Source organism: Pteronotus mesoamericanus, unplaced genomic scaffold (assembly GCF_021234165.1).
Source record: "Pteronotus mesoamericanus isolate MK-2021 breed Mesoamerican mustached bat unplaced genomic scaffold, CSHL_Meso_final contig_33, whole genome shotgun sequence".
In the NCBI taxonomy this organism is placed as follows: Eukaryota; Metazoa; Chordata; class Mammalia; order Chiroptera; family Mormoopidae; genus Pteronotus; species Pteronotus mesoamericanus.
Genome location: NW_026555135.1, coordinates 3013374 through 3135269, shown reverse-complemented (window position 1 = coordinate 3135269; position 121896 = coordinate 3013374). Strand labels below are relative to the sequence as shown.

Sequence of the window (121896 nt, the reverse complement as noted above, 5' to 3'; positions counted from 1 at the left end):
CTCCCCATCTCTTTGACTTCTGCTTCTGTCATCACTTCTCTTCCTCTTCCTTGGAATCCCCTCCCCGACTCCCTGTTGTAAGGACCATGGAGACTACACTGGGCCACCAAAGTAATCTCCCTATCTCAAGACCTGCATTTTACTTACATCTGCACAGTCCCCCTTACCACATAAGTTAATATATCCAGGGATTAGCACACAGACATCTTTGGGGGCCATTATTCTTCCTACCTATTCTTTTTTTAAAGAGAAGAACTTTATTCTTTATTAAGATACCATGCTAGAAGTTATGAAGAATTTCTGTCGGAACACATTTGGAAAATAGAATAGCTTTAGTTTAATAACTTGCACTGCAGAGAAAATTGTTAAAGAAATTCATATCAAAGTCCAAGTATTAGTTTAATGTCCTGTATCTGATTCCATGATCTTCACAGGAAGGTCTTCTGCAATAGAATATGCTCCTACACAGCTGAGATATTTAAGGTGGCTTGATTTCCTTACCATTACTCCACTGCAAGCTTCTGGTGTAATCCCACATAGCAAGTCAGTCTTCATTGTAACAGGTCAGGACCGGCCTCGACCCCTTTTCCCTGCCCACGGCCTCTTTGTTGTTGGGCACCTCCTCTCGTACCACGAACGCCTCTTGCTGATCCAGGACCTCCTCTCTGCGAATAACCGGCTCTACCGCGGGGTGGAGCAGCCCCACGACCTCTGGATGGAGCAGCACCCCTTGCTCCTCTACCACCCCTTCCTCTAGCTCCAATTTGAAAATCTTCGTAACCATAGTATGGATCTTCATATCCACCACGATAGCTATGGTAATCATAGCCATAATAATAATAATAATCTTCATATCCATAATAATCTTCATATCCATAATAATCCATAACCACCTCTACCTCCACGCCCTCGACCTCTTGTTGGAGGTGGCATATGAGGTGGACCATAATAGTAGTAATCATCATACATTTGATTCTTTGCTGCTTGCCTCTGAGCTTTTCTTTCTTTCCTTTTCTGGTCTGGTGGCTTAGCAAAAACAATTTCAATATTTTCTCCCTCCAAGTCCTTGCCATTCATTTCTTCCATAGCCTTAACAGCACCATCTCGTTCATCAACATGAATGAAAGCATAATCTTTTAGTTTCTTCACTCGTTCCAGTTTCCCAAACTGACTAAACGCCTTTTCTAAAATCTCTTCTGTTACAGTATTGGCAAGATTGCGTACAAACAGCACTTTTACCTTTGCCATAACCTCAGGATCAGGATCTTCTATAGGATCAGCCCATTCAACAGTTCCAACACTTCCCCAGACCTTGACTTTACCACTCATTAACCTACACCTTGCCTGAGCAGCTGTTTTATGATCTTCATATTCAAGAAAGCAAAAACCTCTGTTTTTTTTCTTGTTGTCTGGTTGGTGGTACAAAATGACGTCTGTAAGACCCTCTGTTACTTTGCTAAATTCTTCAAGAATCTGTTCCTTGGTTTTACTCTTAGGAATAGAGCCCACAGAAGCCAACCCTGGGGAGGCCTTGAAGTGGAGTGAGCACCCCAAGCGGGGGGGGGGGGACTGCATATGCAAAGGCCCCAAGGCTAGAATGAACTGAGCGTGTTCTTGGAAAGAAACAAGGCGGCCACGCTTCTGGAGAGTCATGCTACAGTTAGCTTGATTTTAATCAACTTCATGCACGGGATCAACCCCTCCTCTGAAGATAAGTGTGGTGCTCTATGGACCCCAGGCGTCCAGAACAACCCTTCTAGAACATCCCCTTGGCACTTCAGGTCCTCTCCTCCATCCCTCTGCTTCTAGCTGGCTGGCCCTTCAGATGCTTAGAATAAGAGTCCTGGATATTTGAAGAAGGTGCCCGCTGAGCTGGGAGCAGACTGACTCTGGTGGAAGAGTGGGCCCAGCTCCTGGTACCTGCGTATAATCCTGCTCTTTCTTCCCCGCTGAAGGCCAGGATTGTGTGCCTGAGGGTAAGTGGGGGCAGGAAAGGTTGGACCCCGAGCAGTGGCAGCAGCCTTCAAAGGCCATATTGTTAGCTCTGGGCTGCGGTGGGGAGGGCACCGGGGTCTGGGTGAATGAGGCTTCTGTGCTCACTAGGTCGGGGTGCCCAGGTCAGGGGCTCTCCTGGGAGATGCCTCCCACCCCCCACCACTGCCCAGACCCTGCCATTTGTCTTCCTTCGCATCCCTTGTACTGGCCCCTTAGCTGTCACTGGCTGGCCCACTGTGCCATTGGTTGCTGGCCTTTGCTGTTAGAACGTAAACTCTCAGAGAAGGCCAGGAACGGGTCTGTTTTGATTACCACCAAGTCCCAGCATCCAGCCCCGGGCTCAGCTCAGAGAGCCCTGGCTTCCCAATTTGTTTAGTAAAGTGTGCAGTGAATGGATGGATGAAAAAATAAGGCACTGTTGCCATTCTTGCTCCCTCTGGTCACCTCTTCCTGGACCATTGCACCAGCCTCCTCACTAGCCTCCCTGCCTCTGGTCTCTCCTCCTCACAGTTGCCAGGGGATCATTCTAACACACCATCTAGTGAAAGCCCTCCTGGGTTCCCTGAGACCCTCAGGATCCAGCCAAGCCCCTGCCAGCCTTGCCGGTACTCCCCCAGCAATTCTTGTTCCTGCCTCTGCACTGCTCCTTGAACACAGCTGACACGTCCCAGCCTGTGTGCCTATGCCTGGAATGCTCTCCTTCCTCTTCTCCCCACCCGGGCGACTCCTGCTGATGGTTCAAGCAACAAGCTCCTCCAGGAAGCCTGCCTACCACCCCCAGTTTCTTCTGGGCTCCCACAGCTTCCCCACCCCACCCCACCCCTCTCTGTGCTTCCCACCACTTCAGTACCAATTGCAATTGCCAGCTAACACCTTAGTTTCACTCACCAGACCCTGAGTTCCTCAAGGGCAGGCACTGAGCCTGACCCATGTTTTGGTTGCAGCCAGGGCCCTGGACATGTTCAGGCACAGAGCAAACACTCAGCCAAGGCTTAAGCTAAGATTGTGAGCGCAGCCGAGGCCTGACTAGTGAGCGCTTCTGCCATCTGGTGGTAAATTTGAGTCACTGCGCTTTTCTGTGTCCTATTTCTCGGCTTCTCTAGGGCAATGGCCCCTGGAACAGTGGTTCTCGGAATGTGTCGCCAGGACCAACAGCATCAGTATCACCTTGGAACTTGTTAGAACTAAGAATTCTTGGGTACCACCACCTCCAGACCTATTAATCAGAAACAGAAGGGGTGGGCCCAACAATCTGTTTTAACAAGGTCTCCACGTGATTCTGATGCAGGCTGAAGTTTGGGAGCCCTTCTCCCAGGAGTCCCACGTAATGGAAGAACGGCAAGACCCATTGGGTAAGACTGACAGCTAAAATCCAGGGTCCCAGTTAAAGCTGAATTCCAGACAAACAACTGTCGACCTAAGAATCATCCAAAACCCCAAAGAATCTGTATGAGTTTATCTGAGCCAAACTGACAACAGTTGCCAGGGAGAAAAATCTCAACGGATCGAGGAAATGGCAGTTTTACCTATTATACATCAGAATCAAAGGGGAAGACAGAAATGTCTATATGAAATCCATTTGTGATAGATTAGGGAGGCAGGAGAAAACAATGGGGAAATCTCTGAGATTGGATAAAGAGTAAAACGGAGAGACACATGCTTTTACATTGGTGGGTGTAGAATAGTTAACAAGTAACATTTACAGCACATCAAGGTGATATGCGGGGAACAAGACAACAATGAGGGGTTCTGTGGGCTCTTTTTCTGGTGGGAGAATCAGCCCTGAAAGGTCTGGAAAAATGGTATTTGTTCTGACATTCCAAAGGTATGTTACCACAGATGCAAAAAGACTCAGTGATGGTAAAGACTGACCTTTGTCAAGGAAGATACCAGCCTAGGGCATGACCACCTGCCGTGACTGGCTTTTAGTTAAGGAGTTTTCATTTCAGACCCTCCTATGTGGTTACTGTGTCTCCGAGTTTGTAAGCCTGCCGTGCAGGCCGCCCCTGAGCTTGTCAGCTTTACTATGTGGCCCCTTATTTGTGCACACAACAAAATATTTTTGTACTGCAAATACTACACCAGACGCATTTATACTAAAACATTACCTGTTGTTTATCTGAAATTCAACTTTAACTGGGAGTCCTCTTTTTTTTTTTTTCCCCCTTCTAAATCTGGTGGCTTGAAACTAAGAATTCCACTCTTGGTTTAATGCTCCAGTGTCATTATTTTGAAATTCTTAAAAATGTTTGGCCATGGAGCCCTGATTTTCATTTGGCACAGGTTGTCAGTCCCAGGAAGGACCCTTACAAAGCCCTAGCTGGGAGATTCAGGACCCAGCGCTCAGGGCCAGGAGGGTTCAGACTTCCAGCAGCTGAGCTGTGCCAGTAAGTTTTCCCAGCAACCTCGTCCTCCACATCCCCATGGCTCCCTTCCCACAGGGGCCAAACCTTCATCCCTTCTCCCAGAATTTGGCGCCTGTCTCCTCACTGTCAATAGCTGCCTCTGTTCTCACCCCCTTCTATACCACCTTCCATAAAGTGAAGTCCCTAAAATGTCTGCCCATGTCACCTTCCAGTTCAAAACTTTTCCCTGGGTGTCTCCTTACCACTGCTTTTACCGTAGCAGCCACCTGTCGTTACAGAGCACGGGCCGAGGCACCTCCCCTCACCCGCTCCCTTGTTCTGCCAAAGCACCGGTCTGGCCGTGGCCGGGTGAGGCGGTCCGCTGGGCGGGGCCTCCCTGCGGCCTTCGAAAGGAGGTGGGGCGTTATTGCTTAATGGTTCCGAGTGTGAGTTTTACAAAATGAAAGTTCTTGGGACTGATGGGTGGTGGTGATGGATGGGGTATATACATGATGCCACTTAACTGTACACTTAAAAATGGTGAAAATGTAAGTTTCATATTATGTTTTGCCTTGTACCACAATATATTTTTTAGAGTTTTATTTTTTACTTTTTTAAGGTAATTTTTAGTAAGTAACATTTTTTCAGTTTAATTTTTATTCTTATGCTTGAATGTGAACTGACAAATAACTTTGTAACCACTTTGATATTTTTCATTATCCCATTTTATCCACTAAGTACAATGAGCTTTTCGTTAACTACCCAACACTTTATTTTTGTTTTTTCTTTATTTCTATACCCCTATCTCCTCTCTCCCAACCTTTGCCAATCATCAATTTGTTCTCTATGAGTCTGTTTTTGTTTTATTTCTTAATTTGTTTTTTTTAGATTCCACATATGAATGAGATTATACAGTATTTGTCTTTCTCTCTGACTTATTTCACTTAGTATAATACCCTCTACATCCATCCATGTTGTCACAAATGTCAAGATTTCGTTATTTTTTATTTCTGAATAATATTCCATTGCATATATGTACCACATTTTCTTTACTCATTCATCTATTCATGGAAACTTAGAGTACTTTCATATCTTGTCTATTACAAGTGATGTCGCAATACACACAGAGGTGCATATATCTTTTTGAATTAATGTTTCTGTTTTCTTCAGATACATCCAGAAGTGGAATCGCTGGATCACATGGTGGTTCTATTTTTAGTGTTTTAAGGAATCTCCCATACTGCTTTCCACAGTGGCTGCACTAATTTACAATCTCACCAACAGTGCATGATGATTCCATTTTCTATACATCTTCATCAGCACCTGTTATTTGTTACCACCATATATATTTTTAAAAGAGTAAAATGTGCCCTGTTCAGGTGTCTCAGTTGGTTGGAGCGTCATCCCGTGCACCAAAAAGTTTTGGGTTCGACTCCCAGTCAGGGCACGTACCAATGTTGTAGGTTCGATTCCCAGTTGGGGTGTGTATGAGTGGCACTGATCAATGTTCTCTCTATATCAATGTTTCTCCCCCCCCCACTTCCTCTCTCTCTAAAATCAATAAAACATATCCTTGGATGAGGATTTTTTTGTAAAAGAGTAAAATGCTTAGCCCATGCCTAGTACATAATATACACTCCAGAGTAGAGAGCAGACCCCCTTGTTCCTGCCTCTGCACTGCTCCTTGAACACAGCTGACACGTCCCAGCCTGTGTGCCTATGCCCGGAATGCCCTCCTTCCTCTTCTCCCCACCCGGGCAACTCCTAATGGTTCAGGCAACAAGCTCCTCCAGGAAGCCTGCCTGCCAGGCCCACACTCTTTTCACGGTGACACTAGGCATCATTGGTCCTCTTCACTGGGGTGGCATCTCATACATAGATGATGCAAAAGCAGGGGTAGTTAACCTGCAGTCACCTGAGCAGGAAACAGAGCAGAGGCCCCAAACCGAACCAGAAGTCATCGTAGTCTTCGCTGCCATGCCCTCACAGTAAGACACGGCCAATGTCCCTCAAGAGAGTCATTGGGGAAGCAGTAACATTTATTTAATTCACTATATATTGACTCTTAATAGCACATCTTATCCTGTGTGACAAAACAGGAATTGTTATTAGGCACTTCTGCGGATGAAAGCACGATGGTTGTCTCCAGGGAAAGCATTTGTGCAATTGTTTGAATTGTGAGCTGAACTGGCCACTTTTTCCATGGAACACCATTCTTACTTGAAAGAAATATTGACAGATAAATTGTGGTTATACAGACAAGTAGCTGGCAGATATTTTCCCAAAAACGAATAAAATGAGTCTGTCATTTCAAGGTAAACTGACAGTACTTGTTGCTAATGAGAAAATTCAAGATTTTCACTCATGGACACGGACAACAGTATGGTAATTGCTGGGGGGAAGGGAGTATAAGGGGGCTAAAAGGTAATGAAAAAATACAATAAACACTAAAAGTTTCAAGCTTTTCATGAAAGTTAGAATTTTGGGAAACTTTGTTAACCACCATGAGCTTGACAGCTTCCTAGTAGAGGCATAGCTCAGAGATAAAGTGGGTTTGGTTCCAGGCCACCACAATACAGTGCCTATCACAGCAAGGTCACATACATTTTTTCATTTCCCTACATGATACTGTAGTCTGTGAAGTAGGCAATTGTATTATGTCTTTTTTTAAAAAGTACACACCTTAATTTAAAAATATTTAATTACTAAAAAAAAATGCTAACTATCATCCGAGCTTTCAGTAAGTTGTAATCCTTTTGCTGGCGGAGGGGTTTACCTTCAATTTGTAAAAAAAAACCAAAACACATGATCTGCAAAGGGCAGTAAAGCAAAGGGCAATAAAACAAGGTATGCCTGAATTTAACTTTTCCAATAAGATTAGTGGTGACATTAACAAATTTGATTTTTTAAATGTTATATACTGAAGTTTATCAATATTTGAAAGATCTGCATAACTTGGTGAACTATTTTTTTCTCCAAATGTTCAATGCATGCTGTTACAAAATCATGCATGGGTAAAAGGCACATTCAAAGTGCAAAAGAGACCAAAGGATTCTAATGTAACTGAGAAAGAAAATTTTATTGATATGTTTTCAGATTCTAATAACGACTAATCTTTAAGAATTTTGTCAACTTGGGCTAGTATCAAAGAATAATAGCCACAATTATTCAACAAGACCAGTAAAGCACCCCTCCCTTTTCTAACTACATGTTAGTGTAAATCTGTATTTTCTTTGTAAACTTCAACCAAAACAATGTGATTGAGTGCAGAAGCAGGTATGAGAATCCAGCTGTCTTCTATTAAGCCAAGCATTAAAGAAATTTGTAAACATATAAAACAATGCCACTCTCCTCAATGGAAAATATATTTTCCATAAACATGTTAACTTATGTTAAGATTTCTGTTGTTAAATTACTTAAAATGTTTAAGCGTCTCCACTTTAATTTCTAGTACTGTAAATACAAGTGTAAAGCATATAAACAGAAGTTCCCTGGGGTCTTCAATAATTTGGGGGTCTGAAAAGAGTCCTGAGAACAAAAAGTTTGAAAACCAGCGCTCGTGTTATTATTCTGCACCACCAGTGTTGGCCAGCAGGGGGTAGCAGAGACAGCCAAATGAAGATGTTTCCTTTGCGTTTCTTTAGTTAAGAGGTACTCTGCGCCCACATCCGGTGTGACCCTTACCCTGTGCGGGAGACACAGAAGTAAATCTGTCAAGTGCAATCCACCAGGTCACAGACCCTAGCAGTTGATTGTCGTGGGGCTAAACTAGACTTCCTTTCTTGTGGGCAATGGGGAGGAGCTGATAAAAAGGAAGCCTGGAGTTACCATGATCACTGCTATTCCCCACTGGAGGCAAGGGCGCCCGAAGGATGTGGGGTCAAAGAGAACCCTGAAGCTCCACATTCTTTTAAGACCAGAGCCTGCAGGGATCCAGGAGAATGAGGAGGGGGGCCAGGTATCATATTTTGTTAAGTTGACACAGGCATTTCCTGAAGCCATCCCAATCCCTCCACCACAGGAAAGGGGCCACCACAAATTTATGGCTCCCTTAGAGGGACTTGTTTCTCCTTTTCCACTTTCCACAGCCATGGCTCCAGCTTCATGCCTCTCCTCATGGCCCCTGCTCCACCTGGTCCTCCCCGGGGGAGCAGACGCCTTGCCTTCCGCTTCACTGAGGCCTCCAGGCCTGATCTTCCTCCGCTGCCCCCTCCCCACCCCCTTAAGTGGAAGAGCTGCCTCTCCTTAGCCTCAGGTCTGTGCCCGGCCTCTCTATCACACTTACGGGTTACCTCTGCTCTGCCACGTGGCTTTAGGTCCTCCTCTGCAAGCCCCCAGCTCTGCCTCCTCCTCCAGCGGCCACCCAGGCACCGACCCTTTGACAGCTACCTTGGGAAGGGCAGCCCCCACTGGCCCCAAGTGCACCCCTGCTCCTGCCTCCGCCTCTCCCGGCCACCCTCAGTCCCAGCTGTGGACCTCAGGCCACTTCAGTCCTGGTGCTCTTGGCCCTCACAAACCTCTCCTTATAGCTTCCTCTCCTCTCCCCTTTTCTACCAGTTCCTCTCTGGCTCTCACCTGGGCTCCATCTGCTGCCCACCCCTCTCCCTGTGGATTTCCTTGCTTCCTCCTTGCAAGTCCACTCCATCCCTGGGGCCCCTAACCTCTTACCCCAAAGGCTGTCCCTGGCTGTGGCCTTGAGTTATGGCCCTTCTCTGCGGGGGGGGGGGGGGGGGGGCTTCAAATGCCTCAGATTCTCTATCTCCCTTACCCCACACAGACACAATCAGTAGCTTGCCTCTTTTCCCTAAGTGTTCCAGGTTTAGACATCCATCTCTCCCTGTCACTCTCAAAACAGGACTCAGATTCCCTAAGTCTCTTCTCCAGACATTAACCAGGTGAGCTCTGAAGAGCAAGCCTGACCTTGTAACTCCTGCTCAAACCCTCCCAAGGATCCCCTCTGCCTTCAGCACAGAAGCCAAATTCAGGGACAGAGACCTGCGTGACAGGCCCCTGGCCCACGTCTGCAGCCACAGACTCTCCTGACCTTTCTGCCTTGGCACTATGGAAATAAATGACTTTGGTAAACTCACACACACACACACACACACACACACAGTTCTACCTCTGGCCTGTTTGACTGAACACTAGGTCTTGTTTAATTCGTACCACCTTTCAGGGGCCACTACTTTCATCTCCATTTTATTTATTTATTTTTTAAGGTTTATTTTATTCTCATTAAAGAGAGAGGGAAAAGGAGAGAGAGAGAGAGAGAGAAACACTGACGCGAGAAAACAACATCAATCAGTTTCCTCCTGCATATGCCCAGACTGGGGTTTGAACCTGCAACCTAGCCATATGCTGTGACTACGAACTGAACCTATGACCTTTCAGTTATGGGATGACACTCCAACCAACTGAGCCACACTGGCCAAGTCTTCATCTCCATTCTAGTTATGAGAAAGCTGAAGCATAGAGAGGGCAGGTGACTGGGCCAGGATGTGTTTCTGGCACCAACTCAAGGGTCACCTTCCCGCTCTGTCCTCCTCCTGTAGTCTCCTGTGTTCACACGGCACTGCAGAGAGCCCTCAGACTGGGGGTCCCTTGATTGTCCCATCCCTGGATGCCCAGTGTTTGGTATTGGACTGCCACCCAACTCAGAAATTATTGGTAAATATGGCACAAGCTTGAGGCATAGAGAGAAACGAGACTCCATCACTTGCCCTCTAGAATCTCATACTTTGATGGGAAAACCAAACCACAAACAGCCCAAGATCCATGGGGATAATTGTCCCAAGAGAGGCAGAGTGTGTAGTGTCACTGGCTCCAATGCACAATACTGTGCTTCCACAGGGGAGTTGGTTGGGCAGGCTCCCCAGAGGGGTCAGCTTGTGTCCTGAGCCTTGAAGGATGGACAAAACGCCAGTGGCTGAGCGGGGCACATGAAGGCAGGAGAGCTGGGGAAAGGATTCTAGGCTGGCAGAGGCCAACAGGTCGGAAAGCAGCTACACCCTGAGGGCCAAGAGTTCAGCTGAGCCTACAGACCCAACCAGACAGTGAGCTGCAGGAGGGCAGGGCTGCAGCTGCCTGGTGCTCCATGGTATCCCTGGATACCGTGTGCACCCACTGTGCACAGTGCCTGTACGTAGGGGTGCACATAAGGGTTTGTTGGAAGCAGATCTCATGGGGTGTAGTTTCATACAATTAGTGGCTCTATTTAAGAGAGTGCCAAATTCCTACTACAATCGTAGGCACGAAGTGGATGTTTACTTGCTGTGAGAATAGGAAGCTGTGGAGCAGAGCTGCGGCTGCGGTAGCTTCACTGTTAATTCTCCTCTGGCCAGAACATAAAGAGGGCGGAAGGTTCTCGGAGAGGTGGGGCACCAGCCTGACAAGGGCAGCCTTTTCTGCCAGCCCCGGAGGCCCCGGTTCAGAGCCACCTCAGAGCCCTCAATCACCCTCTGAGACAAGCCACCATGACCATGCCTCTGTCATGCTTTGTGAGCCCCTCTGGCTGCAAAAATGCCTGATTCTCCCAGGTCTGGAGACTTTCTCCTTGTGGGAGGTAGCCAGAGGGTGAATGTGGGCGCCTGAGAACTGTTTGCTGGTCACTTCCTGGCGACCTTGGGCACTCTTCTCCCGGACCTCAGGGGTCATGGAGGGTCTGTCCTGAAAGCCTTCTTTTTATTCTGGCCTTCTGCTCCTCTGACCTGCTCAGGAGGCCCTCACAGCAGGGGCGGCGGAGAGCTGCTCTCTGAGAGCCCCATTCATCTCCCAATGCCGAGGTCCTACAAGGGCCAGGCTGCACTCAGCCGGGTGGCGGCGGGCGGGGACACACTGCCACAGAGGTGCAGGGCCAACTAGATCTCAAAGTCATTCTTACAGAGCCTTCATGCTGAGAGATTCCACACCAAAGCAGACTTCCTGGAGGAGACAGACTTCTTAGAGGGGAAGACTTGAGTTGAGATATGAAGCATTCATTCAACAATTATTTACAGAGTACCTACTATGTGCCAGGCTCTGAGGGTACAGCAGTGAAAAGGACAGATGGGCATTTGCCCCAATGTTTCTTCCCTTCAGTCCGGTGGGGAAGTAGGAATTGACTCAGGAGAGAAAAGGAACACGGTCCCCCAGACAAGGGGAACAGCAGGAGCAACTACGTGGAGGGGAGAGAGGGAGATGGCATCCTGCTTTTGGATGAAGCTGAGTTTGGTCTGAGGAGAGAAGCGATTGAAGATGAGGCCGGTGGGGGTGGCAGACAGCAATAATGGAGGGCCTAGAACACCAGGCTGGTCATTTAGAACTTAATCATGCTGACAAGTAGGGGCCACAGAAGATTCTAAACGCAGGGAGCAGTCACAAGGTTTCTTAGTACCATTACCAAACTCAATGCATAAGGCAAACAACCTCCTACCAGCCCTCAGGCTCCAGCCACCAGTGCAAACTTGCTGGGCCAACCTGCCCACCCCAACCCTGGCTTGGCTAGAAGAAGGCACTCCCTAGCCTGGACTTCAGCCTCCAGCTCAGCCTCTTCCTTGTGCTTCCAATCATCCTCAAAGGCTGGTGCACTCTAAAGAGGGGAAGGGACAGAACTTCTGCGTCCAGGCCTCACTGAGGACTCCAGCACTTAACCAACCATACAGGATGCACACCATTTGCTATCTCTGGGCTTTAAGTGTTTTCACATGACCTGGTTTCCCTATGAAGCTCTTTCCTGCATCAGTACCTGGCTTAAAAACTTCCCAGAACACCCCTCTGACAACCAGTGAGTACAGACTCAATGTCTTCAAGGCTGGGGCCTCAGCATAACCCTGCTGAGATCGGGGTCACAAGCAAGACCCCAACAGAATTCTTGGCTCCTAGAATTAAGTCTGAACTCCCTTCTGTCTGGCCACACCTGCCTCTTCACATTCTCCTCTTCCCATTGGTCCGGCTCACCCTGCCTGGAGAGCTCCAGCCCCCCTGAACTGGTCTGCATTCTCCAACAAAGCTACACTCTCCCTCACCTCCAAGGTTTTTACTAGACTGGTCCCTTTGCCCAGAGCACTGTCCATTCCCTGAGGTTCCCTCCTAACCTAGCTAACCCCTACTTCTGGCCTGAGCCTGCCTATCACTCCCTCAGGGAAGCCTCTCCTAATCCCCCGGGAGTACACCAGGGGTCCCCAGAGGTGTTTTTTTCAGACTCCAAATGCCTTTGCACATGCTTTGTCCTCTGCCAGGAACAGACTTTCTTCTTCCATCCTCTGAAGTCTGGTGCCTGCTCAGTCCTTGCCAAGTAGCAGCATCTTCATTGCCTTTTTATAGATGAGGAACCAGAGCCTCAAAGAGGTCCAATAACCTGTTCAAAGCCACACAGCTTTGCCTTAAAATGCCACAGTAACAAGTAGATAGACTCTTGTGCCAGCGATATGGTCTTGAGAACCATCCGTTGGCCTAACGGCGCTTTGGTGTCCTCAACAGGGAAATGAGGTACCTACTGCCTAAGGCTGATGTGCAGCTTACAGAGAAGCTGTACTGTGCGGCCTCTTTCCTTCTACTCCTCAGGCCATTCATTCTACATTCGCTCCTTCTCCCATCAAAACAGTGCAATGCCAGCTCTGTGCCCCATTGTGAGCAGGGTGCTGGGAACTCAGTAGATATAAATCAGACACAGCTCCTGCCCCAAAGCGCTTAGGAGGGATGGGAGCAGAGGACAGAAAGGTCACTCACAATCCTCTGCTCTTGCCTTCAAATTTTTAAAACTGATAACGACGCTCATTTCCGCGAATGGGGGCTGAGAAGGGCGAAATGCTTAAGGAGGACCCGCTCTTTATTTTCAAAAACTTATTTTTTACCGCTTCCTGAAACCTGGGTATGTCGCAGCATCCCACGCTCATCTCCTCGCGCCGAGCCCTGGAGGCTGTGTCCCACCACCCCCGAGGGCTCCCCCACCCCCGGGGATTCCACTACCCCGGATAACCCGCCTCCATCCGCTTCTCTCCCCACCCCGATCCTTGTCCCCATCCATAACTCTCTCTCTCCCACACAAGGTGGTCCCCACGCCCCGGTCCCAGACACAGCAGTCCCCTTCACCTCTCCTCCAACGGGGTCCCAGGTTACATTCCCTCCCGCTCCGCCCTTTAAACCCCGCCAACCCCCTGCATTGTCCTCTCTCCAGCTCACCTCTCCACTGTCGGCCCCGCCCTCTCCAAGGTAAAGTCCCAGTTCCGCAGAGCTCCGCTCTCTTCCCACTCTCCCATTGGCTCCTGCTGTCTGACGGCGCGGGCCGAGGGAGGGCGACTGGAGAGCGCCCCGCCCCTTGCCCGTGGTTCGGCGAAGTGTGGCCTCGAGCTGACTCCGCCCCGTTCGGGCGGGACCGCGCTTGTTGGCACCCGGGCGCTGGGCGGCGCTGCCTCGACTCACCCGGGCTCCGCTCGCAGGTCCTGTGGGGGTGGGCGACGGGGATGACAGCGGCGGGGGTGGCGGCGGCTGCGGCGTGAGGCTGAGCGAGCGGCGTGCGAGCCAGGAGAAGAGGAGGAAGTGGAGCCCTGGCCCGGAGCACCAGAGTCAGCCGCCAGCCGAGGTCCGCCCCATTTTGCAGAGCGAGCTGAGTCCGGACCTCGAAAGACTTCCCCACCGGGCTCCGGGCGCCGCGGCTCCTCGCCCGCGTCCTGACCAGCCCCGCCTGCCCCGGCCCCGGGTTCCGCCCCGGGTTCCACGCCGGGACACTTGCAGCCCTACGGTCCGGGGCGTCGTGGCCGGGACTCCTCGAGCCTCCGACCCTGATTCAGTGCACCTGGGCGGGACGCTCCTGGCCCACCACACGGGTCCATGGTTGTAGGGTGGTTCCCAGCCTTTTATAGTGTGTGTCGGAGCCCCCAGCCCTCCGCCCGGGGTTAACGCAGGTTGCCCTCAGGACCCCGACTGAATGCAAAGGAGCCCGGACGCCCCCGGCTTCTGTTTCCCCGAGACTAGGACCTTCAGCTGCTGCCGATCCTTTGCTTCGGACTTGGGACCGGCGAGCGCCCAGGAAGCCCCGGCCCGGGTCCAGCGCCCCGTGAGGGATCCCAGGCGGGCTGGACAGTCGGACTGAATCGGACCGGGGTGGTGCTGCGAACCGAAGGGGCCACCTTTCTGCCGGCCCAGGCGAGGGGCTTGGCGCTTGCCCCGAAGAGAACACAGGGGCCCCTGCCCCGGCGGCCGGCGGGAGCCGAGAGCTGCAGGTGAGAGAGCCCCGGATGCCGGGCTAAGCCGGGCTAAGGCGGCCTCCGACCCCATCCGGACAGCTCCGGGGCCAGCTGTGGGCGTGTGCCGGGCACAAGCTGAGGCTGGAACTGACTAGGAGGGGGGCGCGGGAACGCGAGGGGGGAGGGAGAAAACGGGCACTTATTGACCGCCCTTTGTGTGCGGGTCCGCGCTCCGCCCTGGCTCAAGTGGTCCCTCTTTAAGGCTCACTAATACTCGGTGACCTAAAAGATGTCGTGTACTGTTACCAGCGCTTACAGACGGGGAAACTGAGACCCTACGGGGTTGAGTGACCCTACTGCTTTCACTCTGGGGGTGAGACTGGCAAGAGGGATAGGCTGGAGAGGGAAAGAGGCAGAAAGTGAAGAGAAAAAGAAAGGAAGCCGCCGGTAGCCACCAGGAAGGAGGTGGGGGAAGGGGTCAAGGTGGGGCTACTGGGGCATCCTAGAGCTGATCCTGAGGCTGGGGAGGGAGCTCCTACTGGCCTCCTTCCCTCCCACTCCATGGCCATGTCACCTCCCAGGAAAAGTGACCCAGAGTGGAGGTGGGAAACTTCCCACTTCCACAGCTCCCCTCCCTGTGGGCCCAGGAATGGAGAGCACTGGCCGCTCTGCCCTCCGCAGACTCCACGGTCCCTAAGGCACCCTCGAGGTCCTGAGACTGTGCTTAGCTTTGGGGAAACTCACTGCAGAGGTCCCCAAGTCAGAGCCTATCCTGAGGCCCCTCAGCACTCAGCCAGCTCACATTGTTCCCATTACTGACAGGGTGTATGGGGGGGGGGTGTTAGGATAGGGGGTGCCAATTGTCCCGGGCCCTAAAGCAGTGAGTGAGTGGTTGAGCCACAAATACACTTGAGAAAACCTTCCCAAACATCCTTCAAGGTATCCACTCCTCCTCCCCAGTTAGCACCTTCTGGGTGGGTGGCTGGGGTGTTCCTCACCCCTGATGTGAGGTTAGGGTGACCACGTATGAAGCCGTTGTGAGAGTTTGTGGTTGGTGCTGGGGCCCAGCAGCCTCACAGCCATTGCTCCAGACCAAAGATCTGACCTTAGTCTCTCCTGGGCAGAGGAACCTGCAGGACACCTCTGACCCAGGAGGGGAGGGCTTGCACAAGGTCTTAATGCTGGGGCTGCCAGGGCTGAGGGCACGGTCCCAGGTGTCCGGATTTCCAGGAAGGGGTTCCTTCTACTGCCCACCCCTCCCCACCCCCAGGGCACTGCAGGGAGAGGGGTGTTGTGAAAGAGGGCTTGGCATGGATTCTGTGGGCTCTTGTTCTGGGTGCGGTGGGGGAGGGGACATGGCCTTGGTTTGAGCCCTGTGGCATTGGCTGGGACTCTTTAACCCCTGCTGTGCCCCGTTTCCTGGAGTCTAGGGGAAACCACCTTGGAAAGCCCCTGAGAGGTGGAGGAGGGTGGAGAGGTCAGGGGAACTGCAAGAGAAGGTAACTGGGGGCTTGGGATTCCTCCCAATCCATGGAGATTAAAATTCTCATAATAGTCCCTGCCTCTAAACAAAGCTATTTGATGAGATAATTTCACACCTGTGATCTCATTTTATGGTGTGATGGAAAGAACCTGGACTGAGGCAGAACAGGGTTGGGGAGCCGCCTGGGACCTCTCAGATGCGTACAGGGCTCCCAGCCTCACCTGTAAAATGGGGTCAAGGCGGGCTGTGTTACCCATTCAGATAATGGGGCCATCATATCTGGCAGGCTGTCAAGTGCTAAAGAGGATTTTTGCTTGCTTGTTTTTGTTTTGGGGAGTATTTGCCACGACTGGACTTATTAATGATGAGCTTGTGTGGGAAACTGAGGCTCTGAGAGGTGAAACCACCTGCCCAGGGCCTTTGAATTTGCTTCAGGAACTGAGTGCCAACTGCATACCCAGTGCCCTGGAAGTTACCCAGATGGAAAAGGCAGTGTGAGGACTAGCTTATAACCAGGTAGGCTAAGCGGCACAGGTATTTAGTGATGAGACAGACCAGGTGGGTGTGAATTTGTTCTGCCTCCCACTGGCCACGTGGCATTGAATAAACCAGTTCACTCCGGGGAGCCCCAGCTTCTGCTCTGTAAATTAGAATTCCATCTTTTTGTGGTTGTTGTAAGGATTAAGTGAGATATAAATATACAGTGCTTGGCAAAATATCTATTTCCTTCCGTATAAGGAAAGGAAGCTGGAATTTTGACCAGGAAATCTGGGAAAATTCTCAGACTTGCCCTAGATTAGAATGCAGGCTACTGTCACAGGCGCACAGACCTAGGTTTGTTCAGCTGGGACTCCTGCGTGGGTCAAGCTCTCCTGCACCACCTTCCTGCTCTCATACCCTCTAGAATCTACTTGGGGACTCTGGCAAGGGGCAATGGATTCTGAAGCCTCCCCTCACCCCAGGGCCAGGGTTGGGGCAGCTGATATTCATTCTCTCTGGCTCTTTGTCTGGACTCCCTTAGGCACAAAGGTGCAGTAAATAATTTATGGGTCCTCTTGCGCTGGGAGGAAGGCTCAGAGAAATTGCTCTGTGTCCAGCTGAGCTGCTGAAGTCCCTGCCTGCCGCCAAAGGAGGTGGGTTGTTCCTGTTGGTGCTGTAACAAGTCTTGGATATAGTGGGGGTGAGGGGTAGGGAGGCAGGACAGGAAGAAAGCGACCTAATATCAACCATGGTTCCCTCCCATGGAAACCACACTAGCTGAGCTAGGGTCAAGCTGTGGGCCTCTGATTCCAAATGGGTGATGAGAGGTGGCAGAGAGAGGCCCTTGAGGACTGGAGAAATCCTGGAAGGCTGGAAGGTGTCTGGTTGGAGCCAGAGGCAACTTGCTGTAGAGAACAGGGGTCCTGACACCAGGTTAAGGTTGAACCCTTGCTGTGCCACTTACTCACTGTGAAACTAGAACAAGACTCCTGACCCTGCCAGGCCTCCATTTGCTCCTCTGTAAAATTAGGGTAGTTCTGAGTAATTGCGAGGTCATATATGTGAAGCACTTGATACCATAGATACTTAGCGAAAGGGTGCATCATGTGAATAAGAAGCGTGGGGTGGGCAGGGGAGATGGAGTAATGCAATAAAGCAGAGGAGTGGGTAGAACTGTGGGGTGGTGGTTCTGGGGTTTATGGGATCAGTGAGGGGTGCAGAGAAGAGGGGTGGGTGACCAGATGGTAGAGGGCCTTGAGTGTCAGAATTCACATTTCAGAAAGCACCATGGAGCGCCTGCTCAGAACCCTTTGTGGCTCTTTGTTGCCTGTAAGATGGAGACCAGGCCCCTCTGTTGTGTATTCAAGGCCTTGCCCACTGTAGCCACTGCATGGAGCCCTGACTCATTGCCCATCACTGTCTCCTAAACACCACATGTGGCCCCATCACTGCTTATATGCTTGTAGGGTTCCTCCCGTCAGAACTGCCATCCCTGCCTCTTCTCCGCTCACCTTCCCATCTGCTGAGGCCCAGCTCTGGTAATAAAATACCCAAGAAACATTCCTGGATTACCCAACCCTCTTGTCACGCCCCCTCTGATTCTTTAACACTTCACAGTAATAGTAATAAATAATACCTACCATTGCATCACATTTTACAATTTGTAGAATGCAATCGCATACTCCTTAATAATACTATGTTGATATTAACCATAGCTAAAGCCCTGAGTAATTATTATGAGCCAGACACTGCTAAGTGCTTTTTACAGACACTCCCATTCACAACTCTGGGAGGTAACTGGGGCTCAGAGAGGTGTATTGTCTTGCTCAAGGTCATACAGCCGGACAGTGGGGAGCGAGGAGTCGAGGCTGTGCTCCTATCTGAGACTAAACAGACAGCTTGACACCTTTTAGAAGATACCCTGTCTCCTCAACTGGGCCCGAGTACCTTGAGTGCATATCTTACACATAAAAAGCTTGGAAATGAGCCTTCTTTTTAAAGCTAAGGAAGGCCGGTGCTGGCTTTAGCTTGGGGCCCAGGAAGGAGCCCGTGGCCAGGCATTCAGGGCCCTGGGCCCTGGGCCCTGCGCTGGCTGGTTGTGTGACCCGGTGTCAGTCAGCCCCGCTCTGTGGTTCTGTTTTCCCACACGTGAGAGGGCTGGTGCCTGAGCTCCCGGAGCTCCAACTTCTGCAGTGTCCTTTGTGACCCTGGAAGGTACGGGAGGAGACCACAGCACCAGGGCCAGCGGATGTGGTGTGCGGGGCGGCTGTGATTCTTGGCCTGGCCGCTGTCTGGGGCAGCAGGCTCTGCAGTTAGCTGCCGCCTTCCTGAAGAAGGGTGGTGCCCTAGGCCGCTGGCAGCATGGTCGTTAGCTGGGCAGAGAGGACCCTGTGAGCTGGGAGCCAGCTGGGCCAGGCCAGGTTGGCAGTGTTGGAGGCAGGCCGGCCTGGCCACAGTGGGGTCATTGGCAGGGCAGCTGGCAGGGCAGCCACTGCTCCTCCCTTCGCGGCCTCCAGGGCGGTGGCAAGTACTCACTGGACACCAGAGCTTTGTAGGCCAAGGCGTGCCCTTGCTTCTGCGATGGTGGTCGTGGGAGTGGAGCAGTGAGGAATCCAGCCAGGCCCCACGATGCCTCCTCCTAGAAGCTTGCAGGACTCCTCCCAGGCAGGCGGAACTCACCCTCCACCTCTGCAGATCCCTAGCCTGCTGTCACTCACTGTGGTCTGTGGATGGGGGCTGCGTAGGTCTCTTTTCCCTGCCAGCCAGTCAGAATTAGACACTGTGCCACCCCAATCCTCCTCTCCCCCCAGAGTGCCTAGCTGCTTGCCTGGCACAAAGTGGCGACCCCCTGGGGAGGAGAGGCAGTGCGAGTTGCCCCCAGGGCAAGGCGTTCAACCTTTGTACTTATAAAATGGGGCTGGTAATAACAGTGTTGTGTAGGAGTCCACTTGCCCATCCTCTTGGTAGCCTTGTGAACAAGTGACTCAGTAGGAAGCTGATTGAAGAGTCCAGCTAGTTATGCCAGGAGGGAGGTATGGCAGGTGGCAGGGAGGACGTCACAGAGGAGGGCACTTTGCTGTCTGCGGGAGGACACTGGGTCAGTTGGGATTTATACAGCAGCGAGTCCCCTCACCTTTCTGGTGAGCAGGCAGTTGAGAGACGAGGAAGGCTCCCAGCTGCATCAGGGCAGGGAGCGGGATGTGCAGGGACTGGCAGCAGGAATGACCCACTTGGGAGCAGCCATCTGGGCCCAGTTAGCAGATGCGGGGCAGAGTGAGTCCTTCCTTAAGCGGCATTCATTTGCGCGCGTGCTTGTGCGCGCGTGCGCGCGCGCTCTCTCTCTCTCTCTTTCTCTCTCTCTCTCTCTCTCATCCAAAATGTAACATGATTGGAGATTTTAGTCTGTGGAGGGAAACAGACATTACACAGTGAACGCACAGACACAAAACTTCCAAATGGTGAAGAGTGAGCTTCTGGGGCGGGGCCATTCCCACTGATGCCTGTGGATGATGGTAAAGGGTAATGCTCAGATCACAGCCCAAAGGCACACACTAGCCGTGTGACTTGGGCAAATGATTTAACCTCTATGAGCCTCAGTTTCCCCATCTGTAAAATGGGACAATCATAGCCCCTACTTCATAAGGCTGTGTTGAGGATTAAATGCATTATGCATGTAAAGTGCTCAGAAAAATACCCAGCACTTAATAAGCACTCAGTGCAGGTCAGCTGTTATTGGCTGTATCCCCATCACTAGCAGAGCGGCTGAAAGAGAATAGATGCTTGGGAAAGGTGTATGGAATGAATCCCAGGTAAAGAGCTGCTGCTCTGTGCAATGAAAGAAATGGCCTGGTAAGGTGGGAAGGACACAAACAGTGACAACACAGAATGTGACAGAATGTGGCAGGGAAGGCATGGGCTCAGGCTGCCCAGTCCTGGGCAGAAGGAAGTCAGGAAAGGCCTCCCTAGAGCTGGTGCTCCCAGGGCCGAGTTTGAAAGTATCATTTAACATAACGCCCGCACACATATGTACCTGCACACACCCTAGCAGTGCCATGAGGTCAGTGCTGGGCATGAGCTCAGAGGTGAATGGCCTCTATCTCAGGGTGGCCTGCTAGGGCAGAGCTTGGGCAGACCCCAGGCCTGCCAGGCTCCACAGGCCTCTTTCCACCGCCTCACGCTGCCTCGCCATCTGTGACATTCTGTTTAAGGGCACAAGGAAGGCAAGAAGGCAGTTGGGGAGGAAGTGTGAGCCGAGGTCTGAGTGTCCCAGCTCTTCCCAGGCCTGGGACCAAATCTCCTACAGAAAAGAATAAACAGGCTGTGCTTCCAAGGCACACCCGCCAGCAGAGGTGGTCTTCCCGCATTAATCCTGCAGCTGTTTAGCTTTGAATAAGAGGACTCTATTTTTTGTAAAAGCCATGAAGAATTTCTCTCACCCTCCCACCCAGGAGGCTCAAAGGAAAGTTTTCTTCTACTGACAAGGGTGCCAGGACTCCCCAAGTATCTTAAAGGAGGTCACCCCATAGGCACCCTGAAGTCAGGGTGCTGCTTGCACTCGTGGTTAGGTGAGGGGCCTTGAGGACATGACCTCATCCCTTCTATTTTGTGTGGTTTTTGCCCCTCCTGTAAAATGGGGTCAGAGTAGTAAAGCCGTTCTCTCCTTCAAGAGGTGGGGGGGGGCAGCTTGTGAGGTTGGAGAGGCTTTAGTGGGCATCTGTGCCCGTGGCTCTCAAACTTCCACGCACATATTAGAATCATTTAGGAAACTATACTGGGCCCCACCGCACAGTTCTGGACAAGACCCAGGCAGCAGTCATTTTTTTAAAGCGCCCCAGGTGAGGTCCTGTGGCTGTCAAGGATGAGCACCACTGGCTGCACTGTGTGGCAGGCCTCCTCCAGCTTCCCCAGGACGAGACCTGCACAGCCCGTGACGAGGAGCTCATGGCTTTCAGCTGCGCCCCACCCTGTGGCACTGCTCTCCCTGGGACCCCCCTGCCTGAAGAGATGGGGGAGTGGAAAGACTTTACACTCCAAGACACTTGGGTTCCAACACTCCTCTGCTCTTTGCTCTTTCCTTGGGTGTCTTCTGGAGTCTCCGTGTCCTCATCTGAAAATAGGAGTAATAATAATCCGTCTCTGAAGAGGCTGTAGAGACCAAACAAGGCCGCACACAGACAGCACTAGTGTGCAGTAGAAGGCCACAGACTGGCAGAACTGAGCTGCACTCAGACCCGGACACTTACCCCACCCCGGCACCCCCCTCCCCGCCCCCGCAAGTGCTCATCTTCCCGCCCTGGCCACCTGAGCCTGGGGTCTCCGAGATGACTGCTGGTGAGGGGAGAGAGCAACACCCAGGCTTGGGGCTTCTCCCTCCTGTTCCCCTTCTCTCTCAGAGATAAGACAAGACAGCAAGCATTTTGTTTTGCTTGGTTTTGTTTTAATGTCCAAAGCGTTAGGCTCTCCTTAACAATGAAGCCTTGTCTGAATCTGCTTGTTTTTCCAACCGGACACTCAACTGCACCGCCCGCTTGGGCCCCCACCCCCCATCCCACCTGGGAGAACTGAAGAATGCCACAGGGATTTTTTTTTCATCTAGGGGAGGGGACTTGGGAGACACTGGAGGCCTCTGTCTGGCCCTCACCAATAACTGACCCCAATTAAGTCATCTGTCTTGTTGGAAGCCAGTTCACTAAAATGATTTCAAGGTACTTACCAGGGTGGGTTTGGGAGGCAGAAACACTTGTGTTTGAGTTCTGGCTTTGTCTCTTACTGGCAATATGACCCTGGGCCACTCATTGCAGCTTTTTTGGCACCGGTATTCTCTTCTGAAAAACACATACATAAGATATACTTCCTTGGTTGTTCTGAGAAGTGAATGAAGTGCTTGGTGTGTAAAAAAGCTCAGTATATGCCATGTAGTGAGCACTCAGAAACTGTCTGATCACCCTCATTAGGAACTGAACTCTGCCCCTGCCCTCCCTTCGCTGGTCAGGTCTTACTCCCTGTGCCCAACCTGCTCCTCGTGTTGGGCCGGGCCTCGGCTGAGACAGTGGAGGCCCGCACCCCTGCAAACTGCCCTTCTGTAAGCACTTGTTTCGTGCACACTGTCATTAGAGGAGGTTTGAGGGCTGTCGGTGGTAGTCTTGATACTCGGTCCGCTCTGCACTGGCCCAGCCAGAGAGGTGTATCAGCCCAGGGTGAACAGCCCGGCAGCAGGGGTGCAGCAGACGAGCAGAGGAGAGTGCAGTGCCGGGGCTGGCGGCCTCTGGGAGCAGTTATGGCCCAGGCTGCAGCTGCACAGGGAGGAAGTGGCCGGCTCTATGGATGGGGCTGTGGTCTGCAGCAGAGGGAATCGGTCAGCCCAGGAGAACTACTGGGGTAATAAAACCTCAACTATCTTTCTTCCTTACTCCAGTCTCCCACTGGGGCTTCCCACTGGGTGAACCCACCCAGAAGCCAGTGGCATGGAGCCCGGTGCAGTCCACTGAGATTAGCCTCCAAACAGGTCCCCAAGCAGGATGGACAGTGGATCTGGAAAGGCAAACAGAAGATATTTCTTACTCTGTCAGTCAAAAGCTGTGGAATCCCCTGGTCTCCCCCACTCTTAGAATGCAGTTTGAGGATCATCTACTGTTACGTGGGCACACCTCTTATGAAGGGGGCGTCTGCCCCAACCTCAAAGACAAGCCAAAGCATTCCAACCGCCTCACTCTACTCAGGGAGTGGAGTTCTGGGGTCCCCATCTTTTCATCTCTGCTGCTCCAGAAGTACCCCTTTGAGATTGGTGCTCAGACCCCCACCCACCCCCCGCAGGTCCTTTGAGGACCTCGCTCTGAGTTTTCTCCAGCCAGATCACCTGAACAACCTGTGTCTCTGTCCCTCTTGTTCAAGCAGCGTGGAGCAGTGGTTAGAACACAGGCTCTGAAAACAGCCTGAAATCCTGATTCTGCCATAATATGGCTGGGGAACTGCACAGTGTGCCCCTTAATCTGTCGGTGCCTTGGTTTCCTCACCTTTGAAATGGAGATAACAAAGCGGGGCTGTGGTAAAGGCTAAATGAGTGAATCAACATAAAGTGCTTAGGAGGGTGCCTGGGCAGCAGGAAGTGTGCAGTAAATGACAGCCTTCACCACCATCACAAATAATACAGTGAGAGCCCAGAATGCACAGTGGCCGGACCATTAGTGAGAGGATGGGGACTGCCACCACCCTCCTTCTAAATTCTGCCCTAGCAACAAGGCTGTGACGGTTTTGCACAGCCTTGCCACATTATGGACACTCACCTGCCAGTCCTCCAGCCCCTGCCTGCGGCCCTCTCCTGCAAACCACGTCCTATGAAAAGTGGCCTCTCATTCTATGAGCTGCAGCTTTCCTGTCTATGAAAGACAGCAGTTGGACTAGGTGGCCCCAGGCTCTGCCCCTGCATCTGTGCCAGGAGCTGGGAGGAAGAGGACTCAGGTTGTCCCTGCCCTGGAGGAGCCCTGGACGCTGGGGGAGGAGGGGAGTGGTCGGGGCACAGTCCAATTCTCTTCCTCATGGGGCAGGCCGGGCAGTCATGAGGAGGCAACAAGCAAAGCTAGTAGAGGCTTCATGGAGAAGAGGACGTTTGAAATGAGCCTTGAAGGTAGGCTAGGACCTCGGCTGGTCCAAACTGCATTGTCAGAAGGGGAAAGAGTCAGCATGAGGCCAGGGGGGCATGGCCTTAGGGCTGTGGCAGGGAATGGGGTGTGCAGCATGTGGGGCGTGCCGCAGGTCCTCAGAGATAGAGTGATGTGCTAGAAAACAGTGCTCTGGAATCAGGCAGGTCAGGGTTTGATCTTAGCTCACTTTCTTATCGGTTCTTTTGACTGGGCAAGTAGCCTGGCTTCTCTGACCCTCCATTTCCCCACTTGTGGAGTGGAGACAAGCCTTCACAGGGCTGGGGCAGGGGCGCACAATGTGCTGAGTGTGGCTGGAGAGGTCAGGCTGCTTCTCCACCCTGGGGCTGCAGAGAAGTCCGGGACCCACGTGGTCTGTCTTGGTCCATGCTTCCTCCCCCACATCAGGCTGCAGGTGGCTTCCAGGTGGCCTTCCCAGGGACAGTCTTATCTCCAGAGTGGGACAAAGGTCATGGGTAAGCTGGTGTCAGGTGAGCTCAGGTGCTTCAGCCCAAAGCGGCCCTGGTGTAGCCACCTTACATGCTCTCCTTGGAGCTGGGTGGCCATCAGCTGCTCAGGGGAATCCATCCTGGGCCCACATCTGCCTCTGATCCCCAGAATGAGCCATGTTGCCCTGAGCTCATGTGGCCCCCAGGAGCCTGTGAAGGCCAGGCAAGGGGAGTGTGGGGCCAGGCAGGTCATGCACGTGTTGCTGGGCCGACACGACAGGGCCCGTGATGGGTGCCTGGATGTGATGCGGGGCATGTTGTGTGTCAAGCCTCTGTGAGGCCCCCCGAGCATAGTGTCTTGGGAGCAGCTGGGCAGGCCTAGGACACAGAACCTTTCCTTTTTTTTAAGATTTTATTTATTTATTTTTAGAGGGAGAGGAAGGGAAGGAGAAAGAGAGGGAAACATCAGTCTGTTGCCTCTTGTATGCACCCCAACTGGAAACCGAACCTGCAACCCAGGCATGTGCCCTGACTGGGGATCAAACTGGTGACCTTTCACTTTGCAGGATGATGGCCAACCACCTGAGCCACACCAGTCAGGGCCAGAACCCTTTCTTTATCGCTGGCCACCACTGAGTGCCCCCTCCTCTCCCTGACAGGAATACTCTGGCATCTCCAGCACTCACCCCTGGGCGTCTGAGGAGAAGCTGTGAGATGCCCGTGGTGGTTGTGGTAGCGCGTCGATCCTCAGAGGCCTTCCTGAGAAGGGAGGTGTGCGGGCTTCCAAGTCAGTCTTGGCTCTGAAGCCCAGCTCTGCCTCTTTTGAGCAGAGCTTTGAAGACATTGGGCAAGTCACTTAACCTCTCTGAGCGTCAGTTGCTCATCTGTAAAGTGAGGGCAACACTACTTATCTTCTGGGTCTGTTTGGAAGCTAAAATGATATAATGGATGAGGCAGCACCTTGTAAATTAGAGGAGACTTCACAACCACCCTTATTCTGCTCTCTTTCTCTGCGCACTGTTCATTTTTAATGCCATCTTAGGAAGGTCTTTCTTATGTCTAACTTAAATCTGTTATGCTGCAACCACAACCTCCTTCCTCTTGTTGAGGGCTCTGCAGAGGCAGACCAAGCCCCAAGTACCCCGTCAGTACTGATGTGAGTGAGGCAGGGAATGGAGCCATTGGGAGCTGCCTTTCACCATGGGGCCTGGGGGCCCAGCCGTCAATGGCCAGCACCTCCCGACCAGCGTGGTATGGGGGTGGGTACATCATCTTGGCTGTTCACACTGCTCTTCCTCTCTGTGCTTGATCCCTGCTCCAAAGGGATGACTCTGGGGCAGTGGAGAGAGCCGGGGGCTGGAAGGCCTGGGTCCCAACATCCGCTTGACTCCTATCATGCTGTGTGACCTAAAGCCAGGTAGCAACCTCTCTGGGCCCCGGTAGGCCTGTGAGGATGTCAGTGCCCCATGGCCCAGACTCTCCAGTGAAGATGTATGTGGTTTAGCTGGAAGATATTTCTTCTACCTCTCCCCGACCTGGACTCCAGCCAAGCTGGGAAGCTGGCAGATTAGTGTCCTGCTGACCCGTGGTGGTAGGAGTTGGGTCCACCTCTCAGACCTGGGACCCCACGGGCAGGCGGTGAGTCGGGATTTCTGGTGGGCTGAGTGCAAGCACCTGCCTCCGCAGACAAGGGATTTTGAGAGCCTGAATCCCCTCCTACCCACCCAGCTACACTCGTCCCGCTCAAGGTCAGTTGGGTCCCTCGTTGAAGTAGCTCTCTTCTCACGGGAAGTCTACTTTAATTCCTCTGCTTTAATTCTGTGGGTGGGAAACCCGGTAATCAGAGAGGTAAGGCTGGAGGTCTCCCGGCCTGCCAGTGGGGAGTGGGGAGTCCCCATGGCACCTCTGCCCTTTGTGTTGTCTGGCCCCTCAGCAGGGGTGGGCCACAGGAGAGCCAGGTGGCTACCAGCGAGAAGTTTCTGGTCTGGGAGGGGGTTAGTGGGGGCTCTGGGACAGCCGGCTCACTCTCCCTGGGAAGCAGTTGGCCAAGGAATGCAGGAGGTGGAGGGATCAAGAACCCCAGAGCTCTGGGCCGAGGCCAGTTCTGAATGCCCCTGTGAACTTCAGTTCTGGTTTCATGGAGGAATCAAGACTCCTTTCTTGTTGGCTTTGGACACATAATAGTTTACCTTTTATAAAGTGCTTTGATATCCATTATGTCACCGAACCCTCGCAGCAATCTGTGAGAGGCAGTGTGGGACTTGTTTGGGAGGGCAAGGAGAGGGTGAGCTCTGGAACCAGACAAGCCTGGGGTTAAATTCTGGCTCGCACCTACTCTCTGCCCTCAGGCCAGTGGGTAACCAGCTGAGCTTCAGTTCGCTCATCTGTGAAGGGGACAATCATTCCCCATAACAGATAGTTAGCAGCAGCTGTCTCACTATCTGTGCACATTTGGTGAGGTAAGGTCTGATCCAGTGCCTGGTGCAATGTAGTGTTTTCGTGATTTTTATTATCAGCCCACTTTATAGATGGGAAGATGGAGGCTCAGAGAAGGAAGGTGACTTACCTAAGGTCATATAGTGATTTACCTGCATCCTCCAAGCTTCGTATCTGTGGCTTTTCTCTCCAACACTTTCTTCTCTGTCCTCAAGTGACCGACTGACCTGACACTTCATTTATCCAGTCTTCAACACGTGATGCTGTCTGGAGAGGCCTTGTGCCCCTGTCCCACCTAACAGCGCTTGCCTGGCACACAGGAGGCACTTTTAAAATGTGTCTTGTACATGACTATGCCGATAAGTTGGTATAAAAATGTCTGAAGTATTTTTCCAGGCAGCTAAGGCTAGTGCCCCTAAACCTTCCTTCTGCTCCCTATCCCCTTTAAAAACAGCTCTTTAATTGTTTTGGTTGGAAACCTTTGTGAAAAGGATCCACGTTTCCTTTCTCTGCACAGTGCTGATACGGTTAACCTCTCAGGGATGGCCTTTGGGAACACTGGCTGCTTTGCTGGGAGTGCTGGGACCCCTCAGCTCCCGCGCCTGTTCAGCAATAGTTTCTGCCTTTCCGGGTTTCGGGTTCTTCTCTCCCTGACCCTTCAATCTGCTGTCCAAAGACTGGCCTCTAGTAGCCCACTACCTCCTTCTTCTCCCTTCTTACTCTGTGTGTGTGTGTGTGGGGGGGGGGTGTACTTCCTAATTGGCTGCTTCTACCAGTTGAGGACTGAGAAATGGGAGAGTTGAGCTTGTTAGAACTGGTTTATCCATTCATTCATACCTATTCAGTCAGCCATTGTTGATTCTGGCTCTTGGTAGGGACTCATCCACCTGTCCAGCCACCCACCCATCCAGCCGTCCTAACTGAGGGCATCTGCAGTGGCTTGTGGTCAGTTGGACATGACCACACCCTCCTGGAGTGAAGGCAGGGAAATAAGGATGTACATAGCAAATGCCAGTACAGGACTTTACAGTTGGTCATCTGCCTCTCCTTGCACTGCCCCACTGAATCTTAACAACAGCCCTGAAAATAGCATTATCCCTGTTTTGCAGACGATGAAAGCAAAGGTCAGCAGGATGAGGTCCCCTGCCCAGTGGCCAGCAGTGAGCATAGTACTGCATTTGGAACTCGGATCTCCAGCCTGGCCCATTACCTGTTCCCTCTTCTGTGCTCTATTTGCGAGCTGTGTGATGCCCCATTCACTTTCTGCTTTTGTCACAAAGGATTGTCGGTGGCTTAGCTCAGACCCCTGCCTCTATAAAATGGTTAGCGCAAGAAGTGTGGCCTTGTCTGTGTGCCAGCCGCAAACACCCTGTAGTGTCCATACCTTGTCCTGAAGTGGACCTGGGCACACCATCTAGTACACACCTCCCAAACTGTGCTCTGCGGGGCCTCAGTCCCCCGGGATGGTCACAGGTCCTAGAACACATGGGCATAGAGTCTGGAAATGCTCAGTCACTAAGTCACAACAGGACTTCTCAGGGCCTTTAATGTGTCGACATGAATTAGGGATCCCCAACAGGTGGTACAGCGTGCGCCAGCCTTTCGCAGGCTGGCTTGAACATGCAGCTCCATTGTCACAGAGCACATGGTCCTGGACTAACAGCCTCGAGAGAACACTTCGGGAAGTTAACAAATCGTTACTTTTCCATTTTGCACACAGAAGCCTCCAACTACAGCGTGTTTCTTACTCAGGACTGTTTGTCTTTGAGAGGATCACTGGGAGCGGAGCTTGGCCCCAGGACAGAACTGATAATAACAGTGGCATTTCAAGCAGCAGGGGAACGTGGAAGGTGGAGGTATTTTTATTCTTTCATGCACCACACTAACGAATTTCAGATATCTACTGTGTGCCAGGCACAGAGCCAGTATTTGGAAATGCCAAGACAAATCTGACTAAGAACCTTCCATTTCATTTCCCCATGCCCACTAAAGGTCTTAAAGAAAGACAAATACAAACCTTAAAAGGAAGGAGTGATTGTTCTGGGTCTTTGTGGTGGGTGGGTATGGGACACATGACTCAATCCAATGAAGCTACTGTAGTCCCAGATCCTGAGGGGAGTGAGTGAGACTGTTCCAGGAACAATTGCCCCGGCAGAGGGCACAGATGTTGTAAGGGAGGTCAGTAGAGAGGGGCGGCTCCGGAGAGGGAGGGAGGGAGACTTCTCCGGGGATTAACGTGGGCAGGCAGGTGCTGGGGGTGGGACTTGAATGAGGCTCTACAAAGAGGACAGAGGTTACCCGTGGGGGGTGGGGCATGAGTAGGCTCTGGCCAAGTCTGGAAGAGTAATAGCAGAGCAAAGGTATAGAGGTGACAACAGGTGGGTTACCTCTTCAGGACACTGCAAGGAGACTGGGATGATGGGGGCAGAGGGAGGGAAAGGGGGTGTCTTTGAAGATGAGCTGGGGAAGCTGGGTAGGCAGAGCATGAGGGTCTGAACACTGGCTGAGTGGGTGTCCACCTGATTGGGAGCGCCTTCAAGGCCAGACCGTGTCACATTTATCCCAATGTCCCCAGTACCTGATTGGCACCTGGTAGGCTTGTGGACTGACTAGACTCTTCACACTGTGGGACCTTGGACAAGTCTGTCTCCGCTCTGAGCCTTAAGTTCCTTAAGCTCATGTCACTCAGCACCTCCCTTTCAGCTCTGAAGGGCTCTCAGGAATTCTTGCATGTGTGCAGGGGAAGGGCTGTCTCCCCCCGGCCTCCAGGTCCACTGGGCAGCCCTAGTGGACACTGGGGGGGGGGGGCAGCCCGTTCGCTGGGTGGCGGTCAGGCTGCCTCTGCTTGCTTTCTTCTTTCAGCAGCTGGCCCTCTGAGCTCAGGAGGAAGTGCCTTGGTGTCCTAGGTAATGGCTCTCCTAGGGCCCCAGGCTGTGATTTGGGGGAGAAGGAGGTGGAGCCAGGCTGGGGTGAGAGCTGCGTGCATGCAGCAGCTTGGTGCACGGTAGGAAGTTCTGCTTCCTCCTTCTCTGTGAAAATGGGTAAGTGGCTTCACCTCGGAGCCTCAGTTTCCTATCTTTAAAATGAGAACACTAGCCTTTGTAAGACTGAAATAAAATTTTGAAGCATATAGTAAAGTGACTTACCCACCTGCATATAAACAGTTCTTGTTGATAGTTATGTTTACTGGCCCAGTTTTCATAATCGTCCAGGCCTCTGGCCCACTCGCCCCTTTCCTGGAAGTGCTCCCTGGTGGCTGCTTACTGTTTTCTGTGTGGCTTCTCCTGCTGGGTTCATTTTATCCAGGCCAAAGCAATGGGAGCCCATGAATTATGCACAAGTTGCACATGCTGATCAGGCTGTGTGTTTGTAGTCTTGTGTCTGTGAGCACTTAAATAGAAAGAGAATCAGCCTGCTGGGTCCTGGGACCAGGTACCACCCCTTTCCCAGCCGCGGCCCAGAGGCCTGCAGAGTATTAAGTGTGGCCTCTGGGGAGGTGCGGAGGGCACATGTCAGGAACTCCCCCTCCCCAGCTTGTCTGTATGCTCACAGGTGGGGTCCAGCAGGGCTGCCACATGCAGGGGACTCTGGCCTGTGTCCCTTATAGCTAGGAGTTGGGGGGACATTGGTCCTGAGGGGCAGAACAAGGCTGTCACCCCTCCATCCCCGCCACTTCCCAGGTGGTGCCAGGAGGTGTTCATCGGAGCAACTCAGGTTTCTGGTGTGGACGTAACTTTATTTCAACAGAACCTGGGGCACCTGCTCTGGGGGGCCTGCAGCCTGTCACACACACAGTGCTTGGTCAAAGCCGCCCTGGGTGCAGGGTGGGGTACAGGAGTACAGGGCTGGGCTATACCCAGCATCTTTCGCCCCAGAGTTCTATGGGTCCCTCTCAATGCCCTTGTTCCTGAGTGGCTCCCAGGTGGTGTTCTAGACCCACCGGGGCTGGGGTTGGGTGCAGACAGGCGGGCTCAGCAGTACCTGGAGGCATCGCAGATGGGTGCGCCCTCTGCTTGGGCTAGCATGGAGGCAGAGGGCTGCGGGCAGGGAGCAGGCGGAGAGAAGGGTATGAGGGAGGATCAGTGTAAACTTAAGCAGTTTGTTGAGAGAAGAGCCCAGGGAACATAAACATCAATTCTCTGCCGTCTTTAAAAGGCCTGACATACCTGGGCTCCTATCCCAGCTCCACCCTGTGCCTGTGCAATCTTGGATTTGTGACATGGCCACTCTGAGGCTCAGCCTAGGCCAACCTCACAAGGCTGGTGTGAGTCAAGTCAAACACCCAGTGGGCGGGAACACAAAGTAGGGTACTGGACACACAGCTGGACACTGATTTGCAGAGGATCTAATTCTAGCCCAGAGCAAAGAAACTAGGTTTTTAGATACCTGACCCTTGATCTCTCTAAGCAGGAAAGAGGAAATTTCTGTTGAGCTCCTTGGTCAGTGCAGCTTAGATACATTCTCTACTTATGACCCCAGCAGAGGATTCTCCAAATCACTGGGACATGGGAGAGCTGGGACCAGGTGAAACTATGCGGCTGGGCAGCCCTGGGTGTGAGTCCTGATTCTGCATAGTTGGCAGTGGCCCAGGGCAAGTCCCTAGTCTCCCTGTTCCTGTAAAAGAGACGTAAAGGATACCAACTCTCAGCTCTGTGACATTCAGATGAGAAATTATCTATAAAACTGTATTGGAAAAAAAATGCAACTGATACATAGTAGGTTCTTGGTGAGGGGGGGTGGGGGGAGGTCTGGAGGGTACAGGCCAGTGGCTCAGGAAGCCAAGGCTGGGTTCCCCATGCAGGTGACGGGCAGGCTCTGTGAGGCCAGTCAAGTGGAGCCTCATTTGCTTTCCTTAATGGGACAGCTGGCTAATTAGCCTCTGAGTATTCCTGGCAAGTGCCCACGTGCACGTTCCTGACACGTGTCAAGGTCAGCCTTTGCCAGACCGTGTGGCGCTCAGCTGGCCAGCCTTGGGCATGAGCCTGTGACCCACTGTCCTATCCCCTGATTTTCGGCTTGTCCCTCAGATGACCCTGTGGAACAGTGACTGTGCTGGGGACTGAGGGAGCAGGAGACAGCCCTGCCCCAGGAGCCCTGGTTCCGGGAAGGTGGAAAAGGGGAATCCAGAGAAGGATCGCTGGTGGGGACTGGGCCAGGGACAGTCATTGGGAATAGTTCTGCCTGGCTCTGCCACCAGTTCCTGTGACCTTGAGCACCTGACCTTTCTCTGGGCCTCAGTTTCCGCCTAAAAGAGGTTTGGAAGTAGTGGTCCCAGGAAGCTGTGCCCTAAAGTGAAGCAGCACGAGAAATGATCTCTGAAGCCGGCCGGGCCTGGGGTTCTCACCCTGGCGCCTCCGTCTCCCAGGCTTGCCCTTGGGCAGCTCGACCAGCCTCGCTGGGCCTATCTGACGGCATAGGCTGGCCCTGCTGGCCCTGCTGGCCCTGCTGCTCCCGGACAAACACCGATAGTGGATGCCTCGCACAGCAGTGTCTGGTGGTGGTGGGCCGCAGGACAACTTTGGCTTGTCCCCTCCTCCTCTCCCTGCTTCCTCTGCAGGGCCCAGAAGTTCCCCGGGAGCTCTTGCCTCAGCAGATCCGGGGGAGGGGGTGGCGAGGGAGCGTTGCTGACCTCAGTGCTGAGCCTACCTGGGCTGTATGTGCCAGGGGCCCCAGGGTCAGGATGGCGCCAGCCATCCTCTGCTTCTTAAGGGGAAGGAGAGATGCACACAATAGAGCTCAGCCTCAGTTCTTTGTCTGAACCTTGGAACCTTGATCCTTTGGAACCATGGAATCTTTCTATTTCCAGATCTTGGAAGCACTGAATCATAGAACCTCAGAATCTTGGCCCTTTGAAATCAAGACTTTGGGAAGATCCAAAGGCCAGGTTAGACTTGGAAGTCACCTTTGAGGGTCACCTGATCCAGTCCTCCATCCAGCGCAGGCAGCCTCTCCGCAGAACCTCCGGACACCCTGGTGTCAGGGGCTCACTCTGCAGCCTCCTTGTGTGGGCCTCGGGCTTCAGTCCAGGCACAGGGATGCTCACCATCTTCTTGTAGTTGTGACTGACCCCCAGACCCACACTGTAGGGCTGGTAGCACTGATGGGCTGCAGAGAAGGAACTAGTCCCTGCTCAGCTAAGAATAGAAGGCTTTGTGTGATTTAAGGAGCAGCCTGACCATCTCGGGCCTCCCTGCCAGGCCCGAGGTAGCTTATTAAGCAGGATCTGGGGCCACTGTGGGTCCTCCGGGGTTGAGAGTGCTGCTGGGCTTCCCCTGGACTTCTCTCTCGTTTCCACGTGAGGATGATTTTACTTTTTCCATCAGGCAAGGCTCATTGTTCCTCCCTTCTTCTCCCTGGTGCTGGCTGGGGATGTTCCTGGGGGACTGTCTCTTCTGGGAAGAGCTCAAACAAACAAAGCGGCCTCTGAGAGGAAAAGATTGGTGGAAATGGCTTTGTCTTCAAGGAGAAAGCCAATGATGGCAGCCATTTATTGAGCGCCTACTGTGTGCCAGACCCCGGGCTCAGCGTTTTGTGCCCTTCCCTCATCTAACCCTCACCAGGAGACTGTGGGAGGTGTCCTTATTCCCATGGTGTAGATGAGGACGCTGAGATCCAGCTGGTACTTGGCAGAGCTGGTATTGGAACCAAGGACCGTCCTGCCTCCTTCCTCCTGGGGGTAACGGATTCCTGAGTCAGAGGAAGAGATGAGAGTCAGGATTCTTGGAGAGAGCCCTGGCCATGGAGGACTTTGTCACCGGGTACAGTAAATCACGCTTTGCCTTACATTAGAGTCCTTTCCACTTTGGGCAGCCTGGAGTAGCAGAAACAGGACAGGGCTGGGAGGAGGAATTATGATGCTTTCACAGACATAGCAGGTACAGGAACCTGTTTGTTGAGTTGGAATGAAACCAAACGTCCTCTGTGAAGTGGGCAGAGGCTGCTCAGGGCAGGATCACGAGGCTGCAGCTCCTGATTCCTGGCCCCCCTTCTGGCGCCTCCCGCCTCCCCTCCGCTCAGAGATTAACTCCAGTGTGAGAATGGAAAGGAATTCCGATTGTCCATTTGGGAAGACTGAGGTCCCAGAAGGACAGAGGCGGACCCAAGGTCACACACTAAGTGGATCTGGGAGCACATATAAGTTGTTCAAGAAATCCCCTCTTCCAGGCCCATACCTGTTCCCCTGCAGGGCGTCGCTCTCGTATGGGGACCTGCAGGGCCTGAGGTGGGCTGCAGGACGGAGTCCGCTGGGTCCTGGGAGGGAGGCAGGGTCAGAGGCCAGAGCCTCTGTCTGCAGTGCCCCAGGCTCACCTGGGCCTGTGCAGATCCTGCCCAACTTGAATGCGCGGTATTCCATGAAGCCCCTTAGACTCCTCTCTCCTCGACCCCTTCTAATCTCTCTTTCTCTACCCCAAGAATGGGAATTTTTAACAACTGGTAAAAAGCACACAAAATATATCATCTTAATCACTTCTATGTGTATAGGTCAATAGTGTTACTTATGTTCACATTGTTTCACAAAAGTTCACAGAGCTTTTTCATCTTGCAAAACTGAAACTCACGCCCTGGCTGGGTAGCTCAGTTGGTTAGAGTGCCGTCTCTATACGCCAAGGTTGCAGGTTTGATCTCCCAACAGGGCACATACAAGAATCAACCAATGAATGTATAAATAAGTGAAACAACAAACTGGTGTTTCTTTTTCTCTCTCTAAAAAAATCAATTAAAATAAACCCAGAAACTCTATACCCATTAAACAACAATTCCCCATCCCCCACCCCCTCCGTCCCCTGGCAACCACGACTCTCCTTTCTGTTTCTATGAATGTGACTACGTTAGATACCTCATATATGTAGAATCACACGGTATTTATCCTGTGGCTGGCTTATTTCACTTAGAATAATGTCCTCCAGGTTCACCCATGTTTGCTACGTGGTTGTAGCATGTGACAAGATTTCCTTCTTTTTATAGTTAAATGATATTCCATTGTGTTTAACAGAAAAAAAATACAATTAAAAAAATCTTCCAAAAATATTCCACTGTGTGCACATACCAGATTTCGTTTACCCATTTCTTCGTTGTGGGACACTTAGGTTGCTTCTCCCTCTAGCTGTTGCAAAAGGGGTGGAAGTTCTGAAGTTGAATAGGCCTAGGTTGGAAACCTGGCTTTCAGTATCACTTGAGTTATGAGTCTGAGTCCTTCGTCACTTGCTAATGTGCATAATGGAGTTGTTGGCAAGGATTAGAAACTGTGCATTTAAAAATGCCTGGCACATAGCAAGCTCCCAGAGAGTGGTAGGTAGGATTTATTCTCATTATCCACTTTCCTTCTAAGGACAGATCCCTTTGGAGGTTTACAGGACTGTGGATTATTGGACACACATACCCACGCTCACATCGGCCCCCAGCCATGAGGCCAGCTCAGCATCTGGTGGGTCTTAGAACAGTGGAGCTGAAGAGCACCCAGGCCCAGAAGGGGGCAGGGGCTTGCCCAAATTCACAGTCAATGGCCCTGCAAGGATTAAACCCAGATCTGCAGCCTTCCAGCCTGGGGACCTTGGTGAAGTCCCCGGGACCCACACAGTCCTAGTCCTTAGGAGAACTGGCTCTCCAGGGGCCTTGTCTCATCCTGCAGTGTGTGGAGTTGCAGGAGGCCGGAAACAGGGAGATGAGCCTCCCAGGCTCAACTCTGACGGGCGGAAACCGGTGGCATCCGCCAGGCACCTCTGGTCATCACCCTCTCCCGTGGCTGTGGACAGTGGAGCTGCCCCAAGGACGAGGAACTTGTGTCAAGCTCATTTGCATTGTGCAGGCTGGTCTGAGTTCCCTGCGTTGTACCTGGGAGGTCATTCTCGACTTGAGCTCCTTCAGTTTTCATTTGCTTATTCCTTCCCTCAGCTATTTATTCTGAAGCACTCTCTGAAGGCCTGGAGGCCAATGATACCTCAAAGGCAGTTAGTTAGTAAGGCATCAGAGGGAGTAGTATATATTCTGGGACTACATTGCATGGGTTCAAATCCTGGCCCTCACAGTTACTAGCTCTGTGACCGTGGGCAAGTTGTTTAACCTCTCTGGGCCTGGGATTCATCTCTAAATTGTTACATAATGAATCACCCCGATACTTAGCGTCTTTATGTAAGAACAATCATCTTATTATCTTAAGTTTCTATAAAAAGACATCAAAGATAGGCTCAGCTGAGTCGTTCTGGTTCAGAGTCTCCCACACGGACAACAGTCGGACGGTAGCTAGAGCAGCAGGGAGCTGGAGGTGAGTCGAGCCTCTCTTCTTCATGCCGTCGGGGGGCTTTGTTCCTTCCATGGCTCATCTAGGCTTCTCCACAGTATGGCAGCCTCGGACCAGTCAGATGGTGTACATAGTGGCTCAGGGCTCCAGCAGGAATGTTCCAGTGAGTGAGGCAGAAGCTGCATCCCATTTGATGACCTGGCCTTGGAGGTCTTGTAGTGTTACTTTAGCCATTAGTCCCCAACCCCAGATTCAAGCACAGGTAACATAGACCCTGCCTCTCCACGAGAGGAGTGTCGCAGTTATATTTTAAGAAGAGCAAGAGGGAAAGGAAACATCACTGCAGACGTATTTGGAAATACAATCTGCCACCGTTGTTAGAATTAGATGAGCCAAATCATGCGAACTGTCTAGAACAGGCATTGTATACAAGTGGTAGTTGTATATATGGTCAAAAGTGAGAGTGATTTTGAGCACATGTAATTTACCCGACTCCCGCTACAGAAGCCAATTCACTGAACCACAGCATTTCCTGCTTGGGTATTGAGGGATCTGTAGGAGTTCATCAAGCAGAGACAAGCGGGAAGGCATTGCTTGCAGAGTGAACTTGCTGTGTCAGGGCATGAGGTTGTTCAGTAGAATTCCTGGGGCAGGGACTTAGCTCCAGGGGCCTGTAGCTCCCCTGAGGGGAGCATGGGTAGGCCAGGAAGGTGAACTGAGGCCAAGATGAGAAAAGCTTTTTGCATATGGGGTCTGATCCTCTAGGTGCCAGGGAGTCCTTAGCTCTTTCTCAGGCAGCCAATGAGAAGGGCTGGATTCTCAAGTAGAATCAGCAGGACTTGGGGAGATACTGGAATTAGGGGGGAATAGGAAGTGGATTTAGCCGGGAACAGGGAGAAGTTGGGAGTGAAGGGGCTGAAACCCAGGTGTTCGCCTGGGGCATTTGCATCAGCTTTGCATGTGCTATGCATACCCAACCTGGCTTGCTTTCCCTTCGCTTCTAGTATGTTAGATACTTTGTGATTTTTCTCATTTCAGGCCAGCTCTCCTGCAGGGGAAGATAGAAGGGTTGGAGGGTGACTGAAGGGCTGCCTCCAATTCAGGTGCAAAGGGGTGCTCTTGAGGAGCAGGGTGCCTCCGTTAGAGCCTCCACCCACACTCCACCTGAAGCCTCCTCCTGGCTACCCCTAAAAGCCAGCGCTTCCTCCAGAGGAAGGCCGTGGCTGGGAACATGATTTCAAGGAAAGAGAAGACCGGCTTAGCAGCTGTGTGGCCCTGGGAAACTTCGCCTTGTCTCTTGGGGCTGTGGTTTTCTCATTTGTAAAAGGAGTATGAGAACACAGACCCCGGCAGGGTTGTCCCGAGGATTAGATGAACTCACCAGGGCTGAGTTTTCTCTCTCTGATGCCTGGGAAAGGGAACTAACAAGGGTCACTTGGAAGGGACATTTGAGCTGCGATTTGGAGGTAAGGCAGGACTAGGACTGGGAAAAGGGAGGAATCTTGAACCTAAAAGCTCTGAGCTGTGACTGGGTAGACACAGCCCTCCCCTTGAATATGAGTAGGGGCCTAAGGGAATGATCCAGTGGGGTCCAGCTAGGGTCCCCTTTGGGGGCAGCCTCCTGCCCTAGCACTAAAAGGGAGGGTATGATGAGAAAGGGCTTCCTGGAGGAAGAGTTTGTGGAAGCTGAGAGAGAAGGAAGGGCCGAAGCAGGCAGAACTCCTCCAGGGCTGGGCCCTGTCCTGGGGGCTGCTGTGCCCTCTCCCTTCTCCCTGCCCGGCAGCCCTGAGAGGCAGCCTTGCGCTCTGGCCAAGCCAATCCTACCTCCTGGAGCCTGTGACACCCAGGGAGGCTGGTGCCTGGACGGAAGCAGTGGCCCAAGTCCATGCCACTTTCAGGATACTGTGTTCCTGTGCGCCTGTTTGCACATCTGCGTGTACCTTCGTGAGCCCATGTGCTTGTGCCTTGTGCCCGCGTGTATTTCCCTGGGTCTTCTGTGAACGTGTGCTCTGTGTACTTGTGCATGTCTGCCTGTACGCATTGGTGTGTGCACGTGCACGCGTGTGCGGGGGCCCCTTGGTTCCCTCCAGGCTCCATTGATCTTGTCAGTGACAGGTTAGAATGTCTCTAAAAGGGAACTAAGTTCTCCTGTGCTTTAAGCCCTGAGGAGAGGCAGAGCAAAGAGATGACCCTTGCGCCGGGGGATGGGGGCTGCGAGCTGAGGGGAGCTGCAGACCTCCCCAACGGAGCATGTTCCACAGAAACACTTCTCAGATTTGGGAACCGTCCTGGAGGCCTCTCTGTACCAAGCCCAGGCTGGGTGCTGGGACCCGAGTTGGATCTGACGCTGCCCCTGCCCCCCTGGGGGCAGCCTGGGCATTGGGATGTGCCGCTGGACACCAGCACGGCTGGTGACCAGAGGCTGTGCGGGGCGCGCAGAAACAGAAAAAGGCATGCCTGAGTCTGACAGGAGGGTTAAGGAAGCATCTCGCCTTCCCACAGGGGGCCTGAGGGATGTGCGGTGGGAGATGTGGGGAAGGGGCTGGAGAACAGAGCAGGGCTTGGTGCTGGCCGGAATTTGCTGAGGTGGGGAAGGCGATTCCCACCTTCCAGGCCTGGAAGACTGGGAGAATGGAGGTGGCTTGAGAAGGGGCGCGGGGGAGGAGCAGGTTTAGGGGAATGTGATGGATTTCCATTTGACCAGTGTGGGTGTGAGGCACCTGTAGGGTGTCCAAAGGTTCATTGGGTACACAGGCCTTGAGCTTGCGCCCGGCAGAGACAGGGGCGATGGATGGCATCGTCCAAGGAGGGTGTGAAGGGCAAGGGAGAGAACGGGGCTTAGGATAAGGAGCAGCAGCATGGGGCCTGGGCAGAGAGAGGGGCCAGCTTAGGCGGTAAGAGCAGGAGCTGGGACATCAGAGCAACTGGTGTCCTGGAAGCCAGGGAAGGAAGGTGAGGTCCACTGTGTCGGGGAGGACTGAGAACTGTCCAGTGAACTTACTCACAGGGAGGTCCTGATTGACCTTGGTGGGAACGGAGGGCAGTTGGTTTTGCAATGGTGGGAGGGAGGAAGTGGAGACATGAGTGTAGACAACTCTTTGAGAAGTTGGGATGAGAAGGAAGGAAAGAAAGGAAGTGCTGGAAAGGAGTGGAGGGGGACAAACTGGGTGAGACCCAGGCCTACTTAGTGCCCCTTGGAGAGAAAGGAGGAGATGCAGGACATAATAGGGCCAGGGAGGCCTCATCTGTAAACACCTGTGTAGGCCTCGGCATCAAGGGAGAGCTCCTGGGAGAGGTGGCTCTTCTTGGAGGGATGATTGTGGACAGCAGGGGGCAGAGGAGGTGGCACAGAGGCCCTCAGTCCTGTCCTGAGCCCTGACAGGCTCCAGGGCCCCCGCCTGGGGAGACATTTGACCTCCTAGGAGGCAGGAGCTGCACAAAGTCAGAGCATCCTCATAAATAAACCAGGTTTAAGGTCAGTGGAAGAAGCTCAGAGCTGGGCGGGGTTGGCCTGTGGTGGTTCTGTGTCTCTAGTGCTCACTGAAGTGGCTTCATTAATACTTCCAACAAGAAAGGCCTGGGAACGTCAGGACATGAATTTGTCTGCTTCCAAAGAGGCCATGCCCAATTCCATCCCTGGGCTCAGCTCCCAATTACTGGGAAGTTCTTCCTCTGGGTTTACCTAAGTCTTTCCTGCTGTGTGTTCCCTTCTGGTGAACTTGTTCAACCCAGCTCCGTGGAGCCAAGCCAGTCAGCCGGCCCCTTTGAGTGGCGGCCAGTGTTTTTACAACTTGTTTTCATGAAGTTGGTTTGAAGTCTCCCTGCATTCCCAGAATGTCAGGCTCGCCCTGATTCACAAGGATTGACCAAAACAGGATCTGAGCCAACAGAGGAATCTGAACACTTAGTCATCCCCCTTGGATCATCCACCAATTCTCTGGCTTTTCTTCCAATTAAAAAAGAGAGAAAGAAAGTCAGCTCAGATGGCCAGGAGGGAACAGTGTACGAAGACGTAAACAGGCTCAGGTGGTGCTGGTGGAGGGCGGGGGTCAGGGCTCAGGCTTTGCATTGGGCTGACCTTAGTTCACATCTTGCCACAAGGGATCTTTGACCACCGTCTCTGAGCCTCGCTTGCCTCATCTCTGAAATGGGAAAATTAATGGCACCTACTTTGTAGGTCGGGCGATACAGAAGCAGACGCTGAGACCAGGATTTATGTTGGAATGATTCACACCAGAAGTTTTCCAGGAAAGACAAAAAGCTGCTAAGGAAATAGGAAAAAGAACCAGAAGGAGGAGAAGCAAGAGTGTGACAGCAAGCCAAACCCCTCGAGGGGAACTTGGCTCCGTCCCCAGAGCTCTCCAGACACGGAGCCAGAGCTGGCTGCCGGGGCAAGGGTGCTGGACAACTTAGACCTCCGCCCACCGGGTCACTGGTAAAGGGGTCTCTGGGGGATTGCTGGGCCACAGGCGAAGGTTCTGAGCCTGAAGGCAGTCCACTCACATGCCTCCGCGGTGCTGGCTGTGGATGGGACCACGCAAGCCAGTGTGCCCTGGAATGGTAAAGAGGTCCCAAGAGATGTGGGTGCAGCACAACAGACGCCTCCCCTGAGGAGGAGTGTGCAGTTTATATGTGATAAAGTATGTACGGTGCCGATTTTGCAGAACCTGGCACAGAGGAAGCACCAATAACTGACAGCTCTTCTCACCTATTAGAAAGAGGAGTGCAGAATGGGGGGGTCCCAGGATTGTGTGGTCAGAGAGAGACAGGGCCTCGGAGAGCTTCCCTGTGACCCCATAGCATAGCCCTCGCTGCTCGCCGTCTCTCAGCTTCTGGAGGCAGAACCCCACAGAGGCCCCCGGCCGGCAGACTGGGCCCCGGCCCCCAGGTTCTTCCTGTGACTTGGCGGCAGGCAGTCTCTCCAGCGCTGCCAGGGCTGGTCTGGTGCCCTGCCACAGCTCCTCCAGAGAAGCCTGCGTCTGCGCCGCCCCCGCCTCTGCATGCACAGCCCAGCGTGGGTTGGTGAAGAGCAGAGGACGGCATGGGGCCCAAGAGCAGAGGGTAAGCCAGGGCCACGGAGGCACTGAGTGCTGTGGAGGGGATTGAGGCCCCTTGGGCCCATCTGCAACTCAGTTGAATTGGGCTTTTCTTCCCAGCCCAGCCCAGCCCAGCCCACCCCACTGTGTCTCCCAGGCTTTTTCCGTAGAAGGTGCTCAGGGATCATTTATGGAACTTTTGTTGGTCCGTGTGTTGCAGGAATACACAAATAGAAGTTGTGCTTCCGGGACTCTGATGACTTGAACTGGTGATGTCAGCCTGGGTTGGCCCTGGTGCAGTTTGACCCAACCTCTCTCCTGCCTCCCTTGACCCCATGATATCACAAGGAATGTCACCAGTAATCTGGCCTCCCCACTCAGGCCTCTGGGGGTTTACCTCTGCAGAGCATGACAGACCTGGGTTCTAGCCCAGACTCCATCACCTGCTACTTAACTTTGTCCACGTCACCGTCCCTCTCTGAGTCTCAGTGCCTCTTGTTTCTAACCAAAGGTTTGTATGCGCTCACCTAAATCAGATGGTTTCAACATGGCGCTAGTTCCTGTATGCGACCTCCCAGTGACCGGGATGAACAGAACCAGGCACCCGAGAGGTTAGTCATTGCTATTTAGTCATGAGCTTATCTGGCAACTATTTATTAAGCACCTACTGTGTAAGGGGTTCTTTGCTCAGATGGGCAGGATCCTGCTTTCTCCAGCTGTAATGTCTAGTCCACAGTAAGGCTGTGCCTTATCCTGAAGCCTGGGGAACCCGCAGACCCAAGGGGTAAGGGTGGACATATGGGGGTGGCCTCCAAGCAGGCAAGGAGTGGCTGGCCAGGGTGGTGGGTGCAGGGGAAACAACTTGGCTCACCCCCAGGTATTTGTTGCTGCCTGTGGTGGGTCCCGCTGAGTTAGGCTGGAAGATGGCTTTGATTCACCAGCAAGGCCCTCCCGTGCCCCTCCCCTGCCTCCTTTGTTCACATGCTCTACCTAGCATCTGTGCACCATTAAGACCTTAGGCTTCTTCAGTAGAAGCTCTGTCTGTCTACTGGAGCCTTGGGGCCTCTCCTGGCACACAAGAGAGCTTAGGAAATATGTATTGGTGACTGGATTTATGTTGTCTAGATTGGATTGGGAATCAGAGTATGAGTCCTGGCTCTGCCACTTGCTTAGCTGTGCCCCCGAGAGCCTCTCTTTTGTCCTCTGTAGAATGGGTTGCAATGGGAGACTAAGAGAAGTGAGAGAACAGAAAGAACCTCAGCCTTGTACAAGGCTATGGCCAGTGCTCTCTGAATTGTGGGCAGTGTTGCGGTAGATGCACTCTGTATGTGCCTGGCCAAGTAGGAAACACAAGAGAGATGGAGTTAGGCCCTGATCACATGGTTCAGGGCTAGACAGTTTACAAAGCTCTGTCATGTCCTGATCACTGGGTTCTTCTAGTCATCCCATGAAGCAGTCTGGGCCGGTTGCAGAATTCCCATCTGGCGAGTGAAGACTCAGCCTAGGGAGGAGGCTGACCTGCCTTCCAGTGGCCAGGTGGCCTGACTCTCGGCCTCCTGCCGTCTCCTCGACACTCCTGCCCCGCGCAGAACCTAGCTTCTGCCCTCCGGAAGCTCTTCGTGAAAGATGCTAGGAAGGCTGGTGGGCAGGGAATGTGGAGATTTGTCAGCCTAGATGTCAGGGAGCTGAGGGTGCATTCTGGGCTGTAGCCCAAAGCCGGTCACTGTGACCAGTAGGCCCAGAGTAAGGGGGCAAGAACGGGGGCTGGGTAGAGGTGGACTGAGTAGGGGTGCAGAGGAGGAGAAAAACAGCTGTGGGAGCCAGAGCTCATCCACCTAGCCCGATGGCCAGGGGCGACTAGCCTGGTGGGCCCTTCACAGATGGTGCTGGAATATACAAAGGACTTTAAGGAGCATCCAGTCTGTGAGAGACGCCAGTCAAGTCATGGTCACTGCCCTTGCAGGCATTGGAGTCGCTCTGGAAATAGGGTCCCCACCTAAGCATGAAAACTCTAAAAAGTTTTAAGAGTTTATAAATATGAAACTATTGACATTTTTAGTATTTAATGTTCATCTAGTTGCCAATGTAAAGAATTAGTGTCATACTTCACATTACACTGATCTGAGTGATATGAATTGGTAAATACAGCGGATACATTCCAAGCTCCCCCAGTGGATGCCTGAAACCATAGATAGCACCAAATCCTATACAATTGACCGTGAACAACTTGAGGATTCGGGGCGCTGACGCCTGTGCAATCGAAAATCCATGTATAACCTAAGTTGCCCCTCCATAGACACAGGTTCCCGACTGCAGATTGAAAATACAGGTGACCCTTGAACAGCACAGATTCAAACTGTGTGGGTTCACTTATACTTACATGATTTTTTTCAAAACCTAAGTTGTTTACAGGTCAACCGTATGTTTACTCTGTGTTTTCTTATACATACATACCTATGACAAAGTTTAATTTATAAACTAAGCACAGTAAGAGGTTAACAACAATAACCAATAATGAAATAAAACATTTATAACTATATTGTAATGAAAGTTATGCGAATGTGTCTCTCTCAGCAAACTAGCACAAAGCAGCATACTTTTTTTCTTATTGAGAACTTTCACCTTTTCACTTAAAGGAAGCACTTCACGCCTTCTCTTCGGCATATTTGAATTCCCAGCATCACTGCTCTTGCACATGAGGCCATGATTAAGTAAAATAAGGGTGACTTTGACACAAGCACCGTCATACTGTACTAGTCAATCAATAACTAGATGGCTACCAAGTGACTAAGGGTAGAGAGCGTACACTGTACGGACAAAGCGTGGACAGAGGGATGGTTACTGTCCAGGGCCGGATGGAGCGGGATGGTGCAGGACTTCACTGTACTACTCAGAATGGAGTGCGATTTAAAACTTATGAATTGTTTATTTCTGGAATTTTCTATTTAATGATTTTGGACCATGGTTGACCATAAGTAACTGAAAACACCACAGAAAGTGAAACTGCAGATAAGGAGGGACTACTGTACTGGAAGATGTTCCTCAGCTGCCATGTGCATTTATTATGAATAACCACACTAATTCATGAACACTTTAGAACCACAAATGAGAACAGGGAGAAAAGCTCTCCCCACTGTCCCACTAAATAAGTGACTAAATAAATAAATAAGCAAGCAAGTAAATAAGTAAATAAATAAAAGTATGCTCAGCATTGCTGGGAAACGGATGAGGTAAGTCCTCAATGCTGTTTATAGGTTCTTGGAAACTGCCACTCTAAGTGAAATGAAATATTAAGGCAATTTTACCATAGGCTAGTTAATAAAAACAAGAGTTAAGTTCCAATGGCATATTTCTGATCACTAAACATCACCAAACTTGTAAATAGGGACCCAAAACACTTTGAATATTAAACATGGAACTAAATGTAAGCCATACTGTACATTTAAGAAAGATGAATAAAAACAAGTAAAATAATGAGTTTTCAGCTGACTTAATTCCACTTTAGGGTCAAGGATGGCCAGAGCCTGTCCTGGCAGCTGGCCCCCCTGGCCCCGTGTGGGGAAGCCAAGGTGGGGGTGGAGGCAGGCCCAGGCTGTGCCACCCTCTGCCTGCGACCCCAACAGGGTGACCCTGTCCTGGAGGGTCAGGGTGACCCCCACCTGGAGGATGGGTGTCGCATTTGAGTTTCAGGTAAAATCTGCCTAGGCATTGCTCTATCCGAGTCGGCTTCCCTCCATCAGACTCTGCTACCCAGGCCACCCGCCACAGGGCCCTGGGGAGATCCTACAGGGGGTTTCTGCTTGAAGAGCCACTTCCTGTTTGAGGCTGAGCACTTCCTTCAAATGACTCATAGACTCCCACTGGCCCCGTGTTGGGAAGCCAAGGTTGGGGTGGAGGCAGGCCCAGGCTGTGCCACCCTCTGCCTGCGTCCCCAGCAGGGTGGTCCTGAGACTGAGCAGTGCCACAGACTGGAGGTAGGAGATGGAGGTGGAAGGAGGATGCTAGACAGTTCTCCTCACCCAGTCGGGTGGGCAGGACTCTGACAGAGCAGGGGACCTGGCTGCCGTGGTGTGGGGCAGCCTCCCTACCCAGGCATTCTTCCCACATTCAGTTTCCAGGTGAGGGCTGACAGCAGAGCTAGGGCCCCTTAGGGTGAATTTGTGACACTTTCTCTTCCTTGCAGGACAGTGAAGCGTGATAGAGCACTAGGCCAGGAGTCATGGACTTGGATTTCTGACATCAGCTTTTGGTGGCCTGTCAGTTCTCTGCCTCGTTCCATGCCTCAATACCTGTGTCTGTCTAATGGGGGAAGGGTTTGCTGGCTGTGACATTTCATAGCAGCTTGGTATTGCAGGATTTACGTGAAGAGAACTGGGTTTGAATTCTGGCTCTGCCACCTGTGCTGGCTGTGCCTACCTCTCAGAGGCTCCATTTAACATTTTGAAATAATAATCACTTCAGTCATTTTACATAATTTAATCCTCACATCACACGGAGTTGGTATTATTACTGTTTTGCACTTAAGAAGATCGAGGCACAAAGAGGATCAGTAACTTGCCTAAGGCCACACAGTAAGAGCCAAGATCCTAACTAACTTACACGGTCCGACCCCAGCACCCACGCTGTTAACAGCGATGATCTTGCTACTCAGACTCCGGCCCCTGGACCACTAGCATCAGCATCACTCAGGAGCTGGTCAGGAATGTAGAATCTCAGACCTCAGCGTAGACCTACCGAGTCAGACTGTGTTTGAACAAGATCTCCAGGTGATTTGTTTGTATGTTGGAGTTTGAGAAGCCCTGCTCTACTCAATATATTCCCTCTGTCACTTAGGTCTTAGGATCACCGTGGGACATGAAAGAAATAAGTGTGTTTTGTAAACTGTAAAGTGCAGTACATTCAGGGCATTGTGAGAAACCTGGGGGCTGGAGGTGGAGAGGGGCCGGGCTGGGAGTGCCCCAAGAATCTTTCAGTAGCTGGATGTCATTTCCAAGCTGTCTCTGAACCCGGCTCTGCCCCCTCCCCATCCAAGGGTGAGTCTTGCCTGTGTGTTTCTTGCTGGTGTGTGGCTCCAGGGCCCAGACGGGTTGAAGAGAGTTCTCATAATTGGCATAGGCTTGCACTGGGCACCAGGCCTGAGCCACCACTTCCCCGAAGCCCGCAAAGCACCAGGAAACCCGGGTCTCGGCCTTCATTCTGCCTCTGACACTCTGGGTGACCTAGGCAGGCTCCTGGCTCTGCCAGCCTGTGTCCCCTAAAGGGCAATGTGGCAGCATCCTCCGAAGCCTGCAGTCTGACCTGGAACCCCTTCCCTTTTCTCCTCTCCCCATGGCCTGTTGGTGGTACCATCTCTCCTCCCCGGTCCTGGGCAGAAGGGCTGTCCGGCAGTCTGTAAGAGCTTGTGATGGGGGAGGTGGTGCATGAGTCAGGAGTCAGCCACATAATTGCGGTGCCCCGGATCCCGCCTCCAGCCCTCCAGCCCTCTCTCTGTGGCTGCTTTAGAACAGCTGGTTTGGCAGTTCCTTTTGGGGAAGCAGGTCCCTGGGCAGCACAAAAGGGCCTCCGCCCCGACCCCCCCAGCTGGGCACAGCCCCAGATTTTGTCCTAGGGGGGCTGGGTCTTGGATTGTGTTTCTGTGGGTCCTGGGGTATGGGAGGAAGAATGGTTCAGGGAGCAGGTTATACTGGGTTTGGGGTTGAGGCTGGTTTGTGGTTAGCATGTGTGGAGGGGGAATTGTGTGTGGGGGGTCTCGTGGCCCACTAATGGATCAAGTGTCTCTTCAGCTCACCCACCAGCTTGGTGACTCCTCCAGGGCAGGGACTAGATGTGACCCATCCCTGAGCCCCACACTCAAAACAAGCCGGGCACAGGATAGGAGCTCACTAAGGGTCAGGTGGAAGCGGGGAAGGCAGGGTAATCTGATGAGTGGTCTGACTGGGTCTGTCCCCTTGTCCCCACAGCTCTCCCGGTGAAGTGACATCACTACGTCCCTGACAGAACAGCCCTGGGAGCCCAGCTCACAGCCACTGATACCTTCTTCCAGGTAAAGAAAAAATAAAAGAAGGAGGCAGGGAGAAAGGAGTCAGAGACAAGCCACACAGAGCGGCCCACTGGGTTCTAAAACAACTACAGCCTCTCACATGGGGGCAGCGCTCTACAGTTTCCAAAAAAAGGAAGGATGACTGGGGATTATTGTCCTATTTTACAGGCAAGAAAAAACCAAAAAACAAAAAACTGAAGCTCTGAGCAGAGCTGTCTCTGGCTTACTCCAGCGTACCTGCACTTACCTCAGCCCCTTGTGTGCGTTAGGCCATTTAATCCTCACAGCAGCCCATGAGGTTGGCACTATTATTAGCCCCACTTTATGCATAAGGAGACTGAGGTATGGCAGTGTTAAGGGATTTGCTCAGTTAGTAAGTGGTAGAACTGGGTTTCAAACCTGGGCAGGCTGGCTCTTGGCGCACATCCCCAAACCCTGTGATTTACGGCTTCCCTGGAGTCAAGTATTAAAATAAGTTACCTTGTCCTCCAATTTGGGTAGGTTTCATGGGCTCCCATGTCCAGGGGAGATTTGTGTTTTGAGAGAATCCTAAAGAATGGTGCTTCACTAAAAGAAATCAATAGCAAATAATGGAATCGTAGGCCTTGAACCGTGGAATTGGCATGAACCTCAAGAGTGTGCCGGCCACTATCTCCTGGGACTTTCTTCCTTTGCGTTCGAGCAAGGCCAGTTTTCTTTGGTTACCAAAGGGAAACCTGGAAATTTGAGAGAGGTAGAAAAGTTTGGGCCCCAGATTCTCAGATGTGCCTGGAAGTAGGAGGGTAGCCCCTCTTCACAGAATGCCTTGAGGAAGAGAGATGTAAATGACAGTGAGGAAGTCTCAGTGCATTAAATCTGAGGTCATCTTATACTAGACCAAAAACAGAAGTGTGCAAGTGTATAGCAGAGGTTTAAGAAAATGTGGGACCTCTGGCCAGGTAGCTCAGTTGGTTAGAGCATCATCCTGATATGCCAAGTTTACAGGTTCGATCCCCAGTTGGGGCATATACAGGAATCAACCAGTGAATGCATAAATAAGTGAGACAAGTTGATGTTTCTCCACCCCCCCAACTAATCAATAAATTTTTAAAATAATTTAAAAAAATAAAAATTGTGGGAGAAAATGTTTGAGACTTATTTCAGTAACTTAATTTTTCTGTAAATAGGGAAAGGCCAATTATTGTTCAGAGGCAGAATCAGGATCAGGCTCAGAAGGGCTCTGCAATTGTGTGGTTTAAGAGGCTCTGATTGGTTCCTTCTTTCCTTCCTTTGCACATTTAACCAGCTTCTCTGACAAATAAATGGACACCTCCTTGGCGCTGGCACTCTGCAGGGAGGGACACAGGTCCCCAGCACAGTGACTCCTCTAGCAGGGAAGGGGTCTGGGGTAGCTCACGTCCCCATCTCCTGATGCGGGGCCACAGGTACCGGCTCTTCCAAAAAGCTTGGCTGAGTGGATCAGAAGTCTCCGTCTGGAGAAGCTTTCAGCCTGGTGGGCAAGGCAGCCACGGAAGCAGATAATTACTGTGCACAGAGGCCTGTGATCATGTCTCGAGAGCTCTGCCAGACGTGTGAGCACAAGGGGAGGAGGCAGTGGGTTTCCTGGGCGGGTGGGGGGAGGTGTCAGATTGTACCTTGCACAGGGTCTATTTGTTAAGATGGATGGGATGTGGATTGGGGTGGGGGGAGGGCCTTCCTGGCAGAGGGCCCAGCGTGAGCAAAGGCCGAGCTGTGGGAAGGTGGGTAGTGTGATGTGCTTGGAACACTGTAGTGTGAGGAGGGGAAGAGGGAGGTGAGTTAAGACAGGTAGGTGTGAGTGGAAGGAAGCAAGGGAAAGACTCCTTAAATGGTAGGACTTGCTTTTCCTCCCACCCCAGGGCTGGCTTGGGAAGCCTGTTTGTATAATAACCCTACTATTTTACATAAATAAATAAAATAAATCATTGCTCTCCATTCCCTCAGGGGGCAAAAACTAGTCAGAGGCAAGTTTGCTCAGTGCGAGTCTCTGCCAGACTCCGCTTCTACCTTTTCTTGCTCTCGTTCAGGCGGCCTCCCTGCCCTGGGGAGGTCGCTGGGACCCTGGGAGGAGCTGCGCTGTCGGTCCAGGTGCCAGGACCGTGAAAGTCTTCCCTTCCGCCAGGCCCCCTGTCTGGCCCTTGAGGCCCAGCCTGAGGCCCTGGGGGTATTTGCTCCCTCTGCTTCCTCCAGGAAGAACCTGTCGGTGCCAGCTGGGGTTTGTTTTTTTTTTTGAGGGGGGGTGGGGGTGAGTGGGAGCAGGCCTCTCCTCTCAGGAGGGCTGTCCTACAGGCCTGCCTAGAGGAGGAAACCACTCAGCCCCCCCCCCCCCCCCCGGGAGTATGCAAGCCTTTACAGGCTGCCCTGCTGGGTGACCACTGCTAGGACGTACGCTGGGGACTTCTGCGTGGAAAGTGAGGCTGGATGGAGTCGCTGCAGGTCTTTCCTGGTGCTGACATTTCATCATTTTAATAATCTGAAATCCCGGGATATTTCTGTGGATTGCACCAGGAGTCCATGATTATATATGAGTCTTGGGTGAGGTAATTCTAAGACTCTGATTTATAGAGTTTGCAGCTAGAGATTTTGAGTCTGAGATGCTAAGCCTTGCTCTCTGGGCAAGGCCAGGTGACACCTGGTGACTACTCAGCCTAAGCTTGTCGCCCTGACTTGGGAAAGAGAGGTCCTGTCTGTGCCATGAGAACCCAAGGCCCCTGGGCAGGGTCCTGAGCCCAGCTCCTGTCCAGCCTGTAGCCCCAAACTGACCCAAACATGTGTCCATAAAATGGGGATCTGGTACTTAACCTGCAGAGTTGGTGAGATGCTTCAATGAAACAACATGTCGGGAGACTGTAAACAGCAAAGCACTGTGCATGTGGTTACGGTTGTAGCTGCTGTTGCTGTGAAGAGGCTGACCCCCAAAGGAAGGTCCATGGCTGATTCTCTGTAAATCTTTCTTGGCTCCCAGTAGTGCCTGGCACACAGTGGAGGCTTCTTAAACATTTATGGAATGAGCTCAAGAGTCTTAGATATGGGACAGATGGTACCAGAGGCCACAGCTCCCAGGAATAAGCAGGGAGTGCTTCCTACAGGAGGGGCAAGAGAACTTGAGAACCAGTGACTGGGGTGCAGCGAGCCTGCACATGCCCAGTGATGGCCTCAGCCTTGGCCTGCTCCCCCAGGGAGGGCAATCAGAGGTCTCTGGGGGACAGAGTGTTGTGTAAACAGGAGGCTCTGGCACCTCCCTGGAAAGAGATTAATAATGACCCTAATTACAGCATGATTGATTCTTTGCAGGCTCCTGCTGAGCCCCAGCCTCAGCCACTGAGCAACTCTAATGATGCGTGTGACAAAGGGGCGGGGTGCTTGGCCCACCTTGTCTTTTCACCTCCCAGGCCTCCCTGGCAGTCCCTCCTCTCCCAGCCTCTGCCCCACTGGCAGCTGCCTCAGCGACAGACTTCCTTCCCGTCCTGCATCTGCTCACCTTCCCTGTCAATTTCATTCGAATGTAAGGCTTTCTCCGAGGCTCAGAGACGTGGAGTGACATGCCCAGGGCCATAGGGCGGGGGTGGCAGCCCAGATCTCCAAATTCAAGCCATCCGGTGACGCCTGCACAACAAGAAATGCACCAGCCCTGGGAGCATTCATCAAATGCTAAGCACCGAAGGCTGTTGAGGCTGGTGGGGAGGGGCCTGGGATTGCTCGGTCCCACATTTCTCTGGGCTTTTCAAGTCTTGGAAAATGGGAAGTCCCAGAATTAGCCTTGTCCCCCCACCTCCAGCCCCAGTGCCTGGGATTTGCCTTGTTGTTTTGGGTTTAGTTGTTAGTTGGGGAAAACAGCCCAGCCAGTGAGCTGCTTGGGGGCTGCTCTGCTGCCCCTGAACCCCCAGAGGGCAGGAGGGATCCTGTTGGCAGCACACCCCTCCCCCACCAAACTGAATGCCACCACCAGGCTTTGCCTTGCTGTTCCTTCACCCAGAGGCTCCCTCTCCTCCCCTGTGCTGCAGACCTCCCTTATTTCCGAATCCTGCTTAGGTGTGGCCCTCTCCGGGAAGCCACTGTGCAGGGATCAGTGCCCGGACCCAAGGTAGCACAGGAGCTGTGGGTCCCCGAGACCCTGATGTCAGCAGGGAGGGTCTCTGAGAGGAGAGGCCCCCTGAGCTGAGATGAGGGGGAGTTTGCCGGCCTTAAGGATGGGCAGAGGGTTCCGGAGCTAAGGTGGCCCCACAGGCACACCTGCACTGGGAGCAGGGGATGGGCAGGGCCATGAGGAAGAACTACAGGGAAGCCCTGGCCTCGCTCCAAGGCCATGTTCCTTGAACACGGTGGGGAGGAATCACTGTGGCCTTTTACACCTTGAGTTTTACGCTAAGTCAAGTTTTGGGGTCATCACTGTGAATTATCCAGGCTGTGACTCCCTGTACCTTGGTCCCTGTCAAAGATGGTGAAGGCCCCTGGACAGGGGCAGCTGCAGAATGTAACAGGCCTTCCTGTACCTTTCACCCTCATTGTGACTGTTTCAGTCAGTGGCAGGCTCAGGGCCCCCAGCTGTTAGTCCTCGGAATGGAGGGGCTCTTCCCCTCAGGCTGGGCGAGGGCTGTGCAATTCTCCTTCCTTCCCTCCCGGAGCTGTCCCGTCTTTGCTTTTCTCCTGGGAATAAGCACAGAGCAGATGGTTAATGGATTTTAGAAGGTGAGTGCCCAAAAGGCCCTTGGAGGTCATCTAATGGTGTTCAAACTCTCCCACGACACAGAAGGAAAAGCCAGGGCCAGAGGCTTGTAGAAGTCGTGCCGCCTGCTGGTGGCTGAGCTCAGCCTCAGCCTGTCAGCCCGGGGCAGGGCTAGGGTGGAGGCCCCAGTAGGGGCAGCCATGGCCAAGGAGCAGAGGAGTGGTTTACCCCTCTGCACATGTGCTTTGCCTCCATCCCCAGGGCCCTGCAAGCTGCTGCGGGTCAGGTCCCCCCTGACCCCGCCCTGTGCCTGCCATGCTGGTGGAGGGGTTTCCCTCTCCTCCCCTGGCTTCTTGGCCCTACTCTGTGCTCCTGCTCCCTTGGTGCCAACCAAAATATTGAGCTTGGCCCTTTGAGGTGCAATTTGCAGTGACACAAATGCAGTGGTTGGCATGGACATGGAAGGTGGCAGAAACATGGGCAGACGCTCCGTCTGGAGCTGGTGCCATGGAAAGTCTGGGCTTTAGAGTCGACAGCCCTGGATTCAAATCCTTCTGTCCCGATTAACTGTTTGGCCTTGGGCGAATGACTTAATATCTTGGATATGCTTATCTATCAGTCGATCAATATAGATATCGAAATTAAATACATATATATTCAATTAATAGGCTTTTTTTAAAAAGAATAGTTTTAGGTTTACAGAAAACTGATCAGGAAGTACAGAGTTTTCCATGCCCTCTGTTGCACACCACAGAGCTTCTCGTATTATTAACATTTTACCTTGGGGTGGTACATTTTTTACAACTGATGGGCCAACATTGCTACAATGTTATTAACTAAATCCCATAGTTTGCACTAGGGTTCACTCCTTGTGTTGTGTATTCTATGGGGTTTGATCAATGTATAATGACATGGGTCCATCACAACAGTATCAGAGAGAATAGTTTCATTGTCCTAAAAATCCCCTGTGCTCCTGTGCCCAATCCCTGGCATCCATTGATCTTTTTAATGCTTCTACAGTTTTGCCTTTTGCATAATGTCATGTAGTTTAACCATACAGTATGTAGCCTTTTCAGATTGGCTCCTGTCACTCAGTATCATACTTTTAAAGTTGCCTCATGTCTTTTCGTGGCTTAGTAGTGCATTTCTTTTTATCATTGAGTAATATTCCATTTTGGGGATGGACCATGGTTTGTTCATCCATTCACCTGGGGCCCATGTTTTTAATCTGTAACAGAAGCCCGTTGAGCTGTACTTGGAAGGCTGTGACTTAAGGAGGTGACACAGGCGCAGTGCCCGGCACGGGCCCCGCAAGCCCCACACCACCTTCTGTAGCTACGTTCTTTTGCTTAGCATGCTCTTTTCGTGATTCTTTCATGTTGTAGCATGGATCAGTGTTTTATTCCTTTTTATTGCAAGCTGGGTTCTTTTATTTGTTATTCCATCTAGTTCCCATTTCTCAGATGAGTTAAGTAAACTCAGAGAGAGCTAGTGACTTGTCTGAAGTCACACAGCAAGTCAGTTGAAGGAGACTAGGCTAGAGCCTGCGCACTGACACCTGGCCTGAGAGTCTATCTGATCTCAGGGAAGAGAGTGGGTGGGGGGCCAGAGGAAGCAGGACCTGGGGGCAGCGAGGGCCTGGCAGCTGGGGGTCCTGGGAGGGAGGGGGAGTTGGAAAGTGGGCCGGGTGCCTTCCCAGGACATCAGCATGGGAGCAGATCCTGCAGCTTCGCAACAGGCCCTCACTGCATCTCAGGCCTGGGCTCCGGGAAGACCCTTCCCTGTGCAAAGAGGAGTGCCAGGTGGGGGCCATAAATTCAGACAGAAAGTGGGACTTTGGGCTGAGGGGGGCCCTTGAACATCAGGCTCAGAGGTAGGGGCTCCCTCCGGTCTCAAAGCTGGCAGGGGATTTATTGAGAACTTGGCTGATACCCTGAAAGGTGACTTGGAGAAATCAGTTGATCCTAAGTAGTAATGCCATCGCCCTGCCAGCGTGATGGGGGAGGGGAGAGAGTCTGGTCTCTGGGACCTTGTCCAAATGCCCAGTGTATGAGCAGCACATCTCTGATAGAACTTCCAGGCCTCCCCAGATGTATCATCCGGAAAGCTCCAGTGCCTCACCCTCTTGCTGCTCTGTGCTGGCCACTGGGGATGTAGGAATAACGCAGGCCACCCCATGGCGGGGTATGGACACATCCACACTACTCGCACAGGACGCCCAGAAGGATTAGAGATGCCCAGGGCTACGGGAGGCTGAGGGGTGCTCTAACTGAACCTGGGGCTCAGGGGCGGCTCCCTGGAGGAGGTAGCATCTGAGCTGAGATTCGAAGGGTCAGGGCGTGTTGACCAGGTGAAGGGACAGCAAGTTCTGGAGTGGTGAGGATGGAGGAGCTGGAGAGGCCAGACCCTGGTCATGTGCCCGTTAAACAGCGTGCGCTGGCTGCAGAACAGCGCTTGGATTGGTGGGCAGTGTCCTGCCCCCCGAGGACAGCAGCCAACAGAGTGGTGAGAAGAGGGCTTTGAGGGATATGAGAAGTAGGTTGGGGTGGCAAGGAGGTCAGTGAGGCGGTACTGGGTCTGCAGGACCTGGGTGTCATCCCCCAAGGCAGCCGGGAGCCTGCAATCTCCATGGAGAGGCAGAGATTGGGTGGCCCTGGCTGCACCTGGTTACTGAAGCCCTGGGAGTGGACAAGATGGCCCAGGAAAGTATGAAAAGAAGAGACAAGAGGCTTGCCTCCCAAAGATGCCCCCAAACTTATGAATAGTGTGAAAATTTACCTCCAGAGAGGCAGTTCCAAGAGCGAAAATCAGCTGAGTGCTGGGCTGAGGCCCGGTGCAGGCAGTTCTACTTCCCTTTTTCCCAGATCTGAAATAGAATTTCCATTCCTAGGGATTGTGTCGCTCAGCTGTGGGGGTGGGTGAGCGGGGAAGGGCAGAGGACACATGGGAACAAGTCCCAGGGTGGGGAGTCCTGGGAAAGGGGTGCGAGGGCAGGGAAACCTGGGTGGGGGCTTCTGCTTACCGGAGGCCAACCTGTAGTACCTCCATCGCGCAGCCGTGTGCCCTCCTGGCACCCTCACAATCTGGCCTCCTCTAGAAGCCTAGGCAAAGGCTTTATCCCATTTTACAGATTCCGAAAGCAAGGTTCAGGGAAGAGCCCTGAGAGGCCTCCGCACAGAGCAAGTCAGGGCTGACACAGGATGAATCCAGGCCTCTTTCTATTTATCAGCTGCTTCCACCCTTCCTGGGGAGGTGGGGGTGGATGTGGTGGTCGACCTGACAGTAGAAGCCCTAATCTAGGGATGCATAGGGTGAGATCTGGGTGAAGAAAGCTGGGAGCTTCTCCCCACGGCTCCCCAGGCCTCCCAACCCCATTGGAGCTAAGCCGAGCCCAACAGCATCCCCATCCCTCACTGTCCCCCAAGCCCTGCGCTTGGCTTGACTCAGAGATTCCCCGCAGCTGCACCATATTCCACGTGGCTCCCTAGGGAACTGCAGGCACAGAGGCTGCAGCAGACAATTCCCAGCAATTAGGAGACACTGGGTCAGTCGATATTCTCAGCAAGCCCCTAATGCGTCTCTCTCCTCAGACTGGGGGCTGTAATCCCTGTGCTGAGGTTAGCATTGGGTGGGAGTGGCGGGGGCGGGGGTAGGCAGAGGCCCCGAATGAGGCCCAGAGAGAGAGCAGTGGGTGGGCCTGAAGCCCCATTTGCCCCTATGGTGCCACCCCTGGGCACTTAGAAGGAGGCATCTTAGGAGCTCATCTCGCTTGCCTCTGCCCAGTGCTGCCTTTGGGAAGCGTGCCCTGACCCTCTCCACCCTGTGCTAAGTGCCCACGGCCTCCCTTTACTCTCTCCACCGAACACGGAAGTTATGAGCCATTCGAGCCCAGTGGCTGCAGGGGACAGCAACCTTTCCCTCTAAAGGGGCAGGAAGCATTTTAGGCTTTGTGGACCATGTGGGTTCTGTCCCAAATACTCAACTCTGCAGTTGCCGTTAAAGCTGCCATAGACGATGCATAAACGGATGACGTGCCTGTGTCTCTGTGAAACTTTATTTATGGACCCACTGAAATTTGACTCTCATATAATTTTCATGTGTCACAAATGTGTTCTTGTTTTGATTTTTCCCCATTCTTAGCTTGTGGGCTGTACAAGAATAGGTGGCCGGCCGGATATGGCCCATGAGTTAGCATTTGCCAACTCCTGGGTTAAAGCAAGGCCGCTGGAGCCAGACTGCCTGGCTGTGCTGGGCCACCTACAGCGAATGGCTAAGCCTTTCTATGCTTCAGATTCCTCGCCTGTAAAATGGGGGTGGTAGCGATAATACTTAGGGCGTGTAAAACGGTGCTGCCACTTCAGGAGACAGCTTTTGGCAGTTCTTCAAAAGGTTAAACTATATGACCCAGCCATTCCATTCCAAAGTATGGACCCAAGAGTAGTGAAAACATGTTCACACAGAAACTTGTTCACAGCACTGTTACTGATAACAACCAAAAAAAGGTAACAACCCAAATGCCCATCAACTGGTGTATGGGTAAAAGGTGTATCTATACAACTGAATAATATTCAGCTCTAAAAGAGAATGTAGGGCTGGTTTATATTACAAGATGGATGGACCTTGAAAACATTGTGTTAAGTAAAAGAAGCTAGTCACAAAAGACCATATATTGTATGATTCCTTTTATATGAAAGGTCCAGGCTAGACCCGCAAATAGAGACAGAAAGTAGAGCAGTGGCTGTCGGGGCTTGGGCGGGAATGGGGTCGGCAGCGGGTGGCGGTGACTGCCAGCGAGTAGGGAGCTTTTCGTGGGCTGATGAAAATGCTTTGGGATTAGGAAATGGTGATGTGTGCACTACTCAGTGACTATCTTAAAAAATGAATATGCTAAATAATGAATTGTACACTTTAAAGGGGTGAATTTTGTGGTGCGTGAATTATATCTCCATAAAAAAAATGATACTACTTACCCCACAGACTGTTGTTAGTGTCAGTGTACGGACGGCACTTGGAATGGCGCCTAGAGCGTAGTGAGGGCCTGCTCCTGCCCCTCACTGGTCCTGGAGGGCCCTGCGGGGGTCACTGTGTCTGTCCTGCTCACATTGTCTCCAGAGCCTAGAACAGGGTCTGGTACAGAACAAGTGGCTTCAAATTCTGGAGACCCATAGACCAGGAGCTGAGTCCTGACTCCTTGGGTAAATCATTTTGCTGCTCTGAGCCCCAGGCTCCTCATCTGTAAAATGGGACAATAGTAATAGTGGTGTTGAGGATCAGATGATGCCTGACATCAGGGTGCGTGAGGTGCCCAAGCCAATGGCCACTGGCCAAACGTGTCCAATTCTGAGCCCCAGCAGGTATCTCCAGGGCCCCAAGCAGGGCTGAGGCCATTGCTTCTGGTGGCAGCAACTCAACCCACAAGACACTGCCCATTGTTCTACCAACCTCCCATGGCCCCACCGGGCCGGGTCTCCCTGAGCCTGAAGGAATGAACACTGCGGCACCAGAGCAGATTCCCGGATTGCCCGCACCCAGCCCTGTGTCCAAGGCCGGGCACTGCGCTTTTCGCTCTCTGAACCTCCGTTTGTTCAATTGTCAAATGCATTTAGGACACTGTAGCTGCCCCCTCTTGATAGTGAGATGGAACAACGGTTATAAAGTGTCCTCACAGTGCCTGGAGTATTTTAAGTGCTCTGTACATGGCAGCTTTTATGAGAATTTATTTTAACATATTTATTTGGGAAGTTCTGTGTGCTAGACACTGTGCTAGGTACTGGGGATACAGCAGAGAATCAGAGACAAAATCCTTGCCTATATGAAACTGACATCATAGTGGGATGGGCAGACAAGAAACAAAATAAGTAAAGTATGTTTGAGAACATCATGGAGAAAATAAAGCAGAGAATGGCTGAGAGAGGGTGGGAGGGAGCTGCAGTTTTGTGAGAGGTCTGGTTGAGACAGACATTTGAGCAAAGACCTGAGGAGAGGAGGGGAAGGAGGGAACCATGCGGGGTTTTTAGGGGAGAGCCTCCCACACAGAGAAAGAAGCAGCAGTGTGGCGGGAAGGGTGGCTCGGGGGAAGGTGGGGCGAGGGTAGGGATGAGATCGGGGAACCGCCCTGGGGAATCTGGGGGGTGGGCCTCTGACTCCAAGTGGGCCTGGGACCCCCTGTAGGGGTTTGTGCAGAGGCCGACCTGCCCTGGCCTAGGCTGTAGAGACTTTTGCTGTGTCTCGGGCTGACTCCCACCCTTCCCCTGCCTCACAGCCCTGTGCTTTCTCCCGCAGGACCAGCCTGGGGCCCCCATGGGCTCCTGAGGGCCGGGCACCAGGGCCGTGGGCACGAGCATGGTAAGACACCAGCCCCTGCAGTACTATGAGCCCCAGCTCTGCCTCTCCTGCCTCACGGGCATCTACGGCTGCCGCTGGAAACGCTACCAGCGCTCCCACGATGACACCACACCGGTGAGCCACCCTGGGACCTAGTGACAAGGACCCAGGGGCACCAGAGTCTTGGGGGGGGGGTGCCAACTCTGTCACTCTGCTATGTGGCTTTGGGCTGGTCAGTGCCCTTTCTGGGTTTCAGTTTTCCTTCTATAAAATGGGCCCATGGTAATTCTTGAATCTGCCTGACCAGACGGGTAAGGCCCTTCTGTCGTGGGTGTAGCCAGATGTTAACACCCCTCTGACATGGGGGCTGGGCCGCCCCGGGGCCTGGGCAGGGAGGGGTGCTGGGGGGGGGGGGGAAGGAGTGATCACCCCAAGGTGAACAGAAGTTCTCAGCTTCCAGGCAGATCTGGATGGGCAGGTGTGCAGGTGGGGCGGCTGGAGGGCAGGCTGAGGAGGTGGGCCAGGCCATCTGGAGCCTGGGAGCTGGCAGGGCTATGGCCTGGCACCAGGGCCCTGTCACCTGAGCCACAGGCCCGCCAGAGCTGGCAACAGGTGCCCAGTCAGATAAAGAAAGCCGCCTTCAGTATCAGCTCCCCAGGCCAGACTCCGAGTGGCACTTCATCCCTGGGCACTGTCAGCCGCTGAATCTAGTTTCTTTTCCAAAGGAACCCAATTCCTTTAAGAGGGAATGGAGAAAGAAAGATAAACTGTGTTTATCTAAAAGCTTTGCTGCTTGAAAAACAACTTTCCTCTTCCCTTCTCATCTGAACAAAGAAGCCAGCCTCCAAATGCAGCTTGCCCCAAAGCAGGCAGAGTGGCCAAGGGAAGGGATGGCTTCTAAGGTCAGAGGGCAGGCGTCACAGGGCTGTCTGGATGGGGAGGTTGGGGAAGCTTGTCCCCTTTTTGATCTCCTTCTCTGCCTGTGATAGTGAGGGACAGAGTGCTGGACTAAGCAGGAGCCTAGGCACCTGGCCTGATTCCTTGCCATGTTCCCGCTCCCAGAACTGAGGAGGCCACATGCCAAACTTAGGTAAGGGAGAGGAAGGAGCCGGTCCAAGGCCACAGAGCAGGTCCCTGCACGGCTGGGACGGCAGCCCTGGTCCCTCTGCCCCAGGCCCTGTCTGGGACAGCCTTTCCATCTTATGTGGGCACAGGGTCTCCCCCACAGTAGTATAGCCTGTGATTCCGGAGTCAGGCGGACCTCAAGATCAAAATTGTGCCACTTCTAGTTGTACTGTTGACATAAGAAACGTCCAAACCTGTAGAGAATTTTAATATGATTTTAATTGAGCCAATCTGATGACAATGCTGGGAAGCGAGGTCTCAAGTGCTCTGGAGAATGACAGTTTTGCAGTTCCTTTTATGTGTTTGGATTCAGGAGGAAAGACTACATGAAAGTGGGAGAAAGCAAGGTGGGGCGTGACTGCAGGATAGTCAACAAGATTATGTGCCCCCTCAAGGTTAGTTCTGCATCCCAGGCATCTGAAAAAGAGGTGCTGCAAAAGTGTCAGCAGAGCTGCACAGAAACGATGGACAGGGCTTGTTTAAGACAACCTTCAGTTATAGGCCTGGGGTGTGACTACTCACCGTGTCCTGCCCAGATAGGAATTTATGATCAGATCGCCCTGTGAGGTTACTTTCAGTTAGATTTATCACAATGCCCCTTTTCTGTCCACAGTATGTACTTGACTTTGAGCTTTCTCACCTGTGAAATAGCACACGTGCCTCTCAAGGAGCTGCTGGGTGGATGGCATGCAATAACGACATGAAGCGACCAGCACAGTGCTAGCTATGACTAGTCACTAAGACCAGTCATTCCTGAGTCACATGCCTCGGCCTCTCCATCTCTGAAGCGGAAGGGGGGCTGGGTAAAGACTTTGGAATTCCTTGGCCGTTTTGCTTTGCTCTGAGCTCCATTCTCTGCAGAGACTGGGGCCAGGCAGCAGGGCCTCCCTGTGTCAGGAGCGGCAGGCAGCAGGGCAGCAGTCAGCCTGCACCCCGTGCGTCTTGCACCCTCCACTGTGCTGAGCACTGACGCACACCTGTGAGCCGGGTGTCATGGCCAACATTCTACAGTGGGAAACAGAATCTGGTTGTCTGTGATGGGGACCAGGTCACACCGCCAGTAAAGCATAGCACCCAGATCTGGTCCCAGGCAGTGTAGGTCCAAAAGCTCTTGGTGAGGTACGGAAACAGCTGAAGCTAAGGAAGGGGGAGAAGAACGGCTGAGCTTCCAAGGCAGAAGCCCCTTGGCTGTTGGAGTAGACCCTGGAGGAAGGTGTATCTCCCAGGACACTCACAGCTTCGGTGGGCCCAGGGCCTGCCAGTCACCAGCTGTGGAGCCAGGAAGTGATGGGTCCTGGCTGTGGCCAGCACAGGGCCCGGAGTGGAGGAAGTGGTGGGCTGAGGCTGGTTTTGAACTGACTGGGAGCCCGCGCGGGCACAGGCTCTGCAAATGCTAAGGTCTGGGTCCCAGGTAGGGGGTAAAAGCAGGAAGGACCTCAGGAAGTCACAAGCTGGCTTTGCTGGGAGAGGGGACCGGGTTTTGCAGCAGCTCTAGGGGGTGGCCTCTGCAGAGAGGGCTGGGCTCACCTCAGGTGACCCTGAGACTCCCAGCGAAAGATGAGCATCCTCCGCCTTCCCTGTCACTCACTCCCCGCCTGCTTCCCCTCCCACTTCCTGGGCTCCAGCCTCAGCATGCTCACCCTTTTTCGCACTCTCTCTCCTCTCTTTTTTCTCTCCCTCTCCCTCGGAGACAGCTGGGTGAGGATGGTGATAGGGTGCTGGGCTCTCTGGCCTGACACAGTGAAGGGAACAGCCATCTGGTGTCTCAGAGTCAGGGCTGGTGCAAAGAAGGTGCTCCATACATTTTGCTGAACAAATTGAGGCCCCCCAGTGAGCTCTGGGAGCAGTTAGGTGGGGAACGGAGAGCCGCTAGGGCTGGGGTGGAGGAGGGGCCTCGGCAGAGGGTGGGGTCCAACTTGGGGCCTGTGCCTCTCCTCATCCCGCCTTCCTGTCCTCCTTTAGGGACCCCCTGCACTGCCCCTGCCCAGGCACTGCCTCCCCTCAGGTCCTCTTGTGGAGCACCCCCTGCGTCTCTCAACTCAGAGAAGCCTGGGGTCAAGTTCTTCTGTGAAGCTGGCCCCTCTGGGCCCCTTCTGTGAAGTGAGGTGACAGAGGGGTGGTGAGTCACAGAAGCAGTTCCCTCCCAGCAGGCTGGGAGATGACGTGTGAGAGTAGCGGTTAACATTTATTGAGTACCTGTTGTATTCAGGGAGCATATGGCTTACATGCATTGCCCTGTTAGCTGAGGTAACACACCTGTGGGCATGTTTCATTGTTATGCCCCTTCATGGAGAGAGAATTCAAGGCTGAAGCCCTGTCACACCTGGAGTCCGGGACAGATCTGTGCCTCAGAAAGAGGGAGGCCAGCAGAGGAGTCATGTGTTTTGAGCCTGAGTGTTTTTGTCAGGAGGGCTTGCAAGACAGAGAAGAAAGGAAAGGCGGGGAGGACTTGGGAAGTTGTCTGATGGAGGAGAAAGCAGTGGACAAGAAGCGTTTGGGACAAGAGGGGGAGTGTCCCAGGGCACACTAGGGGCGCTCTGTGTCTCCCGGGCTGGGACCTGGCCCTGCAGCCCTGGGGAGGGTCCTGGGGAGGGCGGAGGACGGAGGGCAGGCAGAGACCTTGAGAAGGTGCCCCTCCTCGCCATCTGTCCGAGCTGGCCTCCTTCCTTCCTGCCTCAAGCCTTTGCTCACTCTGTCCCCTTCCCCCAGGACCCACACTTGACACATAAGGAAACAGGGAACTGAGGACTGGAGAGGTGAAATGACCTGTTCTTCTGCCCTCAGCCCAGGGAGTGGAGGAGTCTGGCAGGAGGAGGCCGGCTCCCTCGACATCTAGGAAGGGGAAGCAACGCTTTTTATAACCGGGGGTAATTAATTGGTTGTTGTGTGTGACTCATTACTCTCGTGCTGCCAATTAAGGCCTTGGTAGGACAGAAGGCAGTCCTCAGGCCGGCCCCTCAGACCCCCTGAAGGCTGTGCTGCTGTGGGAGGCAGCGCAGTGCCAAAACCAGCTTTTCTGTAGCAAGAGGGATATAGGTCAGTTGCCTGGAAGAACTTCCCAGCCCAGCACACTGAAGGAGATAGGGCCGGTCAATTCTCATGCACGGCAAGAATGAGCTTGCCTTTAAAAGGCTGTTTTGAGCTTGTTTGACCCCTTCCATGTTACGAATGGAGCTCCAGGAAGAGTAAGTGCTTTATGCGAGCCGAGATGTTGAAGGCACAACCTGCGTTGCCCCTGTGGGCGCCCTCTCCCCAGTTCCACACCAGCCTTGTCTAGGAGGCACTGGTTACTTAGTCAATCAGCAAGCCTTTCATGATCCCTGCTGTTGGCCCAGAGGTCACAGGTATATCAGACCTGGTCCCCCTTCCTTGAAGGGCTCCTAGGCAGGCAGGGGAGCAGACAAACAAGAGCTGACACACCCAGACCACCAGGTGATCACTGCTGAGGCCAGGACACCCCGGCAGGGAAGCTGCCGCAGCTGCTGTCGGAGAGAGTTAACACCCTCATGCCAGAGGGGGAAAGTGCTCCGGGCAGGGAGCTGTGCGTGCAGGGTCCTGTGCTTGGGAACTGAAAGCAGCTGAGCCCCAGCGAGGCTCCGGGCTTTGGGTGAGGAGGGGAGGGTGCTCTTCAACAGACTGGCTGTGGAAGAGGTTGAGAGTCTCTCATGGTGCTTCCTGTCACCCTGTGATTTCCAGCCTGGTTGGATGCGGCCACCCTGCCGTGCCCAGGGGTAAGTGACAGGGAGAGTGGCCTCAGTGGAGTTCAGGAATAGTGCAGTGGGGGTGGGTGGAACACAGACAAAATAAAACTCTGCTCCCCCGATTGCCTACCTCCCAGGATGGGAGCAGTAAGATACCCGCTGTGGGGAAATCCACCAGCACCGCCCCCCCACACACCCCCACGCGCCACTGCAGCCATCCCAGCATCACCTCGCCCTTTCACCGCACCCTGCGGTGGCGCAGGCCATCCGCTGCCTGGAATTCTCTTTGTCTCTGCCTCTCAAGGTTGGCTTATGGAAAATGTCAATTTCCCTGAGCCGTCCCCCCTTCCCCAACCAAAAATGAGTCAGATCTTCCCCTCTGGGCTCTCACAGCACCTCCGGCTTGGGCTGCCCATGTGGATTGCGACTTTCTGCGTCTCCAGCTAGATTCTGAGTGGTTTTTTAAAAATTTATTTTATTTATTGATTTTAGAGAGGGAGGAGAAGGGGAAGGGAAACATTTACTTGTCGTTCCACCCATTTATACATTCATTGGTTTCTTCTTGTATGTGCCATGACTGGGAATTGAACCTGCATTGGGATGACGCACCACCAACTGGGCTACCCGGCCAGGGATAGACTCTTAAGTGTTTTCAGGAAAGGGTCTGGCTCAGACAAGGACCTGGGCAAAGGCTGGAGGGATGACTAAGCCCTGCAATAAAGAGCGAGTGAGGAAGCCAGTGAGGGAATGCAGCGCACTGCCATCCTGCCAGTGGCTAGGCTAACCGTGTGGCGAGGCAGGACCCCCCTGAGCTCACGGGCGTGGGGGTGGTCTGCAGAGTGCAGTGGTATGCTGCGTCTCCCTGCCCCTGGCTGGGGCTGGGGCTGGCGCTGGCGCTGGCGGGGAAAGGTGCTCACGCAGCCTTGAGACCTCCCAGGCCACTATGGTTGGTCTCTGCCAGTGTGCAGGGTGATTCCAAGCTGGCGCCCCACCTCCCTGTTCTAGCAACACAGTGTGGACCTATGACAGGGATGGATGTGCAGCAGGGAAATGTGGGTCTCATTTGGGAATCAAGGTGGGCTCCCTGGATGAAGCAGCCTTTGGGTCAAGATGTAATTGTAGTCAACCAGAAGCACCTGGGTGGGCATTCCTGGCCAAGGGAACTGCATGCAATCTGAACTCTTCCCTGCCTCCTCCAGTGACCTAGTGTGTGACTTGAGGTGAGGCCAGACCTCTCTGGGCTTCAGCTTGCTTGTGGGTTAGATACAGATACAAATCCATGCCCCAGGGGTCCAGTTAGATAAGGGATACCAGTGTGCCTCCTGTCCTGTGCCAGAGAGACCACCGCTCCGACCCTGGGGAAACGTGTCCTGCCTACACACTTGCAAAGGGATGGCTGTTCCCTTCTTTGGGGCTTTGGGGAAAAGGCGCACAGCAGGTCAGAGAGGCACCCTCTATGTTTCAGTTTTACCACGTCTAAAACGGGGAAGATAAGACCTCATGTTATACCTTAAACCTTACAGGGCTGCTAAGAGGATAAGAAAATGGGAGATGATGATATTGTGCCCACGGGCGAGAGGATAGTCTGACAGAGCCCGGCTTGTGGCAGCACAGGGAGCTGAGGATTTATCTCCTCAATAAAGCCATGCTGTTTCTGGCCTTTCGGGGAAGCCCCACACCCTACCTAGCTCTTCCCTGCATGTGGCTGAGGATGCCTGGCGTGGCCATGCCCTGCTCCTGGGGCAGCGGCTAAGCCTTGCTCATGACACTGCTGACCACTTTGAGTGGCTGCTTAGCGAGTGCGGATGGGGCAGGATGATGATGGGGATCAGCAGGGGTTGCGGCCACCCCACCGCCCTGTGGCAGGGCCTTCTCAGGGGCTCCCAGATAATCCTTAAGGGCCCCCAGCTCTTCTGCTCGCGTCCCCTCCTGGATCAATGCAACCCACCAGATGGGAGGGAGAACCTGGGTGCTCCAGACTGGGCCTGGTTCCATTCTCCTGCTTACTGAGCGGCCCTGAGTGCCCCCCAGCAGGAGAAGGGCAGGCAGAGGCCTAATTGCCCTGCTTTCTGGAGCCCAGAAAAATAAATCCAGCCTCTTAGGCTGTCAGGAGCGGGCTGGGGGTGGGGATTCTAATCCCATTGCCTGCTAGGCCCTAATGCTGTCCTGTATCTCAACCCTCCCTAGGCCGCCCCTCCCCCAAATCTCCTGTGTCAGGGCCAGAATAATCCTGCCAGGGCCTGCCCATCTTCCCCTTCCAGGAGCACCCTGCACCCTTCCCAGCTGACATTTCCTAGGCTTCTTTTTTTCTTCTTCTGCACATCAGTCCCCCCATTTGTAACTTGGTCAGGGCGAAACAGGCTGGTGACTGAAGGAAGTTGGTGCCCAAATCTGGCCTGCAGGTGGGCAGACTGGATGGGGAGGCACCCCTCCATCTCTCTCTCGAGTGTGGTGCTGTGCGATGCTGAGGGCGTAGCTGGACTCGAACCTTAAAGCAGAGCCAGGACCACAAAGGTGGCTCGGGGGCCAGAGCCCAGCCACGTGGAAGGGGCCGTGCCAGGCAGAGCCAGCACACAGAAAGGGGGCTGCCTCAGGGCAGACCAGACAACCTAGAAACAGTCCCCACACGTCTGAGACTGTGCTGTGTGCTAAACGAACCTGGGAGTTATTGCAGATATCACAAATGGTATAGGGACAGCCGAAGCATCCGTTTGGTGGAAGTAAAATTAGATCCCTGCCTCTTACCTCAAACCAAAATAAATCCCAGATGGATTAAAATGTATTTTTGTTCTATTTAGGAAGCACACATTTGTTGAAAAAATTCAAACAATATGGGAAGATGTAAAGTAAAAAATTCTAGTCTTAATTCTTTAGCGATAAGGCTTTCAAACCTCTCTCCACACATGTGGACATCCATATGGAGCTGTAGATAGATGGGTATAGAGAGATGGGTTACAGCTTTCAGTATAAACAATGAAGCCAGGAACTTACCAGTGTAAAGTATAAGTTAGATATATAATCTTGGGCCACCTTCCTTAAACAGGATACCAAAGGCAAAACCTATAGAGGAAAAGAGATAGATTTGACTGCCTAAAAACTTAAATTTTTATCCAAAAAATTCAATAACAAAACTTAAGTCAAATGATAGAATAAAATATATACACTATATATGAAGGGTAATACTCTTGCATAGAGAAAGCTTTTATAAGCCCATGAGAAAAGAAGCCATTTCCCTCCAAACAAAGCCTGCCTGGCTCTGTGCTTTTGCACCTTCCACTCCCTCCCTCTGCCTGAATCAAGGCTCCCTAACTTTGGCATCCTAGAAAGCCCATTTCTCCAGCTTTGTTGTACGCTTCTCCTCCTCCTGGAAGCCCCCCACACCTTCCCCCCGCCCCCGGCAGTGTGCTCCGAAGCAGCCCGGTTTACCCTGTTCGCCATGCTCTCTCCTAGGACTGGCGTTGCCTGGTCGCCCGTTGCCTGTGTGAGTTGCTCAGCGTGGAGTCCAGGCCTGATTTGTATTCCAGTGCCTGCACAAGTGTGTAGAATGATTGGAAGAGAGTGGTGGCAAGGACATGGGAGAGATATGCTAGAATTTAGTTTGGTGTAGGGCGTGAGGTAGGGGTCTAGTTATACTTTTTTTTACCAAATAGATGTCCAACACCATTTGTTGGATTCCTTGTCATCTCTATACCCATTTACCCTGTACAAGTCCTTATTCGTGCTTATTTCCCTGCTCTGGGTCTCGGTTTTTTCATTTATTAATTGGACCTTAACGAGCAAGACAAGAGAAGACAAGGTGATGTCTGAAATCTTTTCTAAGTCTGAAATCGCAGGGGTCCTGACCTGGCACTGCCTGTGACTTGCTGGGTGCCCTCAGGCAAGGTCCTGCCTCCTAAGTCTGTCTCCTCAATCAGACAAGGAAAATGACATGCTGTGCTCCTTGTTGCTTTGGGACAGTTGGGACTTGGGGCAGCCAGGCCTGGGTGTGAATTGTGGCTCCACCATCATGTTTGCCCTTTGTGATTTTGGGCAAGTCACTTCCCCTCTCTGAGCCCTGGTTCTCTCCAGCTATTCTGCCTGCTTTGCAGAGCTTGGAGAGGATGAGATGAGATGGGCAAGTAGAGAGCCCTTAGGAGTCTGCCTCCACTCTCAGCTCTGTGAAGGACTCATATAGGGCTCTGTCCCCCAGAGCCAACGATGCAGAGCTATGAGACCAGATGGGGAAGCTGCCACGCCAGGGTCTTCTTCCTCTGTCTGTGTCAGCTCCCAGGCCTGCAGCCTGCAGAGCCCCACCTGACCTCTGCGTCCACTGACCGTGGCACCCACCCCGGGCTGGAGGTGGGCAATCTGCTGGCTACCCTCAGCAGCCAGAAATATTTGGTTTAGAGCAGGGGGCAGGGGAAGACTTGATCACTGACTTCACGTAATTAAAGGGCTGTCAGACACGAAATGATAATTACAGGAATGATCTTGGATTTGGCGACTTACAGCTTACATCTGTAATCTTGTTTGGGCCTGGCAGCCCTCCCGTGAGGTAGGGGTGATGTCATTCCCGTGAACAGAGGAAGCTGAGGTTTGATGTCCTGACTGATTGGCCCACAGCCACATGGCTAGTAAATAGAAGGACCGGCTCTTGATTATAGTCCCTAATGACCAGAAATACTGGTCGTTTGACCCCAGTATTTCTTGCCCTTTGGGGGACTTGTTCTGTATGCTACCAGAGAACCAGCCAGCTGCAGGCAGATTCAGCTGCATCAGCTGCATCTCAGGGAGGGATGGAGGGAAGGGAAATAACTCCAACTGCCCTCCGGTCACCAGACAATTGGCAGGTCCTGCCGGTCTGTGCAGCATGCCAACCCTACTGTCCCCATTTTACAGAGCAGGAAGCTGGGCACTCAGATAAGATAAACAAATGTCTTCTCCAAGGTCACACATTCAGTACATAGCTGGTCTGGAATTCAAACCCAGTGTTGTTGGGCCCCCAAATGCAGCCTGCCTCTATCTGGCTGGAGCCTTAGAAGGAAGAACTTTTGGTCCAGAGAGGTGACCAGGCAGCGTCCGGAGACAGCATACCCATCCCTGGAGCTGTGGGAGCAGAGACAGGGCACGCTTCTGCCCTGGACACCTTAAAGTCAGTCTCTGCTCGGGGCGACTGACAGGGGACAGGAGTCCAGCAAGGCCGCTTTGGCTTTGTGACTCTGTGGGTCTGACGTCTGTGACGGTGCCCAGGCCAGGGAGGTGGCTCCTGCTCAGGTGTGGCCCTGACACAGAGTTCTGGCCCCAGGTCCGGTCTGAGGATCCAGGGGAGGCCGGCAGCATCCTCGGCTGCAGGAGTGGTGTCTGTGTGCACCCTCGCCTGAGGTCGTGGTCTGGGGCGCCACAGCAGCAGCAGGTCCTGTGCCCGTGCTTCCTGTGCAGGGCCAGGGTTTGTGGCTTCAGCCACGCTCTGTGATTATGTGAGCCCTGCTGCTAATAAGCTCTTGCCACTGTTTTCCTCTGAATTCAGAATGCTCTGGGGTGGGCGGGACAGAGATGAAGACGTGACAATCAGCATGAGACAGCTAGGAGGGGCGGGGGTTTGGGGGAGTTGGCACCATGGTCCCCTGAGAGGATGGAGGGTCTCATCTTCCTGGAGGGTGGGGACAAGAATGGGAGGAGATGAGGCTGGGGGTGCCGGGCGGGATGCCTGTAGCCTCTGGGGTTGTGTCACAGCCGGGGCCCAGCCCTTCCCCAGCCGCTCTCAGCCTCCTCCTGGTGCCTGCTGCACCTGTCCGCTCAGGGACGGCCTGGCCTTCGTCCTGCTCCCAGGCAGCTGAGGCTCTGAAAGGAAGGAGGCTGGGTCACAGGAGCTCCCTCCCTTGGTTCCATGGAGCCCCCGAGCTCAGCCTAAGGGTGTGTCTGGGCTTGGATGATGGTCTTGCCTCTGAAGCCTCCTTGCATGACAGCTCCCTTCACACATTTATCTGCACCATATCTGAGTACTACCTTGTGCCCCACAGGATGTGGGCCCAGGGCACACAGAGACATATTAAACACCCCTGCCTTGAAGGAGTCCCCAGCCCTGTGAACTGATTCTTATTAAGCGCCCACTGTGTGCCACTTGACGTACATCACCTCATTTAACATCAGCCCTCCGGGGAAGGGGTTATTACTCCCATTTTAGAGTGAGAAAACTGAGACTCAGGGGCTGAATAAGTTGTCCAGGTGACAGAGCCAGGTTTGTCTGCCTCTCGAGCTCGGGCCATTTCCATCTCCATAATTCAGAATGTGGTTGAGGGTCAAATTGGTGGCCGCCAAGAGTCTGCGCAGAAGGGATGGGGGAAAGGAGGTCTTCAGAGGCAGGAGCAATGGGAGGGCTTCCCCAAGGAGAATGAGGTCGGGTGGGGCAGGGGAAGGGGCAGCAAAGAGAGGAGAGAGGAATCCCAGTGACTGAGCGGGGTTTGGGGTAGCCACCCTGGCCCTAGAGGGCAAGGGAGGGTGGTTTCGGGAGAGAGGTGCTGGGCTGGCTCCCGGGGAGCCTGCAGATGGCCGCCTCCTTCTAGGGTACCAGCTTCAATCCCACCGCTACTCCTCCCCCAATGGTGACCTTGGGTATGTTGCTCGACGTCTGAGTCACCTCCACTCATCCACATTGAGCCTTTGAGCAAATTAGCAAAAGCGTCCCTTCCCCTGAACTCTAGACTGGCATCTGCTGGAAAATTGTCATAACAAACACACACACTGATGGTAACCATGACATAAGAGCCACTCTTTAGTGTTGGAGTCCACAACTTGCTCAGCCTCCGTACGTGGTGCTGCTTCTGTGAGGTTCAGTGTCTTCATTTGCTCTTCGATGGGGATACAGACCCATAAATAAGTAACCCCCCGCCCCCAGCACTGCACAGGCTGAGAGGAGAGTGAGGCCCAGAGGATCCACCGTGCCACCTCTGGCTTCTTAGCCACCACGTCTCCTCATCCCCTCGGAGCAGGTTGGCAACGTGAGGAGCAGCTCAGGCCTCTCTGTAGGGTCCTGAGAAGGACAGTTAGTGCCATTTGGAGCCTCTTTGTCAGTGGAGCTGCTCCCCAACCCCCACTTCCTCCTACTAGTTCCCTGCCTTCCCCTCCCCCTTCTTCCAGCCCCTGCCATTCAGTTTTTTCCTCTGATTGTTCTTAGAATGACCCTCCCCACTGTGTTGGAGCCTCTTCACCCCCACCTCCAGGCTCCCGGTGGCCAAGGGGCATCTGGCTTCCGGCTCCCAGGACAGTTATCCCTAGGTGGCCCCAGCTCCAGCTCATGCCTAGCCCTGGGGTTCCTAGTTCCTGTTCCTTAGGCCCTGCTTCTACCCCTGCTGTGCCCCGGCTGCCTCTCCCACCTGTCAGCTCCAATCTTGTCGCCCTGGCCGGTTCCCAGGGGTGGGGCAGGGTCGGGCAGCCCCTGATTCCTACCCTGTCCTCCCAGCCCCACTCTCAGGATCTAGCCAAGTGAGGACAGTGACCCTTAATGTATAAGACCCCTGTCTGCCTTGGACCCTCCCAACACCTGTGGTCCTATCCCTGTCCCTGCAGCCAGCCCCCAGGTCCCACCACCTATCAACCTGTAGGCTGCTTGCCTGGGACAGAACCCACCATAGGCCACGGCTCAGCCCTCACCCAGGACCCTCTTAGAACCTTGTCTCCCAGTCAGAGGCCCAGTGGCCTTGTCCTGCTGCGGTAGAGTGATCTCTGGGCAGATGGCCAGTCACCACTGCCAGCTCGGGGTCCACAGAAGACGAAGGCTCCTCTGGGGGCAGGGGGTGGCATGGTAACCCCCGGTGAACTCTCTCCTGGGTGGACATGCTCATTCAGGGGTAGGAGAAAGGGTGCTTCCTTACCTTCTGTTTCATTATCACATCTTTTTTAAGTTCCCACCCACCCTGGAAATATGAGGACCACTTGGATTTTCAAGGCTCTGACAGTATAGCAAGGAGACCAACACATAGACGTTATAGAACTGCGGGGGGTGTGCTGGAGTGTGCGTGGGTGCAAGGGCAAGGGGACCGCTGAGGAGATGGGAGGCCCCCCACAGGGACAGGGAAGGCCTCCGGGAGGAGGAGGCTCTGCTCGTGGACTAGACGGCGGGGCGGTGGGGGGCATGGCTCGTGCAAAGGCAGGGGGCTTGAAAGAGCCTGTTTGAGGGACTGTGGGTGACCCGGTGTGTGGCGTGTGAAGGGCAGGTAGGGGCAGAGGTGGGGGCTGGGAATGCAGGCGAGCCCTCAGGCTGGAGCATGACGTCACCAAAGGTGGATCAGTCTTGGGAGACCCAGATGTTTAAATTGGACCGCCAGCTGCACGCTGCAGGAAATGGGTGCAAATGAATTCTTATTTGTGTGCAAATAAAATTGGAGGTAGCAAGAGGGATTCTTCAAAAGATTTGGGGGAGGGGAGATGCTGGACCAGGTAGGGTGCGGGTATGGCTCGCATCTGTCAGTGTGCGCCAGCCCCTCTGGAGTCAGGGCCCGGCCGCCAAAGGCAGGACTGAACCTGGGCCCTTCTCTGCTCCCCCAGACAGTCCCAGCTGTTCTCTAGCCGGTGGCTGCCAGGCTTCCAGTGCTCCAGGAGCGCACGTGGCTTGCCCAGTCCTAGCCAGGGTTCCTCCATTCCTGAACAAGGCAGGGCCTCGCTGGGCCTGGAACTGCGGCTCCTGCCATTCAGCGTCTGGGTGGGGCAGACACCAGTGGCCTACTCTCTGAGAAGCCACCCCTTCCGCCTGCTGGAAAGATGTTTTCTTCAGGGTGGTGTTATCTTCACATCTCTGTTTACGTACAAAGCGGGGCTAAGCAAGGCGCCTGGCTCCGCATGTAACTGAGTGGAGGAGGCTGCTTTGGCACTTAAGCACCAGCCCTCCCGTCCAGGGCTGGGTCTGCAGAAGTGCTCTAGTCATGACTCATCAGGGTTTGCGGGCCTTTCCTCACCCTGGGGAGAGGCAGAACATACTTACAGATGCGCTGAGAGAACACGGACTGCTTGCGAGTTCTGAGCACTTGACTTGTATTATCTCATCTAATTCTCACATCAGCCCCATGATCAGCACTATTACTGTCCTTATTTCACAGAGGGGAAACTGAGGCACAGCGCGTGGACTAGGAGCCTGGCTTCAGACACTACACGTAACTGCTCCACAGTGGTGCCTCTTGGCAGCGTAGGACGGAAGTATCCTGGGCAGCAAGTGAACTCTCCCTCCCCTTCTTCCAGTCATAAACACTGCGGGAGTGGAGGCAGGCTCAGCCCCTGTCCTTGCAGAAACCAAGGGGACATGGGGTTGTCGTCTGGGAGACACTGTCACATAAGCTGATCACAGTGTATAGAGTGCGAGTTTAAAGACAGGAACACTGATGCTGTGGGAGCACCAAGGAGACAGCATGGTGACAGGGGCAAAGTTCAGGAGGGCTTCAGAGAAAGGTGACATCTGAGCTGACTTGAAAGGTTAATGGAAATGTTAGGTGACCAAACCCAGGGGGTGGCCCTTCTAGAGCAAGGGAACTGGTAGGGGATACGAAACTGGAGGGGGGTGGGGAGCATCCCAGAGGACACCCCCACTTGGCTAAGCAGTAAGGAACCATCAAGAAGGCAAATTGGGATTAGAACTGTCGCCCGAGGGCTGGCTGGCCTGTGCGGTGGAGGTGAGGGGCAGGGCGCCCACAAGGGGCCTCCCGGGCAGTGCCAAGTGAGAGGCGGCCTGGCTGTCGCCAGCCCTCCAGCCCGCCAGGGGAGGGTGGTCTCGGTTCCCTCCTGCACTGGCTTCCCCTCAAGGGCTCTTCGTTTGTTCTGATGATCTCAGCAGTTTCCCAGAGCGCAGGATGTCCAAGCTTGTTGTGCTTCTGAGATAAGGGGACGGATGAAAGCAGGGATAAACCTGAGGGCCCGGCGGAAGTGTCTGCAGACCTCTGAGCCGGCCCTTCGGGAAGCCGCCGTGGTGGGTCAGCAGCCCCCACCCTCCCCACTTCCACCCCCATAGGAGACGGGGTGGCCTGGCCCGGCCTTGAGGGGCCAGTGCCTGGTTTTCCTCAAGTCCATAGTGTGCGCGTATGTGTGTGTGTTGGGGGTGGGGGTTGTCTTTAATCCTTCACAAACTTGCTGTGTGACTTAGGCAAGTTGCTTTGCCTCTGTGGGCCTCAGTTTTATACCATTAGCACAGACTGGAGGCAAGGTAGAACAGTACCTGCTTTGCAGGCCTGTGTGAGGAGGGAAGGAGAGGCAGGATGTGACCTCTGTTCACAGGCAGCAGAGCATCATGCCAGTGGGAAGGCTCAGTGGCCTTTGCTCCTGGGGCCACTGGCAGAATGGGGAGACTGGGGGAGGCTGGAAAGGCCTCAGGCTGCAGCAGAAAGGGCCCGGCTCTGGGGGGACCCCTCCCATTCTCCTAGTTCCCACCACCTTGTGCCTTTAGTCTCTGATGTTGAAAGGTCACTTCTCTCTGAGCCTGAGGTCCCTACCAGTGTGAAGAGGGCGCTAATCCCTGTCTGACAGGTTTGGCTACAGAGAGGGAGAAGAGGGGCACATTCAGGTGGGTGGTCTGCTGGCCCAACCCCGACCCCACTTGACCCCTTTCCTTCTCTGCTTCTCCAGTGGGAACGCCTCTGGTTCCTGCTCCTCACCATCACCTTCGGCCTCACACTTACCTGGCTCTACTTCTGGTGGGAAGTCCACAATGACTACGATGAATTCAACTGGTAAGTGGGGGCAGGGGACAAGGCCTGGGTCCCCTGCATCCAGTGGCTAAGACGGGCGGTACGGGGAGTTAAAGTTTGAGCCTCTGTGCCAGGCTGGCCCTCAGAGCTTGGCCACTAACTCTGCGTGGCTTTGGGGGCAGAGTCCTCCGGAAAGACAAAGCCTAGCAGGAGCTGAGACCAGCCGGGGAGAACAGGGAACTCCTGCCTGGGGCTACCATCTTGGAAAGCAGGGGTGGAAGGCTGGGGCTGGGCTCAGCAGGGGTCCAGGGCCTCTGGCCCCCTTTGTGGACAAGAACTCCAAGGCCCAGAGATACCAAGGCCTCCGCAGAGGAAGTGGCTCCAGACCCCAGGCCTCTTAACTTCCTGAGCAGCGCCTTGGACAAGGCTGGCAGATGCTATGGTTCTGGGACAGCTCAGGTTGAAAGTGGGCACCAGCCTCAGGCCCAAGGGCAGGGATGTCTGTGTGCTGTACCCCGGTACGGGGGGCACCTATTTCTTCCTCATCCTCACCTCCATTGCCTGTCTTTGTCAAACAGTGGAGGAGGGGAGGGACCCCGGGTTCTGGTGGAAGGAAACTCCTTCATTGGCAAGTGTAGGTGCGAAGGCCCAAGTTCACACCATCACTTGGGGGCAGAGTTGGGGCTTGAAAGCCAGACATCCTCATTCCCTATTCAGTGATGTCTCTTCCTTTTGGTCAGAAGTTCAGCACAGTGTGACTGAGCAAGTCTCCGGCTCTCTCCTAGCCTCAGTGTCCTCCTCTATAAAATGGGATGACTCTACCTCATCAGGTCTTTCCGAGGGTGGAATAAGGTGATGGACCTGAGAGGGCTCAGAGTTCTACCTACACCTGAGGGCTGTTTCCCGGGAGACCCATTCTCTACCTGGAGGGTGGCTGTGGAGTTAGAAGTGGGGATTTCTAGGGCTCCGGGCTTCTGATGGGCCAGGGTTCTAGGATTCCGTGGTAGTGATGCTAAGACTCCAGTCATGCAGTTGGGCATCCACTCCGCTCCACATGGCCCTCGGCTGCGCCTCTGTTATTCATGAGCACAAGAAAGGACGTGCTGCTGTCCCGCCACAGCCTGCAAGATGGGACTCAGCCCCAGCAGAGTCCCAGAGGTGGACTCTGGCCTTTATTAAATGCCATAAATCAATTATTCATCCTCGTAGATATCCACAGCACAGGCACTGCTGTGGGAACATACAATTGCTGGCTCTCAACTGTACACCTTGGACAGTCCTGCTGAACTGGCCGTTGGCTGCCTGGAAGATCATCGGGTCCACCCTGACCATGTTCAGATGGGGAATCTAAGGCCGAGAGAGGGGCAGGACTCAACCAGTTAGTACTCAAAAGGCCCGTTGAGAACAGTCTGAGGATAATGAGGCTCAGAGAGGTTAAGTAGCCTTTCCAAAGTCACACAGTGAGATGCAGGTGGCTCTAGGACAGGGACTGAAGCCTGACTGTGTCATGCTGTCCACAGAGCTACCCCACTCTTCCTGGAGAGCAAGCTCCCACCCCTGGGTGGTTCAAGCAGAGGACCCACGTCTGTCCTGTCAGGAGGTGGTGGAGGGAAGGCCTGCCTGGGACTTTGGGATGGCATGACACCTGCCTGTCACCTCGGTTTCTCGAAGTCGGGGCTGGGATTCAGAGAGCCTGGCCCAGCCCCTGTGGTCTCAGGGCCTCTGGAGAGGATATGAGTGAGAGCTGGGCGGTCAGGGCTGGGTGACAAGAGCCAGGGAGGGGCTGTCTGGGCCCTGACTGTCTGGGATGGGGTGGCCCCCTGACAAGTGGGAAGAAAGTAGAGCCAGAACATTTTTCAAAGAGGTTACCAGGAGCAGGGCCCACCCCTCTCTGGACCTCAGTTTCCCCAACTGTATAGTAGAAGAGTGCACTCAGTGATCTTCCAGGCCTCTGGAATCTGAGGGTGAGGGCCAGGGAAGACAGGAGACTGGCGCCTTAAAACGTGGATTCCCTTTTTAGCCTCATAATTCTGTTTGTAGGAGTCTCTCCTAAGTAAATAATTACTAATATAGAAAGATACGTGCAAAAATTTTTTTTGTGTGTTAATGTATAATAGCGAATAATTGGAAATGATTGTCATTAGTAGGAGTTTGGCTACATATGGTGTGCTAATTCAATAGAAGACCAGGCGACTGTTGGAAACTACATATCCTCGGGATGTTTACTGACCTCAGTAAATGCCCGTGTTAATAGGAACATAATTGATCACTTACCGCATGCTCCCCCTCCCACCATGGCCCCGCCCGTTCATCCTCAGGAAACCCTATGGAGGGCATGTTAGCAATTCTGAGACCACTTATTTTCACATTTTAACACTGAAATTGAGATGATGGTCACAATGGATGACGTTCTAGAATTGGTGAAGCCTGTCACCTGCGCAGGACCTACAAACCAGTAAGAGGCAAAGAGGGCACTTGAATCCGAGTGTTACCTCCCTCCAAAGCCCAGTCTCTGACCGCTATGCATATGCAGTGGATCCTGGCTTTGCTGTTTATCAAATATATAAGCATGGGGGGAAACCCACTGCAAGAAAAGCAAGCCCAGTTTGGGAAGGGGCTATTCCTGGGTGGTAGAATTATGGGGATTACTTTTTTCCTCTTTATGCTCTTGGCATGCCAGGTGTCCACCCTGAGCTCTCAACAGGCCTGACTGATGATTAGTGAAACCATAACATCGTCTCGGAGCGGGCAGGGCCAGGTCCCTGAGCCCGGCTCCTGGTGGAGGTCTGACCCTGGCCCCCTCTCCTCCTGCAGGTACCTCTACAACCGCATGGGCTACTGGAGTGACTGGTCCGTCCCCATCCTCGTGGCCACAGCCACCGCCTTCACTTACATCGCGGGACTCCTGGTACGTGAGGCTGGCCCTGCGCTCGGAGGAAGGGGACCTGGCCTGTGCAGGGCTGATGGAGGGACCCGCCCTGGTCTAAGGAGGGAAGCTGGCTTTTCCTTTCCCTTGGGCCACTGCACCTCAGGGGCTTGGTTCCTTCAAGGTGGGAGGTCGCCTTGCTTTGGCTTTATCCTGGAGTGTTTCCCCCTGCAACCCAGTGAGAGCCATCCTGCTCTGAGGACCCCCTGCGGACTTTCTCTTCTGGGAACTTCTGCTTTGGTTCCTGCTCCCAGCACACTATCCCCTCAGATGCAGGTCAATCCCTATGTTGGACCCGGGGCTCCTTGGGGACAAGGTTCAAATGTACCTCAGCCTCCTGGGGCCTGGAACTCCTAAGATGTTAACTGGGTGGCCCAAGTGCAGCAGGTATTTAGTGACCTCATGAGGGAGAAATCCTAGAGGAGGAGGAGCTGGAGGCCTGAAATAACTTGGAAGGAGGCCAGGCTTGGGCCGAGCTGCGCTGGGCATTGCCCATCGCCTACTGGGAGGGTTTGCTGACCAATGAGCCAGGCCCGGCGCAGCAATGGGAAGAAGGGTATCTGGGGAATTGGTGGAAAACTTTGGGTCGCACATGGGGCCTGACTGTTGCCCTGTGGGCTCCCTCTTCAGGTCCTGGCACTATGTCACGTCGCCGTGGGGCAGCAGATGAACCTGCACTGGCTACACAAGGTAAGGGCTGCCTCCACAGGGTCTGAGAGGGGAGGGGAGGTTAGAGGCCGCCACAGCAGGGGAAGAGCCTGGATACAGCATCTTTCCTCTGGATCATGATGATAACTGTCCTGGGAGCTAACACGGCGGACTCACTGTGTGCCCAGCACCGTTCTCAGAGCCCACCCTGTATTAGCTCACCGACCCCTCACAGTAGCCCTGTGATATAGGTACTATTGTCTCATTTTGCAGCTAGGAAAACTGACATACAAAGAGGTCAAGTCATCTGCCCAAGGTCTCCTACTTAGTAAGTGGAGGATCCAGGATCCTAGCCCTGCAGCTGTGCAATTAACCAGCACATATCACAGCTCCAGCCCTCTGGTTGGGCTCTGCTGAGAGTCTCACTCTCTCTCCATTCCTCAATGAGCTCATTCTGAAACTCTGACCCAGTCATGTTGTCCCCAGCTTAAAGCCCTTCCCACCACTCCCATTGCTCCAGGATGATCCAAACTTCCCCACCCAGCGTGAAGGCCCTGCATGACTTGGCCCCTGCTGATATCTCCCAACTGCCATCATTAGGACAGTCACCCCCAGCTTTTGCCCCATGAGACATCTCGGGCACTGCCAGCATGTCTGCCTCTTCTCTGTTACCTCTTCTCTCTTGCCTCCCTTTCTCTCCTTTGTGTACCCTTCCTTAGTTCTCCACCACCTGCACAGGCTGCTTGGACTCCCCCAAGGGGGCCCCTGCAGGGGCCCCTACTATGTCCTGAGCATCTGTGTTGTCCATTTCCATCTGGCTCCCTGACCGCAACCCTCCCGGTCTGAGAGCTTCTTACAGGCCAGAATTGGCTTTGCCCATCTCTGTGTCCCCAGTGCCCCACTCAGGGTGGGGCCCAAAGCAGGGAGGTGTCATAGATTCAGAACCTTGGCCCTCTTGCTGTTCATTGCTCACACAGTGCTGAATGTCCAGTATGTGCCTGATGCCTGCTCTTCCTGAGGCCCCAGTGGACACAGTGGTGGCACAAACTGACCAAAAGAAGCCCTTCCCTCTGGGGCCTTGGAGGGAGGGCTAGGCCATCTCTTTCTTTCTCCAGAGCCTGGCTTGGAGTGGGCATGCCATTTAGGAAGGGGCAGAAATGTCCAGAAATAGCCAAGAGCCCATGAGATGCATCCAGAGTGACTCTGAAGGGAAGGGCTTACTTCCAGCCGGAAGGGGGACACGGAGCAGGAACTGGACTAAAGACCTAGTGAGCTCGCGTTGGGCTGTGTAGTGGGAGGGCCCCTGGGCATCTGGGGGGCTGCCTTTGAGATCAGGAGCTGGGGAGTCAGCCTGGGTGACAGAAGCCTGGGAGGGGTGGGGAGCAGCCAGCAGCCCAGGTGTCCTACCCTCCTCCTGCTTGTCACTCTGTCTGGAGGTCTCCGGGCCTGTGAGGTTCCCTCTGTGAGGCACTTTTTTTCTCCCAGCTGCAAAGCGGACACTTGAAAGAACTGCACCAGATGGCACCTGGGTGGGGCTGGCACACACCATGGTCACCTCCTCTAGGTCATGCCTGACTCTCAGCAGGTCACACCTGCTTGATCCTGGTGGAGAGGCCTCCCGGGACACTGAGCCAGCGGGGGTGGCAGGTCACTGCCAGGAGCCTTCTCCTGCGAAGGGGATGAGATCCCTTCATCTCTACCAGGGCCAGCTCTGGGTGCCAGCCCTGCCTTCCTCTCCCTCCCACCCCCGGGAGCCCAGCACGAGGAGGTTCCTTCCAGGCAGTGCGGATGCATAGCTGCACCAGGAGGGAGGTAGATCCCTGTGGCTCAGAGTTTTCAAGTAGGGGCAGAACACTTTCCTATTCTGTTTCCAAGACTCTGTCATTTGATTAGAATATTCTAATCCTTATCCTTTTCATGATTTAACCAATTTTTGACCATCTAATACATTGACATGGTTTAAAATTAGAAAGGTGAACACCCTGGCTGGTGTGGCTCAGTAGACTGAGCATCCGCCTGTGGACTGAAAGGTTGCTGGTTCATTCCTAGTCAGGGCATGTGCCTGGGTTGCGGGCCAGGTCCCCAGATGGGGGCGTGAGAAGCAACCAATTGCTGCTTCTCTCACACATCATGTTTCTCTCCCTCTCTCCCCCTTCTTTCCTGTCTCTCTAAAAATAAGTAAATAAAATCTTTTTTAAAAAATTAGAAAGGTACAAAAAAGTATACAATGTAAATCTTCCTATTATCTTTCCAGAGTATTTTAAGTATATACAAATATACATAAATACTTTCTTTTTTTTCTTTTATTTAAACACAAGCCTACTATACCCTCCATTTTGCACATTAACAAAACTCTTGGAACGCCTTCCCCTCAGTGCATTGAGAGCTTCCTGTTGGCGCCCAGCGCCTGTGCCTGTCCCCGGGTTTAACCCTGGGTCCTGAGGTATCTGGCCTGCCCCTTGTTGATGGGCCTGGTGACATCCCAGTTGCTTTTGATTCATGGCCAGGACATGTAGCAGCAACCTGGGTGGGGAATTCTGGGTAAAGAGCTTGTACTTTTGTAATTGTGGATAGTTCTTGTCAAAGTGCCTCCTTGCCAAGCGCCACCAGTTCATGCTCCCTCGGCATTCTATGATCGTGCCTATAAAGTCACCCTTGCCCATAATGTGTTCGAGGATTTTTCCACTTGTGCTGGAAAATCGATGGGTGAAAATAGTCCCTCAGTGTAGTTTTGGTTTGCATTTCCCTGATGATGAGTTAGAGTCAGCATCTTTCATGAGTCATTTGCATTTTCTTTTCTATAAAGTGTCTTTTCATATTTTTTGCCCTTTTTGCTACAGGATTTGCTTTTGGCTTATTCCTTTGCAGGAGCTCTTTATAGATCAGAAAATTGGCCCTTGGGCTGATGAACTGTAAATAACTCTTCCTAGTTTGTCACTCACCCTTTGACTTTGCTTGTTGTACTTTACCGTAGGAATTTTTTATTCTAAAGGATGAGAATATGTCATCTCTTTTTATGCCTACTGCTTTTGTGTCAGAAGTCCTTCCCACTCCAAGATTATAAAAAATTTCTCTACACATGTTTCGATCTTTTTTAACATTTAAAATTTTTATCTCTTTGGAAGTTCCCTTCAGGTATGGTATGATCTTACTTTGTTCCTCTTTGATGGCTTCCCACTGTTCCTGACTATCTATTGAATAATCTGGCCTTTCCTCTTTAATTGGAGATGCCCTTTTTATCATATACTAATTTTTTAATCTGTTTAGATCTGTTTCTGAGCTTTTTATTTATTTTCCTTTATCTCTCTGGTCTTATACCAGTATCATACTGCTTTAAATACCACTGTTTTATACTGAGTTTTAATCAAGATCTTTAATTTGAGAGTCTCTGGTCCCCCCAAGTCCTGAGTGAGGGAGGGCTGGAGGACAGAGGTGCCCAGGACACGTCAGACACTGTGCTCATCGTAACAGTCATGACCTTCATTTACTGGGCACTTACTCTCTGTGTCAGGCACTTTCCACACAGTATTTCGTTTACTCTTTGTAATAATCCTCTCCATCTGTTATTATGCCCACTTTTAAAAATTATACTACTGACATTTGGTAAGCATTTACTATTTTGGTGCAAACCACTGTGCTAAGCACATCACTTGCATTTTCTCATTTATTCTCCCCAATACCCTCTAGGGCAGGCCCGTGCTCTCCCGATTTCACAGCTCAGGAAACATGCTTTCAGAGGTTAACCTCCCCCAAGAGGCAGCAGAATTGGGATGTGACTGATGGATATACTCACATGTGTCCCTGAGCCCTGGCCAACCACCTGCCACAGAACCCAGATGCCAGCCACCCCAAGGGGCCAACCTGCAGCACCTTTACTAGGCCGGGTACCAACTCCTCTTGGGTCCCAGCACCCAGGCAAGGCTCACAGAACAAATGAATGTACCTCCTGTGTCCCTATCCTTCCCATAGGCATCACAAACCACAGCCTCCCCAGCACAGAAAACCAAACAAAGATCACGGCATCAGAGGATACTGGGTTGCCTCTGTGCCTTCTGGGTGGGGCTTCTCCTTTGCAGTCAGATTTGAGGAACGGTGGCACATTGTTGGGATTCAGTGCTGTTACTGTGGCTTAAGGACACATGTGGGGGAAATCCCTCAGACGCTGAACATTGCAGCAATGCTACTGAGCATAATGGCGCCACTACGGCAACTGCAAAACTCATAATAAAATTCATAATTGCATTAGGATTAGGGGGAATTCGCTTTATTGCAAGTGTTTCCACTAGCAATTAAATATGGCGATAAGATGCTCTCCAAAACAACCCTTCAGAGACACTTCCTGTGCCCAGGGCCTGCCTGGCGGGGGCAGCTGAGGGCAGGACTGCCTGCTCATTGAGGGGGGATTCTCAGGGATGGTCAGGACACTGCTTGGCTTCCTGCCACTGAAGGATGACCTTTGAGACAGGCAGAACGGGGTTTGGGTCCAGAACCCCCTCAAAACTACATGACCAAGCAAACTGTTATGGTCTCTGAGTCTGGTTTCTCTGTGTGTAAAGTGAAGGTAATACCTCCCTGGGAGGTTAGGAGGATAAACGTGGGGAAACTGGGAAGCGCCTCCCACACACCCAGGCACCCAGGGGCCCTCTGCGGACCTGCATTTCTCTCTTCCCTGTGTTCCCCGGGCAGGCATGTCGCAGCCTGTAAAGGCCCCTACCCATCTCAGCCTTATTACTGTTTCTTATTGGAACATTTGTTTCCAGACTGGTAGGCTGGAATGACAAACCTGCAGAGGAAAACTTCATCCCAGGCAAGAATGAATCTTCTCTGCCTGGCAGGGAACCACGATGGATCAGCCCCCGTCTCTGCCCTGACCATCTAGAAACTCATTTAGAGCTTGTTCGGGTCGTTGGGGGGGGTTCTCAGGATGCTGTTGAGAGGGCCCTCAGAAAGGCACTGCAGGAAGGGAAAGCGGGGTGAGGGCCCTGCTGGCTGGCAGAGAGGCCGGCTGGAGGAGGCCGAGGGAAGTCCGTGGCCTCGGCTGGCCAGTGGTAGAGAGCAGGGTAAGGGCCTCCGCGTAGAGAGGCGGTGTGGGCGTTAGGGAGGCCTCCCTGGCAGTGCAGGGGTGGTGGGTAGAGTGAGCACCAGAGCTCAAGAGGGTGGCGGGGTGAGGAGCTGGAGACTTAAATAGGCAGAAACCAGGCTTAGTTTGGGGGAGCATTTTACGTTGCATGAGATGTTTCAGATCCCATCCGTCCCCTGGAGATTCCACCTAGTCTTCGGTCAGAGCTGTGCTTGCTTTCTCCAGGAGGCAGCTGTGAGGGCTGCCCCCCATTAGTCTGGAAGCCCAGAAGCCGGGGGCTGGGAGCAAGCCTCTGCAGTGGGGGGATGGGGCTGGCAGCAGGCCATCCCTCCCCTCCGCTTGCCTCTGCCTGAAGGGCCACTGTGAGCCTGGCTGAGCTGGGTATCAGGCTCCTGCCAGGGACCTGGCTCCTCAGTCTCCTGCCCTTGTGGTCCAGGCAAGTACTCTTGACGCCGACAGTTGCTGGCAGGGCTGGGGGAGGCCTCAGATGTGACCTGCTGGGCCCAGAAGAGCCCCTCCCACACAGTTTGCTAGGTGTCTCCCTTCCTTCACCCTCAGAGGGGCTGCGCCCTGGGGCTTCATTTCGGCCTTGCTCCAGTTCCCTCTCCGTCCTCCATCCTCCCTTCTATTTCTCTTGGTCCTTGGTCCTTTGTCACTGGGTCTCCCTGGTCTGTCATCTCTGTCGGGCTGTCTCTTGCTCCTTTTGCTTTGTGCCTTCTCTTTCCCGCTTCTCCCCTTCCCTGCTTTGTCTGCCTCCTGCACTCCATTTCTTCCCCTCGGTCTCTCCTTCTGCCTCCCGACCTCTGCCCTCCCTCTCTCAGACACATTGGGGACCCTCAGGCTGTCCAGCCATACCTGCCTGACCCCCTGTCCGGTGGCTCTTCCCCTTTGCAGATGGGGCTGGTGATCACCCTGGTGTCCACAGTGGCGGCCATAGCGGCCGTGGCGCAGCTGTGGGAAGACGAGTGGGAGGTGCTGCTGATCTCCCTACAGGTAAGTGCGGGGGGAGGGTTGCTTCCCCCAAACCCTCAAAAGAAGGCAGCGCCTTCTTATCGCTCCCATTTCCTCAGACCAAGACCCAGAGGGGACAGGGAGGGTGGTCCAGGTCACATAGCCAATCAGAGGCACAGCGGGTGCTACAGCCCAGGGTGCCTGGACTCCCAGTTTCCTCCAAGAGTTCCCTGCCCCATGGATAGAGATGAGCCATCAGGATGTTTGTGACCAGAGGGTCTGGCATGGCTGGGAGTCAACGGTCCCTCTTCCCCCCCGACACAAGGGCACAGCTCCGTTCCTGCACATGGGGGCCCTGGCTGCCCTCACAGCACTCTCCTGGATCGTGGCGGGACAGTTTGCCCGGGCAGAGCGGTCCTGTAAGTATGACCGGGCAGGACCTGTCCCCTCACCGTGCCCTCCAAGTACCAGGCCAGCTTGTCCCGCCCTCACCTAGATGTTACCTGGGATGAGGTAGGCCCCTCACTCTCAGTGTGGGGGGTTCTGTTCAGAGTGGCGCATGCATCCCAGTGGGCTTTGCCTGTTTCCTCTTCTGCGTCTGTCTGGGGTGTCTGTGTGTGACTTAGAGGACAGGGTCACATTTCCAGCAACGATGGGAGCTGCCCTTAGTGCAGGGTCCCTTTAGAGCATCTGGGTCCTGGCAGGCAGAGGGAAGAGGGGTCCCCCACTACGCGCCCAGGGCTCACAGGTGGGCCTGGTGGGAGTCGAACGCCCAGCAGGCGGCACTCACAGCCTGTGTCTGCAGCCTCCCAGATGGCCATCCTCTGCACCTTCTTTGCTGTGGTGTTTGCCCTCTACCTGGCCCCTCTCACCTTCTCCTCTCCCTGCATCATGGAGAAGAAGGACCTGGGCCCCAAGCCCGCCCTCATTGGCCACCGCGGTGCCCCCATGGTGAGTGCCACCTGAGGGCCCTAACAGACTGAGGTGGGGTGGGGTGGGGTGGGGTGGGGGAGCAGAGCTGCCATTCTAGGGGGAGATAATCACAGACCTGACCCCTCATAGGGAGGAACTTGGAGCGAAATGAATATAATACACGTAACATAATAATAGAACAGTGTTTAGCCCTTTTGGGGCGTATATGGGAAGGACTGATGAAAAGGCTGGAGAGCTTAGATGGGATCGAATCCTGACGAACCCTGAGCACCTTGCTAAAATGCTCTAACTTCTATCAAGGGGCCATGGAAAGACACAGGAGGGTCTTGCCCAGACACTGCCAGGTTGTGGGTCAGGAAGGCCCAGAAGAGAGGCTGCCGGGTGAGGGGTGGAGAGCAGGGCCCACAGGCCAGGCAGCAGGAAAACCCACCCGGCTGTGGGGGCAGGGGAGGCAGGGGAGGCAGGGGAAGCTCAGAGCCTGCCGCTAAAGGGAGGACTGCTGAAGCTGAGCTGGGCTGGGCTGAAATGGAGAGGGAAAGGAGTCAAAGTCGGTGGCTCCCTCATTTACTGATGCCCCTGTGACCCTGTAGTAGACCCTCCCCTTGAGAGTCAGGCTTCCTCGGCCTCTTGGCAGCTATGGAAGCCCGACCAATTCCACCTTCTCTGTGCCAGTTCCCTCATCTTTTACCCTGAGCTGATGAGGCTGACTGAGATGGAGGGCCCTGTGAGGCGGGGCTTAGCACCCAGGAAGTGCCCAGCTCTGAGCCTGATAGACACTCCCGTTACCTTGGGCCAGCCACCCCCTTTCTCTGGTCCAGGATTTCCTCACCTTGAACCTGGGTTCTCAACAGAGGCAGTACCACTCTCCACCGCTAGTGGGTGCTGGGGGACTTCGTGAAAGCTTTTCCTTGGTTGTTTTATCACAAGGATTGGGACTTCCATGGTGTTGAGTTCAGAGTAGTCAAGGTGGCCTCAAAAGTCACTTTTAAAAGGAGATGTTGAGTCTGAGGGGGCTGCGGATCACACTAAGGTCCTCCACGCCCTGCGTGCGGTAGGCATTGTGCCCATTTTCCAGGTGAGACCCAGAGACCTGTGCCAGGCCGGGCCCCGGTGCCCTCCCACCCCACCCTGTTTTGCCTCCTGGAGGCAACCAGCTGGAAAGGCCATGGCTTTGGAGTCGGAGGGATCTGGATTTGGGGTCCAGTTTTGCCATATGCCGCCTGGGTGTCTCAGGACATCGCCTGTCCCCTCTGAGCCTCACGTCCCTTTCTGTAGTGAGGATATGGAAGCCCCCCAGGCAGCGGGGCTCCCCTTTTTTCCGTGACCCACATACCCACCCACCTGCTCTAGAGGCCAGGGGACATGCAGGGAGGCTGAGCTAGTGAAGGAGGCAGCAAGGGAAGCAGCAGGGTGGCCCAGTGTGGGTTATTTTTTTAGTAGGAAATTTCCAAACTATCACAGACATAGAAAAAGTAGTGTAATGAACCATCTTCAACACGTATCAGTGCTTTGCCATTCTAATGTCATCTGTTTCCCTACTTCTTTCTTTGTTGTAGTATTTTAAAGTGAATCTCAAACATCGTATCATTTTGTCCATAACTTCAGGATGTATCTCTAATGCATATGGACTTTTTTTTTTTTAACATGACCACAACCACAATGCTTTTATGACACCCAACTCAATTAATAATAATTCCTTAATATTATCTATCATTGCATCCAGGCTCCGTTTTCATTTATATTGTCAAAACTATCTTTTTAAAGTTGAGTTGTTAAAAATCAGGATCCAAATGGGGTCCAGCCAGTGCATCTGGTTGACATGTCTTCTAAGTGTGTTTTAGGCTATAACAACTCCCCTCCCCCCTTTTTTCCATATGCTGTTTATTTCTCGAAGAAACAGTCATTTGTCCTGTAGAATTTCACACGTTATACATCTGGCTGACTGAATTCTCAATCATGTGCACACCCCCCTGTGGGAGGTTCTGACTCTGGGTCCACGCTCTGTGCGTGGTAAGTCCCAGTACACATCCCTGTCTTGGAGACCATGTCCATGTGCCGTTGAGTGTGTCCTTCCAATGTGCATGTGCCTGAGTGTGTGTGCATTCACACTTTAACACTCCAAAGCTTGACCTCTTCACCCCAGTGGCCTGCTCACTTGAATTTGTGACAGCCACATACCACCCACCCCACCGCCGACACTCACACTCCTGACAGCAGACTCCTGCATGGGCTTAGGCCTGAGGTAGTGGGAACCCTGAGATGGAAACTAAGAAGTCACCCTGGCACCCCACATACTTCCCAGGGCCTTTCTGGATCCCAAGACTGGCCAGGGAGGGCCAGCTTTCCAAGCCTCTTTCTCTAGGAGGCAGCACCTAATGCAGGGAGACTTGGGTTGAAAAAAGCCTCCAGAAAGAGACTTCCCCCTCTCAAATACTTCTTCTGTGTCCACAGTCTACCTTCTGCAGCCGCAGCGCAGGCAGGAGGGAGCAACGGTACCTCTTGGATGGTCACTTGTAGAGGCCTGGCCACAGGACCTTTAGAGGAGAGATGGGTGGGAAACCCACACCTCTCTCTAGCCCCATTCCGTCTTTGGGTGAGGCCCCACACAGCCTGCCTGACTGGGGACAGGTTGCACATTCCCCAAGGCAGCTCTGCACCAGGGGAAGGGGAAGCAGGAAACTCATGTTATAGAGACTGCTGGTGTCTGTTCTCTCACCTATGAGCTTGATAACATTAACCTATTTTATAGCTGAAGAAACTGAGGTTCCAAAAGGGGAGGTGAAGGCCCAGGAATGGGAAATGTAATTGTTTCTTCTCAGCTCCAAAGCCCTTTCCGTGCCAGCCTGCCTCCCAGAGGAGGGGAGTGTGTTACATGTTGGAGAACAGCATGGCCAGAAGGAGAGAGAAGGGGGATGAGCATATCTTGGGAATGAGATCAGCTGTGGGGACCCTTTCCAACCCATCCCCTCTGTCAGGAGTCTTCCCTCCCCGTGTCTTCCTTGCACGCGTCTCATCCTAGCCCAATCCTTGGTTTCGTGCTGACCCCCAGAGGCAGCAAAGGGTATGACAGGGACCTCAGACCAGAGAACTGGGGAGACTTAGAACCTCCACTCTCCCCAAGTGGAAGGACCCTCAAAGAATAGTGAATATACTCTCTCAAGGGGAAACGGGGAAATGCACCCCAGGTCATAAATCTGGTTAAATGGTAGAGTCAGGGCTAGAAATAGGCTCTTCTGACACGGATGCTATAGGGTTAACAGTTGTCAGCAACATGCTAGGGGCTTTCCATCCATGTAACAGTCTCGGAGATGGGCTGGTCATTTCCTGTATAGATGAGGAAACTGGCCGCCCTCTGCAACTGCCGCCTGTCTACCCTCTCCTCTCCCTCTGGGATCTCAACCTGGACTCGGTATAACAAGGGGGAAACTTGGCATTCAGCCCCAGCCCAAGACTTCCATAAGGCTGAGGGCTATAGAAAAACCCTCCCACCCTCACATTTATAGACACCAATACTAACCACTCCCACTCAAAAAAACCTGTGTGGCAGGCATGATTTAACAGATGAGGAAACCGAACTTCTGAGAAGCTGTGTGGGTGCCCAGGTCACACAGCTATTGCGTGGGGAAGTTGGAATTAGAACCAGGCCCAACATGGGAGATTTTCATTGGCTGGGAAGGCGCACAGCAGCCAAATCTGAGGTCTACCCTCACCAGCCCCTGTCCCCGCAGCTGGCCCCAGAGCACACGCTGATGTCCTTCCGGAAGGCCCTAGAGCAGAAGCTGTACGGGTTACAAGCTGATGTCACCATCAGGTAGGTGTTGGAATGGGACGATGGCACTGTCTCCTGTCCCCACTGCATCCACCTCTGGGACTCCGCTGGAGAAACTTCAGGTCCCAGAGCCTCGGAGACAGGAGGGCAGAGGCTTGATGACCCACTGCAGGGTGGGCGCCCTGCTCATGGCTGTGAATCTTGTGCCAAACTTCAGGATATAAAATAAAGAAAAGAATAGTGCTCTTGGTTCAAGCAGGGATGGAGGGTTGGGACATGGAGACCTGCCTCAGATCCATGTGAAGGAAAGACCAGATTCCTATGAAGGACTAGATTACAGAAGGATGGAGCTCAAACACCCTGAACTACGCACACTGCAGAGATACATTCACTGTGATGTCATTTATATTTTAAAAGGCCACATTAGAACGACTTAGACATTTCCTACAGGTAGACTTATGTGTATATTAGTATGGAGGGCAGGGAGATCCACACTCATAACACATGTCAGAAGGGGAGAGGGGCAGGGCCCCCCTTGGGCGTGCACAGGTTCTGTGCTGACAAGGGCCACTCTTATGCGAGAACATCTCCCCAGTGTAGATATCACAGAATTATATATTTGCCAAACCTTTCTAGTAGATGGTGGCAAGCTGCCCGAGGAAAGGGGGCACGGGTGCCTTCTACTGTTTCACTCTAAGGCACCATATAGGCTCAGACAGCTGCAGTGGGGTAGACCGGGATGGTTGAGGCTAAAATTTGTCAAAGGGGCCTGCATTTGCACTGTCCTTATTGTGGCATTGCATGGACTGGGTTCTAAGCCAGGTTCCACCAATTACTGGCTGTGGCCTTGAACTAGGTACTTCCCTCTCCCAGCCTCAGTTTCCCCATTATCAAATAAAGAAGCACCTACCTTCCCAGATTGCTAATAGGCCCAGCCCTCTTTCCTCAACAGTCCCTACCCCTATCTGACCCTCACAGAGAACTCGAAGCCCACCGGCCCACTGCCTGCCCTGTGCAGATGGGGAACCTGAGGCCCAGAGAGGGTGGGTCGGTGTAAATGGGTGAGGAGGACTGTGCGGGGGGACGAGGGGGGGGCGGTGATTGTGGGCAGGTGAGGGGCCTGGATGGGCAGTGACTCAGCAGCCCCACCCTCCTGCAGCCGGGATGGCGTGCCCTTCCTCCTGCACGACACCACCCTGCGGCGCACCACCAACGTGGAGGAGGAGTTCCCCGAGCTCGCCCGCAGGCCCGCCTCCATGCTCAACTGGACTGTCCTGCAGAAGCTCAACGCCGGCCAGTGGTTCCTGAAGGTCCGACTGCAGCTGCCCCCTCCTGGGCGTGGAGGGCATGGGCAGGGGCCCTGGGGCGTGAAGGAGCGGGGTGGTCATCCCCTCAGGTGGCCCCACTCCCCCAGCTTCCCTCGCAGCCAGGCCGGTTGGCGGCCTCCTTGGGCTCCTGCCGCTGCAGCCCGAACAGCCTGGTTGCCACCGCCTGTGCTGGCTCTGTCTCCCTCACCAGAAAAAGCTGATGGTGATAGCGGTTAATAGGTAAAATTGTCAACTCTGTAAAACTTGAGAGGGAGATGGGTTCTCTGGTCTGAAGTGTTACTAAAGGAGAAATATGCTGGGGTCTGGGAGACATTCTACACAAACGATTCTTTGAGTAAGCAGGGTGTGGCACAGAGAGGTTAGGGCTGGGGTCTCTGAGAGCCCCCACAGGGCCACAGCCACCTCTCTGCTTGACACACACACATCAGGAGACACTGGCAGCTCAGGGGTCTCCATGCTTGGTAGCCAGGAAGGCACGCGGAGGCCTGCAAAACGCTGGAAAGGGATCCATGTGTGTCATTTTCTCTGCCAGACGGACCCCTTCTGGACGGCCAGCTCCCTGTCACCCTCCGACTACAGGGAGGTCCAGAACCAGTCCATCTGCAGTCTAGCTGAGCTCCTGGAGGTGGCCAAGGGCAATGCCACACTGCTACTCAACCTGCGTGACCCTCCACGGGAGCATCCCTACCGTGGCAGCTTCCTCAACATCACGCTGGAGGCCTTGCTGCGCTCAGGCTTCCCCCAGCACCAGGTGAGGCCTGGCCGCCCCGCCCCACCCCTCCCCATCTCCCCATCCCCCTACCCGCCCCCCCGCCCCGCCCCTGCCCCAGCCTGGCTGGAATAGGAGGACTCTGGCAGAAACTCGCCATGTGCCCTGTCTAGACCTCAGCTTCCACATTTGTAAAATGGGATCGTGACAGGAACAAGAAAGTCCTTTAAAATGTACAAAGGGCAAGAACAAGTCCAAGTTCTATGAAATACTGTTACTTCCACAAAGCACTGTCCACATCCTTGTGTAATATTTGGAGATTGGAGGAATCCCATACCAATTTATGAGGTGCCCTAGAGGCTGGTGGCCACATGCAGAATAATTGTGTTTGGGTTATCAGTCTTATCATGACCAGGGGCCAGAGGGGAAGCCCCCTGGGTTGTTGGCTGGGACCAAGCCATCCCCTCATTATGATTATTACATGGAAGCTGCCACCATGTGCTAGGGCTTCTCTCTCTCAACCCTTTCAGGTGCTTTAGGAGGGGGAGACACTCTCAACCCATTTTACAGATGAGGAATCTGAGGCCGCCCCCTCTCTGCCTATAGGTCATGTGGTTGTCTAACAGGCAGAGGCCCTTTGTACGGAAGGTGGCTCCTGGCTTCCAGCAGATGTCAGGCTCCAAGGAGGCGGCCACCAACCTGCGGAGAGGCCACATTCAGTGGCTGAACCTGCGCTACACTCAGGTGTCCCGCCAGGAGCTCAGGTGCCCACCCCACTCACTCCAGCTCACCCAGAGGAGGGCAAGACTGAGTCCCTCCATCCTGTCTCTTGCACGCACGCACACAAGCACGCACACCCGCGCAGAGGGCTAGAAGCATGGGGGCTTCTGGTTCAAAGGGGATATGTCAAGAGCATGAGGCAGACATGGGTTTGTCTCTGCATGTGGCCCTCTGGGAGTGGAGAGTCCTTCCTCCGGGGACGGTGGTGAGGATGGCACCATGTGTTATAGGCTTCTCAGAGGCCCCGATCCGCGGGCTGACCAGCCTCTGTCCCCTTCCCCACAGGGACTATGCATCCTGGAACCTGAGTGTGAACCTCTACACGGTCAATGCACCCTGGCTCTTCTCGCTGCTGTGGTGCGCGGGGGTCCCATCGGTCACCTCTGACAACTCCCACACCCTCTCCCAGGTGCCTTCCCCACTCTGGATCATGGTGAGTTGGAGGAGTTGCTGGGGGGGCAGAGGGCATCTGCGGGGAGTGGAGAGCTGCCTGAGGCACCCAGGAAGGTGCAGGCTCCACACTTGGGGCTCCCTGGTGACGTCTCAGGTTGGGGGGAGCCCATGGAGGTGCAGGTTTGAGGCACAAGGAGGATTTTCACAGTCGTTGGGGTCTGCACTAAGGTGCTGGGAGATGGGAGGAACCTGCGCCTAACTAACGGGGGAAAACATCCCATAAGGCCCCTAACAAACTAGTGAACGGCCACTTGGGTTTTTGGTTTAGGTGTTATTTATTATATTTTGTTTTCTAGGAAGGGAAGGCATTATAAATAGAGGGTTATAGGACAAGAATAGGAACCATTAAAATCTGCTGAGATTACAGTGAATCAAACCAGTTTTCACCTGGCTGACTGAGGTCCAGTCCCAGCTCTGCCACTGCTGGGAGTGGGGAGCCCTGGGTCTCCCGCCTGCGTGCCCACCGCCGCCTCTCTGAGAAGGCAAAAGGCAGAGGGAGGGTCTCGTTGTGGCTAAGACAGTGCCAGGGTCAGTGAATCAGATCTCAGCTATGGACGGTTAAGTCCATCCACCTGCCCACTGTCCTTTAAAAGCTCCAAACGCTCAGCCCGGAATTAGGTGAAATCACGCTGTGGCAGCAGTCGCAATGAGCACACTCGACTTTCGGGGTCACGGGAGTTAGCCAACAACAAGAAGTGCCCCCCTTCTACTTCTCCACAGTTCAGCCGAGGTCCTGGAGGTTTGCCCGCCTGGCCCCTCTCCACTGAGCCTGGAGGGGAAGCCCTCACACGCCGCACCGTACGGTGACACATGCACTCTTACACCCACATGGATGCCACACAGCTGCACACCTGCAAGTCATGTTGCGCCCTCACACTCATCTATGTCCTTCTTTATTCGCCTCTTGCTTTGAGCCCTCTTAAGCACACAGACCCCTAGAGAGCTAGTAAACAGGCTTAACACAAACAACTGCTACCCGGAACACCACACAGATCTCTTTCATCCTGTACACACACACCCAGACCCCAACCCTGGGACTGCTCCTGCCCCTCCCCAGTGGTGACAGGGGTCCTCCTGCCTGTGGACCCTCAGTCTGGAGCCCGGTGTGGACCGGCTGTGACTGGAGGCTGCTGCGGGCCGTCTGTCCACAGCCTCCGGATGAGTACTGCCTCCTGTGGGTCATCGCTGACCTGATCTCCTTCACCTTCATCGTTGGCATCTTCGTGCTCCAGAAGTGAGTAGGCCCCGACCACCTTCCTCGGCCTTCCCTGCCCCAAGACAGACCTGGCTCCCACCCCAGCCAGGGGACCCTTCTCCTCAGCCCTGGGCCAGGACAGGGCCTGACTAGATGACCTGTGCAGGGGAGAAGGACTCCCAGGGACCCCCAGCCCATCCCCCTCAGCCAGAGCTGGTGGCTCCTGGAATGAGCCCCCAGCTGGGAGTCCAGAGCCAGCCTCTGCTGGAATTTGCTGTGTGGACTCTGCCCAGTTTCAGCTCCTCTATGGCTGGCTGGCTCGTCCCCTCGCCTGTTGTTGCCCAAGGCCACGGTCCCCACCAGCTCTCAGCACTTGGTTGTGCCAGGCTGAAGACCTCTCACCCCTCAGGACAACCGCTGGCACAGTGGTTGCAGTGGGAGGTGGGGAGGGGGCTCAGGGGAGGGATCAGGGCCAGGCTGGGGTCCCAACCCAGCTATGAACCAACGGGAAGGGGTTTTATTCTTGACTGACGTTCTCTCTCTGTCCCATACTGCTCTGACCCGGCGCATGTCCCTCCTCTCTCTCCCCAACCTCCCCCTCTCTGCTGCACTCTGGCATCTCACAGCTATCACTTGATCAGGTAATTCTGGTGTGGTCTTCCTCCTCCTGTTCCCCCTTCTCCCTCCTCCTTGCCAACCCTTTCTCTAGTTCCTCTGAAAACCTGCATTGAGCCCTGTGCCTGGGTCCAACTCGCTCACCGCTCACCGGCACCCTCCCAGGCACCTCCCTCGCCTGAAGCCTCCTCCTCTCGCCACCGGCCCTCCTCTCCCCTGCGCCCTCCCTTCTCTTCCCATCTTGCTCTGCGTGCCCCTCCTCTTGTTCCTCCTGCCATTTCCCCAGATGGGGAACCAGTGTTTCTTGCAGGTCGCTGACCTGGCCTCTCTCAGCACCAGCGCACCTTCCTCTGGGGAGAGGGCACCCAGCCCCCCAGTGTCACCTGCAGGGCCTTCCCCACTGCCCAGCGCACGCCCGCCCTACCACTTCTGTCTCTCCCTTCCCATCTGTCGCCTTCCCCCTCTATGCGTTTGCCTCTCCTGTCACTCGTTCTGTGTCTCTCTCGTTTCTATCTCTTTATTGCTTTCTGTCGACCCCGCCCCCCGCTTTCCCCTCTGGAGGGCCTCACAGTGATTGAACTTCCTGTCCTAGATGTGCATGGCTGCAGGAACCTGGCCTGACACTTTCCTTCTGCGGTTAATACTACTTTCCAAGATGAGACTTAGGTCTCAGGGATCCAGGTCCTCCTTGGAAAAGTGCCTTGGGACCTCCTGGGTCAGGTGGTGTCACTGACCCGCTTCTAGGTGAAACTGCCCCCTGGCTGTGGGACTGAACCCAGAGAGGCACATTCACGCAGCCCTCCCTCCGTTCTCGTTCTCTCCGTCAGAGACGCCCGCACATGCCGGCTGGTGCTGTGCGGGCCTGCCGCAGGCATCAGGCCTGCACAGGCGGAGCCCCAGTGCGCTGGGGAGGCGGCCCGCTGCTCGACACACAGCCAGGGCGGTGTCCCTGGGGTCCTGGGGGCCAGGAGAGGCCTGATGGAGAAGGGGACCCTGGGGGAGAAGATCATTTCCTCATTCTTCCATTCACTCACTCGACAAGTACTTAGGGCACCGTCCCCCACACACAGCAGGCACTGAGGCTGGTGCCAGGGACAGATGATAAATAAGAGACCCAAAAGCTGCCAAGCACATGCAGGGTGCTAGCCCAGCCAGAGCACAGGTTGCCTTCTCTGCCTCGCTCTTTTCTGTCTGCTCTGTTCCTCCACCCATCTGCCTATCCACCTGTCCGTCCATTTCTGCTGTGCTGACCCCATCTGGAAACAACTGATTTCTTATGGAATCTGGGCTCCCTTCATCCACCCCAGCAGGGCTCAGTGCCCTGGGGGGTTGGGTTGTTTCCAAGCTGACCCCCACTTCTCTTGGTGGGAGTGGGAGTGGGAGTGGGGGGTCCAGTGAATCCTTTGTCCAGGTCACAGGAAAAGTCTTAAGTTCAGAGGCCAAGGATTTGGGGCCAGTTCAGAGGAACTACCTCAGGAAGAAGAGTGCCTGGCTCTGCCTGGCCCCTGCGCGCCCCGGGCGGCCCCACCCCGCAGCCCACTCGATTGATTTTACGCCCAGCCCTGCCTCGGCCATCAGAGGGGCTAACGCTCCAGCCCGGCCACCCCATGGGGGAGTATGTGCTCCACTCTCCCAGGGTCGTTGGAACAGGGGAGCAGCAGACCCCACCTCGAGTCACTCCAACGTCCTTGGCACTGAACCTTGTGAAGACCAGTTCTGAGCAAAGCCCCTGCCATGTCTCCTCACCTCTCTGCTTGCCTTCACCTCCTCTCTGGGGTTTCCCTCTGGCTTCACTCAACCTGGTCATAAGAGCGGAGCTGTAGGAGACATCAGCTGGCACTCCCCAAGATTGGCGTGTGCCCCAGGGAGCATCATCACAGTCATGTCTGCTAAGCCCTCCCCTAACCCCAAACTTATCCCATCCAGAGAGAGCCAGGTGCATAATGGGTGTCACCTGATACAGAGCTAACCAACCCAAAACTTCCCGGCAAGGGGAGCAGACCCAGGCTGTGGAGGTAGGAGGAAGGCAGCAGAGCCCTGGCTGAGCATCAGCGGACTCCGATCCAAGCTCCAGCTCTGCCTATCGCTGGGCCCCACCTGTGTAGTCAGACAAGAGCCCTACTGGTCTCTCAGGCCAAACCCAGAGGCTCTGGGAGGGGGCAGGATCCTGGCTCCGGGGAAGGGCCTGATGCCCACGGGGCCCTCTCTGCAGGTGGCGCCTGGGCGGCATAAGGAGCTACAACCCCGAGCAGATCATGCTGAGCGCAGCAGTGCACCGGAGCAGCCGGGACGTCAGCATCATGAAGGAGAAGCTCATCTTCTCAGGTGGGGAGCCCCGCAGACAGGCTGAGACAGGCACTGGGCTCAGCTCTCTACCAGACACGTGCACACGGATGTGAGTGTACACACACACACACACAGCACACACAGGCAGGGACATGGCATAGATATACAGATGCCCACACAGGTACAAAGGCACGCATTCACATATAGACATGCATACCCTCCACATGCAGCCATCAACTCCAGATCCTGTGGCTCGCTGTCAGCCACAGAGTGGGTGGGCAAGGGCAATGTGCAAGAGTTGGGGGGGGGTTTCTGCTTTGAAGGCCCACCCCCCTTTGCCCGGTTCATACAGGTACCCACATATTGATTTCACCCCTGTTGTTGTCAGCCCCTGTCGACGTTCCCAATCTGATGGAGGAGGCAGCTGTACAAGCAAATACATGGGAAGCCGGGTGTCACCGGAGGTCTAACAGATCACAGTGCTGAACCAGAGTCGGGTAGAGGGCGAGAGAGTGGTCAGGGCTCCCTGGGGCAGTGTGAAGAGTTTTGGAAGTGACAGGGTTGAATTGGGAAGGATGGGTCGGAGGCGCCTGGGTGATGGGTTTGAGGTCAGGCCTGGGCGAGCAGAGGGAAGGAAGGGCATTCCAGGCAGGAGCAGCCTGTGCTCAGAGGCGGTGAGGGGGCACTGCTTTCCAGGGCACCAAGAACTAAATATCATTCCGTATGGCAGAAGGGGCGGGGCCTTTGGCAGGCACACCCCAAGATGGTGCTTGCTGGTGGGGGCCCCGGGTGTGTGATCAGGAGCGTGGGCTTCATTCTAAAAGCACAGAAGGGTCATGGACAGATGTTTTTGGCCGTTGTTGCAGCAGGCTGTAATGAAGTACCATGACATGGGAGGCTTAAACAAGAAGTGTATTGTCTCAGTTCTAGAGGCTGGGAGTCCAAAATCAAGGTGTCAGAGGGCTGTGCGGGAAGAATCTGGTCCAGGCCGCTCCCCTCAGCTTGTAGATGGTCATTGTCCTGTTCACACGCATTCTCCTAGTGTACACCTTGGTAATTCAGGCAAGAGATGTGGGCGTGGGAAGAAAGAGGAGAGGAGAGATTTATAGCATATTTCAAGTCCCAGCTCTATCCCCACCTAGCTGTGTGACCTGGAGCGCACTGTCTAACCTCCCCCGGCATCGAACTGCTTGTCTGAAAGGGGGCTAACACCCCCTCTCGGGGTACCTGTGAGGGTTACTGCCATGCCCAGCCCAGAGGGGTACTTGGCAAACACCACATGAGTGGAAGAGGGCCCCATCGGGGTGACCGTGGGCAGGGCTGGCTCCAAGGATCAAGGACCATGGGAACATCTCATTCGTCCCTTCACTTACTCATTCCTCTAACGGACGAGGGCCGCGCACTGTTTCAGGTGCTGAGGACACACAGATTCTGGCTTTCCTTAGCTCAGACAGCCGCCTCCCGGAACCTCCCCTGAGTACCAGGAGCGGGTTGGAGTGCCTCGCCCGCATCCCCCAGCTCCCTCAGCTCCCTCTGGCCACACTGGGGAGCTCCTGGAGGAAGGGGCCAGTCCAGGGTACCCGGGGTGCCCAGGCCCCACACTGTGCCAGCCTGGAGAAGTCAGAAGGGGCGGACAGAATGAATGGAAGGCAGGAGGCCAGGCCCTAGTCCCGGCAGGTTCTGCCCATCCAGACCCCACCCCTCCTGTAGCGCCCAAGACCATTCACTGAGCACCTTCCGAGTGCAGGCTCTGAGGAGGCAGCCACAGTCCTCACCTGCTGCCCACTCCAGCTGGGGAGGTCCTCCCCAGAGACCCTCAGCCCCACTGAGGATCCCCTCAGGGAGGGGCGCAGCTCCACTCAGCAGACCTTTTCTGAGTTTCTGCCATGTGTCCTGACTGCCTGTGCCAGGCACTGGGGACACAGATGCCCAGACGTTACCCCTCTCCTTGAAGTGCTCCTGGTGGTGAAGCCCCAGATCATGAGCGTGCAGGCTGTGGCGCGACAGGGGAGGCAGGGGCTAGGGTGCTGAGGAGGCGCGCCCATCCCAGCCAGGGGACCGGGGCTCAGGGGAGGTTTTCAGGAGGCTACAACAACAGAGGTGAGAGGGTCTGAGCCTGATTTTAAGAAAAGGAGGTATTGCTGGGGAGGTCACTCCCAGGAGAGGGGCCAGTCTGTGTAAAGGCCCTGAGGAGGGCAAACACATGGTGCCAAGCTCAGGAGGTTGCAGGTGCTTTTGGTGGCCAGGAAGAAGAGCTCCAGGAGAGAGTGGACACTAAGCTGGGCCCTGAATACCAAGCTCAACACTAAACCTGAACCCAGTGGTCTCACCAGCCTCCAAGTGCCCGACCAGGACTCGCTGCAAGCCATCCTTCCCCCAGGGTGTTCAAGCCCTCCCCAGTGACCCCTCTCCTGCCCCTACTCATATCCTGCCTCCTCTACTCCAACAGAGATCAGCGATGGCATGGAGGTCTCCGATGAGCTCTCTGTATGTTCAGACAACAGTTACGACACGTATTCCAACAGCACCACCACCCCCGTGGACCCCCGAGGGACTGGGAGCCGCACCAAGGCCCTTACTGATCGGAGTGGCCGTTAGTTGAAGACCTGTCTTCCCAAGCTGGACCTAACGCGGAGACCAGGGAACCCAAAAGAGCTGGCAGAAGTGGGTCTGGACTCGGAGTGCCCTGGGAGCTGGCTCCACAGCCTCCTCATCGGCTCTAGCCCTCATCTGCCGCAGCCTCTCACAGGGGTGGGGGCTCTCTCTTCCCTGAGGCCCAGCAGGGCTAGGACTCCAGCCTCTCTGATGCCCCTGGGGCCTGGGGTCTGGGGCCTGGCCCTCCCCTGAGGTCCCTCCTTGTATCCTGAACTGGAAGCTCTGTTGGGCCATGCCCCTGCGGCAGTGGAGGATGTGGATGCTCATGTGTGACCGTCCTCCTGTTCGTGCTGGGAGGCAGCTGGCTTCCCCATGTTTCTCCTGCCCCAAGGACCTGGGGCTGAGCATCTCTGCTCCTCACATCAGTCTCAAAGCACAAGGAGGTTCGGCTCAGGAGGAAAGCCTGCGTGGTGGTGCAGCTATTCCTCCCAACCAGGCCCCCTTCACCACCGGCCCCGCCCCGGGAACGGCCCGAGCCATCTCCCCTGGGGGCAGCTGGAAATGGCCAGGAGAGCAGGCTCGGGGCTACTCCATCCCCTGCCCAAGGGTCCAGCAGTCCTCCGGGGCAGAGTAGCCCAGTCAGGAGATTCACAGACTGACACGACCTCAGTGGCCACAGGGCAGGCGCCACCTGGGAAAAGTGTTCTGGGCATGGTCAAGGGTGGGCATGTGGCCAAGAAGGCCTGCAGTGGAGGGAGCCTGCGGGACCTTGGCCGAGATGATTAAAGCTGCCATCTTGACACATCATTTCTGAATTGTCAGTGGGAGGGTGGAGACCGAGCTTGCTGGGTTTGGGATTCAGTCCTGGCCCCATGGCTTAAGGATGAGCCATTCTCAGAAATGAGCAAGAAGGTGGCAGGGTGGCAGGTTCCTTAACAGCCCTGGGATTGGGGACCATTTTCCCCATACTGTGGTGGGGAAGACAGCCCTGGAGAAGTAGTGCCCGTCCAAGGCCACACGGAACAGGTGGTGCCAGAACCCCACCGGGGCTCTGGTCCCAGAGTGTGCGGGTGCCTTCAGAAACCAGCCTGGAACAGCACAGCCGATGGGGAGGGCTCCTGGGCCCAGGGGGGCAACAGGACTAGGGGGTCCCCTCACAGCCCCAGGGAGGCTTTCAGACATTCAGCCAGGAGATGCCTCTTCACCATGGCGAAGGTTTGGCTTGGGCTTCTCAAGGCTTTGGACCTGACCAAAGTGGGCCCACCCCATTCCTGGCACATTGGGGTACCTGGGCTAAAAGCTCCAATGTAGCCCCTGGGACCACAGATGTCAGATGTCCCTTCCTTCCTTCGGTCCTTAGACCCCTGCCCTCCATGAATGGGGTGAGCAGTGGAGTCAGGGCAGGTGTGTAACTCCCATCTTCATCCCAAGAGTCTGTGTGATCTTGGGTGTGTCCTAGGGAAAAGGGTGGGGGCCGACCCCTAGCACCAGCCTGCATTCATAAACGTGGTGCTTCCAGGGAGCCAAGGGACATGTCTCTTCTCCAAACAGGGATTTTCTGGATAGAATCCTTGGGGTCTGAGTGATTCTGCCACCTTCTTGGAGGAAAAGATAGGCCCCTCCCAAAGGCCGGAACCCAGGCGGGGCCCTCCACATTAACTCCTAGGGCTGCCCCTCAGGAACTGTAAGGATACACCCCCTCCTGCCCCCTACTGAGCATCTGCCCAGTGCTCCCCTTCCCAGGGCAGAGGCCAGCTCCCGCCTCTCCTTGGGCCCAAGCCGGCAGGAGTGAAACCTGGAACAGCGGGGTCAGGAGTGGGGTTCACTGCCCTACCCAAAATGCCCCCACAACCTCCTCTCCAGCCTTTCACCAGGAGAGGAAGATGTGACCTTTCATGCCCCCTCCTCCCTGTCCAGTCAGCGCTCCTGGCCACAATGTCCCAGGCTCCTGGCCAGACTGGGGCAACTGGAGACATCCTGGGGTTTTCAGGAGAGGGTAGAGCAGGCTGAGAGTTGAGTGGAGAACAGCCAGAGCCCCACTCTCCCCAGAGCCCTGCTCCTTACCGCCCCCCTTCCCCAGTGCCGAGGCAGTCCAGCTTCCTCCCCCAAACCCCGAACAATGGAGGGAGAATGGAAACCGTCCCCGGCTTGGGGAGAGAGCCACGCCTGTCTCCACCCTCAGCGGAGCCCACAGCCCCTGGTCAACCCTGGCTCCTGCCCCTTGACCTGAGGAGTAACTGAGAACCCCACCTTCCTGATGTCTTCCCCTTGCCTGCGGAGGACAGCCTGCCGGCCCACTCAAAGGGAAGCAGGAGATGAGTCCCCTCCACTTCGCTGCCACCCCCTGTAGACCCACTCCTTTCCTCCTCCCTTGGACTCAGTGGCTGAGGCCTCCTCCAGGCTGAGCTCACCCTCTAGTCCCTCCAGGGCCCCCTGTGAATCCTCAGCCTCTCCTCCCAAGTACAGTTATAAAGGTGCCTGGATCTAGAGGTCCAAGATGGCCTTGGTGTAGGAGGACACTATACTCAACCACAGACAAAACCAAATACACAGAGAGAACAACTACTCCTGCAAGATGACTGAGGAGTGAATGGACAGCTTCTGAAAACCAGAAAGAGACTGAACAGAGAAGGCAGGGAAGCCGCAGGGGCCCTGGGAACACCCCCCGCTGGGGGAGCCACTGGGTTTACACCCCGCTCCATTTTGATAGGGTGGGCAGAGCTCTGGTTGGAAGGCTCTGGCCGCCTGAAAGACTGCCTGGAGCCTCTGGCCTCCAACAAAGGGAGAAAGCAGAAACAGCTGGACATCACCACATACACCTGGCTTCCCTGCCAGGACCACTAAGCCTGGCAGGCCAGTGACTCAGGCTCCCTAAGTACGTGATCAGTGCAACCAGCTTCCCCAAAACTACCAGGCACATAAACCCTACACAGAAGTTGCTTCTCCACAGGACCACTTTCTGTACAACAGGAGAGAGACTGTATGGAGGCAGCTGGGAGCTGTGGGAATTCTCCAGAAACCATGGGCTGGAGGCCCACATGAACACCATTGTTTACGTCCCCTCCACCTCCACAGGGTAGGTGGGTGCTCAATCCAGGTGCTCTGGTATGCCTGCAAGGTTGCTGCAAGTGAGTTCCCAGACACGTCACCTGAACCCATTTTGCGTCCAGACAAAGGGAGCAAATACAATCAACAGGACATTGCTACACGCACTTGGACTCCCCACCTAGTGCCGCTCTGGCTTGGTAGGCCAGTGCCCCATATACCTCAGGCACCTGCTCAGCTCCTACCAGCCAGCCAAAATCACCTGACAGTCCACACAGAGCCCGCTTCCACGTAAGGCCACTTTTTCAAGACTGGAAGAGACAGCTATTTTGCCTAATTCATAAGAACACACACAGAAAGTGAAAAATCAGGATATCTCTCAAATGAAGGAAAAAGAAAAATCCACAGGAAAAAACTTAAATTAACCAATGTTACACCAATAAAATATAAAAATAAAATAAAATAAAGAAAAAAAACCTTAAGGAAATGGAGATAAATAATTTGCCTGATAAAAAATTCAAAGTAACAGTCACAAGGGGTGGAATAAAGAAACTTATGGAGAACTTCAACAAGGAGTTAGAAAGTATAACAAATAACCAAGTAGAATTGAAGAATACAATGACAAAAATGAAAAACACATTAGAAGGAATCAACGTGGATTATCTAATAGAGAAGAACAGGTAAGTGACCCAGAGGATACACTAGTGGAAATCAACCAATCAGAAAGCAAAAATAAAATGAAAGCTAGTTTAAGGGACCTCTGGAATAACAGCAAGTGCCCAAACATTCATACTATAGAAATCCCATAAGGAGAAGAAAGAGAAAAAGGAACAGAAACTTTATTTAGAAATATTAAATACTATTGAGTCCTAATTAAATACTTTCTTAAATCTGGTAAAAAAAAAACAAAATAGAAAAGAAATTGAAACTTTATTTAAACAAATAATGGCTGAAAACTTTCCGAACCTGGGAAAGGAAATAGACATCAAGTTCCAGGAAGTACAGAGAGTTCCAAACAAGACGAACCCAGAGAGACCCACACCAAGACTTACTGTAATTAAAATGGCAGAAGTTAAAGAGACAATCTTGAAGGAATCAGGAGGAAAATGACAAGTTATATACAAAAGAAACAGCATAATGCTTTCATCTGACTTCTCAGCAGCAGGCCAGAAGGGAGTGGCAGGACATCTTTAAAGTGCTGAAAGAAAGGAACTTTCAGCCCAGAATAATTTAAACAGCAAGGTCACCATTCAGAGTTGAAGGAAAGAGGAAGAGTTTCCTGAACAAGCAAGAACTAAAGGAGTAAATCACCATTAAACCAATTTTATGAGAAATATTAAGGGGTCTTCATTAAGCAGAAAAGGAAAGGCCATAACCAGAAATAAGAAAATATGAGAAAGGGAAAAAAATCTAACAGGCAAAGGCAAATAATAAATGCAGTGAATCAGACAGCTAAAAAGCTACTACAAAGGTCAAAGGAAAAAGTACCAAACTCAATTCAAACTACAATGCCTAGTTAGGAGATATACAACACAGAAAGATCTAAAACATAACATCAAAAACATAAACCATGGAGGGGGTTGTAAAAATGTAGTCCTTATAAAATACACTTAAATTTAAATGCTTAAAATAGACTTCTAGAGATATAGAATGATGTACATAAAACTCATGGTAGCCACAAATCAAAAACCTACAAAATATACAAACAAACAAACAAGCAGAAGGGAATTCTAACGAAATACTCAAGTAAAACCACACAGAAGACATCAAGAAAAAGAAGAGGGCTGTAAAAAAAAACCCATAAGACAATTTAAAAATGTTAGTAAGTACATACATATCAATTTCATTAGAAGTAAATAGTATGGCTGAATGGATTAAAAAAAATATGACCCATCTATATGCTGCTTACAAGAGACTCACTTCAAATCAAAAGATACATTCAGCCTGAAAGTGAAATCAATAAAGAAACAGTGGCCTTGCCTGGCTAGTGTGGCTCACTGTATTGAGTACTGGCTTGCAACCCAAAGGGTCCCTGGTTCGATTCCCAGTCAGGGCACATGCCTAGTTGTGGGCCAGGTCCCCAGTTGGAGCCGTGCGAGGAGCAACCACACATTGGTGTTTCTCTCCCTCTCTTTCTCCCTCCCTTTCCCTCTCTCTAAAAAAGGAAAACAAAAAAAAAATCTTAAAACAAAAAAAAGAAACGGTTGCCTTAAACAACAATTAGGCCAGATAGAATTAGTATTTTTTGAACATTTCACCCAAAAGCAGCAGAATATACATTCTTTTCGAGTGCACATGGAATATTTTCCAGGACATACCACATGTTAGGCCACAAAACAAGTCTCAATAAATTTAAGAAGACTGAAATCATATAAAGTATCTTCTCTGATCACAATAGTGTGAAACTGTAAATCAATTACAGAAAGAAAACTGAAAAACACACAAATATGTGGAGGTTAAATAATATACAACTAAAAAATGGAGTAACAATGAGATCAAAGAGTAAATGAAAAGATACTCAGAGATAAATGAAAATGAAAATATTAATGCAATAACCCAAAATATGGGGCATAGGCAAAGCAGTCTTAATAGGAAAATTCATAGCAATAAAGTCTTATCTCAAGAAATGAGAAAAATCTCAAATAAACAATATAACTTTACACCTAAAATAATTAAAGAAAAAACAAGCAAAGCCCAAAGTGAGTAGAAGAAAGGAAATAATAAAGATTAAAATGGAAATAAAAGCAATAGAGACTAAAAATACAAAAAAAAATCAGAGAAATCAAGAACTGGTTCTTTAAAATACAATCAAAATTGATAAGCTTTAGCCAGACTCATCAAGAAAAAGAGAGGGCCCAAATAAATAAAATCAGAAATGAAAGAGAAGTGACAACTGATACCATAGAAATAGAAAGGATTATAAGAATATACTGCAAACAATTATATGCCAACAAATTAGACAAACTGGAAGAAATGGACAAATTCCTAGAAACATACAATTTTCTAAAACTTGAAGGAGGAAGAAATAGAAAATCTGAATACACCATAACTATTAATGAAACAGATTCAGTAATCAAAACACTCCCAACACATAAAAGTCCTGGATCAGATGGTCTCACAGGTAAATTTTACTATTCACAGAAGAATTAATACCAATCCTCAAGCAATTCCAAAAAAATAAAGAGGAGGGAAGGATCCCAAATTCATTTTATGAGGCATCACCCTGATACCAATATTAGGAAAAGACAATACAAAGAAATAAAATTACAGGCCAATATCCCTAATGAAAATCCTCAACAAAATATTAGCAAACCAATTCAGCAATACAGTAAAAGGATCATACACTTCGATCAAGTAGTATTTATTCCCAGAATGCAATCCTGGGTCAATATCAGCATATTGATTTACATGATACACCATATAAACAAACTGAAGGAGAAAAATCACATAATAATATCAACAGATGCAGAAAAAGCACTTGACGAAATTCGACATCTATTTTTAATAAAAACTCTCAGCAAAATGGACATAAGGAAACATACCTCAATATAACAAAAGGCATATACGACAAACCCACAACTAACGTCATAGTCTTTAAGGTTAGGAACAAGATAAGGATGTCCACTTTCACCAGTTTTATTCAACACAGTATTGGAAGTCCTAACCACAGCAATCAGACAATAAAAAGAAATAAACGGCATCCAAAATGGAAATGAGGACATAAAACTCATTAATTGCAGATGACATAATATTATATAAAGAGAACCCTAAGTATTCTACCAAAAAACTACTAGATAGTAAATGGATACAAAATAAATATTAAGAAGTGGGCTGCATTTTTATACACCAATAATGAACTATTTGAAAGGGAAATTAAGAAGACAATGGCATTTGCAATTGCATTAAACAGAATAAAATAGCTAGGAATAAATTTAACCAAAAAGGTGAAGGACCTATACTCTGAAAACTGAGACACTGAAGAAAGAAATTGAAGAACACATGAATAAATGGAAGGATACCTGGGCTCCTGGATGGGAAGACTGGCATAGGAAAATATCCATACTATGCAAAACAATCTACAGAATCAATGCAATCCCTATCAAAATACTAATGGCATTTTACACAGAACTGAATAAATAATCCTAAAATTTATACAGAACTACAAGAAACCGTGAATAGCCAAAGAAATCTTGACAAAGAAGAACAAAGTTGGGGATATCATGCTACTTGGTGTCAAACTATACTACAAGGCTACAGTAATCAAAACAGCATGGTACTGGCACATAAACAGACACACAGATGAATAAAACAGAATAGAGTCCAGAAATAAAACCACATTTGTACAGTCAATTAATCTATGTCAAGGAGGCAAGAATATACAATAGGGTAAAGACAAATGGTGTTGGGAACACTGGACAGATACATAGCAAAAAATGAAATTGGACCACTTTCCTACACCATATACAAAAGTTAACTCAAAATAGATTAACATCTTATATGTAAGACCTAAAACCATAATATTCCTAGAGGAAAACACAGGCTGTAAACTCTTTGATATAATTCTTAGCAATATCTTTCTGGATATGTCTCCTCAGGCGAAGGCAATAAAAGAAAAAATAAATGAATGGGATTAAATCAAACTAAAAATTTTTTGCATAGCAAAGGAAACCATCAGCAAAACAAAAAGACAACCTACTGAAAGGGAGAAGATCTTCCCAAATGATATATTCAATAAGGCCTTCATATCCAAAATACATAAGGAACTCATACAACACCAAAAAAAATTTAAAAAATCCACCCCAAACAATATGATTTTAAAAATGGGCAGAGAACCTGAATAAACATTTCTCCAAAGAGGACATACAGATGACCGTCATAAGAAGATGCTCACCATCACTAATAATCAGGGAAATGCAAATTAAAATCACACTGATGTGGGGGGAGGAGAGTGGATGAAGGTGGAAGAGGGTATAGGAGGGATAAATGGTAATGGGAAAATACAATAGAATTTAAAAATAAATAAATAAAAATAGCTGATAAAACATTTTAAAAACTACACAATGAGGTATCACCTCACACCTGCCAGAATGGCCATCCTCAAGAAATAGCAAATAAGTATTGACCAGGATAGGAAGAAAAGGGAACACTTATTCACTGCTGGTGGGATTTTAAATTAGTGTAGTCACTGTGTGAAACAGTATAGGGGGGGTCCTCAAAAAATTAAAAATAGAGCTGCCATACAATCCAGCAAATCCATTTCTGGGTATTTATCCAAAGAAAACAAAAACACTAATTTGAAAAGATATATGCACTCCTATGTTCATTGTAATATTAGTAGTAATAGCCAAAAAAGCAACCTAAGTGTCCATCAATAGACAAATGGATATAAAAGATGCAGTACATATACACAATGGAATATTATTCAGCAGTGAAAAAAGAATAAAGTTTGCCATTTGCAACACCATGGATGGATTACACTAAGTGAAATAAGCCAGACAGAGAAAGACAAATACGATATAATTTCCCTTATATGTGGAATCTTAAAAAACGCAAACAAATAAATAAACAAAACAGAACAGAAACATACTCAAAGATACAGAGAACAAGCTGACGGTTGCCAATGGGTTGAGGAGTGAAGGGTGGGAATAAAGAATAAATAAATAAATGTTTTTTTAAAAATGCCTCAATCTCTCACATCCTTTAACAAAGAGCAACATATACCATTCTATTTTTAGGTGGAAGGGGCATACAGCATTCCCCGGAAAAGGGTCCACGGAACACTCCCTGCCAAGGCCTCAGGACACATACCCGGCCACCGTCACAACGAGCCCCCTCCCATCACAGCTCCTTCCACAGGCTGGGCCCGCCCGAGCCTGGCCAGGGCAGGCTCCTGCAGCACCCTGGCCTCCATCACTCCTCACAGCACAAGGCTTTCTGTTGGGCAGAGCAGCAATCTGGATTATTCCTCCTGCCATGATAGAAAGCCAGGGCCAAGGGAGACTAGCCTAGGGCTGCGGGGCAAGTCAGGGCGACAGCCAGGAACAGGCCACAGGTGCCCCAGGCCCACTGGGGCTCTTGTCAAGGCAACCTCCTCCCAAGATGCTGTCCTCTTCCATGAAGGACGAAGCCCCTCACCGGCCCCATGGACGCCAGGCCCTGGGGCCCGGTATTGAGGCAGCAAATGATCTGGCACCAGTTTATGGATCGCTTCCCTCTGGCTCCAAAAGGCCAGGCCAGCCCAGAGCTGCCTCGTTCTCTCCACCCCAGCTAGGCTCGTCCCAATCCCCACGCCAGTCCTGCGGTGCCCCCTCCAAGTTGGGTCCACTGTGGAGTGAAAACCCTTCTCAACGCATACCACACCACAAGGAAACATAGGATGCCCATGCACGCCACGTGGTCCACAGACACAGACCCCTGCCATGCACACACACACACACTCTATCCACAGAGACATACCCTGTCACACACAGAAATGAACAATCACATAGAGACACAGAAAGAGAGGGACACACAAGGCATATAACCAGATGCATGGTCCCACATGATGTCTGCTGTAAGCACGGGCACAGACATAGCACAGAGTCACACAGGGGCAGGAAGGAAACCCGGACCTCTAAGCCATGCAGTCACACTCTTAGTCACACCTGCAGCCACAAGGGTACACTCACCCCAACACTACGCGGTTGTCAAGGGCCATGAACACCCACACTCTCACGCAGGCGCTCTGGAGCACCTGAGAGCTCACAGCCACCAGGTTGCACACCATCTCCTAGGAGAGGCGCTCCCCTCCCACCCCCACCCCCACACGTGTGCACCACTCAGGGAAAGCCGGTCCCAAGTTGCCCCAATCCAGGCGCACAGATCGCGGAGTCTCACAGAGTCAATCCCATTCTTATTCCTGCCTCCTCCCTCTTACCCTCCCTTTCAGGGCTGGTCCAGGAGTGGAACAAAAGCCCAGCATCCCCTCTTTCCATCCCCCTCCCCTCTCCCCTCCCCCTGGCGTCCAGCCCCTTTGTCTTTCTGCAGCTGAGCCTGAGCAGCAGTCCAGGCAGAGCGGCAGGGACACTGGAGCCCAGGCTGCCAGGGGTTCCGGTGGCAGGACAGGCGAGTGTGGTCCCGGCAAGAGCAGCAGGGCAAGAGCGGCAGCTGCGGGGCACCTGGGAGAGGACGCGGCCAGGTAAGTGCTTAGGACACAGGGCTGCCCCAACTGTGTGGTGTCTACACATCTAAGCATGTTTGGGTGAGTGGGTGTGGGTGTGAAAGAGGCAGGGCGGCTGTCAACTTTTAGGGGCTGGGTCCCGCGGTCTGCGTCAGAACCTGCGGCTTGAGGTGCCGAGACTCTTAGCTGGAAGGAGGGAATGCTGGACCGAGCACTTCCTGGAATCTCGACCTTCCAGGTCCCCACTGGGCGTCCTGCAGCCCCCAGAATGGGAATCCCCAGGGTGGAAACTGGGTCTGATGTCCCCGTGTGGCCCAGAGCAGTACATAGCCATAGAACGAATGAAAAAGTACTGGTGCGCGTCCCAGGAGAGGATGCCCTCACTCCCCCAAACAGCCCCTTGTGTCCTAGGACATCTCTGCAGAGAGAAGTCCCTTTCCTCATGCTGATGAGAACCACTCTCTCCGCTCTGTGTGGCTGCTTTCTCAGTTCAGGGAGAACAGGGTGGGACCAGCCTGCTCTGCTAACCTCTCTCATGTCCCTCAGCGGGTCCTGGGCTGTGCCTTGGGACGCACCCCCCGCCTAGCAAATGTAGCTGAGCCGCTAGGCATTCAGAGTCTGGAGTCAGGCGCAGGTCCTCTACTTGGACAAAATTAACTTCCCAGGACCTTGCCCCTCAGAGAGCTCATTTACTGTGATTCTGAGGCAGGGCATCCAACCCCAAGTATGACCGGGGCATAAGGAGTCAAAGCCAGGCTGACAGTGGGCAAATCTGATCTCCAGGGCAGAGCGAGGATCTGGGATCGGGAGAATGAAGGGAGAGGCAAGGGGCAGAGGCCAGAGCCATGATGCCCTCCAGTAAGTGAACACATGAAGGAGTGCGCCCCCTGTCCCAGGAGGTGGGTGAGCAGAGGCTCTATGTTCATAATGGCCAAAACACGGCTGGCACAGGATAGCCCTTCAAGCTGTAGAGCGCTTTCACAAACATCTCCACTTTGATCCTCACAGCAACCTCTGAATGGCAGGTTCCCTCCGCATCCTTGTTTCCACAGGACAAACTTAAAAAAGAAGAGGGTGGGGCTCTAAAAAAACTTTTCGGGGTTGTAAGGATCCAGTGAAATTATAGTATATACAAAAAAAGCAACTAAGTGTACACCCTTCCTCTTCAGTAACAGCGATGTAAAGAACATTTGTTTAATTTGTACTATGCACCTAGCACTTTTTGTAATTCTATTTTAAGAGTCATGAAGTCACAACAACCCTGTGAAGTAGGCATTATGATCCCATTTCAATTAAGGGAACAGAAGGGGCGCGATTTGCACAGGACACGCAGAGAGTCGATGTTAGAGGCAGGATCAGTCCTTAGGGCCAACCTCGACTTCTCCACAGTGCTTCTCTGAGAACAGAGAGGGCCAACTTTCCCCTCAGCCTGGGCTCTATCTAACCTCATGTTCTCCTTCCCCTGGGCCTTTGCACAAGCTGTTTTCTCAGCTGGAGACATCCTCCCTCGAACCCTCTCCCCTCCCCTGGCAAATTTTACCTAGCCTCAGTCTGAACGTCCTCTCGTCAGGGGTACCTTCCCTGACTCTCCCCTCCAGGTGAGTTTAGTGCTCCTTCTAAGAGGTCCCCTAATACTCTGTACTTCCCATGGGACCCCCACCCCCACCCCACACCAAGCTATGAACTCCTGGAGGGCAGGAGCCATGACAGCCTTACTCACTGCCTGGCACAGAAAAGGCTCTCCATCCATAATTATTTAATACAGTCACTTGACCTTGAACAGGTATTGAGCACCTGCTATGGGCCAGATCCTGTGCTATTGGGGGAGGGGCAGGTATTCAAAGAAACAGCCAGGGTTTGGTCAATGGGGAGCAACGAAAGGAGACAGGCAGGAGACAGGATGGGGTGAGGACAGGAAGGCAGACTTACGCCCCTCCACACACACTGGGTCTCTGCGAGGTAGCCTGAATTCCTTGACCAAAGGCTACAGCTCCTGTCAGGCGCCCTTCCCTATACGTATATTTTGTACAGGTTCCAGTAGCCTCCCAATCGTTACAATCGCTTTAGACCTTGGGAGAGGTCAAGACTCCCTGGGGTTGGCAGCCGCAATGCACTGCTGCGTTCCTTGTGTGAATCCCTAAACACTGCCTACAGTTTTGAAACCATTGCTTTATTAGAGTCTCCTCAAACTACCCAAATCCAAAGTGTGCCAGCTGTCTCCTGTCAATACTAATAGAAAACAGCTTAGCGAATTTGAAGAGCAATATGGCTAAAGTGGGTAAGAGAGGGAGGAGGTGCTAAGGCAGGGCCTAACCCCTCAGGTAGGCAGGGACTACTAAATCCTGGCAGGGACTACTAAATCCTGGCAACCAGCTATTAGGAACCTGGGTGGGAGAGTGGAAGGAAGAGTAGTTGAATGAATAGAAGCACACTACTTGCCTTCAACTGCCTGTGACGAGGGACCTCCTTGCCCTCTCCCCAGCCAGGTGGATTTTCCAACGCTATTTGTGTTCTCTACCCAGCAGGATGCTAGAGGGCCCCTTGTTGGAGGAGTCCGAGCCAGGGGCCGAGGCGCCATGCACGGGGTCTTGCCACGCGCAGCGCGTTCTGCAGACGCTCAACGCCTACCGTCGGAGCGGCACCCTCACCGACGTGGTGCTGCGCGCTGGTGGCCGCGACTTTCCATGCCACCGAGCCGCTCTTAGCGCGGGCAGCGCCTACTTCCGCAGCCTGTTCGCAGCCTGGCGGCCGGAGCGTGGTCTGGCCGTGGTGCCCGTGGTGCCCGTGGTGCCCCAGCCGGGGCGGACTGGGGCAGCATCGGCGCTGGCCGTGGTGCTCGATTACGTGTATGGCGCGGGCGTGCGGCTGCGCGCCGAGGATGAGGCGGCCGCTGTGCTGGAGCTGGCCCAACGGCTGGGTGTCGCGGGCCTGCGCGAGGCCTGCGCACGCTTCCTCGAGGGCCGCCTGCGAGCCGCCAACAGCCTGGCGCTGCGCCGCGTCGCCGCCGCCTTCTCGCTCCCCTCCCTGGCCGAGCGCTGCAGCCTCGTGCTGCGCCAGGCCTTCACCGAAGTGGTGCGCCACGCTGACTTCCTGGAGCTGGCGCCCGATGAGGTGGCCGCGCTGCTGGCCGACCCGGCGCTGGGCGTGGCGCGCGAAGAAGCCGTGTTCGAGGCAGCCATGCGCTGGGTGCGTCACGATGCGCCGGCCCGACGCGGGCAGCTGCGGCGCCTGCTGGAGCACGTGCGCCTGCCCCTGCTGGCGCCCGACTACTTCCTGGAGAAGGTGGAAGCTGATGAGCTGCTGCAGGCCTGCGGCGAGTGCCGCCCACTGCTGCTCGAGGCCCGCGCTTGCTTCATCCTGGGTCGAGAGGCTAGCGCGCTGCGTGCACGGCCACGGAGGTATGCCAGTCTCTAATTGCCCAGGCGCCCTGGCCTCTGGCTTTTGTTGTTCTTGCTTGGTTCAACCACTCGCTTGTTCCTCCGTCATCCTTAAGTTCTGCCCCTTGAATGAAATTCATTCATTCATTCATTCAACAAACATGTCATAGGCTTGGTGTTGGGCAATCTGCCCTTGAGGAGTTAACAGCCAGTAGGGAGAGGCAGGGATCTCGCACCTTACGTTATTTTTCTCTTGTCCATTCATCCATAATTTTGAGCGCTCCCTTTGTATAGGTCTGGTGCTGGGCCTCTGGGGCTCAGGAGTGGTTTGAAAATACCCTGTACCTTCTGGTAGCTCAGGCTAGTAAGGAATGGTGTGCTTGGCAGAGCCTGGAACACCATTCTGGGAGACTTTGGGTGTGGTCTCTCATCCTCCCAGGGAGAGAAGACAAGGGAGTCTTCCTGCCTTACCACTCTGTCTCCAATACTAAGCACAGCGCCGGGTACAAAGATGATGCTCACTATTTGTCATAGGAAATTAGGTAGGAAGCCAGTGGCTAAAGGGTTTGGGGATTCTGGTGGGGCCAGAAGCCTGAGGGGGTCAGTTGGAGGAGAAAATGCTTTGCTGAAAGGGTGTGTAGCCTGGTTCAATGGGATTAGTGATTAGAGAATGGGTTAGGAGATGGTTATAGGAGGGTGGCAGCAGAATTAGGGAGCGGGTGTCAGAAAGGGTTAAGAGAATAGGTTAGCGTCAGACAAACCTGGGCTTGAATTCCAGCTCTTTTGCTTACTGGCTTGCATTGTAAGCCTCCATTTCCTCCTCTGTAAAAGGAGTAATAATGCCTGCCTCACAGAACTGCCAGAAAGATTAAACCAGTGGAGAAGCCCTGGAGATCTTTCTGCCCAACAATGTTCTCAGTCTGGCTCAAAGACACTCATTAAAAAAATTATTAAACATGGTGATTAAGGACTTTGTAAAGAATGTTTTTCTGTAGCTTAGAGGTCAGTAGAATGGGGTAAGGACTAGTGACCTTCATCCCACCAATAGCCAAAGGGAAGGTTGGAAGTGAGGGAGTCCAGCACAGGGGAGCGGGACAGAAGGACATTGAGGGGCAGTAGGACCCTACGGCGTGGTCAGTATGAGGGTAAGAAAGGGCCAAAACTCGGGCATGGATCAATGGATATTGGGCTTACCCCTGTGCCAGATTCATGGACCTAGCTGAAGTGATCGTGGTCATTGGCGGTTGTGACCGCAAGGGGCTCCTGAAGTTGCCCTTCGCCGATGCCTACCACCCAGAAAGCCAGCGCTGGACCCCGCTGCCCAGCCTGCCTGGCTACATGCGCTCGGAGTTCGCTGCCTGTACTCTCCGCAATGACATCTACGTGTCAGGTGAGAACAGGGCCATGTTGGGAGCCCCACGGGATGGGCTCATTGCCTCCCAGCACTGCCTCTTGGTTTTCCCCTTCAACCGTGAGATCAGGGTGGGACTTTTTTCCTGATAACCTACAGTTATTGGCCAAAATGGTATGTAGTCCTGCAGAGTCAATCACTGGTGTGACTCTATCCTCTATTCAGTAAAGTTTGCTTCAACTCATATTAGTATTAATCACTTATTTTTAGGCTACTATGGGCCAGGCACTATGCTAAGCAACTTACATTAATTACTTAGTTCTCTCCACAGTCCTGTTTCACAGATGAGAAACAGGCTCAGAGAAGTTAAGAATTACCCTCATTGTCTCAAAATTGACAAAGCGAGAAGGAGCTGTGATACCAACAGACAGTGTCCTCCCAGCAATTCAGGCCCTAGAGAACAAAACACAGTCCCTGCTCACCTGGAGTGCCCTGAGAGCGGGGAACAGACCTCACTTTATCACAAGGCAGAATTTGATGGGAACGCTCAAGAGTCCACAAGTGAGCTGGAATCCCACTCAGGGAATCTGGCCCATCTTGGAGGCAAGAGCACAGGCAAAGGCATGAAGGCAGGAGTGTGCCGAAAGGAGCCATGGGTATTCAGGGCTCTTAAGTGCAGGTTGAGCTTATCTGGGAGAGGAGGGGAAGCCATCGTAGGTGAGGCAGGAAAGGGAGTCTGGAGTCAGATGAGGGAGGCTTTGATTCCAGGCCTAGGTAGACTGCACTTGACGTTGTAGAAGGTAAGGGTTCCTGGGAAGGATAAGGAGCAGAAGAATGAGACAGGAAGGCCTCAGAGACCATCCAGGCCACAGTTTATCGCTGGACAGCTTATCCAATACCACAGATGGCCTTTGAGAAAGGTACCGGGCCTCCGCTAGGTGCTGCTGGAAATACACCGAGCGGGGCCAACGGAACAGAGAGGTGGCTCAGCCGGGGGGTGCAGTCAGGATTGTCCCTAGGGCAGCTACTCCTGAGAGGTGAACCCCTGGTCAGGGACCCCAGGGCAGCCAGGCAGGTGGAGGGAGAGTCCGCAGCCTGCATTCCCAGTGCCTGGCACCGCGGGCTGGGCGGTTTCCATCACTAGCGGGAGTGTTAGGCTTGGGGGCTGGGAGCTCCGGTTCTGATCGTGTGCTGGCGGTGAAAGGCCGTGTGGTCTTTAGCAGATCATTCCTGGTGTGTCTTATGCCTCATCTGAGTTTCCTGTCTGTAAGCTGGGTACAGTAATCCCAACCCCTCCTGGAGGGATGAGAACAGACATGAAGTCAGGAAGGTGAAGGCAGAAGTGAGGCCAAATGATCGGGTCACCCTCTACCCCTGCCCATCCCAGTGCAGGTGGCCCTGCTTTCTCTGCCCTGGTGCACTCCTGATGTTTGCCTTGGGCACCTTTTGCACTCCTACCTTCCATAGAGTTCTCAAGTGCCCCCGCCTTTGCTTCCCTGAGCACTGAGCCGGGCACTCTACCACAACGCCCTCAGTGAAAATTAGTTCCTTCTCCCTGAATCTCTCAGACCTCTTCCCTCAAAAAGTCTATGCCCACTGTCCTGACTCAGACCTTCCCACCACTTGTTCAAAGCACATTCTCTGGGTTACAGGCTCAGGAGGAAGTCCTTCCTGCTTCTTAGCCCTTCCTTTGGATCTGGATCTGGGGACAACAGCTGCTTCTCTCTCCCCAGGAGGCCACATCAACAGCCATGACGTGTGGATGTTTAACTCCCATCTGCACACGTGGATCAAGGTGGCCTCGCTGCACAAGGGCAGGTGGAGGCACAAGATGGCAGTCTTGCAGGGGCAGGTAGGGACATGCAGCAGCTGCTGCCTTGGGGCCCAAGGTACAGACCTATGGGCGGGCCCTCTAAGACCTTCTCTTTGTCTTAAGAAGGGATCTGAGGCCTCAAAATAGAAAGGGCCTTGGTTGAGGTCACATCATAATGTTAATGTTAATAGTAATTACTGTAATAGCATAGCCCAGGGGTCAAGGATGTGGGCTCTGGGGCTGAACAGCCTAGGTATGAATCTTGACTCTGCCACTTAAGATCAAAAACAAAAACAAAAACAAACCCCCCCCCCCAAAATACTGCTTGTTATCTTTGTAAGCTACATGCCCAACTCACAAATGCAAATAAAAGTGCTTCTTAGATTCATTTAAGGCAAACCCTTAATTACTAGTTATTATTAAGCATTAGCTTGGTGCCAAGTATTTTACAGGTCAATTCCGCATTCAGTACCTATCCTAGAGACCTCATCTCCTTACCCCTGCTAATGAGAGGAAATCTGCTAAGGGAGGTTTATTAACCGCTTAGTGGCAGCGCTGGGACTCGCCCTGGGTAGGTCTAGCTCTTGTGCTGGGGTGGGATGGCTTGGGGCACACAGCCAAAGCCCGAGCTGACTTGGGGGCGGGGTGGGGGGGCGGTTTGTCCTCACACAGCTGTTTGCGGTGGGCGGCTTCGACGGCCTGCAGCGCCTGCACAGCGTGGAGCGCTACGACCCCTTCTCCAACACCTGGGCAGCCGCCGCACCGCTCCCGGAGGCCGTGAGCTCGGCGGCAGTGGTGGCCTCCGCTGGCCGGCTCTACGTGATCGGGGGTGCTGGGCAGGACGGAATCAACACAGACAAGGTGGGCGTGGCGAAGGCCGCGGAGGCCTGCCTTGTGTGGGCGTTGAGTTGGCGCTTTCCTGCCCCCCTCCATGTTCTCAATCCCATCAGCAGCCCTGAGGAGTAAGCCCCCAAGTTTGAAGCAAGGAAGAGAGTTCAGGCCCCAAGGTTACACAGTAGTTCAGGAGCACAGCTAGGCCCGAATATTCGGGCTGGTACCATATGGTTTCACAGATTAAAGATTAAGTGAGGGCAAAAGTGGGATTAGGTAAAATGTTTTTCTGCTATTCAAAAAACAAACAAACAAAAAAAAAAACCCCAAAAAAAAAAAAAAACAAAAAAACAAAAAACACTCACTGAAAATTTAGAAAACACAGAGAAACAGAAAAAGAAAAATAATCCATAATTTCTCCACCTAAGATGAACTACTATTAATATTTTGCTACGTTGCCTTCAGGCTTCTCCTGAATTGACTTTTGTTTTTCTGTTTTAGTTTTGCATTCTTTCTCTTAGTAAAATTTGCATTCTCATTTTAAAAAATGCTGGGTTTTTTAAAACTTTTATTTATTTGAGAGAGGGGAGAGAGGAACATTAATTTTTGTCTGGGAATCGAACCCACAACCTTGGCATGTCAGGACGACACTCTAACCAGCTGAGCCACCTGGACAAGGCTGCATCGTGCTTTGCATTCATCTTTAAGTAGAAACACTTCGCACATGCTTAGCAACTCTTCACAGCCATCATTTCAGCAGCAGTGTAATGGGCCACTGGGCAGATGAACTAGAGTCTACTAACCTAATTTTCTGTTGCGCATTTAGGCTTTTTGTGAATAAAAATTAATCTTCATAATGACTGCTCTCTCCCCTCCCCTGATGGTCTCACAGGCCTGTAGTTCTGGGATTTGAATCTTTCTGAACTAGGGTCACTCACCCCTGCCTATCCCCTGACCCCATTTCTCCAGCCCACCTTCTGGGGGCTGGCTGAGCCACCCCGTTTACTGCCCATGCAGCACTGACTTGTTCTAGGCCATTCTGGGAGTCTCCAAAGAAAGAGTTGAAACAGAGCAAAGGTGAGCAGGCAGGTACAGGTCTGAGCGCTCAGGAACTGCGAAAGGTGTCTTAAATGCCTGTAGGACTGGGCGGCATGTGGACAGCGGTAGTAATGTGAGCTGCAAGACACCCAGCTGGAATCCTGTCACGCCCTCAGAGCACCGGGAAGTGGGACAAGGGTTGACTGACAGCATATGCAGCCAGGAACACATCTCCATACGGACCTGCTCTAAGGACCATCTATAGCACTAATGAGACAGTACATCCATCTCCTGGAATGACCTCTCCTTGGACCTTGAAAGACGAGGATGATCTCAACACAGGAAGTCCAGGGGTTAGGAGACAGAAAGTGGAACTAGATTTGAGGGCAGGGACACTAGGTTTTCTCTGCCCTCCCAAACACTGTCTCAGGCCTGGCAGACAGAGGCAAATACTGTGTTGAATGAGTCCCCCTGGCGGAGGGAAGTGGGAGTGCATGGGCAGCAGGGCCAGTGGGAGATGAGGCCTCACCACTGCCAAACCCCCTGCCCCTCAGGTGCAGTGCTTTGACCCCAAGGAGGACCAGTGGAGCCTGCGGTCACCAGCGCCCTTCTCACAGCGATGTCTGGAGGCCGTCTCCCTCGAGGACACCATCTACGTGGTGGGGGGCCTCATGAGCAAAATCTTCACCTACACCCCCGGTACAGATGTCTGGGGGGAGGCAGCTGTCCTCCCCAGCCCCGTGGTAAGTGGAGGCTCCTAGGCGTAGCCCTGGCAATAGTTCTGTTCGCAGAGGGAAGACCCACTTCTAAGGATCTGGATCTGGGAGATAGTCTTGTGTCTGACTCCATGTGAGGTGGTTTTACAGAGTTCTCTAGCTTCGCCCTCACAGTGATAATCAGTCTTGCATTTCGCAAATGAGGACACTGACCTTAGAGAGAGTGCGGTCCAAGGCCACCAGTTACACCATTGGTAAGGCAGAGCCTTGGATGGGGCACTTCGGCTAAATACCCTTGCATTCTCTCCTGTCCTGAAGGTCATCAGCAGGTAGCCTATTGCGGGGCTGGGGGAGGGGGGGGTTGCATGGAGAAGGAACTTGCTAAGTTCCCCTGCCCCAGTGATATCAGAGAAGGGAGGCCAGGCCCTGGATGCTCTGGCCCCTGTATTCCTTGCCTTTCCCAACTTTTGTCACCTCTCCTGAAACTCTATAGAGACTATATAGGGGTGTGGTTGCACTGGTAGTCCCTGCCAGTTAGGACCCTCAGTGATCCTAAGGGCCAGAGATTCCTGGCTTCTCTGAGTCTGAGATCCTAAGATGTGGTGGTGGTAATTACTGTTGTTGTTATTGGGGTGCTTACTGTATTCCAGGCACTATGTAAAATGCTTTAGTTGCTTAACACCATTAACTGCTAAGCGAACCTTAAGAAGAAGGTACTAGTGTTCTTTTCCTTTGCAGTTTAAGAAACTGAAGACCAGAAAAGTTAAGTGACTTGGCTGAAGCTATTCATTTAGTAAGGGCCAAGCCAGAGCGTCCCACCTTCCATCCAATTTCCTGTCTCTCTACCATCCTGATTGGGTCAAGGTTTTGTTGTCTTGCCTAGCCAGCTAGGACAGAGTGAGCCCCAGGCTGGGTGCCATAGCTGACCGTCTTTCTTTCTGTCCACCCAGGAGAACTGTGGCGTGACCGTGTGTGACGGGAAGGTCCACATCCTCGGTGGGCGGGATGATCATGGGGAAAGCACCAACAGGGTCTTCACCTTTGACCCCAGCAGTGGGCAGGTGGAGGCCCAGCCGTCCCTGCTGCGCTGCACCAGCTCCCATGGTTGCGTCACCATTGTCCAGAGCCTGGGCAGGTGACTCAGACTTGGACAACTGAGCCAGGAGACAGAGAGAGAAAAGGAAGAACTCAGCTTCACCATGCTTTCCTCACGGCACCTCCGTGTACATAGCCCCTTCACTTGTTCCCCCCTGTTTTCTTGTAGAAATAAAACCTCATTCAAAGGTTGGTCTGTGTTCCAGCTCAAGCCTGCTTTGCCTGAACAAGTCTCTGCTCCTTGCTTTGAGCCTTAACAAAGCACCTTCGTGTTACCTCCTTTACCTTCATGATGGCAGTGTGGACATAATTTTTGAAATTATGAAATATTTCATGCATAAAAGAATATATTTATATATTTATAAAGTTTAAGAATAATAAAGCATCTGTGTTCTGGCCACCTAACTTAAGAAATAGAATGTGGCAGATGCCTTTGCAGCCTCCTGTGTCTATGCCCAAACCCGTTCACTTCCCTCAGCCCTCCCAGAGGTAATCACTGTCCTGCAATTTGAGATTATCAACACTTTCAAATTTTAGCAAGCTAATTATTAATATCTGTATTTTTACAAAGAATGAACTGCCTTGACTTTAAAGACAAGGAGAATCGCCCAAAGCCACATACTTAGAGTCTATGATTAAGGTTTCGCGAAGCTTCAGAATCACTGAGGTACCTCCGGTCAGGATGGTTCTCTAGAATTTCTAAACAACTCTCTCGAATTCAAATGCCAAGCAGTGATAGACAAAATTAAAACCCAGGCAACTAAAAACATGGAGGCATAGGCTGATAAGTAAGCAAACATGTGCAAGGACCAGAAACAACAGAATTGTGAAACCCAAGGCAGGCAGAAGTTTGAGCTCTGGGGTTCAGGCTCTGTGGTAATACCTTAAAAACAGGATTCCAATCCAGGCTTAATGCTAAAGCCAGGGCCGAGGTGGGGCTCCCCAGCCCAAGAAAGAAGCTGAAACAAAAAAGAAATCAGAACAGCCTTGGGGTCCGAGGCTTGCAGTTGTGTGGCGGCCGCCAGGGCCACCGGCCTCTGAGAACCCAGCCAGTGGCTCTGGACCCGCAAGATCCACAGCATCAACAAGGGCGCAAACCCTGACGTGATTATAAGCACCTGGGTTGGCCTGGGGCTCCAGAGGCAGCAACGTAAAACTGCCCGATGGTGCGGGGTGGCCTCCAAGAAGAGAGGGAATGAAAGAGGCCGCGAAGAGATTCTGTGGGGCAGAGGCCCCAGCAGTGCAGGCTCTGTGCCTGTGTTTCTGAGGCGGCCAGGTCCCATCTGGGGCTCCCCTCATTTGCACTCAGATTGCCTTTCGAAGAGCTATCATCTGCCCTCCAGCACAGGGCCAGCCCTCTCCCTCCCATCTTCCAAAGCCCCAGGGCCCTGTCGGGGAGATCTTTCCAGCTGAGGCTGTCCCTTCACAGCCCAGCGCAAAGGCCCAGGTCCCAGCTGAGCTCCGACCTTCTGATTATCCCAGACAAGGGAGCCTGTGACCATCTGGACAGAGCTGATAATGGCAGAGTGGGGAGGGGAATAGGTGGAGGCCCAGCTCCTCAGGGCCTGCCCGCCCCGACCCCAGGGATAACACCCAGGACAAAGCAAAGAAAGCACTGTATTACTTACCTGTCCCCTCAAAAGCCCAAGTGGAAAAGATAGGGGCAAACCCAGGGCAAGCTCTCCCTCACCTGGGCTGGGCACTTCCTGTGTGCCAAGCAGGCTGCACCACTGTCCCACAGTGACCATTGTGTCCCCAGTGCTTTCACACACGTGCTGATGCCCCTCCCTGCTGCCCGCCTGGGCCGGCCTGACACCCTCCACCCCCGGGGCTTACAGCTCTCTGCAGTGTCTTTGCTTCCCTATTTGTCCTTTTTCTGTCACCTGTCACACGGCTAGGCCTTTCGGTCCTCCCGTCTCCGGACACACCCAAAGAACGCCCTCGGAGGGCAGGAAAGGTGTCAGCTTCATCTGTGTCCTCCAGTGTCTAGGACAAGGCCTCCCACTGAATAAATTAAATTAGCTTCCTGGTTTTCTACCTCACGATACCTGTGAGTTGGTACTGTTGCCTACCCTACCATCACCCTTACAAATTAGGAAATATGACAGATTTGTGAAGTGACTTGCTTGCTTTGGGTCACGGAGCTAGTAAGAAGTGGAGGAGCCAAGATTCCAATCTGGGTCCAGTTATCTCCAAAGCCTGCTATCTCCACACAGACTCATCCAGGCTCTGCTAATCTGAGAGAATGGGTGTTGAAAGGACCAGTTTAGGAGTAGGAGATACATCATTTCCACCACAGAAAATCCCTCAGGGAACTCCTTGAATGAGTGGAGACAGGTGTCATGTCCCTGGTGAGATTCATAGGAACACAAGCAAAGGGTAACACCCCATGTCCTACTTTCCTACATCACACCTGATATGTTGGTCTCTCAGTCTAATTAACAGTCCATTTGTGGAAGGTGTCCCTGGCTCCTCGTCCACTGCTTCCCCGCACCCACCACCGCTCTGCAGCCAGAGCACAAGTCCAGAGCACGACCCCTGAGCATGGCCCCTCAGTTGTGCAGTGTGCCAGAACAAAGACTCAATTCTTGGTATCCCATCAGAAGTCACTGGAGCCAAATTCAGTTTTTGAGTTTCTTTTTTGAGCAGTTTTAATTATCTATAAGGATAATACTTTATGACTGTTGTTCTTCTTTAGTGGGCTTCCAAGGAACAATGAGGAAATTTACTTTTTTTTAAAAAAATGGAATAAAATGCATTCTCTCTTGCAGTCACTATATGGAGTCTTTGGATTTCTTCATAAATCTAAAATACATTATGAGGTATTGATGAATTTATTTTTCTAGATCTTGAGAAACTTTGCTAGTTCATCATAAAAATTATTTCATATTACTCAGTCCCAATATGTCAAACAAGGCTAAGATGTTAAGAAAATGGGAGAATGAGCCCTGGCTGGTGTGGCTCAGTGGATCAAGTGCCAGCCTGTGAAGCAAGGGGTTGCCGGTTCAATCCCCACTCAGGGCACATGCCTGGGTTGCAGGCCAGGTCCCCAGTAGGGGGCATGCGAGACACAACCACATATTGATGTTTCTCTCACTTTCTCCCTCTCCCTCTAAAAATAAATAAATAAAATTTAAAAAATTAATAAAATGGGAGAATGATGGTATTGCCTAGAAGATGCAATGAAATAAGCCACTATTACAGCATCTTTCAGTTTCCATATTGCATTGCCCAAAGTATTGATTATCATTTTTTAAGAAGGTATAAAAGAAGTCTAGCGACAAAAGTTAAGAATTCAGGATTTTTCATTTTCCATCCATAAGGACAAAGAAGAAGAAAGTCGACAGAGGGTATTTCATACTTAATACACAAATGAGAAAAGGAACGAGAGGCATACTGCAGGACTCTGGTCTCTAAGGAT

At 52.9% G+C, this 121896-nt stretch overlaps 3 protein-coding genes across 3 annotated transcripts; 2 read left to right on the top strand and 1 right to left on the bottom strand.

Moving 5' to 3' along the window:
* Positions 1-450: 450 nt before the first annotated feature.
* LOC129072686 (heterogeneous nuclear ribonucleoprotein Q-like) lies at positions 451-14149 on the bottom strand. The gene is given in 4 exon segments (XM_054576182.1): positions 451-878; positions 880-1530; positions 13740-13864; positions 14137-14149. Coding segments are annotated over 4 exon segments (1116 nt in total). The 3' UTR covers positions 451-551.
* Positions 13819-98857, top strand: GDPD5 (glycerophosphodiester phosphodiesterase domain containing 5). The gene is made up of 16 exons (XM_054576284.1): positions 13819-14539; positions 58269-58445; positions 73721-73824; positions 76597-76690; positions 77339-77398; positions 83331-83429; positions 83713-83806; positions 84193-84338; positions 88049-88131; positions 89249-89399; positions 89950-90168; positions 90733-90890; positions 91192-91339; positions 92511-92593; positions 95382-95494; positions 97905-98857. The coding sequence occupies exons 2-16, from the start codon at positions 58329-58331 to the stop codon at positions 98051-98053; spliced, it is 1818 nt and encodes a 605-aa protein (XP_054432259.1). The 5' UTR covers positions 13819-14539; positions 58269-58328; the 3' UTR covers positions 98054-98857.
* Positions 98858-107194: 8337 nt separating this feature from the next.
* Positions 107195-118542, top strand: KLHL35 (kelch like family member 35). The gene is made up of 8 exons (XM_054576181.1): positions 107195-107261; positions 108122-108272; positions 110741-111652; positions 112837-113021; positions 114716-114834; positions 115468-115656; positions 117219-117407; positions 118331-118542. Exons 1-8 carry the CDS (start codon positions 107195-107197, stop codon positions 118517-118519), a joined length of 2001 nt encoding a protein of 666 aa, XP_054432156.1. The 3' UTR covers positions 118520-118542.
* The last annotated feature ends 3354 nt before the right edge of the window (positions 118543-121896 follow it).

Bases quoted from the DNA above. Each gene is read 5' to 3' on its own strand.
- GDPD5 (XM_054576284.1), top strand. From the start codon at position 58,329: ATGGTAAGACACCAGCCCCTGCAGTACTATGAGCCCCAGCTCTGCCTC. The intron at 89,400-89,949 runs GTCCGACTGCAG...TTTCTCTGCCAG, and splicing joins CCGGCCAGTGGTTCCTGAAG to ACGGACCCCTTCTGGACGGC. The intron at 92,594-95,381 runs GTGAGTAGGCCC...CCCTCTCTGCAG, and splicing joins GGCATCTTCGTGCTCCAGAA to GTGGCGCCTGGGCGGCATAA.
- KLHL35 (XM_054576181.1), top strand. From the start codon at position 107,195: ATGCTGTCCTCTTCCATGAAGGACGAAGCCCCTCACCGGCCCCATGGA. The intron at 114,835-115,467 runs GTAGGGACATGC...GTCCTCACACAG, and splicing joins TGGCAGTCTTGCAGGGGCAG to CTGTTTGCGGTGGGCGGCTT. The intron at 117,408-118,330 runs GTAAGTGGAGGC...CTGTCCACCCAG, and splicing joins CTGTCCTCCCCAGCCCCGTG to GAGAACTGTGGCGTGACCGT.